Source organism: Rhinichthys klamathensis, unplaced genomic scaffold, assembly GCF_029890125.1.
Source record: "Rhinichthys klamathensis goyatoka isolate OS25496 unplaced genomic scaffold, OSU_Roscu_1.1 h1tg000036l_1, whole genome shotgun sequence".
Taxonomy (NCBI): Eukaryota; Metazoa; Chordata; class Actinopteri; order Cypriniformes; family Leuciscidae; genus Rhinichthys; species Rhinichthys klamathensis.
In genome coordinates this window covers 7560302-7685780 of record NW_026606584.1, presented here as the reverse complement: position 1 = coordinate 7685780, position 125479 = coordinate 7560302, and the positions used below count along the sequence as shown (strand labels likewise).

Sequence of the window (125479 nt, the reverse complement as noted above, 5' to 3'; positions counted from 1 at the left end):
TTTATATAGCACAATAAAAGCAACAGTAGTTGGCCATTGTGCTGTACAACAGAATAAATATCTTAAAAACTAGACCATCCGCAAAGTAAATGATAAAGGGAGTTTACATCAGAAACACCAATTTAACAATTCAACATCAAAAATCAAGGACAATTGTAAGCCAGTGAAAACAGGTAAGTTTTTAACTTAGATTTAAAAACAGACTCTGTGGATATTAGTCTTAAAGACACAGGAAGACTATTCCACAGTTTTGGACCAACAACAGAAAACGCACGGTCACCTCTCGTCTTCAGTCTTGAACTTGGAACCATCAACAATCTTTGTTGAGATGACCTCAATGATCTAACATAGTCATTTAATTTCAAAAGATCAGAGAGATAGGTTGGAGCTAATTTGTTTATGGCTTTAAAAACAAAAAGCAGTATTTTAAAATCAACTCTATAACAAACTGGCAGTCAGTGCAACGGATGCAATATTGGGGCATGATCAAACTTCCTCGTGCCAGTCAAAAGTCTGGCTGCTGCATTCTGAATCGTTAGCCAACTATGGTTGCAAAGCTCCGTCGTTATCAGCATAGTTTAACGAGTCTGTGTTTCCCGAAAACATAGTTCCAAAGAACATTCGCAAACGGCATCGCAAAGTTGTGTGGTTAGAACGACAGGTGGTTAGAAGCATAGTTTCTAGTTTTCATGACATGTGGACTTAATATATCCGTATCTTGAGCAACATAAGCAAGCTGACATTCAGTACAATCTATATATTTTATTTAGAATAGGCCTACATATTACAAATGCAATTTACGTCTTTTAGTTCGTCAACAGGGAAACAGTCGTGACTAGCAAGTTGATTTCTTCAACGATGCATCGTACTATGGTAGTTAATAGGGGTGGGGGAAAAATCGATTCTTAGATGCATCGGGATGCGGACATGTTAGATTCTGAATCGATTCACAAATGTCAAAAATCGATTTTCAAAAAAAAAAAAAAAAAAATATATATATATATATATATATAGGCTATATATATTTTTTATATATATATTTATAATAACGTAATATTGACAGAACGCAAAAGACGGAACTCTGAAGCGCAGAAGTGCAGTACCCGGACCGTCTATGGCGTGCACATAACAGAGACGTGATGGCAGAGAGCGCGAAATCCAAACACCCTCCTCGTTAAAAGCTGACGTGTGGAAATATTTTGGCTTCTATGAAGTTGAAGGGGGAAAGGAGCTGGACGAGAGCCACACTATTTGTAAGGTTTGTAGAATAAAACTAAAATATTTCGGAAACACAACAAATATGAGAAGCCATATGACACGTTTCCACCCAGAGAAGGGAAAACACTCGGCTGTAACGGTCGTTGTTATATTATTAATTTACTACAAGTATGCTGCTAGTTCAGGCACATTTATTTTCCTGTTGGTTCTTTGCAATGTTAATAAAATATATTGTACGTTAATTCTTTATGGGTCATTACTTTGTACTTTTAAAGCAAAGTATTTAAAGTCACACACACACACAAAAAAGAGATTCAGATAATTGCTTTAGCATCGAATCGCAGCCCTCTGAATCGGAATCGAATCGTGAGGTGCCTAGAGATTCCCACCCCTTGTACTTAAGCAGCGAGTTACGGCGTTGTACGGGAAACGCACCCCTAGACAATCTCATGCACACTGAATTGTCAGTCGGACTTTAATGCCTACAGAGCCAGAGAATATATGCTGTACGGAGATAGAACAGGTATAGTTTAGTTTAATTACAGTTAGGTACAACTTATGTTGTCACCTTGCTTTTATCCACGACAAGCCTGTTGTAGCGGACCCCGTTCGAATGATGGCCAAAACTTTACTGATGAGTTTATTGTACATCACACAAAAGATGAAGCGTCCATTTTCACTCCAGAAAATCACTGTAACAGCTGAATAAAACAGTACAAGAAGTGCGCATTATTAAAGTCGTATCCATAAACTCTCTCTCCCTTTCATTACCATCAACATACACAGCGAATTACACAGAAACACTCTCCACTAAGGTGAATGAGTCCTGGTCCAGACCACATATGTGGGAGAATAGTGCTGGGGGGTATGACCAAAAATCCAAATCACGGTATTTTTCAAAATTATACCGGTTTCGCGGTATATGACGGTATTTTTTTTTTCCTAAGCATGACTGGGTTAACCACATTTTCTACTGAGTGAGAGAGGAAATACTACAGTAGATTGACTTAGAATGCCCTATTTTACTGTCATGAGTGAATATTGTAGAAAAAATCCAGAAATGAGAAATGTATGGGAAACACTGTAATATAATTTGACAGCTATCAATTATAGTTTAACCTATCCATCTTCACAGTCACGCTTATGGCGCTTTTCCACTGCATGGTACGGTACGGCACGGCAGGCTTTGGCGCTTTTCCACTGCATGGTATGGTACGGCTCGGCTCGGTACGGCTCACTTGTGGCGCTTTTCCACTGCATGGTACGGTACGGCACGGCACGCTTTGGCGCTTTTCCACTGCATGGTATGGTACGGCATGGCTCAGTACGGCTCACTTGTGGTGCTTTTCCACTGCATGGTACGGTACGGCTCGCTTTAAATGGTACCACCTCTGTCGAGGTTCCAATCGTCCCGTACCGATACTAAAGTGTGACGCGAAAACACTGCAGATCACTGATTGGTCAGACAGAATTGTCACTACCAGCGTCATTGTATTTGCGAGACATCAAACCCGCTAGATTTAAATAGCCAGCAACAGCCACCGCTGTAGCAGCTGTTTTAAAACTACTTGCTTGACTTGGTTGAAGAAAAAAGAAAGAAAAAAAGTTCCAAAAAATAAATGGCTGAATCGTGGTCAGTGGACGAAGTGCAGACGTTCCTCTCGTTGGTTGCTGAGGAGCGGATAAACTATAACGATCAGACTATCCCACCCACTTTAAAGTGGTACTGACTGCAGTGGAAAAGCAAACCGAGCTAAAGCGAACCGAGCCGTGCCGTGCCGAGTCGTACCACGCAGTGGAAAAGCGAAGCGAGCCGAACCGTACTGAGCCGTACCATGCAGTAGAAAAAAGCTATTAGTAACACATGCATCACCACAGAGTGCAAGAGTGAAAAGGGACCCTCTCAAACGCGTTCCGATCGTTATTAAAGCGTCATACATTATATTAAACATACATTATACAGCGTATTGCAGTATATTAAAAATTCATATCAAAACAAAAATAAACACCGGTATTCGGTATGAACCGGTATACCGCCCAGCACTATGGGAGAATATTAAAGCACTGTGGAAAGCAATTAACTTCTATATTTTCTGATATTTTTAATTGGTCACTACGAGCACAAAAGGTACCTAGCCTGTGAAAAAAGTATATTATTACTCCTGTTCCTAAATGCAATAACCCAACAGTGTTAAATGACTTGAGACCAGTGCCCTCACCTCTTTAGTAATGAAATCATTTGAGAAACTGGTGAAGTCTGAGCTATTGAGTAAGACTGGACAAGCCCTCGATCCTATGCAATTTGCATAGAGAATAGAAGTGTTGAGGATGCTTCACTTATGTTGTTAAACTTATTGACTAAGCATCTGGAGGGGAAAAATACCCATGCAAGACTGTTGTTCATTGACTTCTCTTCAGCTTTTAATACTATACAACCCCACATCCTAGCCAGAAGACTGCTAGAGTATTACAAGTTGAACCACAATTTAGTGGGATGGTTATTGGACTTTTTAACTAACAGAATGCAGAGGGTAAAAGTGAATGGTAGCTTTTCAGATGTATCATGTTTATCCACAGGTTCCCCTCAAGGCTGTGTTCTTTCACCCTTATTATACATTTTGTACACCAATATGTGTCAAAGCTTATATGATATTTATTAAATTTGCTGATGACACAGTGATAGTGAGTCTGCTACAGGGGGAAGTGTCTGGCCATGGTCCAGTTGTAGAGGATTTTGTGACTTGGTGCGATGATTCTTATTTAAAGATAAATACTAACAAAACGAAAGACATGATCATTGATTTTAGAACACACGCTGTTCACATCACTACAACTAACAAAAGACAGGTTGTGGATCGTGTGGAGAGTTATAAATATCTTGGCAGAGACATAGATTCAAAACTGTCATTTTAAGTTGAATTGTGAAATGATCAGCAAAAAGGGTCATTAACGTTTGAGTTGCCTTAGGAAACTGGCTATATTTCACAATGATAGACACATGTTGACTTTGTTTTATTTGGCTTTTATTGAATCTATTAAGTCATTTTCCATTGTGGTGTGGTATGGAAGCCTGTCAGTGAAGAATAAGAACTCCTTAAATCAAATTGTTAAGTGGGCGAGTAAGATAATAAGAGTAAATCAACGGAACCTAGGAAGCATTTATACAAATCAGCTGTACCGGAAAGCAAGTGCTGTCTTGAGTGATCGGTCGCATCCCTGAAGGAATGATTTTCAGTTACTTCCATCTGGTCGTCGATTTGTGGCTTCGAGATGGAAAACCAGACGGTACAGGAATACTTTTGTTCCAGCGGCAATTACAATTTTAAATAATATGAGTAAGAGAGATGTTTTAGTATTTGATAGTTAATCTGGACAGAGGATATGTATGTGTCATGGTGCAGTCTGTCATGATGTTTTACCTGTAAATATGTATGTGAAATGTTTTTTTTTGTTTCTTTTTATGTCTCATATGTTTCTTTTTTGGATGACCGAATTCTTTTTTCTTTATCTGCAAAACAAATTTACCTACGGGTATGAAATAATAAATATACCTTACCTTACAACTAACAGTAAACAAATATATTCAGACTTCATGCCTTTTCGGAGGGTGCTTAATAAACTGGTAAACTATATATCCGTAAAACAACTCTGATGAACTGTAATAAAGTTTGTGCTCTCCCTTTCATTACTGCCGTGACCAGTAACGTTAAGCCTATCGCTCCGGAGACTGTAAGCTGGATCACAACATTTTGTACTGATTCATACTTGAGTAACAACTTTTTAGCAAAACCTGTTTACATTGTCCCTTTCTATTGACCCTCGTTCACAAATAATTTGCGCAAACATAAACGCATTTAGGTATGTGGGGCGCGCATTCTCTGTAAAAATAAAATGTATCCACTGCGTCTTCAGCGGCTCTGATGTTAGGAGTATATGAATACTGCTATGTACACTCTTACATCCAACAACAAAACACCCGAGTTGCTTACGAGACATTCTTGTCGCTACAGCTGCTCCGGTGTCGAAACAATGGCGGACTGTGTACAGCTCACTCAGGGCAGGTCTATGCTAAAACGGCAGTGTCCGTCAACAGTCGTGGGAGGGGCCTGTGCAAACAGTGTCGTCCTTTTGCCCAGATTCTGCGAACAGCTTGTTCTAAGACTTAAGATGCTGCTTATGATTTATGGAGTTTTAAAAAAAAAAAGACTTGGGAGATTTTTAGGGTGGTTGTGTACCATCGGGATGCTGTTACAACCACTGCCGCCTTGTGTCGGAAAGCCGCAATGGCCATGTGTTGGATGGCTGGTTGTATACAGTTACCCTGAGTTGTAACGTAAATTTGTTTTGCCAACAGGCCCGGGAAAAGATGGAATGAGTTTAGTACAATGTAGGTAATCCTCATCAAGTCCAAGTGAATTTATTATGACAGCTGTCTCTGCACATGTGCTCCAGATAAAGTTACAAATAAACAAAACAAATCATCAAAAATGCTCAAAATAGACTGAACAAAACATAAAACATGCTGAGAGCAGCAAACAAGGCATCATATATAGCCTCTGACAATGATGACTCGCATCAGACATTCGCATCTTACGTCATTTTGGCTGTACAAGTTCTGGCCCTTCTCCCAACTGTGGCTCAACTAGCCTCCCTCTAGCAGCTAGTAGACAATTGTCTCTATAATTATAAAGGTTCAATACAATAAGGTCTGTAAACATCTTAAAACACCACACATTCAAGGGAAAATGCTAAAATAATAACAGCATCAAGAAAATAAATCTTGTCAGATGTAAAAAAAAAAAAAAAAAAGTGCTTAATGATATTTTGCCTGGTAAGAGTTCCTTCTTTAATGGCTATAGCCTACTAATTTTTCCACAGTGATCTGTAGCATAAGATTCCTCTTAATTTGCTGTTCAGTGTCTGCAAGACATGTCTATGGTACGGAAGCTTGTTTTGGCCACAGAGTGAGAAATAAAAAAGGTAATGGCAACTTTTTATCTTACTATTCTGACTTTTTATCTCAGAATTTATATAAAGTCGCAATTGGAGGTTATAAAGTCAGAATTGCGTGATAGATTTGCGCGATATAAAGTCGCAAATTGCGTTAGATTTGCGTGATTTAAAGTCGCAATTTCGTGTTATTAAGTCAGATTTGCGTGATATAAAGTCGCAATTGCGTGTTATCAGAATTATGAGATATAAACTCACAATTGTGAGAAATATAGGCTACTTGAAATTCTGACTTTTTTTCTCAGAATTGATATCTAGCAATTCTGACTTTATAATAGCCTACGCAATTGGGAGATATAAAGTCAGAATTGCATGATATAAAGTCGCAATTGCGTGTTATAAAGTCAGAATTGTGAGATATTAAACTATTCTGAGGTAAAAAAAGAAGAAGTAATTTTTCCCTTAGAATTTGACTTTATAACTAGCAATTGTGAGTCTCACAATTCTGAGAAAAGATGTCGCAATTAGGCCAATGTGTTATAAATTCAGAATTGCGAGAAAAAAGGTCAGAATTCTGACTTTATAAGTCAGAACTGCATGATATAAAGTCGCAATTGCGTGTTATAAAGTCAGAATTGTGAGATATTAAACTAGTCTGAGGTAAAAAAAAAAAAAAAAAAAAAAAGAAGTCATTTTTTCCCTTAGAATTTGACTTTATAACTCACAATTCGCCTTTGGCTAAGCCACACCCTAGAATATAGATTGACCAATCACAGCGCAGCCAAGAACGAGCTCCCACAGTGGTCCGACACTTTTTCACAGCGCTCCATTGACTTTAAAGTAACAACAGGTAACTTTTCAACCTTCATAATATATTTCCAAGTCTCTTGTGATGGTACATCGACTTAAGGCCAATTTATACTTCTGGGTCGAGTGTACGCCGTAGTGTACGGCGTAGGCTACGCACGTAGGCGACGGCGTCATGAGCATTTATACTTCTGCGTTTAGGTCTGCGTTGCTCTGCAGTACAGCGCCGAAACGCTAGTTGGCGGCGGAGGGTTTTAATGTTCCACTGTGTTTAGATTCCTCGCGGCAAGAAGAAGAAGATTCCTCGCGGCTGTTTTGAGTTTAAGTTACTACAAGCAATGGCGACTGAAAGAGAGCAGATCATGTTGGAGTTGGAGCTTATCGAGGTGGAAAAGGTACATTTTTAGTTTTTTTAACAGTTTCGCTGTACTTAGAATTTAAAAATGGCGGGCGGTGCAGAAGAACACGCCGGAAATGCATAGGAGGAAACGCGATGCTACCAAGCCGACCAATCACAGATCTTGCGGTCCGCGTCGTCGCGACGTGTAGTTACATTTTTGAGGAGGTGCGCGTCAGGTTACGGCGAAGGGTACGGCGTATGGTACGCGTCTGTGCGTATGCTACGCCGTACCTACTGCGCGCACCCGACGCAGAAGTATAAATTGGCCTTTACAATAGGTTGAATGACACGTCTGCCATAGCCTGACGGGGTCTGTAGCGTTTTTAATCGTACTTTTAAACTTCGGGTTTCGGGTAGTAACCGGCGAACAAAGAGAACTACAAAATTCGACTGCTTTACGGCATATACGTCACTTCCACCACTTCCTTAAAATCGGACGTGCGAGCCAAATGTTATAGTCATGGCCGAAGCAGCACAGAAAAACAAGAAAGCAAAGGTTTTATCGGAGCAAAGCAAAAAGAGAAAAAGAGAAAGTGATCGCGTTAAAGGCAGAACGAGGATCAACATTGCAGAGCTGCCAACTCTCACGCATTGGCCGTGAGACACCCGCATTTGATTGGTTGCACACGCTCACACGTACGCCACACCCCCGGTTTCTCACGCTAAATTGTCAACCCGGTCGGTCAAATCCCTGAAAGATGAGTTTATCTATAGATCTACCTGTTGAGCCACTCGTGATCGACAAGTTATACCGCAAATTAGTTCAAATCTCCCGGAATCTAGAGCGAGCGCGCACGCGAGACAGAGACTGTGCTCCAACGCGCGCGGACGGCAGAGAGAGAAAGCGAGCGAGAGACCTTGCGTGTGCAGGGAGCATCAAACCCCCCATCGAAAAAAGAATGCCTCTCTCTGTCTAACCTCTCTAATTCGCTAGAGTAGTAGCGAATTATCAATCTGGTAGCTAGTAAACGATATTCTAGTTTTTGATGGTTAGCTATCGCTAGTATTCTCGTTCTGATTTGAACTTTGCAATTGATGAAATGCAAATAGCAAATGTTTGACCTAAAAAGTGTAGTCTACTCAACATGTACAAAGAAAGGAGGAAGATTATTAATAAAATCATATTTTAGGATACCTAACATGTCTGTGATATTTGTTTATTTGTCTTGCCTCAAGCTATAATGCAAATCGATTTGTAAAATTTGCAGATTCATTTATGGTAGCTTGATATTATAATATTGACGATATATGGTTATTATCAACCACTCAAACATTGCATTGAAGTATCATATAGATCCAGTAAAACGGTAACCAATAGACTAGGCTACTATAATGACGCTGGCTTGTAAACGTGAGCATCGCGATCATTTGTCGTTAGAAAAAAAATAAAACCCATGAAATTATATTCATATGACATGCTGAAATATATGCCACTGTACCTGGGATGAAGACATTTCAGACGCGACGCAAGCAGAACACCTCCATGTGACCTCCTCCTCCTACAGTGTTCAGGGCTATCGTGGTTGTCAACAATTGCACTTGCATGTAGGATGACAGAGTTTACGACAGTAGTAGAGGACAATACTGTTTCCCAACTGTAGGGGGAGCCCGAGAGCAAAAAACTACCTGTTGTTACTTTAACACAGGCGTCTCATATTCTTGGTCTCGGCAGGCTACCGTCATAGTTTTATCAAAAATATGGTTAAACGTTGTGCCTGGGGCATTTGTAACACAGATACGCGTTTCCCAGAGAGGTTGGAGGGGGGTGTCCGTTTTTTCCCTTCCCAAAACCGAAGTCAAATCCTGACAAGTGTCGTCTAGCACACGCTGCTAATAAATACAACGTTATACTCGCGTAGTCCGTTTGCTTTGTAATACCGATTATAGAAGTGTATAGAGACCTACCCAGCTTTGCATGAACAGTGTTGCTCCTTGATATTGTTAGTGCTTGAGCGCCAGGGTAAACTTTGTGAATGACACGACAGACAGCACTTATCAAGTTCTCCGCATCTCCAATAGTTTAAAGGAAAGAGCCACTCGCAAATAATATCAGGACAATGCACACAGTTTGTGCTGTTATTAAAGGCCGACTCCGACGAGTCGAACATTTAATGTGTTTCCAAAAAATAATTGATGTAAACGACATCCTCACGAGAAATGACATCCTCATGAGAAAAATGATATCTCTCAAAAAGTACACTATCGCGCTGCGTTAAAAGACTTCCCGTATCACCTCCGCTTATAAAGCCGCGATCTAATCCTGTTTACATGAAATAAGCCTGCTCACGAGCAGGTTCAAGCTGGCTCACCTGTTGCTATGACAGCAAGTCTAGGGGTGTTTCTCAAAACCAAGAATGCAAAGAACGGACTTGTGTTCTTGGGGAGAACGCTCTTGCTAGTTGTTCTTGGAAGAATGAACTCACAAGGTGACGAGCACACAGAACGCTGCTGACAGTTTGAGACGATGTGTTCTTGCTGGTATTGCGCAATAATTCCCCCGCACAGACACCGTCTGCAGTACCCAAACATAACGAGAATTATTGACGATAACAGCCAGGCTGCAATGGTCTCTTGACTGTGGGGAAAAACGAGTCTGTGAGCAAACTGGCCGGTTGGCTCGATAGCTAACGTTACACCCGCAGGCGCTTATGGAGATTCTCACTTCCGAAAACGTTTGAGCACATTTTCGATTAGCCATACATTTTCGTAAAATGCCAATATTTGAAATCTACACAGTTGATTTATCGCATCAAATGTTCTCAGAAGTGAATTTAGTGATGAAATAGTGTACGTAATTGTAGAAAAACGAAATACTGTATTGACCTGCCTCTCCTTCCTCGAATGCCGAATTGAATGCTGGGATATTTCTGCCGTCAAGTTCACACAAGTTACCAGCCGATGCATCCTCGGTAAAATGGGCGTGTCAAGAACACATCCGGGATTTTTAACTGTTCTTGCCAAAATGCAAACTTGTGTATTGGGACAGTACTTGGGCCACAAAAGATGACGTTTCACAAGAACACAAGGACACAAGTACAGACAAGAACACAGATTGAGAAAGGCCCTAGGATGAGCTTCGAAGAACCAAACAATCCAAGATCATGCCAAATCGCCAACAATCAAATCCAGCTAACTGAGTTAGCGACGTACGAAGAACGAGCCCCAGACAGGTAGGCCTAAGATATACTATGTAATGTCTTAACCAATAAACAGATGCAAAAGAAAATAAATATAAAGTCTTCAATGTCTCTGTTCAATTATTGTACTCTGCTACAAAAGACAGTTTGAACACCAAACATTGACATTGTCTCTATACACATATGAAATCATAATCATAACATAATAAACAATAAATCAATGTACACAATAACACTGTTAACTGATGTTCACGTGATGATAACCCACATGTTCATCATGTACACACACTGACACATATTTATGTTCAAACACCATGTAAACTTGAGTTTCGCATAATAGGTGCCCTTTGAAGTCACTGTTTAGAATATTACTTGAGAAAAAGTTTTTTAATATGATATTTATTGGACTTAAGTATGAAAAGTATTTTTTTTAAATATTAAACGTACTTAAGAAGTAAAAGTAGCCTACAAGTAAATGCTAAATACAAAAGAAACAAAAAATATTATTAAAAATTGTTCTGCACAGCTTGAGCAGCAATATTGTGTTCAGTTTTAACTCTGTTCCATTTTGTTTTCCAAAATGTGTAGCAGCTATTGTAAGTTTTAAATATAAAAATATTAATATATTAAATTATTCATTGATCATTCATGTTAATTCATAGTGTATTAACTAATGTAAAAGACAACTTTAAAGGGTTAGTTCACCCAAAAATGAAAATTATGTCATTATGACTCACCCTCATGTCGTTCCAAGCCCGTAGCCTAAGACCTCCGTTCATCTTCGGAACACAGTTTAAGATACTTTAGATTTAGTCCCTCCATTGAAAATGTATACACGGTATACTGTCCTTGTCTAGAAAGGAAATAAAGACATCATCAAAGTAGTCCATGTGACAGTGGGTTAGTTAAAATAACCCACTGTCACATGGACTACACAGCCTCACGTCACGTGTCAAAACCTGGTCAAAACAAACTCCACGTCCACGAGGCGTCAGTGCACAGTGCTAGTTTTTATTTCACCTCTAGAGGCCGCTCTCGTACCGTATAATGACAGCGCACTCTTCTAGACGCAACCCGGGAAATGAAATCAACTGCGGTTGTGCAAGCACACGAGTAGTCAGGTTTGCACATGCTTGCTTGCAGTCTGTGTTCTTCCCACTTTATTTTGTAGTACGTAACGAATATGCTTTAGGGAAATGTAGTAAAAATATACATTTTATTTAGGAATGTAGTGGAGTAAAAGTCGCCTAAAAGTTGACAGACAAATTAAAAAATAAAGTAGCCTACAGATTCTCCCCAAAAATACTCAAGTAGCCAACTAAAACGAAGTATTATTACTTCGTTACATTACTCCACTGATGGTAAGTTAACCTTGCTTTCTGAAATACATTACAGGTAGCCTACAATGACCTGTTTTCCCTGTTCTGTTAAAGATCATTCCACCATGAAAAAGACAATCTAATCAGATTGTACAATCCTTTATTTTAAATCATAATAGTTCTGTTACCTGCACAAAATCTTTTCCGTCTATCTGCTGAAGTCATCTGAATAAATTGCTCTTAATTTATCTCATCTCCCCCCCCCCCCATCTTTAAGTCCTAATAGATGCAAAAAAGAAAGAAAAAAACTCAAACTTAACATGCATAAATACAGTATAACTTATATATATATATATATATACTGAACAAAATTATAAACGCAACATTTGTTTTTGCCCCCATTTTTCATGAGCTGAACTCAAAGATCTAAGACTTTTTCTATGTACACAATTTCTCTCAAATATTGTTCGCACTTCTCCTTTGCCGAGATAATCCATCCACCTCACAGGTTCACCTCAACTCTTTTTATTTTTTATTAAGAGTTTTATATATGCAGAAATGAAACATCATGTTGCTATTAGATTCCAAGCACTCAAGGGGGACTATGGAAGTAAAATAATGCCAAATGTTTTTGAAACAAAAAGCCTGTTGAATTGTACTACTTGAAAAAAATATGCATTGAATTAACCCTGCTTGTATTTTAATGCATTGTATTTTTAGGGCTTGCATTTTTATAGGCTGAAATTTAGCATGGTTAAATATTTAAGCTGTGAATATTTCAAATCAAATCATTTCAAACACATTTTCATTAGTAAAATTTCAATAATCCATATTCACCTTTCATATTTCATTTCCCAAATATTCAAACTGATTAAAAATACAACCTATAATATTCAACAGGCGGTTTTCGGTCCATTTTATTTCGCTTTGCAAATTCGCTTCCACAAATTCAGTGGTTCAAATTCGACAGTAAATTCAACATTGACATCCAGGAGCTGCAGGAAAAGTAGTAGATTACCGAGCATAATCTCCATCTGCTGTTAGTCGACCACACCAGCAGGGGGTGCAAGCGCGTGTTGTTGACGAAGACCAGAGCAACAGTTAGCGCAAGCCATTCATTCATAAAAACTTATTTACAAAAATGTAAGTGTATTTGTGATTATTATGACGTCTGTTTTATGTGAAATTCAGTGTGTTCACGATAACTTTTCCTGTGTAGCCTACATGCATCTTTCTCTACCATGAACGATAATGTTATTCCCCCGATGCGGATGTACAGATCCAGTGTTACATTTGACATATTTCTCTTGGTTGTTTAGTTGCCTTAACCTTATATTGCAGCGATGTGCTGCATGCAGTACTAGGGTTTGGTTTCTCTCAATATGTCAGGATTCCCCTGCTGGACATATAAAACGCTTAACGTAGCTTAATGGACATAAAAGACCAAACTAGCAGGCTAGCAGATGGACTCAGAATATGAATTTAACGCGCAAAGTTTAATGCTGAGCGTTTCCCAGTGATATACTGGCATAAATTTGGTTTGACATTGGACATTTGCACATTTAGGGACCATCTCTAAAGTTACATACGACATTGGCATACACGTTTCTAACTTAAATACCATTTGAAAAGAACGACTTACAGTCATAAAACCAACTGTAAAGTGTTCATGTAGGTGTCAGGCTCAGGCATAATGCGCAATTTATTCAAATAGATTGAAGTTTGCTATTGAAGTTAGAAACGTTTAGGCCTAGGACTTGTTACTTTAGAGACGGTCCCTAAATGTGCGAATGTCAACCCAATTTTACATTTAGTCTTTTAGCTGGCACTTTTATCCAAAGCGACTTTACAGTTAAACTAACAATATAGAACAACAAACTGAAAGTGCTACTTCCCAGTTTAATCTAATGCAGTACATGTACAATACATACTTTCCAAATAAGGTGCGAGTTTGGTCTTTTATGTCACTGTAGTCCATTAAGCTACGTTAAGCGCTTTGTCCTGACGGAAGGGGAATCTTTGAGTATGATGATGTATTGAGGGAAACAGATTATAATCCCGTTCACTGTAGAAAAGGCTGATAACATTAGCCTGGGTTTCCCCATACTGCCTTACCGCAGCGCGATTCAATTCACGCTGAAAGGCAGTCTGGATACCATGGCCAGATTTTTCGCCTCATTTAGGGAACCAATCACAGAACGGGGAGGGAGCAGCAAGACGATGACGCGTCTATGCGACACACCGAAGCAGTTTGTTTATACCCATGGATCAAACATGGCAGTAGACGCGAAGTTACCTTTTCGATGCAGCCTTACGGCCGTTTCACATATAGCTGCTAGGTTTCACACCGCAAGCGTGAGCGGCAATTTGAGCAGCGCGTCAGCGTAACATCGTCACTGCAGCTGCAGACGCGCGAGAGTATTCACACTGGAAGCGTTTGTAGACAGTAGCTGTGTCTGAAATCGCTCCCTATCCACTATATAGTGCACTATATCGGGTGTCGGCCATTTTGTAGTGGTGTCCGAATTCTGAGTGAACGACATCATTCCCTACATTCATTCACTACTTTTACCCACAATCCTCTCTGAATTCGAGTGTACATTCGATGTACACTTGCTGAAGCACTATTTCCCACAATCCAATGCGGAGAGAACTGAGAGAGCAGTTTAAACCATAGACAGTATAAGAAATGGACAGAGCCATCTCATTGGAACTCAGTTGAGACAGTTGAAGCCCATTTTTAGCGATTTCTGAGCATTTCCGTTCCTGACGCGCAGACTCAAACCGACTCAAACTAAGCTTGATGACGTGAGCAACCTGTCTGACAGACGTTACTCTTCTAGTAGCTGTGCGTGAAAATTGCCAACGTTAATCTTGCAGAGACGGGGAACTTGAGCAAAGAGTTCTTTGGCGTGAGTGAGCAGGAGTATGTATTCCGTTGCTTTTATGGACTCATTATCTATGGGCTTCTCCCTTGACGGGACGTCCCCCCGATTGCCTGCGAGCTTCTCCTCCTGTCTGTACGGTAATTTCTGTACAGCGCGACAGAGAGTCGAGTGGTTATGACGCAATCGTTAGCCTATTTTTACTAAAACTGTTTCTACGGGGCCATAATGTAACATAGAAGGTAATGGAGCACTTTATACATTGTCGTGTTTCTTTAGAAATAAATAATGGACAAATGGAGTCTTTAAACGCCTCAGATGTAAAGTTATTCGCTGTCAAAGTGACGCCAAAATGAATGGGAGTCAATGGAAATGCTAACGCAAGTGAAGTTCTGCTACAACATGGCGGCACCCGGCCGGCTTCAACTTCCGGTCGATGGATTACCCCCTTGGTTTAAACCAGAGATTACATTACAGCTTTCTTATTCCTGCTTTAACATTTATTTCATGCTAGTTTTATTTTTCTATTAATCATTACTTGAATAGAACATATTAAAACATTGAGACAATATTATATAGCTGAATTGTAAAATTAAATTAAATTATATGTATATCGTTTTTTTAATTAAAATATATTATTTAGGCATTAACACAATTGAATGTGTTTTACTAATGTGTTTTGATAATTTATGGCATTGTTGTTAACTCGTTAAACTGTAAAGGGAGAGATGATTATTTGGTGGATGATTTGAAAAATATCCGTTTATCATCTGTAGGAAGCGTATTCATTCGAATATAATAACGGTCGCCTGAGGGCGCTCGACGACCACGTCATCTGTGAGCGTGAGTGAGAGTTACAATTTCAGTCGATGAAACTACAAAGCTGGCACGGAGGTGTATACAATTACAAAATAAAGTCATTATGATTGTGATTGTTGTTAATATTATTTTATAAAGTAAGTAACATAAGATAAAAGGAGTTTTATCAGTACGTGTGACGAATCCTTTTCTGCGACAGCTCCAACTCTCCGACGCACAGTGTAAACGTCAGTGTCCGAATTCACTCACTTCATTTCGTTCACTCCTTGCAGATAAATGCCGCGTTCCAGGCAACCTGTAACCCGTGTTTTTCCAACTCGTAACTGTGAGTACATCGTTCCAGGCAACCTGTAACCCGTGTTTTTCCAACCTTATACCCGTGAAAGTGCACTGGAACGGCAGTCAAACCCGTGACTTCCCACCCGTGAATTCGTACTAGATCGATGTACTCCCAGTTACGAGTTGAAAAAACACGGGTTACAGGTTGCCTGGAACGCGGCAATAGTGCACTCAAATGCCATACACTATATAGGGATTAGTGAATGAGTGAACGAGTGAGCGGTTTCGGACACAGCTCTAGTCACAGCAGCGGCTCCAAAGCTAATGCCGCGTTCCAGGCAACCTGTAACCCGTGTTTTTTCAACTCGTAACTGGGAGTACATCGATCTAGTACGAATTCACGGGTGGGAAGTCACGGGTTTGACTGCCGTTCCAGTGCACTTTCACGGGTATAAGGTTGGGAAAACACGGGTTACAGGTTGCCTGGAACGCGGCATAAATATCGTTAGCCTCATAGCATAATTGCTTAAGTCATTTTGTGTTTTTTCTTGTTTTCCAAAGACATTGAAATTTGACTTCGGCATTATATATAAGCGAGCAATTTTTTACAAAAACAACTATACATTTGTTTTTAGAATTGGTCATTTTATAACATTGATAGTCTTGAAAGTTTGTAATGGGGAGGTGTACAACATTCGCATATAAGTTAAATGTAATACAACAAAACAACCCAGAAAATGGCTCCAATCTATTAGTTTCAGTCATACTTTCGATGTTTACAAGACCGCAACTCCGCGGATAAAAAACAAAACACACAAATAAACCACACACTCGGTTTTGATTTGGGTTGTGCTAGCCTGTAGCTGTCTGTGTGTTAACGTTACATGAACTAAAAGAACGTTTATATATAATATTTTATGGCTAGTTTACTTTAGTTTTTTTTATTTATATAATACACAACTTTCACCCAAACTGAATAATTAAAAACAAGTTTTTACCGGGTAAATCTTCTATAAATATTTTAGAGTCTTTATTTTATTTTATTTGCCTACTCAAGTTCTTGTTAAAACTCACTAGACATGCTAATTCTGTGCATTTTGGGCAATTTTTGTGTGAAATCACATTTATTTTTGTCCATCAAAAGTGTGCTTTCACTTTAATTTAGCGTGAGCAATGGAGCAAAAAACAGATTCGAAACCCCCGCTTCACTGCTGCTCACACGCCGCTCCTGCTCGATGCTCACGCGCTGCTCCCGGTGTGAATGCACTCATTGCTTAACATGCACGCCGAAAAAATACGCGCCGGTCACGCATGCGGTGTGAAACGGCCATTAGATACACGCCATCGTGTAGGCTCTACACATAAATCTCTGACCCATCGTCTTCTTCCTCGTCTAGTTTCTGTCGCGCTACATACGTCATCTGGTATAATTGAAACGATTGGCTATGAACTACGTACAGGCGCATTTGATAGACATTCTTAGCACCCAATAAACGGCTCTGGGCATTCGTAAACCACGCCTCAAATACGAGAAAATGAACATGTGGTTCCCAGACCCAATTCTCAACGAGATTGGGTCTGGCGTTAGCCAGGGTATGATAACATAAGGCTACACAGGGAAAGTAACAATGAATGAAACATAAAAACAGCTTTTGTCCCTTTATCATCTTCTCCGCATATATACTGACCCAGATAATCGTCACAAAAAACTTAATGCATGCTGAGTTTTTATGAATGAATGGCTTGCGCTAACTGTTGCTCTGGTCTTCGTCAACAACACGCGCTTGCACCCCCTGCTGGTGAGGTCGACTAACAGCAGATGGAGATTATACTCGGTAATCTACTGCTTTTCCTGCAGCTCCTGGATGTCAACGTTGAATTTACTGTCGAATTTGAACCACTGAATTTGTGGAAGCGAATTTGCAAAGCGAAATAAAATGGACCGAAAACCGCCTGTTGAATATTATAGGTTGTATTTTTAATCAGTTTGAATATTTTGGAAGTGAAATATGAAAGGTGAATATGGATTATTGAAATTTTACTAATGAAAATGTGTTTGAAATGTTTTGATTTGAAATATTCACAGCTTAAATATTCAACCATGCTAAATTTCAGCCTATAAAAATAAAAGCCCTAAAAATACAATGTATTAAAATACAAGCAGGGTTAATGCAATGCATATTTTTTTCAAGTAGTACAATTCAACAGGCTTTTTGTTTCAAAAACATTTGGCATTATTTTACTTCCATAGGGGGGCAATTCAGAGGGGGAAAAGGTTTGAATCCAGCTTGATTCAAATGTAAAACACAAATGTGAAATCACTGCACCACCTTGTGGCCAGGTCTCTCAAAAACTGCCTTGCATATCCCAAATATCATGCTATTCACCATTTTAATATATATATATATATATATATAATTTAAGACATGCTGCGCTTCTACCAAGGAAAAACATCAAAGGCATCAAATCAATATTGAAAATCACACAGTTGAGCATTCATGAGGAGGATTATGTATAATTAGTGCCCCTCATGACCTTGACTTGAGGGAATTGTGGGTTCCTTTTGTCTGTGTGTACAAAACTATAGCCTATAATACAATTGTATAGGTCTACTATTATATTACAATAATATAATATCATAAATGTATAGTAATTATACACAATATGCATAGCCTACAGTAAAATAAGGAGGAGGAGAAAAAGAAAATCACAACAGAACCCCTAAAATCCTGCTTGGACCTCAACTATGTAAACAAAATGACTTTCCCAAAATCTTGAGCTCGAAATGTGAATTCGAGATTAAATTCCTTAATTCCCGTTTCTTACAGTAGGCGGCAGTATCGCGCAATCACACGAAACAATAACAAGCAGAAGAATTACCGGATATCCGGAAGTGTTGCATTGTGGGGTTCATTTCGTTTGTCGCTAACCGAATGGTTGAAGTAATGAATTAAGAGCTTTGGCCGCTTAAAATTTCTGCACCGTGCTTTAGCTGAACAAGCGCGGCGTTTATTGGTTTACCCAGGCAGCTTGAGAATGAACGATCGGAGTTGAATCATGATTATAAGGCGCACAGGAACAGCAGCAGCACTGATGTGTGGATGTGGAGAGTCAGCGTAAACTGATCAACCGAAAGGTACTGACTCCTCTCATCCTCCAAACACTTACACTCCCTGCATTTGAATTGAAAGCTATACTCAAAATTACACTCTGTCGGACAGTGTTTTAGCGAGCTACTATAAGAAAGCCGACCAGATCATCTGAATCTCCACACAAAGCCGTTGCTGTGGGTGTATCATCATTAATACCCCATTGAACCTCCTCGCCTGGTTTCGATTCCCTTTAAACTCTGAAGCATCTCGGCAGCTCATCCCTCATGGCCTCTTCATCGGGGAACGACGATGACCTGACGATCCCGAGGGCGGCGATCAATAAAATGATTAAAGAAACGCTTCCCAATGTGCGAGTAGCGAACGATGCCAGAGAGCTGGTGGTGAACTGCTGCACAGAGTTCATTCACCTCGTCTCATCAGAGGCCAACGAGATCTGCAATAAATCAGAGAAGAAGACTATATCCCCTGAACATGTTATAAACGGTGAGGATGGCACTTCTTGATGATCGTGAGGTCACCAACAGCTCATTTTTCATTTGGGAATAGGGTTTTATTCAAAGCTTGTGCAGTAAACTGGAGTTAAAGAGAGAGTTCGCTCAAAAAATGAACATTCTGTCATGTATTTGCTCTCATACACCCTCACCCGTATTCCTTGCTTGCTTCTGTTGAACACAAAACGAGATGTTAGTCCGAATGATAGTGTCTGACAACCTCATTCACTTGCAATGCATAATTTCCAAGCAAATATCTTAAAGGGATAGTTGTCCCAAAAAGATAAGTTTTGTCGTCAGTTACTCACCTTCACGCGTTTCTTCTGTTGAAAACAAAAGAATATATTTTAAAGAATGTTGGCAACCAGACTTTTTTTTGACGGCACCCATTGACTTCCATGTCTTTTTTCTTTCTACTATGTAAGTCAATGGATGCTGTGAAAAGTCTGGTTATCAACATTCTTTAAAATATCATCTTTTGTGTTCAACAGAAAAAATAAACTCCTACAGGTTTGGAACAACTTGAGGGTGAGGAATTACTGACAACTTCATTTTTGGGTGAACTATCCCTTTAAAAAAAACTAAACCGTTCTACTAGTCTTAGCTGCTCTCCCAATGTTGTCAGTTGTTCAGGCTTTTAAAGGGGTTTTGGGCACTTTTCAGCTGCTCAGCCTGTGAGACTTCTTGTCTCTTGAAGTTAACTTGAAGTTAAATTGGTTTAAATGGGAGTTCACCTTAACATGAACATTTTGACAAACTCCAAACCTGTATCCTGTTCATAATGTGGAACACAAAAGAAGATATTTCGAAAAATGTTGGTCTTTTTTGTGTTTTGTCTATAAAATGAAAGTCAATTGCGTCCAATGTTTTAGACACCAGTGACTTAAATTGTTCTTCAGTTTTTTACACGGTTCTGCAAAATATAGACCTGGTTTCACAGACAGGGCTTAGATTAAGCCTGGATTAGACCTTCAATTTCGACATTTAAGTAGCTTTTATAAACGTGCCTTACTGGTGTCTGGTGTGCATCTTGAGACAAAACAATGGTACTGACATGTTTTAAGATATCTCGGTGCAAGTTGCTTTCAGTTAAAACAGCTCAAACATGCATTTTAGTCTGCAACTGGGCTTAAACTTTGTCTGTGAAACCGGGGGTTAATCTTTTAAATAATAGTAATAGAAAGTAAGACATACCCTCATGTTACTCCAAACCTGTAAATAAAGAAATTATCCAATTTTCATTTTTGAGCGATCTATCCCTTTAAATGTTTGATCTAATGCACCATGGTGGGTTTGAATCTACAATCTTTTAGTTAACAGCTGAGATCTTGGACCAGGCTGCATTAATATACACAAGATTCAGTCTTAGACTCAGATTTGATTGTATTACAGTCATGTAAAAGATTTACAGCTTTAAGATAACGGTTTCTTGTTCATTGGCGGTTGTGCATTTCACTTCAAACTTGTACATCTCTCCTAAAATCCAATGTAACAGTGAATGCTTTTTCTTCAGCACTTGAAAGCCTAGGTTTTGGTTCATACATCGCAGAAGTAAAAGACGTTCTGCAGGAGTGTAAAACTGTAGCACTTAAGCGGAGAAAGGCCAGCTCCCGACTAGAGAACCTTGGCATTCCCGAGGAAGAACTTCTACGTCAACAGCAGGAATTATTTGCCAAGGTAAAGATCCTGGAAGAGCTTAAATTATTCATGAAACGGATAAATGGAACTTTTCGCTCTGTAGGTTTGGGGTTTGTTCCCAGCCTGTAACTAGATTAAGTATCTGTTCTGATGAGTTGTGCTGTCTTCCAGGCACGGCAGCAGCAGGCTGAGTTAGCACAGCAGGAGTGGTTACAGATGCAGCAGGCCGCCCAGCAGGCACAGTTAGCGGCGGCTTCAGCCAGTTCCGCTCAGCAGGCCGGATCTTCCCAGGATGAAGATGAAGAGGACGACATGTGAATCCTGGCAGGCTTTCTCCGAAGCACACAGATAGATTGACAAATATATATATATATATATATTTACAGACATGTACGGTCTCCCACACACACACACACACACTGTCCTCCGTAAACCTTAGCAGAGAAGGAACTCTGCAGTGTTGTCTCCTTTATGGACTTTTAAATCCCAGATGAACAGTATAAATTCATGCTGACGGTTCAGGGGCAGTCATGGGTGCTCTCCTGTGATTTGTTGCTTCGTTTGCCTCGATTCACTTGTTAACTAGAATTATTAGCTCTTGAAAATCCCTCTTTTCTTTCTCATTTGTTTCTGATTTAATTAAAGGCAGTTGTCATCGTTTCACTATGTGTGTGGGAAGGATGCTAAGTCATGTGATGTGGCTGTGATGTAAGTTGCACCATGTTAATAGTCATTGGTTAAATTCAGGAGCTGCTGTTTTGAATGGCTGCGTCCTGTTTTAGGCGATTTACGTATTTCTCTTATATTTGTCTTTGTTATATAGTTTGAAGAGACACAATTGGGGAACATTTTTGGAAAGTGACTTTTACAGCCGTTCATCCCCGCTTCCGTATTTCTCTTTGTTCTGCTGAGTGAGATCAGAGAACGTGATTTGTAATGTAGGATGTTGCTTTTTGGTTCATTTTAGTTCGAGTGAGGATAAAGATTGTGTAGATAGGCTTTTACCTGCCCTGTGTTCAGAACAGTATTCCAAGGAAAAGATTTACATGTGCAGAATAAAATCTGTCTTATAGTACCAAAGATAGAAGAAACTATAAAAAAAAATTCAGTCACCAGATAGGCTTTGGAAATCTGCTCATGGTATTTGCTCTCTGTATGATACGAGTGCTTTGGTGCAGATTGCGCTGAACGCTCTTACTTACACTTTGTACAATGTTTTGATAGCAGATTTTTTTTTACAGGTGCAATGTGTAAAAGTGGAGTTGTGAATGTGTGGTTAATTCATATCCTGTGATGACTGGTAAGGTGTAGTTGAGAAGCGTATTCACATGCCTTTGCAAAAGCTGTAAGCTGTATTCTCTAAGCAATAAAGTCAACCCGTTTTATAGACAGCCTGTGTTCTTTTTTTTTTTTTTTGGTTAATGGAAAGTTTTAAAGTGGGCATGAAATGGAAGTTACGAGTGTATGTTCTTGTGACATGTGAAACGGCTTCTCAAATCGGGACTTGATTTTGTCCATCGGGAATTGATTGGATGGTTGTGGTTTGCTGTTGCTGCGATCTCATGTGAGTGACAGGTTGTCTCGCCCTCGCTAATAAACACGTCATTAGAGAAGAGACGTCGTTACAAGAGGGAGGGGAAGTTTGAGGTTTAGGATTCCGAGGGCACGTGAGTTAAAAAAGAAAAAAATGTGCACGGATAAATTAATTATAATGAATTGACAATTGATTTAATGATGCCTATAAAATAAAATAAATATATATATAAAAAAAGAAAGAAAAGATTCTGAAGTATTCATGATGGTAATTACCAGAATGTTTTTTTTAAATGACAAATTAAAATATTAATTAACTACGTATAACCCAAGAAAAAGTGCTGAAAATTGTGAACGTTTCTATGACTGAACGTGGAAATCCTGCCCTGTAGTATTTGAACTGGGTGCTGGTTGTATTATTATGGTGTATCTGACTGACAGATGGCGCTCCTGCAGCAGTAAAAGAGACGAGAGTCTTACTATGGGGGAAGGCTTTAAAACATTAATATTAATTACTAGGTGACGTTCTTTCAGTAGCCCAGAGTGATTTGCTAAATCATTTGATCTTGAATATGATCGGGTTACATGACTGGACGCTACCGGAAGGTGACCAGGAACGTCATTATGACCTAATTAATATTCATAAGCTCTGCCTCTGCCATAGTAGAATTGGTAAATTCACGCTTTGGACGTGTAGAGAAACTGTTGCGCTCCAGTCCTCCACCGTTCCCACCATTCCGCTTTTATTTACGCCTACAGAAGTGAAAGGTCGATCGGTTTCTGAGTTTGGCTGTATCAAATGAACAGAGGAAGAGCATTCAAATAGATTAAAAGAGTAACTGTTATGAGGTAACAGTTATTGCAAGGAGAACTTTAGAATTGCCATCAACAGATCGGTCTGGTTCGGCATTCCCGTTTTTTCCTCATACTACCGAGCCGAGGTACGGTAAGTTAAGTGTCAAACTGACCGCATGTATACTGTATGCATAGGTGTTTATGTGTACTAACTACATCACTCTCATAAAGGGTTAAATCTGTTCAGAGGTAAATAATCATATAAATGTTTAGCCTATAAACACAGTTGCACGGTTGATTTTGATCTGACTGGCTTTAGTCAACATTTACCTGCCTATTGTTTAATAGTTGCTCTAACTATTATGTTCCTATGTGATGATGTTATTGCTTCATGTTCAACAATGAGAATATTACTGCTGTTAACGTGTGGTGCATTTATTTATTTGACATGGATGTGTTGCCAAATGGAATCTTATTATGAACGATACATTTTTTTGTCAGTTTAAGATCAGCTTGTGTCCTCACTGACATAGCTGCTCTCTTTAGACACAGTATAACTAGTAATATTCTGTTGTTTTTGCTATGGGATGAATGATGAGTGATTGATCATATCACAGAATTATCAACAACATTCTGTTCATGTTATCCAGAGGAAATGTTGACATTCTGACTGACATGAACCAGATCTGTTAACTTACTGTAAAGGACTTTGTACATTGATATGTTAAATGCAGGCAGTACATTTCAGGTTAGACATGAATCGGTGGTCTGGGTATTCTCATAGCAAAAAAAAAAAAAAAAAAAAAAAGGAATTGGTGTGGACAGCTGAGCCTGTTCTCTGTTATTTTTTGGAAACTTTGATACAAGATACTATTTTTATATATTGCATTTACATACCATTTGTAACTGACTGCATGAATGTTTCTAGTCTGTTGATCCTGTGAAGTATGTTTTAAATCTTAAATCTTTACTAGTATTTCCTGCTTAATTCGCTTATTGCCCTTTCAGGCTGAATTTATTTAATGAAAATAAAATGTACAGTTATAGTTCATCCATTTTTTTTGTCATTATTTATTGACACTTATGTCTTTCCAAACCTGTATGACTTTCTGTCTTCTGTAGAACACAAAAGAAGATATTTTGAAGAACTCTTTAAGGCTTTTCACTTTTTGGGAAAGTTAACCCTGGGTCACACTAAACCCTGAGTGATCAAAATCCTAGGTTATCTTGTTTCACACTGCTTATAATTTACCCGGGGTTAACCCTGGGTATTCATAAGATGACATTTCACACTGTACTGTTATATTTGCAGTGCACTAGAAGAAAAGGTTCTAGAACCTTGAACGGTTCTTTCAAGTGCTACATAGAACATTTTAGGGGTTCTCATCATTGGATCATTTTATGGATTTAGTTTTAATTAATTGATTTAAATTCATTTTTTATTTGAATTACATTTTATGAACTAAAAAGCTTTAAACATACTTTATCACATCAAAAAAATTAAATAACTTGTTAAATATGAAATAATTTTGCAATCATTTAAGACCTTTCTATATAGAATCTTTTTGGCATAAAGCGTTCTTTTGAAACAGTCAAGAACCCTAGGGTTCTATATAGAGGAATTGAATAATTGACGAATATAGCACACAACCTGTTTACATAAAGACTCTAAGCATTGTGCATCTTCATATTGCCAGCGACTGCTACCAAGTTTTTCATGAATGGACTTTCAGACTGGTAAGAATGAAACCCTCTCCTCTTCACTGCAATTGACGGTCAAATGCTGAAGCGTACTGTTTATACATCATGCAGCATTTCTGTGACTGTTTAAAGCATCTAAACCTGAGTCACGTGATTGGGTGTCTTTTATCTAACCATAACATTCCAACACCACATTGTTTTACACTATACAAGTTTGCAGTGTTGTGTAGTAACTGATGTAATCTGAATTATGTAATCAGATTACAAAAATTAAATTCTTGTAATTTGATTTATTACATTTTAAAATACTCATAATCCGAATACAGTTTCTTTTTTATTGATAACATGATGATTACTTAATATTCACAAAATGGCAGTAAATTATTCAGAATTTATTCTCCCTAATTCCTTTTCCTTTTACAAACACAGATCGGCCACTAGTCAGGCGACTAAAATCTTTTTTTTGGTTCGTTTTTTATTTTGATTGTTATTTATTTTTTCTTATCATTTGACTTTTTATGATTTAAATAATTAAGCCTTTCATAAATGTATGAACCCCCTGCAGTTCCTTCACAAAGCCTACTACTCAGCAGGGATTCATAACCCTGTCAAAAAAGTGCTAACAACTTATAAATTATTGTGAAACATTCCTCTACCTGGGGTTAAAAGCAGGGGTTTGAACGATTATAGCCTTTTTTTTGTTTTTACATTGAAAGTCAATAGGTTCCAAAACAACATTGGACCCCATTGACTTTCTTTGTATGTAAGAAAAAATACAGAGAACACTTAAATTAAGAATATCTTATTTTGTGTTCTGCAGAAGACAGAAAGTCATACAGGTTTGGAGCAATATGATGTTGAGTAAATCATGACCGAATTTTCATTTTGGGGTGAACTATTGCTTTGAAGGAGGGTGTCACTACTAGCGGTTCCAAATATTGAATTTTTGGTTTCAATTAAACAGGTTTCTTGAGCACTCCCCCCTCCTGTCACTGATTGCTCAAACATATAGTCCCACCCCAAACTCGTGCCATTGTTTGAGTCTGTGTTACGTAGTTGTGTATAGGGGTCAACGTTTGGCTGGTTACAGATTTAAGCAATTTGAAAAACAATTTTAAAGGATACCTTTAAAGACCTTCTTGGTTGGGAACCACAAACAGAGACAATTGATGAACACTTAAAGGGTTAGTTCACCCAAAAATGAAAATTATGTCATTAATGACTCACCCTCATGTCGTTCCAAGCCCGTAAGACCTCCGTTCATCTTCGGAATACAGTTTAAGATATTTTAGATTTAGTCCGAGAGCTTTCTGTCCCTCCATTGAAAATGTATGTACGGTATACTGTCCTTGTCCAGAAAGGTAATAAAGACATCATCAAAGTAGTCCATGTGACATCAGTGGGTTAGTTAGAATTTTTTGAAGCATCGAAAATACATTTTGGTCCAAAAATAACAAAAACTACGACTTTATTCAGCATTGTATTGTCTTTCGGTTCTGTTGTCAATCCGCGTTCACGAGTCCGCAGTGACGCTGATGACGTAGGACGCTGCTGACGTGTTATCTGGTGTTTCCATGTATTCGGGTTCAAATAAATATGGCTGGGCAAAAAAATGCAAGTCTTCCACTGATGTCACATGGACTACTTTGATGATGTCTTTATTTCCTTTCTGGACAAGGACAGTATACTGTGCATACATTTTCAATGGAGGGACAGAAAACTCTCGGACTAAATCTAAAATATCTTAAACTGTGTTCCAAAGATGAACGGAGGTCTTACGGGCTTGGAACGACATGAGGCTGAGTCATTAATGACATAATGTTTCCACCGCAGGAACTTTCCTCAGGATTTAGGGACTTTGGGGTGGTACTCCTTTTATTTCAACCACCATTTTTAAAAGTCTGCTGCGGTGCGTGCAGTAAGAGTTGTTTTGCTATTTGATTCAACAATGGAGTTTAAAAAATATGACAGATGGACCGACGACAAGGTTCAGGCTTTATTAAGCTTATATTCGGAGGACGAAATCCAGCAGGAACTGGAAAGTCGCTTGCAGTCCTACGTCACTGGCTAATTTGTCTACGCTTTACGCTACGCAGGCAGCAACAGGTCTGGGGGGGAAAAGTTCCTGGGACAAACTGCCCCGGGTAATTTCGGTGGAAATGCAGCTTTTTTTGAGAAATCAGCCTAAAGGCTTACTAGTTATCACCACACCTTTAATTGACCCTTCGCAGGGAGCTTGATTGACAGGTGATCTGACCATCCGCCATTTTGTCCGACAAAGCAGTCAGGAGAGTTAGTAGATTAACATGGGAGGATTTGAACTTGAAAAACGGAATGAACTGATGCCTTTCTGCGGTTAAAACAACATTCCTTCTTATGTTCATTCATGTTTATTTGATGCTATAAATGAACTAGAAGGAAAAGATGATCGGATCACGAGCAGCTTTAACTGATGCTCTACAGCGATCTGTCACGACACATTAAAGAGCCACAAAACGGTATTTATTGTTTAAAAGAAATTTAAACAATAAATACCGTTTTGTGGCACTATGTCCAACAAGCTACGCTGCTCTCACACCATGTTCTCACGCAGTGAAAAATACATTGCGATCTGTCACGACACATTAAAGAGCCACAAAACGGTATTTATTGTTTAAATTTCTTTTAAAAAATGACCAAATTTGAAAGGTGAGACTTTGTTTAATATGTTTAATATCAAAAGTAACCGAAAAGTAACCTGGTCTGTCCTGTCTGTCAGCGTGTTGTCAGTCCGCGATGTATTTTTCACTGCGTGAGAACATGGTGTGAGAGCAGCGTAGCTTGTTGGACATAGTGACAGTAACTAAGGGGGGCGGGTCTTTGCGAACGGTCAATTGCCCTATTTTGCAGCATTTTTGTAATATCATATGCTATTTGGATCTATAATGCAGAATTGCATGGCGCAACGTTCACTTGGTTTATATAGGAAATATGCAGTGTGCATTTCATAAAGTCATATGAAAGTTAAGTCAGATAACTACAGTCCGATCACTAGATGTTGTCAGGCCAGTTAATCAATGAATGTGGATTTACCAGTTTGGTCAAGCTTCAGGTCAACACAAGTCACAAGGTTAGCCATTAGCTTTCCCTTTGTACATTGCTGATTGCTATGCAATGCAATGTATATTCATTTTAGGATTTGCTAAAGATTACCTTTAACAATGTTATTAAATTGTGTTTTTAAAGATTAATTGACTTTAAGTGACTTTAATCGGCCAGTAGGCTAAAGATCTTCTTGTAGATTGATTGATAATGAATAAAGTTTCAGCTGAAGATTGTCTTCCAAATCCCTTAGACGTAATATATTAATTGAAACTTTATTTTGCACACAAACAAAGATCTGCTGCAAGGAGTCGGCATTTCTGGTGCCTGTGCCGAACTGTAATGGGCAACGTAGCTCCTATGATGAGAAGAACCAGGTATGCTTGAGCATTCAGTACTCTTTAGGCTGCCATCTTGTGTCATCATGCCCTGTTTTTGGTTTGTTAGATGACTTTGGTCAGTGTTGTGTTCATATTTTAGTCGAACAGCACCATCGTATGTTTGGAAACGGACCAAGACCCACCTTCTCAGGGGTCTTGGTCAGCTAGTTTGGTGCGCACCAAGGTTCAGATGGCAGCATTTACACCTATTCAAATGCACCACACTAACAAAGCAGTTGCACCAGAGTTAATTTTAATCGAACCAAACCTGCCAAGTGTTTGGTTGAAATGGCGGGGGCACCGAGAATCGTCACCACCTTTCTCCCCTCTAGCGACTGTTCCCTGTTCCCAAGGACAACTGTCAGTTAAAGTTTTTATGCTTATTTTATCCTGTTGTCATTGAATCTCAGTTTCGCCATATATTTATGGTCATTTTTATTTCAATATATGATTAACCAGCACAAGGCAATAAATGTGTTATAACAGACATGGATAAACTCGTTCTTTCTCTTTTACAAACACACCTGTACACACACAAGGATGTGACACACTCTACCACTGGCCTGTGGAGACTTGGTTTGATCTGTAAGAGTTTAAGGCAGGACTGTTTTCCAAAGAATGAATATCAGACGAGTGGCCATAAATTACACACATCAACTTTAAAGTTTTTAGTCCATATGTGCTTGCTTTGAGGTCATTTGTTTATCTACCCCTAAATAGGGGTGTACTGTACAATATTAACAAAAATTATATTTTGATATTTTCTGGAATTTTGTTGATAATGATAAATAGATGACTTTGCTGATTGTGTTGCTGGTAACGTGGCTGGTAAGACTGTGACACACCAAGCAAACGGTCCACCACTGGCCACCACCACACACCATTGTTGAGAATCTGCCAGCTTAGCTTTAGGGGTGTGATACACGTTTAAATATGTTATTAACAACTAGTTGTTCAGTTCAGTTCTGTACACACTGGGTAGAATTTCTTTATGCGTTTTTTACCTGCTTTTTTAGGGAGTTAATTCATTTGTAGAATGAGGTTTCACTCCACTAAATTACTTAACTCTGAATTGACAACCAAATTTTGCTGCAGTGTGTAGCCTATGTGGCTGTATATGAGTAAGCAATGAGGTTTAGGTTGCTACACGTTCTGTGTGAAGTTACCTCATGTTTACTGGAAGTCTATTTGTGACTAATAGTTAGTTATGTGTGACTTATGATTAGTTTGCAGTGTTTAGGAAAGGTGTTAACAGAAAGTTACACTTGGCTCCTGCAAATAGTTAATTTACCACATCTTTATTGTAATGTCTGCAGATAAATACACATAAGGCTAAATAACATTGCTTAGTTAATAACATAATATGCAGGTTTAATCTTAGACGGTGGGATACCATCACTTGCTTAGACTAACCTGTCCTTAGACTAGTTTTTCCCCTTGTCTTGTGAGTAAGAGAATGCTAACCTGCTAATCATTAGCAGACTCTTTTGATTTCATACTTTGGTAGCACACACATGATTAGACACTACGTTTAATTCAGTCACACAAATAACTGTCAACAGTATGTAAAACCCAGAAGATCTTGCTTGTTTTTAATCCCCTAAACGGTATAGGGGTCATTCCTCAGGGAGCAGATTGGAAGCAGGTCTGGAGGGGGTTGGGGGGTTCGGAGTTCAGACTCCGTTATTTTTTGAAGCAGCCATCAGGAGTGTTAGTTGTCTCTAGTGATGCTTGTGATTGCCGTGTGGAGACATTGTTTGCTATTTGAACTTAATTCATTGAATCATTTTAATCCCAGTGGCATAGCACAAAAATATTGAAATTACATTGGAATTACATTGAGAACAATGTGTCAGTATACAGAGACACAGTAATGGATATATTCTAAACTGTCTGTTTACATCGGCAGCTATAACTTCTAAATCTCAGTTAAGTTACTCACAGACTTGATACTTCAAAAGGACATAGAATAGCACATAGAAACTTTAGGGGATTTTTAAAATTATTTTAAATGATTATTTTATCTATACATTTTATTTAGACATGCGCTGGTATTGTGTAATATAGTTTATACACTTCAAAATATGGTAATAGTTAATTGGTTAATTATTATGCTTAATTTAAAGATGGTCATTCATTATTCCGCTATTCATTTATACTTTCATTAGTAAATGTTCTGTCACATGAAATTTCAGTCTTTGTATTTTCAACTGTTTATAAATAAAATGGACTTACTTCAATGTTAATTTTGTTTCTTAAATTTTCATTATTGTTTTCTTTGTTTATTTGATTTTAGATTTTTTAAAGTCAAAATACATTAGAAAACTGCACTCTTTATAGGACGTGCATTTAGTGCATGGACAGAGTAGGTGTTTGACACTCTACAGATAAAGCGTTGAAAAATTCGGTTCGCGTACCCCGAAGTGATAAAATAAAACAAAATTCTGTATCAAAATATATAGGCAAGATAAGTAGTTTGTTTAGGCATGGGTTGTATGGAATTACAAACCTGCGCGCATATTTTCAAAAACACATAACTATAGAATAAATTCTGAATGTGCATGTGAACGCCGTCAGCGTTAATCACAGGTTCGCGGCTGGTGGCGGGTTGACTAGCTTTCGTGAGGCACACTCGCAAGGTCTCTCTCTCTCTCTCTCTCTCTCTCTCTCTCTCTCTGCCGTGCTCGCGCTATGTATGTTATGCGCGCAGTATGTTCTGTCTCGCATGCGCACTCTAGATTCCGGCAGATCTGAACTAATTTGCGGGCATCAGGGAGACGCAGGAGACTCCCGGGAGACTTGGGATGTCTGCAATGGCCATAGACAATTTGAGGAAGTGGTGGGGGAAGTGACGTATGCCGTAAAGCAGTCGAATTTTGTAGTTCTTTTTGTGCACGGGTTCCTACCCGAAACCCGAAGTTACATAGTGCCAGTAAAAGCGATACAGACCACGTCAGGCTATGGCAGACGTGTCATTTAACTTATTTTAAGTCGATGTACCATCACAAGGGTCTTGGAAATATATTATGAAGGTTGAAAAACTACATAGTGTTACTTTAAAAGCGCTATATAAATGAAGATGACTTGAGACATAGCCTACGTGCACTGTTCAGTTTAATGATAAAGTTTACCCTTGTAAAAATGTATGTACAAAGCAAACTGTTAACTCAGATATCCAGAAAATTATAAACAATACTGAAATAAGATTGCACGGTTTATCTTTCAATTAGATGCGCCTGAAAGTTGATGAACAGCATTAATGAAGAGTCTTCCCCCCATAAAACACTGTAAATGTACTGAAGCTGATGAGAGATGTTGACGATTGCACTATGGAGAGTGTAAAGTTAAGTCTCTGTTAAACTTCCTCCTTGTCGTCATTACTTTTAACTTATAACTAGGGCTGTCAATAGATTCAAATTTGTAATCACGATTAATCGCACTGGACCGGCTGGGGATTGAGTCTCCACTCTCCCGGAAGCGCAGGCTGTTGTGAGTGCTTGTCGGCTACACGATTGAGCATGCCCAGAATATTAATGGCTGCTTCTGACTCCATAGGAGGAGATGGCGGGTGAGTCACGACATGCGACAGGACCATAGACCACCTTGATGATTGATGTACGCAGTGGCCGCAGTGCTGTCCATACAGACCAAACTTAAAATTAAGTTTGAAATACCTTTGTAGCGGTACAATGTTAGCAAACATCCAAATGCATCCCCTTTAATGTGGATTAGTCATTCTTCAGACACATTTTCAAATGGACCTGAGTTGTTCTTCAGCCCACCAACCAATTCTGGTGTCAAATGATTGAGGTCCATGCCAACTCTAAAGCCCTTTTAGATGTTATGAAGCTCAAAGCCTTCAATTTCCTGGACTGTCTGTCATGTAAATTAATGAATGAATGAAGATGCTTCAGATTGCAGTCAATGCAATTAAAAGCTTATTTTTTCTCAGTGGAATTGTGCTGCTGAATGCAACACCAGGAAACCCCATTTAGTTTTCTTCAGCCGTTCTGGTACCAGTGCGCATTGGCTTAGGCCTTAGGGGATTGAAGGTAAAACTCATTAGTCTAACCATCAGAGAGTACTGTACCTCACTTATTGACTCACTTCATTTCAGTAATCTCCCAGAAGGCTGTGCTGTACTCAGTCTGGTTGAGGTACTGATGATTGCGCCCTGCAAGGCACTTATAGGATCACACCCATTTAAAAGCTCAAACTCCCTATAGCAATTTGGAACTAGATATTTTAAAGCATTTTCAAAAAGCAGCTTTCCCTTTCTGCCTCCATATTTAGGACAGTAGACTTTATTTCATTGGTCATTGTATTAACCTTATTTTTCAAGTGTAGGTACTCTATGTCCATCAAACAAAATGATGTCACGAGTCAGCTCACTTGCTGATGTACATATCGCAAATATGGGTAACTGTTTTTTTCAAAAGGCATGTGCTTAGTTGTTTATGGGGTCTACCACAGAGTCCAAATCGCTTGCATTTTAATTTTTTTTATTACTGGCTTTGATAACTCTCTGGATACCTAGTATCAGAATTACATGTATAACAAAACCACTTTATCATGATGTTGTAAATTTGCCACAAAATAACGTTTGTATGTCACAGATGGTTCAGAAAGTTTGACGGACATTGGCAGATAACAGCAAGGCTTATCAGCAAAGCGATTAGTTTGGCTTGCAAGTCATTTATCTATCGAACGTCAATTGTGTTTACAAATGCTGATTACCAAATCAACCCTAATTGTCTAAACCCCACAGAATCCCTTTCACTTACAAGACATGGAGCCTCAGAAGATGGTAACTGCAGTATTTATTGAGGTCACACACTGACGTACCAGTCCAGATGCTCTTGTCATCTGAGATGTCAAGTTGCGGATTTCCGAGCTTCTTGCAGGGAGCCTATTGACAAGGAGGTAAATGGACTGCAGGATTCACTTGTATAATGATGCACAGGGTCACTTTCCGAGAGCTGCTTAAATAGGTATCGGCAGATGAATGCCGTGGTCATGTTATTGCCTTCATGGAAAGACAGAAAAACAAGAACCCTGTATAAACTCTCCGACTAGGGCAGTGACTGGTTGCCTAGAAACTGTAAAACACAGTAGGTAATAAAGAAACAGAATAGGTTCAGCATATAAACCAAAACAGCACACACACACCATGATGTTTGGGTGTAGATGAGTGTCTTTTGACTTTGAGACAAACATGATCAAGTACGATCGAAGGGTTGAAGAATGAGAGATGTTGATGTGCTTTGAAAATAGAGATAGGACACACTAGCTCCATAATGTTTATTAATAGATTTTATACTAATGTCTATACTCATGCCTTGATTTTCCTCTAAACGAGTGCAGTATCTGAGCTTGTGTTTTGTGTAAGCGTGACTGTGAATGACCTCAGCACTCAGTTCTCACTGTCTGCAAGGCCTTATCTTCTGTCACAGTGTTGTGTTGTGACAACTAGATTACGCAAATTGCAGACACATAGAGGGAAACCGAGTCCTGAATGAATTTGAATGGATTTTAAGCTAACAAAAAAAGCATGATAGTGATTTATAGTCACATTAAATCAGCAGTGATACATAGTATTTGGACTTTGCCTCTACTTTATGACTTCTTGTTTTATTAAGCCATTTCATCTCGAGTGCTTTCTGTCCCCCCACCTCCTGTCTCCATGGCGAGTTTCCTGCTTTGTTGCCTAGCGATCTATAAACCTAGAATTGGCCGCAGCCCCTGTCTAAAGTTTCTCTGTAGGGCCACACTCTCAGTTTTATGTTGCCGTTGTAGTACTTACTACAATGAGGCCCCGTCCACACTACTGCGCTTTCGTTTAAAAACGGAGACCTTTTGCTACGTTTGCACCTCCCGTCCACACTAAAACGGCAAAAACGGAGACCCAAAACGGAGAAGTTTAGAAACACTGCCGATCCGTTTTTTCGTTTTGAATCTCCGGAGGGCGTTTTAGTGTAGACGGGTCAAGACGGAGGACTTTAGAAACGATGACGTAGTATAGGCTCACGCTCGGCTCTATGATTGGGTGTCATCAGTCATGTCGTATATCTTTGCTAGCAGCTGTTGTACAAGTAAATTCTGCATTTTACAACGCTATAACTGCCTACATGCGCCGGAGTCAAGCTATTATTCGAGCGATCTGTGACAATTCATGGTGCAGCGGCAGCGTTGACCGTCCATGGAGCGTCGGTTTGGGGTTAACCCAGAGCATGGTGGGATAATGTTATCAATGAAGTTGTGTTTACACCGGCACGCGCATGCCCAGTGTTGGTGAAAGGTCACGTGATCCGCGGTTTCAGTCGTTTTAATGTGGACGGAGATCAATTCTAATACGCAGCTAAAACGCTGGTGTGGACGGAGATCGTATTCGTTTTAATTATCCGTTTCTAAACTAAAACGCAGTAGTGTGGATGGGGCCTTAGTGTGTGTTTACTGCCAGCATTCAGACTTGGCTATTACAAGCTTGCACATCTCGGCTGACGGCTGTGAAATGATAACAGATTTACTGCAAAGATCAATTTAAAGGTGCAGTAAGCGATTTTTGAAAAACACTGTTGAAAAGTAGATCGGACCAAGCACCAAAACACACTTGTAGCCAATCAGCAGTAAGGGGCGCATACACTCATGATAGGAGAGAAGAGAGAGCTCAGTGCACGAGACAGACATTAGTAGAACAAATGAGTAGAAATACAAAAGAGGAAAAGGCCAGGGGAATATAACTTTACAAAGAAGGATTACGATCAGGCTCCACTCCAGTGCTACACATTTTACGGAGAACGTAAACTACTACGTGCTACGATGTAAACAAAGGGCAATGCTCTTTGCCTCGCCTGCTAGCCAACATTAGTGTTGTGTTAACTCTAGCTTCTGTAAGCTCTCGGTTTTGTAAGGCTGTTCACCGGCCCTTAGGAAAATTAACCTTAGTTTGTGATCATATCTAAATGTATCGTATCATGTATCGTATCAATGTGATAGTATAATACATGTATCTAAAATGAATAAGAAAATACAAAAAACAAACAAACATACCACTCTGAAACGTTCTGTGAAATCTGTGCTTGCAAAGTCTGTGCATGAAATCCATTCTAGATGATCATCTTGTTTGTTAACGTTCTTAAGTCTGAATCAGGCTTGAATTGGTTTGAAATTGACGCCATCCTAATATATACATCTGAGGAGATGAAACTCGCGGTTGTGGTAAGAGGCGGGGCATTTCCCGAACACATGCTAAGCGGTGCCAATCACAACACACTGGGCCAGATAAACAATTACAACACATTTTGTATTTTGGAAGGAGGGGCTTCATCGAAACTGGAACTAAACGGGGCTTTCGGGCCAGATTGGGGAGAGAGGAGCTGTCTAATGTAAAATATGCGACAAATAATGTGGTTTTTGAACAATAAAGCATGAAAGCATATTCTAGTACACCCCAAAAACAAAATCAAGACTTTGTGAAAGGGCATATTAGGACCCCTTTAATATTGTGAAGCTTTCAAAAAGCTTTTGGTTACCCTTTTAGTGATCGCTATAACCCCTCAATCAATCACATTTGTAATATAACAGTTACTTGGATTATCGTGTTATGTAGTTGAGGAGCTAAATAACAATTAGGCTAGACATTCGACCTGAATTATCATAGTAACACAAATTGCTTTCACTTATTGATGACATCATACCCTCGGGCGGCAGGCACAGCAGATTCCGCCATAGTTGCCTGTGTTGCATAGCGTGTACGTGAATGTGGGGGCGAAGGCATCAAGATGGGGTGTGATCCCTTTGGGTTGGGGCATGTTTGTTTTGGTGATTTCAAATATCAACAGCGTTTACCAGAAATTGCTTACTGCACCTTTAATGGAGTCAGTAACATGATGCTCTTTTTTTTGGTCCAGATTTATTAAATTATGCAAAAAATTATACACTGGCCCCTTTCACACATACAGTCTTTACTGGTAAATTACTGGTAACTTACCATTAATAGATTGTAAAGTTGCAAAATGTCATGTAATACAACTCTAATAAATCATGATATTTATATATATATATATACATATATATATATATACAAATTTTTTTTTATATATATATATACAAAGTTCTGTCATGATTCATGAAACTATATGTTACAGGCTGATAGGTCCTTAACTCAATCTGCTTGCAATCGACATCATTCTATAGTCCAGGTGTTAGTTGTAAGACTGGAAAAACTGGAAGAACTGGTTGAGGCTGAAAATTAACATTTGAACTCCCCCTCGTGCACTATTGAGACGAAGGTCTCACCCCCCTCATCCTACATTTCTCCCCCTCATCCCCCATGCGAAGATCACCAAAAAGTCACCCAAGAATCTAAATGGTTTAATGTGAATGATTATCATCGAGTATTATACATGTTTAGTATCATTCGAAATGTCTCAGGGTTACTGGTACAGGTGTCTCATTCTCAAATAAGTAAAACAAAAGGTAAAAAGGTTTTTAAGAGTTTAGAGATAACATACACACAAAGGAGGGTGGGATGGTTAAACCCCCCTGTTCTCAAAAGGTGTAACCTCTGAATGCAACTTACCATTGTTAGCACATGTTTCCGTCTATGTCATGAAATGTAGCAAGGGGCTCGGGCCTTTCTGTATCTCAGATCAACCCGTGAATGGTGAGTCACCGAGACTCTCAGCTTCACGTATTTCCTAATGTCGGGTCGTCTTCTCTTTATTCCAGAGGATTTGATGTTTTGTATCGATTATCTTCAAATTGTTACATTTGATTATTCTAACTGACTTTGACATTATTTCATTAGAGTTAAAAGGAATAGTCAAACTTTCGCTTATATTTAATGATGCACAGATATCATTAAAAAACCTTTTTATTTATGGAGTCAGATGAAATAACGAGAGATTACATATGAGAAAATGTATTGCAGTTAATCAAAAATACTTTGCCACGAGAAAAGACAGTAAAACATAAAGACCTTCCGTGCTGACCGTATGCCGGACTTTGGGCCGATCGAGCGCGAGTTTACATTGTAATCGGTACTTTATCTGTGTTTCAGAAAGCCATTTTTTAAACCACGATTAACTATTCTAGATTAAGGCCTACTCTTGACTTAATTTAAACCCTGGGAAACCGCCTCTTTAAGTGGGCTATAAAAAAAAGTGTTATTTAATTGTTGAATTATGTTTTTTAACTGTAAAAAACTGCACATAATTTACAGGATTAAAGAGTATTACTTTACAATAACTTACTGTTGTCAGAATTTACAGTGAAATTAATGCATGCTGGGTAATTTTCTTACAAATTACTGTTAATCAACAGCAAAATGATGCTGACATCACAGTAATGAACTGCTCTTGTTTTACTGTGAATTCAGATTATATGTTTTTATTAATTAAGTTGTCTTTAACCATGCCACTGTAATAAATTATATTGTTTAGTACTGTAATTGTTTTGAAGGCACCATAATGGTGATTAGTGTTCCATTTGCTTGGGATCTTGGACCTTGTATATTCATATTCAAATTTCTAGCATTTCAAAAACATTTGTTAAAACAATAATAATAATAATTCGTTACATTTATAGAGCGCTTTTTCTGGGACCTCAAAGCGCTTCACATATGGAAGGGGGAATCTCCTCAACCACAATGACAAGATAGAATATCAAATAAACAAATTGGCTGATTTTACGTTGGTAAAACTATACTATTTATTAGCGTTATTTCAGCATAAAGATTTACCAAAATCTGATTTCAAATTCATAGTTGTTTGAAAGGTGTGAAATCTGACCAACACAATATTTGTTTTCTTCCATCACCTTATGATGCACAGACATCAGTGCTCGACATACAAAACACAACAATTGTGACTCCTCAAATAATAATAATAATAATAAAGATAAATTCGGAGCATTACAAAATAACCAAAGTTTATTGTTTTATGTTAACTGCTAAAAGTGTACCAAAAATAAGTTCAGCAGCACAGATAATACCAACAAGAATCAAGAAACTCCACAGCATAATCTATTCATGCCGCACTACATGCTGGGTACCTTCATAGTACATGCACTGTAGAAATACAGTATGATATTGTAGATTTTACAAGAAATTTCCATAAGTGCAGGTAGATACAAGAGAAGTGGAATTACTGTGAAAGTATTGCAATTATTAACCTGGAATATACTGTTATTTCACACTAAAAATTTTAACAGTGAGCAAACAAATGTATTTTTTATTTTTTTATTTTACCTTTATTTAACCAGGAGAGAACCTCACTGAGATTAAAATCTCGTTTACAGGAGTGTCCTGGCCAAGATAGGCGGCCCAATTATTCTTTCAGAAAAATTATTTCTACGCACACTGCAGTGGTCACAGTATGACATCCTGAGCGCAAGTTTTTGTGTTCCTTTTTTATTTCCTGTCGCTGTGCATGGACATGGACAGCGTACTTTTATTGTACATGACAGCGTAAAGAGCTCAATAACCCTTTTATTTAAATGCTTAATTTATGTCCCGAAGACCGGTCCGTTGCATTACGATTGAAAGCAGTATCAATAATGTAAAAAATGTGATGTGCAGTCAAATGTTCTGTTTAAATGAGTGTTCTCACCGTTATGCTTGTTGTGCTTCTTGGAGTTTTGACGTGTTTTATACACTCTAAAAAATGCAGGGTTGTTTTAACCCAAAGTTGGGTCAAATATGGACTAACCCAATTGTTGGGCTAAAATCTTTCATTTAAAAATGTTACCCAATGGCTGGGTTTGTCCTTATTTGACCCAAATTTTGGTTGAAACAACCCAGCATTTTTTTTAGACTAGACTCTATTGTTTCAGCAATAACAGCAGCAGTGTAGCAGATTTATTCCGCCAAGACCAAACAAATCAAGATTGTCATATCCGTTACCATGCCAAATAATCCGAGAGTTGTCATGACAGAAATATATTTTAGAACAGTTTTGAAAATAATGATTAAGACGTACACACTCACTCATTCAATGTATAAGGAAAATATATATATTTTTTTTAAATATTTTTTTAATTGATGGTAATATCACATTTGATCAAATACAATTATATTTTTTTCTTCTTAAAAATGGTATAAATAATTTTCAAAACCTTGAGAATAATGTCTGTATTTGTATCAGAGATGATTGTCTATTTACAATTGTCTATTGTAAAGCAGCCCTTACATAGGACCGCGAAAAAAAAAGAAAATTGGCGATCCACCGTTAAGACTGGTGTCCTTTTAGCCAAAGGAAAAAGAGCAATGCAGTGGGAGGAGAAGAGGACTCGCCGGCAGCAAAGCGTTCAGCCTGTTCCCATTGACATCCCCACTGCTTACACCTGTAGCTAGTGCCAGCGGTGCTGTCACTCCCGTATCGGACTCTACAGTCATAGTAGAGTCTGCAACCAAACCACAGACTGACCTGGGTGCAGATTCTAAACCATTGTCTCTCGAAGACAGAAGGATGCCAACAACATAGGAATAAAACTGGGAAGATGTCTGTTGCCAGGCAAAGCCCAATTGACCCTTCCAGCTGCTTACAAGAGACTGTAATGAACTGAACATCTCGATTAGAGTTGCTCTTTGTCTATACAGTACTAAGCATACACTAGTTTGAGATACAGGTCTCATTCTCAGATGTACACTCAAAGACCTCAGTCCATTCGCTGACCTCCTAATGCATGTTGCTCAAAAAACTGGAAATCACTTTCAATCTGGCTGTGACGATCTGCGGCTGGAGTGCCTGCTTGAGCCGCTGGGGGGCACCCCTTCCTAGTTTATTGTATACTTTAGGTTTTACCCTGGACTGATTATGGTTGATTTCATGCACCTGTGTTTGATTATCTTGTTTAGCGCACCTGTCTTTAAGAGTTTTCCCTTGGTTCATTGCTCAGTATTGTAAGTGTCATACTGCATTCTAAGCGTTTTCCGAGTTCCTTAGTGTTTCCTAGTTCCTTAGTGTTTCCTAGTTTCACGGTTCCTGGACTCCCTGCCTGTATCTGGTCTTCCCGTTTGCCTTATCCTTGCATTATATGTTTGCTGATCTGGACTGCTTACCTGGTTTTGACCCCTGCATGTTTCCCTGTACCTGTCCCTGGATCTTCCTCTCATTAAAGCCTGCGTTTGGATCACCTCTGTCCATGTTCCTTGTGCAGTTTCATGACACTGGCAAGTTGGCTGATTGAATATGTCAATATTGGCTGACCATACGTAACTTCCAGGAGTAAGGGAACAGGATTTGTTTTTTTTTCAGTGCATCTGAGGCTGAAGATGCACCTTGGGCCATCACTGATTTCCATTTTGACATGACCACTGACATGACAGTTGAAATCATGTCAAATATGAATAGGTAAGACAGTATAGAAACATTAGAGGAAATAAAGACCATAGGGATTTTCCCCCAAAAAAGTTTATCAGGTTTTGACACGCTTCTTCCTTCCATTTTGTCACGAATGTCGAGCTTTAGAGCTTAGAATGGTTTCACTAGAATGTGGTCAGATCATCTTCCTGATAATATCCAATCTGATGACCAATCAGAGCCAGATAATCAGGGTTTCCCTCTCTTTCCGAGTTATATCCACCTGGAATATTTTTGTTGTTAAAACTATCATTCACAATATCCATCCAAAGATGTTAAAAATTGCTTTAAAAAAATGGTCTGTTCATTTTGGACATTCAGAGACATCCATTTTCTATCCTTCAGTGAAGTCTCTTAGGCTCACCAAGGCTGCATTTATTTGACCGAAAATTGTGAAATATTATTAGGCCTACAATTTAAAAAAATAACTGTTTGGTATTTTAAAGTCCCCCTATAGTCAATAATTGTATGCCTTAAAACTCATCTTTGATCACCAAAATGGCACATTAAAGTTTTTTCCATATAAAAAAGATGGACGAGGAACCTTCACTCTCTTCCATTGGTGAAAAGTGAAGCCGCCAAAGTCCTAATATGGCAGATTTGGGACCTGATTCTGCGCAGTAGTGAACGCGGGACCCGAGTCTGTGCAGTGGTGAGCGTGAAGTGGAGCCGCGCAATCAGGGTCCCGCCCTCACTCTTGCAGAAACCGTTAGTACAGTTTACTGCAGAACAACTCATTATGTCACAACTCATAACTCATTAAGTGTGAAATAAACAGTTATGGACATGTAGAAATTAAAGCTGAAGCTCCAATCTCCTCCTGAAAATCCCCCAAAAAGTCTGTTGGTGCCTCAGTGACTCTTCGATCAGAGAAGCTGTCAATCTCCGCTGTCAATCATGACATCACACTCCCGTTTATAGCATCAAATAACTAACTAAAACCAAATTTATTTTAAAAAACGAACACGTACACTTACATCAGCGTGATAAAAACTACCTAAAAAGACAGAAAAAATGTATTTGAAGTGTGATTTGACTGTTTAGTTTGCCTCACATCACATTAGACTACATAGAGAGTGCAGGGTTTATGACCTATACTGGGACCAACCACCTGGGTGCGATTGAGACGCTTTGGCTTCACTTTTCTGAACTTGTGCAGCAAGCTTGTTTTTTTCCTGTGAAAATTTTGTATCCATGCCTTAAAATAGCTTGAATGTAACTCTACACCCTTGCTTCATTTAGTAGACACGATTCCATGAATATGCAAATTAGCTTTTAAATTAGCTCTTTTTTTCACTGCAGTTTTAAGGAGAAAATACTCAGCAATGGTGTTGACATGAATTTGCACATGGTTTGTCTTAAAGCATATTAAAATGTGAACAACATTAAAAACTTGATTTTCACCACGTACTTTAATATATTTTAAAATGTAATTTATTTCTGTGATGACAAAACTGAATTACTCCAGTCTGCAGTGTCACATGATCCATCAGAAATGTTTTTACTGTTACTTTTGTTCAATTTAATGCATCCTTGATGCTAAATAAAAGTATGCATTTCTTTACTTATGTTAAAAACTTGAGTTTTTGTAAACTGTAGTGTATATATTGCAGATATTGGGTCATCTTTTATGGTATTTAACATTTACTATTAAAATTAATTACTCATCTGCTGTTATTAGAACCCTTTTCCCCCCTGCAGTGTGTATGTATAGTGATGAAATATCCCGCTGGGGAACACTGACCCTTACTGGGATAAAGACGGCACTGCATGCAATTACACAGTGATATATTAAGATTTTCAAGCTCTTTCTGAGCAAACCTGGACAGTTTAAAAATATATATATTTCCACAGTTTAATTTAGTAATAGGCCGCTTTACTAAAATCTCATTGTAAAGAGTAGAATATATTATGTTGATATAAATTTTATAAGAAATGCTTATTTGTGACTGGAATTTCCTCTTTTTTTTTCACTAAAATTTGGGCCTGGGACAACATTTTAATCGGTGGGCCCCTCTTATCTAGGCCCCAATAATTGGCTGCTTGGGAGTCTGTGGAAATATAGAAAAACAGTCAAAAAAAGTTTACATTTTCAAAATGTGCTTTCTAGTACTGGTAAAAAAATCATTAAAGGCACAATATGTAGGTTTTTTTCACCACAAGAGGGCGCAGTTTCCAACAATAACAAAGGCGTAGGTTTATGACGCAGTGATGAGCTGAATGATGGGACTTGCTGTCAAGCTGATGGATCTAATAATGTTTATGGATGAGTGCAAACATTTATGTTTTAAGCAGAAGTAGGTCGCGATTGCTAAAGAGACAGATATCACACGCGAGTCCCGCGGATATAAAGGAATAAGGACATTTAATTCTACTGAAATACCCGCAAGTGCTGGATTACTCTCACAGGTCAATTTATTAGACGAATTAAACTTGTGAGGTAACGCAGCGCTGCTTCACTTGGTCTAACGTTACACTATCACACTAAACGGCATTTAAATGTGTGTTGAAAGTTATAATGTTATACTACGTGTTAGTTCGTTTGCTATACGAAAGTTACTAGCAGTAAGCTATAGATCAACATTAGAATAACATACTGACCATATTCTAACATTTCATCATGTTGAGCTAACGTTATATAACATTGATTTGTTTTATGTACATTTGCTCACCTGTCTAATAAAGCTGTCAAGTCGTGACTCGTGAAGCTCTGTCAAGTCCAAGTTAGTCGCGGACGTGGAGCTCTCGGCATCTCAAAAACGCCACGCTGATATTGATCCTCATTTTAGTTCTCCTTGTTTGTCCCAAAGTCTGCTTGCCATGGTCTATGTTTGAAAGAAACAAGAACTGCGTGCCCGCTAAACGTTACGCACTACGCAGTTGTCCACGTCTGTCGCCATGGTTACGTCATGGCTATATCAGTATGAACGGAAACCGAGGATAGCGCGGATATTGCGTCATTGATAGGCGAAATTTTTTTTCTGGGACGGCCACTTATTTATAATTGGAATTTCTCTGAAATAAAAAATCTTTGGAGACTTTTGGGATATTGTAAGTACACAACTGCTGGAAATATATCACACTGTGCAAGTGATTTTTGGATATTTTATTACAAAATTCTTACATATTGTACCTTTAATCATCAATATACAGTATATACAGTGAAAATCACTATGAGTTTAGAATTGTAATAAATAGTTTCTTTTCAAGTAGATGCATCAAACATTACTTTAATCCCACCGGTCACAATTGTGACCGCAGCTTTTTTCTTATTTCTGGAAGCTCTAAAAATATTTTTATTGACTTTGGGCAAGAAATTCAACTTTTAAATGACAAAATAGATTGTCTTGATTAAAATCAATTAATGTCATGTGACTAGTGTGAAAGGTCACATGACCAGATCAGTTCACTTCCTGCTTGCACATCTAGAAGAAGATCTCTTCCTCAGACTACTACAAAAAGTAGTATATAAAACATCTTAATTTACATATAGAACTATCATATTTTGTACATATATTCTTTAAAGGGTCTACTACTGATATATTTTGAGAATTATACTCCTGCATATATATTTTGCTCGTAAGACTTGTAAATTTGTTTACGGTCACAATTGTGACCGGTAGTATAACACAGTGCTTCAATAGAAAACAGAGGTATTGGCTGGTATTGGCAGGTTTTGGCAATCCTACACTGAACATGCCACACCTGTGAGGGGGATGGATGATCTTGGCAAAAGAGAAGTGCTCACTAACACAGATTTAGACAGATTTGTGAAGAATATTTGAGAGAAATAGGCCTTTTGTGTACATAGAAAAGGTCTTAGATCTTTGAGTTCAGCTCATGAAAAATGGGGGCAAAAACAAAAGTATTGCGTTTATAATTTTGTTCAGTGTAGTGATGAGTGTCCCAGAAACGGTCAATGTGTTGGACCTTCTTGACATACGTGACCCCCTTCCCCCCCACTCCCACCCCAAATTGAAAGTGACTGTGCCCCACACATGACCAGAAACAACCCTTTCTACAACGTACGGCCCATCTTCAGTGCACTGAATGAGTGAACACACATCTCCCTGAAACTGGCCTAGGACAGGGCCCAAGTGTAGTCATGGTCTAGCCCATACGGGTCTAGCCGAACAAGCAGAAATTCCTCCAGGGTGTAACTTTGTACATGACAACCTTTTCACCTCACTAAGCCTTCTTCACGAAATGACAAAACGAGATATTGGATGTCTTGGAATGAATTGTGTCAATAGGTCTAATTGAAGAATTTGAATGAATTCTGACTATGCTGTTTCCCACCGGTCACTATTAAAACCGAGTATAAAAACCTAATATTTCACTTACTTAACCAACATAAAATCAAAAAAGGCATAATGTTTGAGTGTTAGGGAGGTCTAAGGAGTAAAATGCATGTACTCAGGGCCGGCGCTCCGCACACGCACATCACGCGCTGCGCGTAGGGCACCAAGTGCTTGGGGGGGCACCAAAAAATCTGGGTCGTGAAAAATCATCACAATAGGCTACTAGTATAAATAACAAATAAAATATGTCTAAAGCATGTTAATATACAAAAGCAATACAAAAGTAATATAGGCCTAGACCAAATTAGTCGAGAAAAAGGTGAATCTCATTTTTCGTCTCCCTCTGGTGCCCCCCCCCCCCTTCCCCACCTCCCAGTGGTCTGTTCGATTATGCCTCAATCAATGTCAAATTTGGCAGACACCGACCTCAGACATGGCCTCGGAAAGGCACCAAGAGTCGGGGGCGAAAAAAGGAAAAAGAATAGACAGCGGGATGATACTCGCGCGTCGCTTTGCAGGTAAGACAATGTTTTAAATAAAAATGTTAGTTTTGTAGCGCGGGCGCCCTTGCGTCGTGTATGCATGTCCAGGGGGGCGTCGCCAGTAGTGCAAATGAAATGATCCGTGGCTTTTTTAGCCCTGCATGTTGAATCTTTTATTTTAACGGGGGTCCGGGGCTTTCTCCCCCAGACATTTTTTAAACTTGGGCTGTTTAAGATGCAGTTAGTTTGTTTGAGAAGAAAAGGAAGACCGCTTAGATACGTTTTTTCGTTGTTGTTTTATGCGGATAATGCGTTCATTTTCAAGAGGTTCACAGGCCAAGGCCCAAGGGCGACATCTGTTGGTGAAACTGCAATTAGAAAAAAAAAAAACCCCACAATCTCAGTGTTTGTATATTTTCATATTCACAGAGTTGTCAAATTATTAGGGCTGGGAAAAGATTAATCGCATACAAAATAAAAGTTTGTGTCTACATGATATGTGTGTATACTGTGTATAATTATTTTGTATATATAAATACACACACATATGCACGTATATATTTAAGAAATATTTGCTTGTATATACTGTATATATTTATATATAATTTATATTATATATAAATTTAAATATTTTATATATAAATAACAAATATTTCTTAAATACATACATGCAAATGTGTATTTATATACACTACCGTTCAAAAGTTTGGGGTCAGTGAGAATTTTATTTTTATTTTTTGGAGGAAAGAAATCAATACTTTTATTTATCAAGGAATAGTTAATTTGATTGAAAGTGACAGTAAAGACATTTATAATGTTACAAAAGTCTTTTGAACTTCCTATTCATCAAAGAATCCTAAAAAAAAAAAAAAAAAACTGTACAACTGACAGACCAACAACTGTTTCAACATTTGATAATAATAATAAATGTTTCTTGAGCATCAAATCCTCATATTATACTGATTTGTGAAGGATCATTTGACACTGAAGACACTGACACTGGTGATGCTGAAAATTCAGCTTTGATCACAGGAATAAATTACACTTTACTATATATTCACACAGAAAACAGCTGATTTACACTGGAATAATATTTAATACTATAACTGATTTTTGTTGTATTTTTAATCAAATAAGCGCAGCCATGGTTAGCAGAAGATAATTCTTTTAAAAGTATTTAAAATCGTACCGACCCCAAACTTTTGAACGGTAGTGTATATACAAAATAATTATACACAGTACACACACATATATCATTCATGTAGACACAAACTTTTATTTTGGATGCGATTAATCGCGATTAATCTTTTCCCAGCCCTACAAATTATGTACAGAATTATTATATTGTGCTTCATCAGACTAAGAAATTCTGAATGGTTGTTATTCCTTGGGTGGGTGAGGGGGTGAGTGGGGTGGGGGGGCACCACCAAGCATTTGTGCTTAGGGCACCCAAATGGCTAGCGCCGGCCCTGCATGTACTCAAGTTGCAAGAAAAAATTTGGGATTAAACGGGTTAATAGTGGGTAAAAGCAAATAGGCTATTCGACAGTAATGTTCTAATAATTTCGTTTGGCTTTAGCAATGTCCATATAAAAGACAATTATTTAATTAAGCTACCTTTTTTTTTTTTTTTACATATTTAACATCCTCTCGCAGGATCATGAGGATCTGTGCCGTGGCATAATTTTGTTGAAAATTCCTCTGGGACAGTTCCTGGTGAGTTTACAGTTCCTGTGACAGATATGATTGCTTTAGTTGGTGGTTAAAGGAATTTGATTTCACTGATTTACATGGCATTCGTTAAGCTATGTTGTTGAGACACCCCTTTCTTCACTAGGGGGAGCCACTGAACTATAGAACAGTTGTATGCTCCTTCAACAACTCAAAGTTTCAATGAACAAATTAGACTGGACACTTTTATTAATACTGTGCACCATATGGCCATATGTATATTGGACTATGCTCTCCTCCAGCTGTCCTCCTCCACTTCTCACAGTGAAATAGTGTTTTTTCAGAGTAACAGCCCTGTTGTGGGCTTAAAAAAGAAATTAAACAAAGTCGTGTTTGTGAAAATCTGAAGTTTCACTGTCAAAACTAGCCTAGTGTTGTAATAACATACTCAGCATAGCAGTGAAGGCAGGTCAGGTGCTTATAGTTACTCAGAACACAGCCATAGTTCATGTGAATAAAAGTGCATTAGTTAAATGCTTAAACAGAGGGGAGGCTGGAATGCATAAAATGTAATACAATCTGATGGAGTGTCATATTGAGCTACTTTGGAGGAGGGAGGCTCTTGGCCGAGAAAGGTTGTTTTCACCCCTGCTGGAGGAAGTGTGGGAAAAAATTCCTTTCTCTTGCAGGACAACAGAGCAGCAGGTTTTAGTTTCAGTCTTTCTTTTGTGTGGATCAATGGCTCACTCTCTCAGAGCTCATAACCGTGTGCTCTTTTGGCTGGTGGGCTTGCATTAATGATACGCTATATCTAACGAACACGGCGGATGTCACTCAGTAGATCCATCGGTGGGAAATAGTGTAAGTGTATGAGAACTGGAAGGAACGCTGGGTGTCCCGCGGCTGTTTTTACGCTGAATGCGTGGATAGGAATGAATTTGTGCACCTGCAGGAGACATATATGCGCATCACTAAATGCATTTGCACAAGTTGTATGTCTTTTGTCTTCTAGGATTATACAAATTGCCTTCTAGCAAGATGTGAACAAACAGTGTTGTTATATATATATATATATATATATATATATATATATATATATATATATATATATATACTGAAATAAAGTAAAATGACTAAAACTGAAATAAAAAATTATAATAAAAATGACAAAAGCACAAAACTAAATTACTGGAAGTTGAACAAACTAAAGTTATAATGACAACCGAAAATATAAAAATAAAAACTAATACTATAAAAGACTAAAATGACACTGGATGTTAAAAAGTTAGAAATGACACATTTAGCCTGCATTACCTTGTGATTTCTTTATTGTAGGCCCTTCCCATTCAATGCATTCTCTACCTTCCTGTTTCTCAAACACCTGCACATATATGGGCATTGCATTAAATGGATGTGGTTGAGTTCCGTCTGCCATTCCTTTAGCTCCCCCTCCACAAATACATAGACTCGCACTCTCCCACATCCTCCACACACAGACACACTTGCTCAACATCCGCGCAAACCGTCCCGAAGTGCAGACAGGCGTGGCCTGGCAGGAAGTGATGTTACTTGGCTTTGTAGGACTGGTCTTTTTGATCATGTGTGTTGTAGTGCGCCCCACAGGAAAATGAGGAAGTGCTTCATTTAGGATTTGTTGTTCTCTCTGTCTGTTAGTGCGGGTGCTGACCACAGATAACTTTGTAGTTGCTTGTTAACAGAATATGTATGAAGTTCCTTGTTCCTGTGTGTGTGTGTGTGGTGGGGAGGTGGGTCACAAGAGTAAAACCCGAAATCAGCTGCAGTGTGAAGATGAGCCAACAGTTCCAGTTATCTAAAACTATTAAAATCACATTCGTCAATTAAAATAAATAAAATAAAATATAAATATTAGATGACATCTTTAAAGACTTAAGAAATGTTGTCTTGGTAACTAACTGTAATAAAATAAGATGAAGTACTAAAATTACTACAACGGATGTAAAAATGACCAAAGCACACAACTGATTTACTAAAATTTACACTAAAATTAAAATAACACTGAAAATATAAAAATAAAAGATATTCAAAATATTAACAAATATAAAATACTACTACAATAACAGCCCCCAAATATGAGGATCCTATTATAGATTTATAGTAAAGATCTATATATATTATGTGAGATAAATATTTTACTTTGTATATTATAAAGACAAGTCATTTATTTCTAAAAATATATTTTAAATATATTTTTTATATTCTATTTTTACTCACAATTAAGAGTAATACAATATAATTCAGTAAAAACAAAAAATAAACATTTAATTAATATCTTAAGTCAAAACATTGACTATAATAACTATTTCATAATTACATTATATTTCTTTTTTTCTCTCTCAAATTTCCAGTGACCGCTTTGCTGCCCCCTGTGGGTCTTTCGAACCCAATCTGAAATAAGCAAAAAAAAAAAAAAAAACAGCAACATTGTTTTAGAGGAAGTTCAAGACAAACAATGCTCCACTGATTAATTATTTGTTGTAAGACCAAGTTTCATTTTAACTTAACTGAAAATATAAAAATGCAAAACTTTCAGGATTTAGGGGATAGAAAATTTCACAAGCTCATTATTAAAACAACAGAAACACTGGACAGTCTCTTTTCTGATAGTGAATCAAATGTGTTGGTTTATGCTTGTAGTAGGATCATCCTGCCAACTGTTGCACCTGGTGACCTGTAGTACAGGTTCCTGCTTATGACTTCATTTGGGGAAAAATAGGGAGACAACCTCCTAGAAGAGCCAGTGAAAAACAAAAGAACTGAATGTTACAGCAGAGAGAATACAGGCTCTACCTGTATGTCTGCTCCCTGAATCAGTCATATACAGTTCTGCACACCGTAGCTATGTTCCAGAACCTGGTGAACTATCTACTGTACCTTGGCAGCATCTAAGACTGTTCCTGATGTAATTGTTGTTCCAAAATGATTATAATTGTGCCAACTTTAAAGATTCTTTGTGGATAAGGAATTTTCTGAATGCATTGTGCTCATAAACAAATAGTTATCATGGCAATGAATTATGATTCGTTCCCTCGTACAACGTCAAGTCACCTTTATTTATATATTGCTTTATACAACACAGATTGTTTCAGTAAGCAGTGATAACAGGAAAATTATGCATTTCGGCTGTTGTTCAGCTGAAAGTCAGTTCAGTGTTCATTCAGTTCCGTTGTAAGATCATCAATTATTAAATTAGTTTCATTTAATCTATAAAGCAGTTATGCAACAAACAAACAAACAAAAAGTAATCGTCCAGCTAAGTTCTCATACAACAGCATCATTGTCATGGGCCTGGTTGCAGCAGAGAGGAAACAGAATCTTTATGCAGCAGTCTTTATTACAAATAAACTCAAACTAACAGAAATCCTCGGGAATCTTTAGAACTTTAAAACAGGAACAGAACAACCAGCCAAAATAGCAACGTCGACAGACAACTAGACAGGACTAAACTCAGGCTTAAATACACAGGCGTTTTGGACCCGCTGGAGTTTGTTTATTAAGCGTGCAGGGCAACCACCTAGTAGAGCATTACAATAATCCTTGAGGTCATGAATGCATGCACTAACTTACTTTCAGCATTTGTCATTGCGAGCATATACAACAAATTAATAAGTCATGAGAATTATGTTCTACTGTAACAGAGCTTTGCTGTGATAGTAGACATATTATGAACACACAAAATAACACTGAGACATTGGAACATAATTAACGTGTTCACAGATCTGCTCATGGCTGAATCTGTCGGATGTTTTGGGCAGTTATGGTCTCCTGACAGCAGTCAGATTTGTTTAACAGTAATAGGTCTGATAAGAGTGTCTGAATCCTGTATTGTTGTGTGCCAGCTCTCTCCTCTGGGAAAAGGGCCAATTCAAATCTTTCAGGCACTAATTGACTAGCAGGAGACAGGAAGTGCTCTTTATGAGTGTAATGTCCACCCTTTGAGTCAAAATCAGGGCTTGGACATCTGACTGTGGAGGAGCTTTTTTTTTTTTGCAGAAGCGTGTGGTAAGATTATCTGTGGAGTATCAGAGCACTGTGTGTGAGTTACCTGGCCCCTGTCACACTGGCCTTTTTCACCTCCTTTAAGTAGGTCATGTCATCTCAGATCACATTCTTGGCTTTCTTTCTCACACTGACAATGCATGTCAAACGTGGGATCCAGTGCATCATTTTTGTTCTGTTTATGTGTGTTTTTAAAGAGTATGCATGTGTTTAATTAAAGGATTGTCATAAATATGCTTTTATTCTTTACATTTATTTATTCATAATTTTATAATTTGTTTGTACGATATATCAAGATATTTTTTGTAAATGATACTGAATGAGGCAATACAGTTTATATTGAAATACATTAGTTTGATATTGCGAGCACATCTGAAAAATAGCGAAGGACACAAAGTGAGCTCCAGTATCTGGTTAACACTCCAAGAACGTTAGCTCGCCAGTGTAAAGTTTTTTTGAAATCCCACGAAAATGACTCGGTTATCACCCCAGTTTGCAGGACTTGCCGATCAACAGTCAGCGCAAAAGGGAACAAAACCACCAAACTGTTCACCCACCTCTGCCTCTGTTGTCTTGCAAATTTGGCCACTGTACAGAGAGTAAGTTGCAATTATTTTGCTAGTCCTTTAACAGGAAATATTAAATTAACCTGTTAACTCTTTGTCCGCCATTGACGTAAATTTTCGTCATTTGTGAGAAAACACTTCCCCGCCATTGATGGAATTTTCTGGCTTTCCATGTTTTCACTGTTATACGGTAGTGGGCGCTATTACACATCTTCTAAAAGAGTACTGAATCTCCAGATCATAACACATGCGAAGAAGATGCAGAAACATTCTCATTTGCATATTGGTCTTAGAAATTCATAGAGATTTGGTGTGTGTGCTCTTTTGATTCAGACTAGTTAGCAACAACAAATCCCTAGTGACCACCCTTAAGACCATTGCAATCACATAGGGTCATGTTAAAAGCTGACTAGTTCCTTTCCAAAAAAGCCTATCTATAGAAATTACACCCTTCACCATATTGCACGTGTATGTAGTCTGGAACCATTTCCAGCAACCTCAGCTCTAGCAGTCTGCAGGATGTGAGGCGATACGTTCAATGATGATCTCACAGGACAGCGGCATGTGACCCATCCCTCTGTGGCCTCACAGGAAAAATCTACATGCCTGAAATTCTGTTCGCAGTCTGCCTTTCATGCCATTTTTTGTCCCCTCTTTTTTGTTTTGTTTTTGAGGTTCATTTGAAGCCATGTCTCTTGGCAGACAGAGGAAAAGGAAATATTTGCCTGGCCATAAATAAGTAGAGTTTAATTGCACCGGCAGTGGTTGTCGCTGGGCAGAGATTATTGATGTGTCTGAAAGTAGACGGAGGCAGCTTTACCGGCCCTCTCAACCCCACAGTCTAATGATGACTGTTAAATATTCCGGTTTCATAAGAGTTAAGCTCTCTCTCCTTTCTGCTCTCATAATGTCTTACATCTGCACACTTAAAGAGCATTATATCGTTATTATTTTAATAGTGTATTGCACGTGCTGCCTAAGTTAATCAGGTTCATCTCCATAAGGGTTTCCCAAATGGGGGTTTGTGAATTGATGAAAAGCAAATACTTCATTAAATCAAATGTAACCAAATGGGGCACTACAATAAATTTAAGTAAACATTTTGTCTTTTTAATTTAAGAAGCATATAGTCTGTTGAGCTGCGTGTTTTACAGCGCGAAAGAAGAGGCAAAAATCAGGACCCAAAGCGTTTGCACGCAGAGAGGGAGAGGCGCGTTTCAGACAGCGCTCGAACATCAAATTTATTTCCTTTTTCGTGTTTACTTGCACTTGAACGGACACATACACACAAAATTATGTCAAAATACCAGTCTCGGCAAGTATTATCTCGGTTATAAGTGAAAAGTTGAGAAAGAAACAGGATGTATGTCAGTATATTCGGTCCATGCATTCGGTCTTTAAGTGACGGCAGCCTAATATTCCTGCTGTTGTCTGTGTCAATAATGTTAATAAAATATGAACGTATTTTAATAAAATATGAACGTAACAAAGATGAACGTATATTTAATTTCTACAGTGAACAAATAGTGTTATAGTGAGGAGAGCAGTCAGGAGGAAAGTGATGACGACAGCTTGTAGGATTTAAGTGTGCCACGTAAAGTGCGAGTACCAAGCAGCATCTCCAGGTGCTCCCTTGAGAACCAGAACAAAAAAGTTATACGCACCCCTGATTATAGCACTGTTTGTATTGTGTTCTCTCTTGCTTTAGTTTGTATTATCCTCATTTTAAGTCACTTTTGATAAAGTCATAAATAAATGAATAAATTTAACGCAAATGGTTAGCTATGAACTTGAACCACTTTAAATTTTGAGTACCTTTAAGCTTAACAGTCTGCGATTTCAAAGGAGCTTCCCATCAGTGCTGAGAATGGTCATGTGGGTGTAATGTGCTGTTGCATGTGTGCAGTTGTGTATGTTTAGTCTGTGTGAATCACAGGCAGTTTAGACACTGCTTTTCCTGTCGGATAAACCTCGTCTCCAACATGCATATTAAGATCATTAGGACTCAGACCTCTAGGTTACAAACACATGGGTGTTTCTCTCCTTTAAATAAGCAGCAAAGCTTATGAACAACTTACAGCTGACTTGGTTCAAATGATTGTGCTTCCAATGCATCGTCTGCCCATGTGTGTGTGCTTCTGTGTGTTGTACAAATACATTCTATACACACAACTTTTCTTAGAACTCCCTCAGTGTTTATATGAACCATATGTCATTGATATGAATCCTTATCTTATCAGACTCATTAATATTTATGAGTGCACATAATGTACATTCTCAGAGGCTCCCTGAGTGGGTGAGTGACATATATCACTCATCACTCATTTTACCTCATTTAAAATGCAGTTAAATGAATAAAGGTTCAAGTTAAGCTCAATTGTAAGTATTTCTTGTGAACTGGATTTCCACTTGGAAAAAAAGCAAACATCTGGGTCACTATGGAGCCCTGCAGTGCATGTGGAAAAATAGATATCATGGCCACAAATTAAGGATTCTCTCCCAATGATTTTTAAATTTCTGGCCATGTTTTAGTAATGTGTTCATTTTAGTTAAATCATAGCCACACTACACTAATTTGTTCCCTCATTTTAATTAGTTTAATTGTTGTAACAAAAAATAGTCTAACGTTTTAGTAGTAGTAACGTCTTTGTAGTAATCGACAACATTGTGCTACAAATGCTATTGATTGAGCTTAAGTTGTATTGAACCCGGGATATTCCTCTAACCAGATTTAGTGTTGATGCCAAATGCACATTTGTGTCTTGTAGCTTTTGTTATTGGCAAGAACCTTTAGTCAGCGATGCATATGGCTATGGACAGTGGACACTGCACATGAGATTCAAGAGCTGTGAAAATAAAAGTTGAACCCAACTTTTCCAATGGTTTGCTCATTCTAAACTAGCACAGACTGATTGATAAGGCTGCTTGGGGGGGGGGGGGGGGACTTCTTCCCAAGGTTTTCTTGTACAAAGGAGAGAGGGAGGGAGGAACATTAAAAATGAACAAGAGAGAGAGGAGGGACCTTCCCATGAGCCGTCTGACGCCGTGCTGTCTCTCTAGGGGTCGTATTAGCGCTGGCCCCCCACTGAGATTGCACATTCCACCTGCAGGTCAAGAGAACGGCCTCCAGACCACAGCAGGACCCGTGGTCGCTCACACACATCGACAAACATACACTCACTCCTACCTTGTCCTGTCCTCCCACCAGAGCAAGGCGGACGACCCCATGTTCACGACCCTAATGGAAAAAAAATTGAGTCGTGAAGGACGCGTGTGAGTACAGAATACGTTTGTTGTCTGATTTTATAATCTTTGTATTTGATTTTCATGCACATGGCCCTGGTTTTTACATTTGACCCTGCTGCACTTGCTCGGTCTTAAGAGTCATCCTTTTCTGGGTTTTCAGTTCAGTTGTATTTTCATTTGCTCAGCCTGAATACACGACAATCACATCCTCTTTATAGACAACCGTTTCTCTGAAATGTCCCCTTTACTTTTCCTCTATTTAACGGACATGTTATTGCTCAACAACACCACAAGCAGCTCCCCTCTTGTCCTTGGCCCTGCAGGCGCTGTTTTTATTTTCCTTCAGGTATAGGCTTATCCTTTTCCACCTGTTCAGAGAAATCTTTCAATTTCAGTTCGTTAGAAACGGTGCTATCACTTCCAAGAATCAAGGGAGGAACTGAACTGAACTGACACCCAACGCCTGGATTCCAGTTAAGCATTAACTCTGACTTTTCTGCAGCCTTCTCAAGATTGCAGCTGTGCACAGAAGCCAGAGATTCCCAGTGTGTAGAGCATTAGTGTGCGAGAAACAGTATTGCAAAGCAATATGCAAGAAACAACATGAAAGAAGTATACATAATTTGGGTTGCAAGATATATATCATATTATCAGCCGATATTGGACAGTTTTTGATGTAATCTTTAGCAGATCTCCATTTTTCAAACTGTAATGTTGTGATGCCTTTTCACATGAATGTACAACAGTTAGTTGTAGAATATAGTGTTTTTAGTTTTTATTTGTGTAATTTATTTAGAAATATTGTATAGTATTCAATAAAATCCATTTATCTGTTATCAGCCATAACATACATTATATAAAAATAATTATCGAACAGAAATTTAATAACTGTGCATACTAACCACTATTTTTAAACTTGATTGTTTCTTTAACAAATCAGATATTCTGAAACTCTTATTCAATGCTCCCCTTCAAACACTTTGCAAATGTAAGTCTTATTTTGTGTGCAAAAACATAATATATATATATATATATATATATATATATATATATACACTCACCGGCCACTTTATTAGGTACACCTGTCCAACTGCTCGTTAACACTTAATTTCTAAGCAGCCAATCACATGGCGGCAACTCAGTGCATTTAGGCATGTAGACATGGTCAAGACAATCTCCTGCAGTTCAAACCGAGCATCAGTATGGGGAAGAAAGGTGATTTGAGTGACTTTGAACGTGGCATGATTGTTGGTGCCAGAAGGGCTGGTCTGAGTATTTCAGAAACTGCTAATCTACTGGGATTTTCACGCACAACCATCTCTAGGGTTTACAGAGAATGGTCCGAAAAAGAAAAAACATCCAGTGAGCGGCAGTTCTGTGGGCGGAAATGCCTTGTTGATGCCAGAGGTCAGAGGAGAATGGCCAGACTGGTTCGAGCTGATAGAAGGGCAACAGTGACTGAAATAACCACTCGTTACAACCGAGGTATGCAGCAAAGCATTTGTGAAGCCACAACACGCACAACCTTGAGGCGGATGGGCTACAACAGCAGAAGACTCCACCGGGTACCACTCATCTCCACTACAAATAGGAAAAAGAGGCTACAATTTGCAAGAGCTCACCAAAATTGAACAGTTGAAGACTGGAAAAATGTTGCCTGGTCTGATGAGTCTCGATTTCTGTTGAGACATTCAGATGTTAGAGTCAGAATTTGGCGTAAACAGAATGAGAACATGGAACCATCATGCCTTGTTACCACTGTGCAGGCTGGTGGTGGTGGTGTAATGGTGTGGGGGATGTTTTCCTGGCACACTTTAGGCCCCTTAGTGCCAATTGGGCATCGTTTAAATGCCACGGCCTACCTGAGCATTGTTTCTGACCATGTCCATCCCTTTATGGCCACCATGTACCCATCCTCTGATGGCTACTTCCACCATGTCACAAAGCTCTAATCATTTCAAATTGGTTTCTTGAACATGACAATGAGTTCACTGTACTAAAATGGCCTCCACAGTCACCAGATCTCAACCCAATAGAGCATCTTTGGGATGTGGTGGAACGGGAGATTCGCATCATGGATGTGCAGCCGACAAATCTGCGGCAACTGTGTGATGCCATCATGTCAATATGGACCAAACTCCCTGAGGAATGCTTCCAGCACCTTGTTGAATCTATGCCACGAAGAATTGAGGCAGTTCTGAAGGCAAAAGGGGGTCCAACCCGTTACTAGCATGGGGTACCTAATAAAGTGGCCGGTGAGTGTATATATATATATATATATATATATATATATATATATATATATATATATATATATATATATATATGTATATAAATATCATTTGAAAAAATATAACACTTAGAGCTAGAATGTTTGCTGGAACAAAGACATCCTCCTCTAAACACACTACTATATTCACATCACCTACTTTTATGAAGTAATGTAAGGCCCTACCCTACCATTAAATTAATTGTTCATATGAAATGTTTTGCATATAGGACTTCAAATTTTAATTAAGGTTCATTTAAAACCTAGATTTTATGTGAGACAACAAAAATTGCATATGAAAATATAAAATTTGTTGATGACCACAAAATGTATTAAGTCGTTTGCTGTTAAGATGCACATTCGTCAAAATGCTGGCTTTAAATGAATATAACAGTCAACTGTAAAAGTAAATGCACCGTGCAAGTTCATGTGCATTATGATATATAACCTTACGTATGCAAGTGTTTGTTTGTTCTTTGTACTGCACTAAGGAGGTGACTAACTGTACAGGAATGTGTTCTCTGGTCAGGTGCCTTCTCATCAACCATCAACAGCTTGCTTTCCCTGTTACCTCTTCCTACCCGCTGAGGTCAGCCTGACCCTGGCACACACACATATGCACTGAAATCTCTTCCTTGTACACACTCTGTGTCCTCTCTCTCTCTATTTCTGGCCAGCAGGGACAGTGTGCAGTCATTTAGGCAAGAGCTTGATGCCTCTGAACACACACTCTTAAGGGATAGTTCACCCAAAAATGGTACCCATACAATTGACTATAGCCATTGACTTCTGTAGTAGAAAAAAATACTATGGAAGTCAATGGGTACCGTCAACTGTTTGTTTGACAAAATTCTTCAAAATATGTTCTTTTGTGTCCAGCAGAAGAAAGAAACTCATACGGGTTTGGAACAATGTGAGTGTAAGTAAATAATGGCAGAATGAACATTTTGGGTAAATTATCACTTTAGTGAGGAACATTCTTGATTATGCCACAGTGAGGTCATCCTTATGTTTTTCTCTCTCTTTCCTTCTAGAAAAACAAAGAGGCAGTTTTCACCTGCATCAGGGACTTTTCTCAATGAGTCACGTTGAAATATCTAAAAAATGCAGTACAGGGTGATTCAGTTTGTTGTGCAAGTTTCCCCACAGATATTTAATGTTTTGCAAAAACAATATTCCCACTCATCTCCATTTAGAAGGTTTTACTTTTCAGAATATCCCTGTGTTTCCAAAGTAGGTGCGATGTTAATATATTTTAATGTTAAAAATGGACACAATCACTTTTAATTATATGTCTAATATGCCCAAAATGGCTTTGTTAATAGACCTATTTAGACTAGTTTTCCAAATAACTTTTGAGTTACAGTTCTTATCACTCGACGTCTGTGATTTCATGTACCAATTCAGTCTGGACTAACATCTCTGTGTTTATTACAGAGGTGGGAGGAGTGTGTGTTTTCTAGATGTGGGCTTTACAGAAGGTCATGTGCTGTGCATGAGTCACATATATTCCTTTAAATTGATTATTATTTAATTGTTGATATGATTTTAATTTATCATAAAAAAAAACATTTAAGTAAACTTCACAAGTTTATAGCAGTGACTGTTTTTAATAAACTTGCATAAGTGAGCAGAGAAATCCAGAGAAGTATCTTACTCTTACCTGACACTGATATTAAAATGGGCAGTTTTCGCATTTTCTGCGATTTGACTCTATTTATTAATCTTAAATGTAATTTTTTTCATCCATATTGAAACTAAATGAAAGCATGCCGAGGATTGGTGCACAAACGATGGCTCAGGTAGCTCAAAAACATGAGGAGAAGCATTGGAATAATACAACAACAGCAATCACAGACATTCGCATTCAGACGGGATTAGATATCTCAGAGGACTGTTGATTCTGCAGAAAAAACAGTAGGTGATTTGCTCTGGAATTTTCTCTAATGGCCCCCTGGAAAACTAGTCCTGTTCGAATACCTGTGCTTCAGGTGACCCAAGTCCTGGCTCGTGGTCCTTTGTTTTTCAAATATTAAATTTTTGCACAGGAATGTCGATCATCGACAAAATATGTTGACCCAGGTATGCATGTAACTCAGCAAAATCAGGATGTGCCAGACTGCAAGAGCAGACCACCTTAAAAATGGAACCTTACAAACTTTTTGTCATTTAACCTCACAAGAGCCGAGCTGTGTCAATAATGTCAAATATTGAGGGGGTCAATTTGGATTATTGGATGTCTATGATGGTTATGGCCCTGGATATGAGACATGTTACTGTACTTACTCTTGTTTCCTTATGTACAGTAACGGTCCAGATAATAACTGTTTGTTAGTGTGTGCGTAGCATATGGAAGAGATTGATTGTTAATGTGGAAATAACTGCATGGAAAGTTTGCTTGTGTCAGAAGCCATGCCCAGATGAAAATATATTACTCCCAAGTCATATAATGCAGCGCTCAATGATAAGGATGTCCGGGGCTGAGCGTGAGAGAGTTTTGGGCAAATTGACTGAACTGTCACCTGCTCTATCGGGCCAGTGCTGCATTGTCACTGGCTTGCCTTCATTGGTCATATGCTTTGAACTTAATTGTATGTGATGTATTGAATATTGTTGTTGTGAATTCTGCTGATTTAAATGTCACAAAGGGTACATTAGCTGACTCATATAGATGGGTTATTTTTAAAATTAGAAGATTGACTTATGATCAAAAACTATAAATAAATAAAAAGATAGTTCTGATAGCAGCATTTAAAACATATTGAACAAATCACAATATGCACTCTAAAAAATGCTGAGTTGTTTCAACCCAAATTTGGGTAAAATATGGACAAACCCAAATGTTGGGATTAAAAATGTAATTTAAAATTTTAACCCAACTCCAAATTTCACTTTCAACTGTAAATTTTTTAATTACATTTTTAACCCAACATTTGGGTTTGTCCATATTTGACCCAAATTTGGGTTGAAACAACCCAGCATTTTTTAGAGTGTGCCATTGCTTTCCAAAAGTATAGTGTAGTTGTAATTTATAGTTAAATGGAGTTGTATTTTAATTTAATTTCTAGCTGTTTTGACAATTACACATTTTTTTGTTATTTGTTATATGTTTAATGTAAAACATTCCTTAAATGATTGATTGATGGATAGATGGGTCAGTTTAAATATGCGAAGGTTATTGTTGAGCCATGCATGATTGCATTCTCAGTTATATTTTATTTAAGTTCCTTTATCTGTACAAGAAATAAAAATTACAAAAATTACTGACGTACATGACAATTACAGAGTTATAAAATAAATAAATATAATTTAAAATAATCCTATATGAGATGGGCCCTGGAGAGCCACTGTTCTGCAGAGTTTAGCTCCAACCCAAATCAAAGTCACCCGAACAAGCTAATCAATGTCTTCACGATTACCAGAAAGTTACAAGCAGGTTGAGTTTTTCGTGGTTGGAGCAGGACAGTAGCCTGGTATGCCAGACCTACATCAAGATAAATAATTTTCGCTGCCGCTAGGGTGCGTCTAGATTTCTAGGCTAGCAGGACAGTGGTTGAAGACCGAAGTTGCTCATCCCTGCTCTATCACATAGTTCACTCAGATAATTAGAAATTCATGAGAATTGTCATCTGAAATCTTGGACTTATGATTGCATACTGTTTGCAAATTTGAGCCAAGTTTGTTGTATGTTTAAATGTCTTCTAAAACTCTGGAGACGCATGTGACACATTAATATGGTCTTTTACTACAAGAGGCTTGGCCCACATAACGTCATTGCTGTCTTGGAGAACCGATTGAGATATAAAGATATTAAACATTTGTGATTTTTCTTTCTTTGCGGGTGTGTATAAGAGACTGTCGCCGTCTAAAAGATAACAAGAGCATATAATCTCACAGTGTACATGTGACACCATGTTTCAGAGATAAGAACGTACTTTTTCCCTGTAAAAATCAGTGTGTGTGTGTGTGTGTAACTGCACCTCACATTCCTGGCTCATACCATCACTGTGCTTTTTCTGCAGTCTGTCTCATGCCTGCTGTCAATTCCACCAAAGTCTCATCATTTCTGCACTGTTTAGTTGACATAATTGTTTCCTGAGAAACAGCAAAATAGTTGTAGGAATATGGGTGGGTTGATTGAAATAGATCAAAGAAGTAAATCGGGGATTTTAGGAGATTTAAATATTACTTTGCTTTATTACGTCAGTATTCTTCTTTGATGTTCCTGGCACATAGCTGGAGAGTAAACATAGATTTGCATGAAAATGGGGCGTCATAGCATGATACAAGTCACTCACGCACAGATTGAGAATAAGCAGACTGATGCATGTTTGCCTTTTTAATGCAGTTTAGCATGATACAAGTCACTCACGCACAGATTGAGAATAAGCAGACTGATGCATGTTTGCCTTTTTAATGCAGTTTGGCATAGTCATACTTGCAGCATGCACAAATTAGTAAGTACATGTTGTTAGCAGAAACGTTGCTAAATCTCAGGCGACGGAATGACTGTGCTCAACTGTTATTATGGTGACGATTTATTTATTTTTTGTCATCAATGTAAGCTGCTATTCTGAATGCAACAGAGAAGATTTTTAAATAGAAAGAAGGTAAAAGGTGACTTAACAACCTTGCCACGCATCCTTGATGGAGCAGTTTCAGGAACACACCCAAAGCTTTACTGAACTGTACAGTTTCTTGATCCCGGGCTGCTTTCGCTTACGTTATGAGGCATTGTGCTTTCGTACATACGCACACACTGCCTGCGCATTTACAAATCTTTACTTTGCTCTTTTAATGTGTCTCTTTGCTGAGGGATGTATGTGTTTGCATAGAGATACTGAGAATAAATAAAGTTTAAATGCAAAGATGGATGGCAACATGCACTTTTGTTTCTAATGGCCTGGGAGCATTTGATGTTTTTTTTTAAATAAAGGAAATAAAAGCATTGTAAGGCATGTGCTTGTAAGGCAGGGCTTAGAGATTGGTCATGTACAATGACACCAAAAAGTATTTCAAACAAAAAAGGTATACATGTATCATTGAATTACATTACAGCAAGTGTCACAAGTGTAACATTCAAGCATAACTTGTTAGGGTGGTAAACTTTTTCTGATATCATAATGAAGAAAAAATGTAAACATATTAAAAGGATACATTTTTTTGAAAAGCAGTGTAGCAGGTTTGTTTAAATAGTGTACATATTTGAAAAAAACTTTTGTGTACAAAAATAAAATAACATTAATGTAATGCAACCAACACATGCATAAACAAAACAGGAAAAACATATTGAAGAAAGGATCCCAATTATCTTTGCCATAAGGTCAATTAAATATCAGATATTTTGAGCTTTTTGGACATGGCAAGGTTAGTTCACGTTGTAAAATGTCAAATAGTACAACTCCTCAAAAATTGTAGTGAAATTTCTGAATTAATAAATCATGTTAATTGTTACAAAATACATATTGCCTTGTGGAAATGTGGAAAATAATGATTGAAGATGTTAAAAGAGGTTCAAGGAAAATTCATTAATTACTTGATGGTTACACCACATGCTATTTTTAAATTTAAACTTTTCCTAAAAAAATGGTATAAAGGTTTTTCAAAACCATATATAACCAATAAAAATACTACAGTTACATTTCTTAGAGTGTGCATTTTAAACTTTTTTTTGTGCTTTTCTTCAACTTCAACACTCTTATTTGTCATTGACCCAGTTGCAAAAATGTCTCAAAGTTAGTTTGCCGATGCCATTTGGTTGGATGCTTTATCTCATGGAATTGCATTTATACATTTTAAGTGTGTCTTTTGTGTCTAAACACAATGTTAATGTGTTAATGTGAGGAACCGTGAGTTTGAAACCAGATTCTTTTGAAATAAGCTAAGTCTGGCCTGGACGCTATAGATGGAAGGATCCGTTGGCAGGACCTAAATGTATTTGCTCAAGCAGCACTAAAATAGCCTAACTCAGTGCTCAGGGCTCCAGGAAGTGGTGTGTGAAGTGAAAAAAAATGGGATTGAGCTATTGTCAGCATGCTCTGTTGACCCTAGGGAGGGTACTGTGGCCAAACCGCTCCGCTCGAGCGTAAGATACACGCTCTTCCTGTTGCAGCTTTCCTGTGTGGAGGCTTGCCGGGGAGCCTCTGCTCTGTACCTCATATTTACTCCGCTGAGAAATGATGACATTACCTCCCGCTCTCTTGGAAGCGTGCACAGCTGATGGACGTCAGTGTTGTGCGTCTGTACTGTTGCGCAGTAGGAAACACAGGGTTGAGCAGCTTACCGTGAAATACTCTAGATACTCATTGGCTCTTCCACAGCCTTTACGCAACTATCTAGGAGCATGTTCCAGTAAATGACAGTGTTGATGTGGTTTTGTTGGAAAGCTTGAATTAAAGGGATAGTTCAACCTAACATAAAGTTGTCATTATGTACTACCGTCATGTCATTCCAGATCTTTATTTCATGCAACACAACTGGAGATGTTTAGCAGTATATCAAGGGTACAGGAGCATATTAAGACATTGACAACAGTCAATTATAGGAATTTTTAAACAGAAATATTACGAAATAAATGCTGAACTACATTTTACCACTGCCATTTTGATCGGTTTTGTTAAATGTTGCAGGGGACTAGTAGGCATGTCAGAGCTTTCCAAAATTGAGTTTACAGGTTAAATCATGTCATGTGACCAATCTTAAATCGTGCGTGTGAGTGTTTTGAACTGAATGGAAGTGCAAATGAGGGCCAGTAAACTGTTTATTTGAAAAACAAATTTTACTTTCATTTTCTTTGTAGTTTTTTTTAAAATGTATTATTATTCTAGGTTTGCATTTTTTCCATACTTGTTTAACATGCAGCATACTTGAGTGTTGTTACTCAGCAGTAGCTGTGATTCAGAGATTATTTTGCTTCCAAGAGATAAATGTTGACCTCACAAGCAGAGTCAATGAGTCTTTGAGATTTTGAGGAACTGGAATCCTTATATTTGCTGCTATCATTTCTGGTAATCTTAATGCAATTCTTCTTGTATTTTCAATACAGAAGTACGTATGCAACCACAACTTCCTTATTGTCTGTATGCAGAGATCACAGAAAATAAGGATTTGCTTTGATAGCATGAACCATGAAATGACTTTGAAAAATGAAAGTGTCTGTTGTGCATCATTGAAGAACAGAGCCCAGACAGACTGCTCGTCTTCATGTCTGGTATGTGTTATCGGGTTCATAAAGGTGAGTCAATGCTGCACAGTGCACATTTTGTTTGTACAAAGAAAGAAGAAAGCCTTTCTACTTTCTCGCCACACACAGAGCCCCTATTACACTCCACGATAAAACACCTTAAGAGAGACCCAAAAAAAAGCTGTACTACATTGTGATCTGCTCATACAGGCTTTAAGCGAAGATGAGCGTGCGCACTGTCATAAACTGTCATGACCTCCACATCCCCTCCTCTTTCATCTCTTCAAAGATGCACTTATACAATACATGACAGTAGGGTGAAGAAAAGGTAATAGGCCACCAGCAGCTCTGAGAATACCGAGGGATTTCAAGTGTTTATCTCTTTGTCAGTGCACTTAACACAGTGACAGTGGGGATAAAAGCTGCTGATGCCATGAAAGCAAAAAGAAACTCAGAGTCCATTTTGTGTGTTCCTGGATGTGTTTTTTTTGTTCCCTTTGTGGTACATATCAATATAATTCATGTGGAGATCTAGCTTTAATGAAGTTATGGGGTAAATATTCTACAGGACTTGCAAAACAACAAATCATTTCCACTGTGTTTACTCTTTAGAACAAAGGCATCCAGTTCTTGTAGACTTTAGCTCCAACTTTAGCTCCCAATTAGACAGCTGAACCAGCTAATCAATGTCTTCAGGATACTTTAAAGTTAGTTCACCTAAAAATAAAAATTCTGTCATCATTTACTCACCCTCAGGTTGTTCCAACCTGTATAGATTTCTTTGTTCTGTTGAACACAAAGGAAGATATTTTGAAGAATGTTCAGTGAACATTTCTGGGGCACCACTGACTTCCATAGTATTTTTTTCTCCTTACTATGTAAGTCAATGTTGCCCCAAAGCGGCCTGGTTAAACTTTCTTCAAAATATCTTCCTTTGTGTTCAGCAGATGAAAGAAATTCATCATCCATTTTTGGGTGAACTGTCCCTTTAAGCTTCTAAGCTGAACTAGTAATGACATTCGGACGTTCTACATCTGCCATGTTGTCATTGCTGTCATGTGACCTACCAGCGTCAGTTGCGTCGCTTTTCACTGACATTCACAACTCCTCTCCTGTGACCTCATGGTATGGTACAGTGTTCATCAGATGTAAAGTCAAGTCACCTTTATTTATATAGTGCTTTATACAATACAGATTGTTCCAGCTTCACAGTGATAACAGATGATGCATTTCAGCTGTTATTCAGCCAGATCAGTATTAATTCATTTCATTTGAGGCCACTTCAAGGTGCACAAACACCCTCAGCCCATTTTACCAGCATTTCATGCCAGATTGTCTTTCTCAATAGTCAAGGTCTAAAAGCAAACAGACTTCTGGAGCAGGTCTGTGTTCTCTCCCCCACCCATCTCTCTTTATGCCATTCTGGTGTATTAATAGAAGCAGATGGTGGGTTCATTCATTGATGTTGCATCTGGTTGTTCCTGACTGAACTCTCCCTACTGTGCTGCCCCATTTCCTGTCCCGCAATACCTCGGAAAGGGCCGCCCATCCCGAATGCAAACATCCTTCCTCGCCGCTCAGTTGATGGCGATTCTCTCTTTTGGCCCTCGTTCTGCTGTGCAGATGTGGCGAGATGCTCATACACTTGAAAGTGAAGCCGCTGTCTCTGAAGTCTCTCACCTGTCCCGTCTGCATTGCATTGGGCAGAGTTGTGTGCAGACCAGCTCAAGGAATGTGTGAGGAGTTATTAAAGGAAAATTCCAGGTTCAGTACAAGTTAAATCTCGATCGACATTTGTGGCACAATATTATATAAACCCAAATTAATTTATACTTTTTTAAACAAAAGCAAAAATATGTGTTGAAACATTGAAACATTGTATTGTATCAAGAGATGAATAATATATTATGCATATTTATGTGATTTTAGTCTGAAAATAAACACCTATTAACCTTTTGTGTTATGTTGTCCAATGTTAGCTTCTTTAAATGACAACAACCAACAGAAGAATTAACGTTCTTTGGGGAAATTATAAGCTTCACATTTCTGCTTTCTTCCAAAAATGAGCCCCATTTATTTTCATTGTAAATGCCTTATTGTAACCTCAATTTTTTGCTTTTTTTTTTTAAGAAAAGGATGGATGAGTCGAAAGTATTTTTTGTGGCCACACATATTCTTATGCCACAAAAGTTCATTCAGTTGTGCTTCAGCACCGCTCTTCTTCGCAAATTAACCTGATGGTTTAAAGTATAGCCATATGCCTGTGCCCCCGTGGACCATATAAGATGAGATCATATGTGATTTGGGTATTTATTTTAATCACAGTTACTCTAAATAGTGGCGTTATTCACAGCTACAGACAGTATATCATGAGCATAAAAAGGCTTGACTTGACAATTTATCTGTTCATATGCACAGTATTCAAGCCACTGCTGGAATTTGTTACAGGACAATTTGAGAGTCGCACCTGTTAGTAAATGTGGTAGTCAATCCGAAACACTTACTGTGTGAACATACTAACATTCAACGATAATGATACTGGTATGTACTATGATTTTACAGATCACATTTTCATGTAAAGCAGTTATTTTTTCACACTATGAAAATAGAGCACTTCTAATATGTCAGCAAATTTAAAAACACTTGTAGAGGGATGGTCATATCCCCTATAATGATCACTGTAAAGCCAAACTTCTTAGCTTTAAAACGACACCTATTTCCTAGAAATTGCGTAGGCCTACTGCACTTTTAAGCAGGTGGTTGTTAATAACTTAGTAGCACCCCCCACTTCAGATTCAAGAAGTTAAGGTTAATGATTAATCGATTAATTGCTTGTTAATTTAAACAACGATCGATTATTGGAATTTATGTAAATTGACATCCCTAATCTGATGGATGAATTTGCACCTCGACTGAGTCATGTCAAATGGAAGACCTTCCAGTTTTATGAACGTCACCATCTTTGATATTACTTAAGCCCCTTTCACAGAGAGATTCCGGAAAATACACGGATAAAGTGACCCGGGTTCGTTTGATTTTGGTTCATTCACACTGCCAGTGATTTTCCGGAATCAGAGAGAGAGTGCGTTCACATACAACCCGTAAAAATCCCGTAAAGACACGTGACATCGATGTGACATGTAATGTCTCAGCAGCGTCTTAAGTTTGCTTATGATTTGCAAACCACGGTTGTGCATTTTTTTCTCTGATTCGATCATAAACTAGCGCATTACGTACCGTTTCACCAGCCTGCTTTCACTTCACTTTCATTACGACACGGCATTGATTAGGCTACGGCTTTTGTTCACACAGCGCGCGTTCCGGGACTGAACACATGTTAAGGTCCCCAACCCGCATCGATCCGGGCATCAATCCCGGGTCGTGTTTGCGTTCACACAGAAGGCATTCTGGCAATTTCCGAGATGGTCCTCACTGCAGAACACGAAATCCAGGTCCAACTCCTCCCACCTTACATCTACCTAAACCTACCCATCTCCACCCCCTGATCTCTAACCCCACCCCTAATCCTACCCATCTCCAACCCTTAGATCTGGATCCAACTCCGCCCCCTGGATCTCGTGTACTGCAATGAGGTGCTACTGCAATTTCCCGGCAATTTCCCGGGATCAACACGATGTGTGAAAGGGCCTTTACTGTCACTATTACAAAAAAACAATATTGAAAAAAAAAAAAAAAAAAAAAATCTTAATATTTTCAGGGATTTTGTCACTATTGAGACGATATATTGTGATGTAGTGTATAGAGACGATATAGTGTATTTTTGTAATGGTACATCTCCTGGTTTAGGCCTGACAGTTGATTTACAAAGCTTTTTTACATTCTTCATATTCTGTGCAGTGGTTTAATGACAGACTGTTTAATGCAGCTCAGGGGTGACTAGATGGCTCTAAAATAGATAGATTGCATGAATAATGCTATGAGATTTTTTTTTTCTGTGTCACCAGAAACAGGAAGTAAATGCAGTTCCCAAACACTGGCAGTGTGAACGCTATGGAAAAAAAAACAGCCATATATTGTCTGAATTAGACATGATGACATTGCTATACTGTAAATGAGCCGGTGGAGCCTTACTGTCCCGGATGTTTCAGGGATGTAGGTGTGCGTTTGCATTTCACCTCTTGTCTTCATTCCTTCAGTCCGAGACACTCTGGAGACATGGGAGAAACTATCAGCCTGTGACTCACAGGCTAAATGTCCCGAGTACACACTGTAAATAAAACAACCTTTGTTGAGCACCTATACTTTACACCTCTAAGGCATTCACTCAGCAATCTGTCATCTTTTGTCTGTCAAAATCAAGTATCTTAATGTCCTCTTATCTATAGAATTACCTTCATAGTCAGCGCTAAAGCGTTTGCTGCAGTTTGCCAATTTTATATGGGTGGGGATCTTTTTTGTGACTCCCAGCTCTCCATTTAAACAAACACATGCACGTACACCTCTGTCAACACTCCTCACCCCCTTCTTTCTCTTCCCAAAGCATCACTGTGAAAGAGGCTGTTTCCCTTCTTCCCCATGCTTCATGGCTGTCTGATAACATCAGGCTCTCTGAGATTAGCTCCCATGAGGGTTCTGTTAAACTGGTTACCTCTGCCTACTATGTTTTGCTGTCTAGCCATAAGCTATCTCCTACTTTACAAGCTGGAGTGATAGCACAGTCTTCATTGTCCTTTCTGTGCACTGTGCGTCCAGGACTCAACGGCCTCATTGTGTTACAGCAGCACAATTTTAAGCACAACCGTCGCTTAGCAATCAGGCCGTGTGAAGGAGAGATAACAGACCTGCCAAAAGAACATAGTGGGACAGGGGATAAAAAATAGCTTGTTCTTCTTAGAACTTTGTAACCCACGCCGCCACCCAGTCATTAAGGAACACAGTGCTCAATTGATGTACATCTTAAGACGCTATGTTCAGAATGCTGAAGACTTAATGTGCATACTTGCTGGATTATGTCCTAGCGATGGTGGTCCAGTCAGACTTGGGCTGTCACTGTGGTCAAGGGCTCTCGTGAGGTACGACCAGCCGACAAATTCCTTTCTGAGCATTGGAAACGCAGCTGTATACATAATTCTCCTGAAGTCTTGTAAAAAAACTCCTAGTCCTTCATGTGAATTTGAATAATGTTAATGTGAAAGGAGTACTGTAGTGTACACACCATGAAATTGTGCGGCAGAGAGCACATAGTAGGACTGCATATTTTTAACATATGCTTAAAGTCAGTGGGAGTTATTAGTGGTGCATCATTATTTCTATTGCTCATAATAACATATATATATATATATATATATATATATATATCGTTTGAAAGCGTCATTTCCCCTCCAGAAATATATATGTATATCGTGATTTCGAAAGATTTTTGGGTGAACTATCCCTTTAATGTTGATTCATTAAACAACTTCATTCAGTGCTGACCAATTCAGTTCGATAACTAATCGGCCACAATTAATTAATTTATTAACATTTATGCCACAACATTTGTGGCATAATTAAGTCTAGCTATGAATTAATAGTACTGTGAATCAGACTATAATAGTCCCATTGTATGTGTTTTTGTATGCTGTCCACAAGGTTTAATAAGAAATGTGTTTTCTTGCCCTTGCTTGCCATAATATCTTTTTATTTAATTACATTTGGTTCCTTAAATCATGCAGGTTATTAAGAAGATGCTATTACTTTTGTGATTTCGGATTTAAACAGACAGTTAAATTAACAGAGGGACCCAAGCCATTTTTAAACTTGGGGGTGATTTTTTTTTAACTAACTAATGCCAGTTAGCAACCACCTAGCAGAGCCCTAGCAACCACCCATAATACCGTTGTAACCACATCAACCCTTATTAACCATGTAGACCAACCTTTCATTGCAGCGACACACGTGTTCTTCAGAAAATGTAAAAATTTAATTTACAATTTGTAAAACAGATTTGAAAGTAATTTCGCACTCTCTGTGCCGCCGCTGTGGTGGTCTCAGTATGCCAGCGCACTGTTATTCCTGGAGTGCTACATCAGAGGCTGGGCCGATGGCTGGAGCCGTCTGGTTCTGGCTGAGATCCAGCAGGCAACAGCAGTGCCAGAGCGGGAGGGAGGAGCGGGCCCGGCGTCTGCAGAGGTGTGGGTGGCCCAGTGGGCAGCTCAGTCAGAAGCAGTATTGCTCTGGGCCCCAAGGTGGTCTGTACCCTGCCTTTTGGTGGTCTTACTTAGTTTCCTCTTCTTGTTGTTTGTTAGTGATTCAGCTTGAGTCACACACTTCAAAGCCGGTTACAGTCCCCTCTCGTTTTATCCTCTCACTCGCTGTCTCTTACACTCTTTCTACACGTTTGCAAGACAAACAAACATCCCAACCCCTCCTGACCTCCACATCTGTCTATAGATGAACACCAGCTATCCAATGCAATATCTGCTTTTCATTCAGTCTTTATTGTGTCTTTTCATCCTACCTCATTACGAATGTTTGGTGTGAAAATTCAGTGCGACAAATATTCCATAATATTCCTTCATTTTTAAGTTTTGTCAACTCAAATATTCAAGTTGTCACTTAGTACAACTTCAGATTTCAAGGCAGCATTAACACTTACTTGTGTTGAAACAATGTGAAGTTGAAACAATAATTGGTCAATATTTTGTCAATATATCAGTATGGCTGTTTAATAAGAGAGTGAATTTGTACTTACATTCAGCCCATCTTGCATTTTTTTTCTGCATTGGTCTAAACAGACAAATTGCATGCCAAACATTTGTGTTGGTGTGAACAGGCCTTCACTCTTGAAATGTCACAGTTGTTTTTGGAGGCAGGGTCACAGTGAGGGCAGAGGGGAGAGATTTAACAAAAGACTAAAGGGTGCGGCGTCAGCCTGAGCTTTTGGAGTGTGCTTGACTCTTGGGTCTCTCTCTCTAAAGCTGTAATTACAGTCGAGACATCCAGATGAGCCGTGCGGCACAGCTCAGTGCACTTCGAGTGTCCTCTCTCCTCAGCGGCCAGCTATACTGGCCAGAATCCTATGTCCACTCCACATTTAAGCCAGCGGTTTGCCTGCTGTATGATTCAAAGTCACTGTTGCGTAGACAGCAGAGGGCATATGCTAACAGATGGTAATATCACTGACTTCCCAGCACAGAAAGGACAAGTTCTAGAGCAAAAGAAGAGTTTTTTTCGGCGCGAACGTAAGAGGAATAAATGAAATCCCGTGGGTCAGGATATGCAGTTATTAGCGAGCCCTTTCTCTGCTGAGTCCAGGCACACAGACGCCCCTGCTTCCTGTTCCTTTGCTATTTATACATTCATACACATCTTTAATCATTTATAGTGCAGGGAGAGGAGTGAGTGGGTTAATGAAACGGATGTAAGCTCTTGGAAGGCTTGCTTGGCGCTGGTTTTGGCGGTTAATCATATTGTAATCTTGATTCTGTCTCCACACGTGAACCTCTGCTTGGATGGTGTGAGTGGATGAGAACAACAATCGACCTGAAAGGTCAGAGGTCACCAGTGTGCGAGTAGTGAATGGAGTTTAATTGGCACAGCTCTTGAGCCATGTCTGTCTGCGTCACAGTTCTCCTCTCTGTGCTGCATCTGCAGAAAATTGACTCGTTGTCCCTAAGAAGCCACTCCAAGCAAATGAACCGTTACCTCACAGGAACACTGTGCCCTTTCACAGAGCTGCATTCTTACTCAACCTTGACTGGGATCAAATGAACAAAATCTGTCCTTGGACAAATCAAATTGTCTAGGTCTTTTAGTTTCACACTAAATCAAACATTAAAAGAGAAGAATTATTGTTTTAGTCCGAAATAAATCTTTTAAAGCGCATGCAAACATACAGTTCTGACTTATTACAGTTCGTACTAACCATACACCATACACACGAAGACACAAAATGTACGTGTTTAGCTCAATTGTAACTATGCATGTAAACACATGCATTGTTAATCAATTTTGTCATTTTGCAGCTTTAAACAAAAGACATGCATGCCAACAGTTTAACCTGTTTAGGTTGTGTACCTGTGAGCAATTCTTGATTCATCTAAAATTAGCAACCTGGGATGCTTTATTGTTCTGAAAATGTCACCATTAGTAAACTGCTATCGGTAGAGGCGTCATGTTTTGTCTATACTTGTTAAGCTGCTGCTAAGTAGTGTGTTCTTTGGGCCGTAATGTATGGATGGCCCCTTGACCTCAGGGCTTGTGGGAGCAGCTACAGCCTCTGTCTCACACTAATTATGTCACTACATTAACAAGTAGTTGTTATCCAAACCTCTTAACCCCTAGCTATGTCTGGTGTGCGACCAGATAAGGTCACCTCCCAACACAGACCTCCGTGTAGAGATAGCAGCCCTGTGCCGGTCGAACGGGAGACAGCCATACACTCTTCCTCTGAATTCTTGATAAAGCTGTGTCTGGGCTTCTCAGGAAGTAGGATATAAGGGTTTGTTGTGCTAGAGATTATGCGGCTGACGATGTAGCAATATGGAAGCTACTCCAATAAACATTTCCCCTGTTGTCAAAAATGACACTTACACTGTGTCTATATCAGACACGAACAGCGAAAACAAAAGCACTTACATAATTATCAATGGCTCTGTTTAAAAGCTAAAAGCTAAAAGACCTGCTGCATGTTGCAGATGATATGATAACAAAATATATTTTTGACAACAAAAAGATAAAACAATACACTGCTATCTTTATTTGATCTTTATTTCTTGACTGTTTTCTTGAATATTTACAATGAATCAAAATACTTCTCAAATTTTACAACTATTTAAAAAAAAAAATTATTCCCTATGTTGCATGTTCTTACTGTAGTAATAACAGAAAATTATGCATAATTACAATGCAACAAACCCTAAACCAAACCCTATTCTTATTTTTAACCCTAACCATCTATCAAGTACATGTTAATAATTAATATTACTCAGTAATTAAGTATATAATTACACTGAAACAATGACACCTTAAAGTCCCCATGAAATCAAAATTTAGTTTATACATTTATAGTTTATAAGCCAATAAAGTTTTTTGGCTTTTAGTATATGTTAGCCTTACTATTATCTATAGGTAATAAGGTAGTGTGCTCCAAAACAATGACAAAGTTCACATTTAGTCTCTCACTTCCGCAAATATGGATAAATGATTTTGATGACATCACTCTGCACTTCAGCTTCTCATCAGATTTTCTGTCCAATCAAATGCTCTCTAGAATCTAAAGCATCCCACATTATAAATAGACGCTGAAGCTGCAGCTAAAGCATGCTATTTTCTACATTGTGAATGGCACATAGCGCACTATTTAGGGGATAGCGAACAATCCAGACAGTGTAAATATGCTTTCCATTGGGGTGAATGAAGTCTAGTTTCACTATAGTGTCGCGTGAATCGCCGCAGCTCTGGTCCAGAGACATGATAGCACAGAGCGGATCATATGAGCGAGTCAGCGCAGACCACAAAACGTATGCTATCTGACCCATTTGAATTCTGTATAGAATGCTATATTTTAAAGCGATGGAGGAGATTAGGAGGAGAAACAGTTTGAGATTAGGAGGAACAGTGGCTTTACCAAGCTGTGATATAAACGAAACGCTATTTGCAGAAAATCACATTGTATGATTTTTAAGTAATTCATTTGCATTTCATTGCATGACATAAGTATTTGATACATCAGAAAAGCAGACCTTAATATTTGGTACAGAAACCTTTGTTTACAATTACAGAGATCATACGTTTCCTGTAGTTCTTGACCAGGTTTGCACACACTGCAGCAGGGATTTTGGCCCACTCCTCCATACAGACCTTCTCCAGATCCTTCAGGTTTCTGGGCTGTCGCTGAGAAACACGGAGTTTGAGCTCCCTCCAAAGATTTTCTATTGAGTTAAGGTCTGGAGACTGGCTAGGCCTCTCCAGGACCTTGAGATGCTTCTTACGGAGCCACTCCTTAGTTGCCCTGGCTGTGTGTTTCGAGTCGTTGTCATGCTGGAAGACCCAGCCACGACCCATCTTCAATGCTCTTACTGAGGGAAGGAGGTTGTTGGGCAAGATCTTGCGATACATGGCCCCATCTATACTCCCCTCAATACAGTGCAGTCGTCCTGTCCCCTTTTCAGAAAAGCATCCCCAAAGAATGATGTTTCCACCTCCATGCTTCACGGTCGGGATGGTGTTCTTGGGGTTGTACTCATCCTTCTTCTTCCTCCAAACACAGCGAGTGGATTTTAGACCAAAAAGATCTATCTTTGTCTCATCAGACCACATGACCTTCTCCCATTCCTCCTCTGGATCATCCCGATGGTCATTGGCAAACTTCAGACGGGCCTGGACATGCGCTGGCTTGAGCAGGGGGACCTTGCGTGCGCTGCAGGATTTTAATTCTTGACGGCGCAGTGTGTTACTAATGGTTGTCTTTGAGACTGTGGTCCCAGCTCTCTTCAGGTCATTGACTAGGTCCTGCCATGTAGTTCTGGGCTGATCCCTCACCTTCCTCATGATCATTGATCATTGCAAATTAATTACTTAAAAATCATACGATGTGATTTTCTGGATTTTTGTTTTAGATTCCGTCACTCACAGTTGAAGAGTACCTATGGTACAAATTACAGACTTCCACATGCTTTGTAAGTGGGAAAACCTGCAAAATCGGCAGTGTATCAAATACTTGTTCTCTCCACTGTATATTTAATTTTATATATTTATATTATTAATTTTATAATTTATTTGATTTTATATTTATATTCCTTTTATTTGCATTTTTTTTTTTTTTGCTGTGCTATTGTGAAATTCCACTGATATTGATATCTACTACCAAAAATGTTGTATTGATTTCTCAATACAAGTGGTCAGCTTTCTCACTGAAAGCTAAACATCCTCTCTATATCTCCTGATCAATGAGAGACCACCTGCCTCACTCACACCATTTCCTTTTCTACCATTTGTATTGCACAACTCCTTCTGTTTGAGCGAACAGTATTGCACAGGAGTTGTATTGCACAACTCCTTCTCTCTGTGCCTGTGCACCATTGCGCATGATGAGTTGGCAGAGTAAGCGGTGACCATGGTTTACGGAAAGAGTGCTCTGCAGGAACAGTCAGTAGCTGCATAGACCGAGCTGCTGGCAGCATGGGCTCTTCTGTTTTCTGTTCACACACAGCTTGCTTTGGTTCTCCCTCCTGCAGTCGTAAAGCAATACAGAGGCTGCTGACCCAGTGAAAAAGCCCCTCGCTGGGGGTTTGACGCACTACACCCCCACCCACTGCAGGAGTCAAAGGGGCCCTCGGTGCCTCCCTTGAGAGATATATATGTGTTAACATGCATGTGCATACAGACAAATTTCCTGTCTTGCACACGTTTTGCATGAGAATTCTGCTGTATAGTTCATGAATCATGGGACTAGAATAGCTTTGATCTGCTGCTGGCTGCTCATATAGGAAACAAAGCAGAGTGCATGTCAATATCAACTTTTTTTTTTGTTTTCAATCCAGGTCTGTGAAGATTATCAAAGATGTCATCTAAGCAAAACTCTAATAATATAGCCCAGGCCAGAAGGACTGTTCAACAGCTACGGATAGAAGCTAACATAGAGAGAATAAAGGTAAATGAATTGTTCATTATCATTAAATAAAAGTGCTGTGGCATAACATGGTACCATTAAATATTTGAATACCATCCGTTACACAGTAAGTGAAACTTTTGGCCACACTTGGGTTTAATTTGTTTCTCATTATGCTAAAGATGCTGTGAAATGGTTAATAAATTGTGCCTTCGCATGATTTTTACAAAATTTTAATTAAATTAAAATAAATAAAGTTGGAAAATATGGAAACACCTTCAAGACTGTTTAAATGGCATACTAAACGGCACTTCATGAGATGGCTGAGAAAATGAGAATGCTGAGCTGTAAATCTAGAAACAGGATGGTTTGAGGAAGCTAAATTATAGTTTTTTTATTTTTTTTTTATTTTAACTGAATTTAATTTATATAATTTTTTTTTTGCTCAAAAGAAAATTCCTGTACTTCCATGTGTGTTATTTTTAGGGCTGTCAGTTTAATATTTTATCGTATTTTATTTAACACATATATATATAAATATGTTTAATATATACTATTTATTTTATTTTATTGCTAGGGAATTGGATAGCCCCTTGTCCCCTTCCTATTAATTTGACTAAATGTAATAATTTGATAAAAAGTTTGAAATAATTGACAGTCTATTTAATACTTTTGATGGCTTTACTTTTATTTTGAAATGTGGTATTGGTTAAAGAACTGAACTTGTAGGTTGTAGGATCGCACGTCATTGCATGGACAAAAAACATTGAACTATTCTTCTTTATGTTTTGCAGAAGAACAAAAGTCATGTAATTGACAGAATTTTATTTTATTTTTTTAAACTAACAATGAAATCTGTATGCACTTCTTTCTTCTGTGAAACGAGAAAAAAAATTATTTTGAAAAATGACTTAGTGTTTTTTTGTCATACAATAAAAGTCAATGGGATTCAGTATTGTCTTGGACAACACTGATGTTCATTGCGTGGACCAAATTGTGGGAATATTATGATTTTGCATTTTACATGAACAAAAGTCATATAATTGACAGAACTTTGAATGAACTATCACTTCAATTACTAATTAATAGTTAATTTACTTGTACACAAATCTCTCAAATTTCACATTGTGTCTCTTCTCTGCAGGTGTCTAAAGCTTCTGCAGATCTCATGCATTACTGCAGCGAACATGCCAAGTATGACCCTCTGCTTATGGGTATCCCAGCTTCAGAAAACCCTTTTAAAGATAAAAAGCCCTGCACTATATTGTAGTGGGATGCTTGAACTCTTGATGTGTGTTTTGATGTTCCTTTTATTGTTATTTTGTCGAGAGAGAATATGATCTTCAAACATCCATTCCCTATTTGCCTTAAAGTGAACTAAACCCCAAGCCATTATTTGATTGTATCCACAAATCTCCTGACTAGAAATGTCCATGTTGTCTATGAAAAGGAGAGTCAAAGCACCTAGTAAACAAATCATTTGTGGCGCAAAGACAAAACCAACCCCTGAATGAATTTTTAGCTTTAGGGCACAGCACAGATGACTTGTTTGCTTTGTGATGGAGTCCACTGATGTGGTTGTGTCTCCTGCAAATAAAGGGTGAGGTCAGAGTGGGCGGTTCTCAGCCGCACTAGTATCACAAAGCACAGGAAATGATCATTTAATGACTGCAGTCTGTAATATATATCTGCAGATAAGCAGAGCCTCATCTGCAGTGCTTTTAAAGGTGTCCAGTCACAGGGAGTGTGGAGGGTTGATATGAGGGGTGAAATGTCAGCATCATGAATGTGTGAAGGGTGCTTGTGCTCATTGGAGGAGGAAACAGGTGTCTTTGGAGGCGTCACATTGACGCAATGCTGCTCCAGCCCTCCCTCATTAACTCACTCTTTGAACAATGGAGTGATACAAAGCTAACTGCTCCTGTCAAAACACTACACACAACGTCGTGCCCTTTTCTTTTTCTCTTTTTCTCCAGGGGAGCTGTGTTTCAAAAGTTCAACAACTGCCTAAGCTTGCAGATCAGCATTTTAAGAGTAACCTAATACAAAATGATGTGTTCATGTGGAAATGTTGTTTATTCCAGCCAGACAAAATGTGGGTAACACTTTACAATAAGGTTCAATTCATTGATTACTTCAACTTGAAATGTTAAAAATGTATAATACACTACTGTTCAAAAGTTTAGGGTCAGTAAGATAAAAAAAAAAAAAAAAAAAAAAAAAAAACTTCTATTAAGCAAGGATGCATTAAATTGATCAGTGACAGTAAACACATTTGTTACAAAAAATCTGTTTCTAATTAACTTTCTATTCCTAAAAGAATCCTGGAAAAAAATATGGTTTCCACTGAAATATTTAGCGATACACAACTGTTTTTAAACTGTGATAATGAGCACCAAATAAAAGCTGATTTTTGATGTAACGACTGCAGAAAATGTAGCTTTGCCATCACACTAATAAATTGTATTTTAAAATATACTTAAATAGAAAACTGTTATTTTAAATTTTATAATATTTCACAGTATATCCTGTTTTTTTTTACTGTATTTTTTAAATTAAAGCTGCATTCCGTAACTTTTTTTGGCTAAACATTATCGAAAATAAATTTTTGAGCAAGTACATAACCAGCCCGATTCAAAGGGATAAGCTTGTAATAATGTTTTTAATTCCAGTGGTACTGGTGGATTTCCGCGGGAGATTCGAGCATGTCTTTGCGTCATTACGTCACATCTGTACACATAAAGAAGATGTCTCGGCTAGTATAAGCTATATTGCGTGTGAGAATGTTGGAGGTGGAGATTTATAGCCTTTTCTCACAGCATTTGATATAATTAAACTTATCAATTTGATGGCGGATCCAGAAAGGTTCAAACGACAATTACCAGTGACAACAGATTCACCCGTTGTAAAATGCAAAATACTTTGTTCGGACTTCGGAGTGGCTACAGAAAGAAAGAGACTGCAACCGGACCCATGCAAAAACAAGGATAATATCGGAAGGACATTAAATGTAGTCACGCAATGCTGATGTTGTTAACATTAACAATTTGAGAACAAAGTATAATTTGCACGGTTTGACGTTATATGATAAGCGATCGTTAGATTTAATCAGCGCGATTTACAGCAATGCTTTTTTTCCCTTATAGTTGGTCAGAACAAAAGAGAATGTTACTTACTTGTTCAGATGACATTTTCCGGTGAAAATTATTATGTTGGTCATACTTCCAAAAAGTAGAATCTGTGATTCCGAATGACAGTATCCACACCGGCGCGGTGACTGACAGCCGTATATTCATCGCGCTGTGCCGTGCCGAGGCACAACTCAAGTAAAGTTGATAATTCCGCGAATAACTGCAATTGCAGATTTTGAACAGAGATGGCGACAAAGAGGAAAAAGCAGCTTTAAATTACTTTTTTTTTTAATGTTCAATTACTCACCCTCATGTCGTTCCAAACCCATAAGACTTTCGTTCATTTTAGAAACACGTACAGTAGATGTTTTAAATTAAACCTGAGATGTATGTCCCTTAGTTGAAAGTCTACACAACTACTACTTTGTCGCTTAACAAAGTTCAGAAAGAGATCTTAAAACGAATCCGTATGAATTTGAGAGGTTCAGTCCAATATTTGTGAAGAGATTCGATCGCTTTATATGATGAACAGATTTAATTTATGCTTTTATTCACATAAATCTATTTTTGCAGAAGCTCAAACGTGCTGCGTAACACACGAAAATGAACCTCATTGGTTCTTGAAGAAGCTCAAACGTCCTGTGTAACACACGAGAATAAACCTCATTAGTTCTTGAAGAAGTTCAAACGTGCTGCGTAACACACGAGAATAAACCTCATTAGTTCTTGAAGAAGTTCAAACGTGCTGCGTAACACACGAGAATGAACCTCATTGGTTCATGAAGAAGTTCAAACGTACTGCATAACACACGAGAATGAACCTCATTGGTTCATGAAGAAGTTCAAACGTACTGCGTAACACACGAGAATGAACCTCATTGGTTCTTGCGGAAGCTCAAACGTGCTGCGTAACACGAAAATGAACCTCAGTGGTTCATGAGGAAGTTCAAATGTGCTGCGTAACACGAGAATGAACCTCATTGGTTCTTGCGGAAGTTCAAACATCCTGCGTAACACTGAACCTCATTGGTTCTTGCAGAAGTTCAAATGTGCTGCGTAACACGAGAATGAACCTCATTGGTTCATGAGGAAGTTCAAACATCCTGCGTAACACTGAACCTCATTGGTTCTTGCAGAAGTTCAAATGTGCTGCATAACACGAGAATGAACCTCATTGGTTCTGTCGGAAGCTCAGATGTGCTGAGTAACATTGGTTCTCGCACGTCAAGCAAGCATGCTTGAGCTTCCGTTTACCATTACTTATGTGTGCGTTGATTATTTATATATGAATAAAAGCCTAAATTTATATATATAAATATATTATATATGCCGTCATTTAGATTTTTTTTATTGTAAAGTATTACCATACTTTGTTTTACCCATTTCACAGAACGCCCATTCTTTAACAAACTTTTGAAAAACTTCTGAATTTGCATTAGGATACTTTGACTCTTGTTATTGCCCTGTGTATTATAGATACAGTAGCAACACTTTATTGCAGATAATATAACAACATAATATATTGTAACCCTTTAATGATTATTTACAAGATGCCTTTTACCTTAATGTATGCATTTCTTCTGATTGTCAAACTTTTAATGTCATTGTGATTGTGCCATCTCATTCTGGGATCTAACCAGCAATAGAAACTCACGTAGGTTCGCATATATATGATTTTTCTGTACACACCGAGCACACAATGATTTCTCTGATTGTGGTGATTTTTGTGACTGTTATATTCATGCATTTTGACATCATTCCATGTTTACAACTCCTGTACCTTTTTTGTAAAACTCTTGTGAGTCGCCATGCATATCATGAAAGTGAGTGTGTAATGCTTTCATGACACAGCTGGCAGAAAACAACTTCACCAGACCAGCAAAACCAGCCTTACTGAAGTATTCCTGACTCGTCCACTGTGTCGAGACAACAGCCAGAGTTAAACTACTGTGAACTAGTGGCGCTGCAGTCCCACAGACATCTTCACTGTGTCTTCATCATTACACATCTGTGTCATCAGTCTGGATATATACCCAGGCCAACATCTGATCCTCGCCTGTGCAACAATAATGACTTATCATGCAACTGAAATTGCAACTGTGCTAAACCACAATCTTATTTGAACAACAGTATGCTTTGAATGGCAATTTCAGCCTTGCTTTCTCGTTGAGCGATGCTTTTAAAGTGACATTTTTGCAATGGTTCCCAAAAGTAGTATTGAGTTATCACAGTGGCCTGTTGTTATTTGGACAATTGTGTTTTTCCTGATGCAGTGGTCATTTCTAAAGGTGCTTTTGTATTGTAAATATGACATGCACAAGCTTTTCGGTCTGCCTTCTTATCTCTTTTTGCCTTTGAAAAATATATATCTTTTTTATATGAAGAGCATTCAGTGTCATCAATTAAATCTTCCTTTCATTGTGCAGAATTCCAGAACTGGGTCCCAATATATTGAGTTGTAGATGTTATCTTTTTCCAACAAAATATAGTTTTATTCTCAGACTTGTTGTCTTGTTTATGCATGTTCTCTTTTAAGTCCAGTATTAAATTTACATTTATTTAATTTAATTTAATTTAATTTAAAATGTATTTATATTGCACTTTTCACAATACATATTGTTTCAACATAAAATGCGTGTTTCAATGATACAATCATAATTAGCAAATGCTAATACAAGCAGAAACAATTATTACTTGTTTTTTTACAATACAGATTGTTTCAAAGCAGCTTTACAGTGATAACAGAAAAATAATGCAACAAAGTTTGTTTCGGCTGTACAGCAGATCTAGAAGAAAATAGTGTCATAGTCCAGCTTAAGTAAGTACAAGTGTTGATTCATTTCTGTTTTGGGGTCAATGAGAAACTGATACTTTTATCCGGCAAGGACACATTGAATTGATCAAAAGTGACAGTAAAACGTATTATTAAAAAAAAAATAAACGCTGTTCTTTTGACCTTTCAGTTTATATGAAAATCCTGAAAAAAATATTGTATCATGGTTTCCACAAAAATATTAAGCAACTGTTTTCAACATTGATAATAATAAGAAATGTTTGCAACAAATCAGTATATTAGAATGTTCTCTGAAATATCATGTAAAACTGAAGAGTAATGGCTGCTGAAAATTCATAATTCATAAAGGCAATCAAATCAACTAAACTGTCATAGGTGCACTCAAAATCACACCCTTTAAAAAAAGTAGTTTTGTCGTATTATCAAGTTTGTTTGTTTTTTGTCACCATTAGAAGAGTAATGTGTATGTAATAACTGCCTTATGCTTTCCCACAGCAGCCAGGTGTTCATGGTCTCACTTCTCCCACTTGCTCTAATTTCTCTGATATTGTTTTATTTGGGTCTCTGCTCCATCAAAGCCTTGTTGTTATGCACTGATCCCAGTAGAGCTCCTCTCATACCCGCTACACTCAGAAGCAGGTCAGACTGTATTTACTGCCCTATAGCGATGTAATCAGTGGAGCTTCTTGCGGTTGATTGATGAACTGGCTTTGTCCTCTTGTCAATTTTAGTGACAGAGTTACATGTCATCTCCGTGGAAAGGCTCCAGGATAAACCCCGTTATCCTTTATAAGGAAAACAAGGAGCCATTTATTTGTTATTATTCAGCTATATACCAGAGCTTTCTGAGACCACAGGTGCAGATTTTTGCCTGTGTAATAGTATTTCTCTCCTGAGGTTAAAACAGTTAATCTCCCCATGCACTGCAGAACCTTGTATGGTCACACTTTAGTTTAGGGTCCAGTACTCACTATTAATTAACTAATTATTAATTACGACTTTTGCCTCAATAAACTCATAATTATTAATAGTAAGGTAGTTGTTAAGTTTAGGCATTAGGATTATGGGATGTGGAATATGGTCATGCAGAATAAAGCATCAATATGTGCTTTATAAATACTAATAAACAGCCAATATCCTAGTAATATGCATGTTAATAAGCAATTAGTAAATAGTGAGAATTGGACCCTAAACTAAAGTGTTACCATTTGAACAAACTAAAGGCACGACAATGATGTACTAAAACCAGAAAAAATTTTCCATTACGATTTTCGTGTACAGACGACAATATGTCAAATGTGTCAAAAACATCCCCGTTCACACGGATCCGGGAAGAAAACTAAAAACGCTGTATTATTCATGCCAGGCCAGTAGTTGGCGATGTTACTTTGTAAAGAAACACTACGAGCCTATAGACTGAACATGTAATACGCATGCGCATGACGTAACCATTTGCACAAATTCGCTTTTTGTAGTTAGAGACAATAACGGTATCGTTTTCAAAATCTTTTACTTTGAAAGATCTTTTCCCTTTCCCAAAATCTTTTCCCTTTTTCAAAAGTTTGCATTTTCAGGCTCCCAAAACGCGGTCGGCGTGTAAATGAACGGCCAAAACGCATAAAAAGAGTTCCCTTTATTAGTTGAAAATGATGTTGTGTAAGCAGCCCCTAAGGGCACTAAATAATGAGGAACTCAACAAGAAACAGGTGAACAACATAATTAGTAACCATGGAAACAAACTAGTGACAAGAACAAAAGGAAACAAGAATGAAACACTACTGTTCAAAAGTTTGGGGTCAGTAAGATTTTTAATTCCCCTTATGCTAAATAGATTTTTTTTATCAATGTAAAAGTCTTTACTGTGACTTTTGATCAATTTATTGCATACTTATTGAATAAAATAATTAATTTCCTTTAAAAAAAAGTATAGTGTAATCATGCATGATTTTGCAAGTAAAGGATTACTTACAATAGCTTTTTACCCCTCTGAGAAGAGGAACATTAAATAGTTTGATCTGTGGCACTGCAGTCAGTCCCTTCAGAAACATTTGCATTCCTCATGCGTGGGAACAGCCGACGTCTCACTTCCACCTATAAAATCATGGCCCCAAACGCATAAAGCTGGAGTTTCCCAGCTCTAGGCACTTTTAGCGAGAAAGTACCACTGTGTCACTCCATTTACCTGCGCATACCTGTATTTAGCAGGATGAGGTTAATGGAAGGCCAGGTGGTAGAAACTCCAAAGGTCACTGCAGCAGGGGCATAATGTCAGCCCTGTTTACTTCAGTACAGAAATATCCCTCCCAAAATGGTCAGTCTGGCTCTCTGATGGGGCTTTTGCATCACAGTTGTGTGTGTAGTAAAGATCCAAGTGTAGCTTCAAATGTATTTCTTAACTAAAATACGTAACTGCACCATCCTCCTGCTTTTTTTGTTGCCAAAGACTCCCCTTGCCAGGAACCCTTGGTTTTAAGACTCATTTATGCTACGGTATGTGAGGAAATATGCAGGATTTTTTTATTTCATAGTTGTCAGTATAACTATTCTGCTCAATAAATGTAATGATTTCTGACCTTTAGAAAACAGAATGGTCATTAATGTCAAATCTTAGTTAAAGAAGCTGTATGTAAGAAATTTATTTCAATTAATCATAAAATGGCCCTGATATGTCACTAGACATAAGAAATCATGTTCACTACAAATACTTATATCACTGACAACAGTAGTCCGGCCAGGATATTGTCCTTTAAAAAGTGAAGTTGATCTGGCAACCTCGAGTCAGGGGGAGGGGGAGGGGATACACCGCTCTACAGTCATTTGAAAGTGATTGCAGTACCAGTTTTGGCCACAATCTTACATACAGCTCCTTTAATTTCAACATTTATAATTTTTTTAACTCAAAAGTTGTTAATATTTTACCAATAGTAAATGCACTGTGAACTAACAAGAACAAGAACAAACATTGAAGAATTGTCTTTTTATTAACTAAATTAACAAAGATTATTACATGCTGCAAATATATTGCTTGTTGTGAACAAATGGGACCTTATTCTAAAGTTACTGATTAACGTTAAGTGAGTTAGATGATAACAAAGATCATCTAAATTTAAAAATAGGGGAAATGAACACGCACAATTAAATACCCAATAAATACAAATAAACAAATAATAATATGGAGGAATATGTTCCCATGTCTTGCATCCACAGTTTAAGGGAACATAAACGCTGAGGATCAATTTCCTGTTTGAAAATATGGCCTAATGACCCAGTTCCTTTGTACAAAAAGTTGAAATACTGTTTCCCAACATCAGCTGCTTAAGAGCAATGCAGCAAAGCTTTAGCTGGAAATGAAGCAACAGTTTACAGTGGTATTCAATATTAGGGTCTTTCCAGTCTTCTCTCTCTTTGTCCTCATTCTTGCTGTGAACTCAGCAAAAGGAACAGAGGGCTATTTTTAGTTGTCAGCTCTCCTGCTGCAGCCTTGAATAGCCTTGCCTCGTTCTATTTTTTTGTTCATTTTCTTTGTGCACATTTTAACTCTCCCATCGTTTTGCATGTCCCCCACCCCGTCTGTATGCTGATGCTGTCAGGTATGATTCACTCTCTCAGTGCTATTTCTATTTCTGGCTTGGTCAGGGCCCGGATTATCTTCTGTTTTGTGTAAAGACAAGGCCGTGATGACCCGACGTCATGCGTCTCCCAGCTGCCGTAGTGAACATAATGGAATTCTCTCTCCCGCCTACTGGTGGAAATACCTTTTTTTTTTTTTTGCAATACAAGAGAAGAAAGCTGTTGGACGGTTTTCAAAATGCTGTTGACAAAATAAAGCCCAATGACACTTCAAAATTGCCCTCTACAACATCAAAATGTACTTGCCACCTGAAGCATTTAGCATACGGTGCATTTAAATGATCAAATTTAGTTGGAAAGTCATAAAATAGTTTTTTAGTTCAAATAAATGTCCTTTTTTTTTCTTACACGTTCATTGGCCATGTTTAAGGTACTGTAGGAATACACAGATAATTAAATTCAAGTCAATAAGTTTATTTTATGGCCGATGATCAAAAAATATAAAGAATATTCAAATTCTACAGTTTTTTCTAAAGCAACTAATTTATATCTAAATCAATAAAGACTGTTTTATATTCCCTTTTAAATAATAATTCAGGACATCATAAGAAATGATCTTAATAAAAATTCAAAAACATTGTGCATCCATAGTTTACGGGAACATCTTGTGACCTATTTGTACTGATATTTAAATTCTGACTGATTCTGATAAGCCAATAATATTATTTTAATTTTATGGCCAATAACTGAAAAATAGCCTTTAAAAAATGTCTGCACAATTTCTAAAGAATAAAATTTTAAAAACTAAAACCAGTCCTTTCAAATGCTACAAGAGGGGTTTATGCATCTGAACATTTTTAAGGTAACGTATGCAAAATAAATGTTCATTTTAAGATTTGCTTACGATTACTTATGTGTCGTTAAAGTATTAGCATTTTTAAAGATTAGCATTGAGTGTTTGTTAGGTGGTCACAAAGCTAATCTAACTGTAGAAATAGTGGCATTGAGCATGCACAATTAAATATCCAAAATAATCTGATACATATAAATATCAGCCGATAACCGATATGGTACCAACATATTGTGCATAACTAGTTCAATGAACTCACAGACAACAGAAACACTGCCAAAGACATATACATGGGTCAGACATTTTATTTTTAACAATATCTGAGGATGAAAGCAACAACATAAATAAAATTAATAAATTAACAGTTTAAAATACAGAGAACATATTCCAGTATAGTTAAAAAGAAAACAAGGAACTCATTTCTATCTAAATCAATAAAGAATGTTGTATATTCCCTTTTAAATAATTATAATACAGGACAGCATTAATATCATAAGTTCTCTTTAAATTGCAGCGTGTCTGCAAAAGGGTCATGCCCAACATTTAACAGTCCATCTGATCTGCGACAGTCCGATCACATTTCATTGAGTAGATTCCAGTTGGACTCACTCCGGTCTCTCAGCTCACTCCTAGTCCTCTAATCCAGCATGTGTGATTCAGTTTCCTGTACAGTCTCGTTTCCCGGCAAACTGCGGGACTTGTCATTCCCTGGCAGCACTGCGAACATAGTGCTGAGTCATTCTTCCTGCTCTGAGGTGAAACCATGAATCGACCGTCCAGCATGACACACAAAATCCACACTTCTGATCATTGGGTTTGCTGGAATACATTTCATCCATTGAATTTCATTAATCCCCCTCATGTCTCATTCTCACTGGCATTAAGCTTCATCCAGAGCACGAATCTAGTGCAGTAGCCCGTAAAAGCGGTGACATTGTTTGTCCACTTCTGTTCATCGTTCGGGGAGATTGATAACCGGCACCCACTGGTCCAAACCCCGGCTGTCTCTGCAGAATCGATTTAGTTTGCTGAGGGCTGGATCCTTCCACGTGGATGACTGCGGATTCTGTGAAGGGAAAAGAGAAACATTGTGAGTGAAGTGCACTTGTATATCGCATGTCTTCTAGATCAATTCAGTAGGTCTGCAAGAGTCTGGCAGTAAGTGATTTTAACAGCTGCTGTTAACTGACAAGCACTTGTTTTCAAAGGGCCTCTCTCTAATTTGTTAAAGATGGTCACTTCACAGAGCTTTTTCTTCCAGGAAACGGTGTTTGCAGAAATGCCCCACTGTTGCACAGGAAGTTCTGCGAATTCTATAGGCGGCCACAGAAGTTCAGCACTGCTATTAGATCACTCTGAAGAGCTGCCAGTTTACTGCAGCTCCAGACCGGCTGGAATTCCACATCACAGACACTCTGAACGGATCATTGAACTTTAAACTCCTTCAGGCGTGCCGTTCTCAAAGGGTTTAACTAATCCTTTCCTGGCAGTTAATATGCATTGACAATTCTGCAGCTGTGATCGAAGCAACTGCGTGCGAGCAATAAACTGATACAAGGAGTATGAAATGACACATACGGTGACTAACACACAGTGTAGGTCCATCGACTCTCCTCCCGGTTTCACACCCTCCAGGATCTCTGCCAGACGTCTCATGTTGTTCACTCGCAAGATATTGATGTCATTCTCGCAACAGAACGCTTGGATCAAGGTGAAGTGAATCTGGAGCGCGACATCTTTCACATCCTCCTCATCTGTGGCCAGCAGACATAAGACCACGTTGTCTGGGTCCCTGCGAAAATGTCAATGAAAGTACATTTAAAAATGTGCAAAAGCAGAAAAATATCCAATGGACCTATTTTAATCTTAAGGTGCGATCACATTAGCAGAATTCCGTGAGCAAAAAAAGATCCAATGCCTATTGTCAGAAGTGAAGAACAGATTTTTTACAAATGTGAAATAACCCAGGTATGGTTTGGATGGAAAGGGTCTTCCAATGATCACTTACACATTAAGTGACTTCGCTGCCTCATAAACTCCCACAGTGATGCATCCCTGAGGTAATGCAGCAGTCAGAACCTCTTCCAGTGCCTTTTCAACCGTGTCCATTCTAAGAGATGATTTAAAAAACACATCAGCTTTTACTTACAGGCGATCCCTCATACGAACTGAACAATACAATTCTCACGGTTTGCAAAAGAATAGAGGAAATCAGATCAATGTCACACAAGTAAGTTATTGTTGTTTGGTCGAACTTCTGCAGGAGTTGCAGCAAATAGCATTTAAGAAAGAAAGAGACAAATGTGCAATGAGAGAAGCGTTCGTTAATAAAGCAGAATTCGGGAAATGATGTGATCTTCGAGATCTTTCAACGGCACAAACGGACAACAGGCGCGGTCAAACTAATATGCAACAACACCTGTGAGTTTTATATGAAAACATACCTTTCCGTTGCGTTGTCTCCACACGGTTCTTCAAAAGTCATATTGCACATTAGAAACGGATATCCTTTAAGTATGTGCTCTCTGTTAGTTAGGTAATCCTGTACGATCCAGACAGGAATATGCCACTCGTGCAGAGTGGAGTGCTGCTAAAATGACACTCACGATACGTGACTGAGACAGTAGAGTACTCTACTCTCTCCGGTCTCATTTACATACCGTCCCTGATTGGTCAGCTCACATGGACGCGCACACATGAATACGGAGAGCCACAAATATGTTTACATACATTTGCAATTAAAACTGCTGAATATATATTTTAAATATATATTATATGCTTGCACAATAATTTGTAGTCAATCACTTAAAAATATACAAACAAAACAAAATAAATAATGTTGCTTCAGGCCAACATAATCTTTCTAATCTTTCTCTCTAGTGATCATCAACGTGAATAAAGTGACATCTGGTGGCAGATTAGTGAAGTCTTCGAATTTATTGTTTAACTTCAATTTTTGAAATGTTCTTGCTTATTGAAATTATCGTATTTAAATAAAGTGAATAAGGTTAAATAAGCTAAAATATAAATATGGACATTTTGCATCATAGTGCTAGTAAAATAAACTTAAAATACACACATATTCAATGCATACATTCACTGTTTTTATATAAATCTGCACAAAACTTCCCTGGCAAGAAAGAGTCTAAGATCTAACGCTAAGGAAGAAAATAAAATCTGTGGTACCAACTTCAGATAGTGCTTGAGTCCTTAACGAGAACAAATGCAGTGAATATTGTTAACTGACCAAAGCGTGACCAGTATACATTACTCAGTTTCAGTACAAACATAATTTATTTACTTAAATCAAATTTCTAAACAATCACTTGTTGTAAGAAGCGCTTGAAACGTTTCACAATCGTTTTTCTTTATCAATCTGAATGAATTACTGCAGTAAAATGTTCCCTTCTAAACATGGCAGTGATCTCCTCCCATGAGTAATACTGTGTTTCTCCGAGGTGTGTCCGAGCAGCTCCAGCGTCTGTGCGCGATGGTTCCGCACGACGTGGCAACTTCAAATATTCCTAATATGGAAGTGAGTGCAGAAAGCTCGGGCGCCTGTCAAAGCTGTGTGTGCAAACATACTGTAAGTCCAGCTTTGATTTATTTCGCATTTACCGTTATTTTATCTGTATAGAAAAATAAAAACATGTTTTATGTTTAAGCGCATTTTAGTGCTTTTTACACAGATATATGGCTTCAGTGATGTATTTAGAGGAAACATAAATAAAAAGTGGACGTCCAGCTGTTGCATAGAGCTGACAACAGCTGTTTAGAATAGCCACAAAGAGATACATTAGAAATAAGGTGTATTTTGACTCCCTTAATTTCCCTTTTAGGGGTTGAAGGGCAAAGACAGATTTTGAGAGTAAGGCAGGTCCATGAGTCATCTTTGTGTTGTGCTTTGAAATGATGTGGCATGTGCACTTTGAAACTGTGACAGGACACAGTACACATTCAACTGCGAAAGTCTATATGGAGAACATCTCAAAAAGAAACCTGTGAGTTATTTGAAATTCGATTTTAAGATAAATGTTTCTGCAATACTATTGTCAGTTGTTAAATGATTATATATATATATATATAAAAAAAAACTTTAATCTTACAGTACGTTCCTTTTTATGTGCATGACAACTACAGTGAAGTTTTAGGAACCCACTTTATATGGTCTTTAACGGCTATTAACATTTAAACCAATAATTTGATATAATGCACTTATTGCGTAAATACATGTTTTTACATTGTAGGCTACTTATATATTAAAAAGACCTCCATGCACCCGTAATTAATTACTGTAATAACATAGTTACACTGTTGACTCTTCCATTACACCTTAACCCAGACTTAAAACTAACCACTAAACCCGTCCCGTCCTTAACCTCTACCTGTATTCCACCGCCATAGCAGCAAAAGTGTTTTGCAGTAGAACATGAACTCAATTAGTACATTGTACGAAACAAACAATATTTTGCCTTAAGACAGCTTTAATGGAACCCTACCCTGGTAAAATACAAAATGTAATACGCTTTGTTCTGATTTCATACTCATGTTTTTAGGTATATCATAAGTTACCACTAAAACACTTACAGAATTGAAAACAAAGGTTGTTTTTGATTTACTGCTCCCTTCCTGATAAGCAGCCTCTGTATCTATGCTCACTGATAGCATTTGACTTAATGTGTAAACAGCAGACAAAATCCTCCTCTCTTCTCACTAATAACTGACATTTGTCTTTGCAAGTGCAGTTTTCTTTAGGTTTATCCGGCACTGCGTCGTGTGATGGAGCCCAGAGGTCAAGGCTGGCATATGCCAGGCCATCAGTACCAGTCTAGTGAGAGAGACGACCACTACAGATCCTCCCAGCAAACACCGTATTACTACCCACCAACAGACCCAAGAGGGAGAGAAAGGCAGTGGCCGCACGTGGATCCTCGGTATGGAAGCTACATGGCCAGTCCTCCTCCTAAACCAGAGTATATTCCTGGATATAGCAGCAGTTATGCATCAAACCAACCATTGCACTTCAGACCTCATTCCAGGTAACAGTAAGATTATCAATCATGCAGCAAAATCAATTTTTATTTTATTTAGTAAACATGAATGTCCTTAAAACAAAATGAATATACTTGAGAAGCAAGACTTGTTTTTATTAACTGTCACCTGCCCGTATACGGGCAACCTAAATTTACTTCACTATATTACTATTAAATCCTAATCTATTCATGTCAAACTATATATCGTTGGAAAGGTCTAAGACTCCTTAATAGATATTTTAGCGCTGTTTTTTTCTTACAAATTATGTATGAACAGTAATATAGGAATTTATGACAAGAGTGCACCTCAAAAAATCGACGTCATTACAGGAGTTTGAATTTCTGACCTTTGTCACAAAAAGTTGACGCACACACTTTTAATAATTGAAACTTTGATTTTTAATGCTAAAAGTTCATAATAAAACATAATCTAGTATTTGTCAATAAAAAAAGATAAAATTATACTCTAAAAAGTATAATATATATATATATATATATATATATATATATATACTTTTTTATTATTATTATATCACATATTTTAGTAGTTATCATAAATTAGGTATCATTTGAAAGCTTACGAACTCAGAATTCATCCTGTGAAAACCGTTTTGAAATTGGACGTTGCGTTACCATAGAAACGGTTTTTTTTTTATTAGGCCCCTCCCCTTTTGGGCATCATCTTTCATAATTTATTATCAAAAATGTTCTAATCTTGACAAAACACATATTGTCAGAAAGGTCTGAGTCTCAAGGTTCCATATTTAGTGACAGAAGTGATATTTGGATAGAAATTTATTAATTTGTTATGGGAGAATGCATACAATTAAATTCAATGGAATGCAATGGCACCTGGTGGGTATTTTTGGTATTACGCCTAAACAAAATCTCATGGGAACTTCAATGTTTGTGATACCAACTTCAAATTTGGAACACAACTTGGTTAGATATATGGCTTTGACTTTCTGTCATTTTAAGGCTGAAACCTATATTAATTTATATATATTTTTAATAAAAGAAAAATATATATTTTATCATATTTTTATAACAATAAACTTAAACTTCAATAACTTTTAAATAATTTAATTCTATTAATTTATTCCACTTCAGCAATAATCTGCCAAGAGTCTTCTTTTAAAAGAGACCAACTGTAAGTCTTTAGTACAAAGGCTTCATGAATTACAACCGTTTAAGTTTGGGTAGTGCATTTTCATGTCAACGCTCAAAAAGGGGGGTGACAGCTAAAGGGTTAAGTTTATTTTCTTTACCCAGTTGGCTAATCATTTTATTGGCATAAGCCTCAATGCATTTTGTTAGATTTTAAGCTCGTTTCACAGATTCATAAATAAGACTAAGGTAATTGTGAGATTGTAAGTATACAGTAAGAGAAAAGAAACATTGTATGATATGAAGTTGCACTTATTCATAATTTTGCAGATAGGGTTAGAAAAATAAATGTGTCTTAATAATGAATAATAATTTATGTAATTTTGCTTCTCAGTTAAATTTCTTATGTACATTTATCTTGTTTTAAGAATGTTGCCGTTGAGATGTTTTTACCTGAAATCAAGACAAAAATACATTCCAGAATTTTATTTTTTCATTACCTCTTATTTTGAATATACACCACCATTCAAAGGTTTGTAGTCAGTACAATTTAAAAAAAAAAAACTCGTATTGAGCAAGGACGCATTAAATTTATTAAAAGTGACCGTACATTTTTTTACAGTGAGAAAAAAAAAACGATTTTAAACAAATCCTGTTCTTCTGAACTTTCTCTCATCAAAGAATCCTGAAAAAATATACAGTATCCTGGTTTGCACAAAATATATTTAATATTAAGGAATAGTTTGCTTAAAAATGAACATTTTCAGATAATGTACTCACTTTCAAGGCCATCCAAGAAGATGCATATGACTTTCTTTCCTCAGCCAAAGAGAAATGAAGGTTTTGGAGAAAAAAGTTCCTGTATTTTTCTCCATCTAATGCAAGTGAATGGTGCCCAACATAGGTATATAGTTTTTAACAACAAATGCTCACCTTGGTCCAACTCTGCTAACCTTGGGAAGGCCATGCGTGACGTAGCTGGCAAGAGGAGTTTACATCCAGAATACACACATGAAGAATAAACTGAAACAAATACTAATAAATAGCAATGACCATTTGTTTTGGTCAGTGCTGCTTCTCCACACTTGTAAACTATTCTTGCCGCCTATGTCATGCATGACCTTCCCAATGTCCATACATCATGTGCATATGTCAGTATATCATTTATTTTATTTTCTGAAAATTATTGATCGTTTTGCTTGAGAATACCCTTATTCGTTGGCTGGGGTTGTGTGTGGAGCCCTTTGAAGTTGCCTAAAAATGGATTTTGGTTTGGACCATCAAAAATCATCTAGGTTTGGCACCATTCACTTGCATTAGATAGAGAAGAATTCTGGAATGTTTTCCTCTAACACCTTCATTTCTCTTTGGCTGAAGAAAGAAAGTCATATACAACTTGGATGGCCTTGTGGTGAGTAAATTTAGGATGAACTATTCCTTTAAGCAGCACAACTCTTCAACATTGATAAAGAAATGGAAATTAAAATAGAAAACAGTTATTTTAAACTTTAATAATATTTCACAGTGTTATTTTATTTTTACTGTATGTATGAATATTACAAAAAAAAAAAATTACTGACCCAATTTTTAAAACGGCATTAAACATTAACATATTGAAAGACCCGGCCGGCACCTTGTTATAATTTGTCCCTGAATGAGCGCAGGTCTAAAATCCCAGGTCTAATTGCTAATATCTGTTCAGGCAGGAATATGACTACCCCACTTCCAGCTACTGGCCTTACAGAGAAGACTACGGGTATTATGATTATCATGGTTATCACAGACCACAGTACAGCTCCCCAGGTACATACTATTCAATCAGAGGCCCTCAGTTTTTAATTATCTGCAAAATTCAATCTAATGTTCACCTCATTGGTGTTTTGTAGATGGTGCTGGCTGGAGCCAGACAGACGGTTGGAGAACAGAGGGCTACCAGGGCAGCGGACTGCAGCAGGAGTCTTCAAGAGCTTCATACATAGATCAGCAGGGGTCTGTTGACTTTGTCATGCCTGAAACGTTTTTTCAGTGATTTTGTAAAAAACGCAAAAATATTTTAAGTGATTTGACACATTTTATTTAACAGCTATAGCCTTAGAACAGACACCCAATATGGTGTCTCAGAGAGACAGCACAGAGACAGTATGGAAAATGGAGATGGAACTGGAGAGGTTTGTTTCCAGAAATTACTTTTCATAAGACTTTAGTATAAAATCTTTAGTTGTACCTTTAGGGGTACAACAGGTTGTCACTGGGGCAGTAACCTTAAGGGACATCTTTGTACCTTATGTACCCCTAAAATGTGCATATTAGTGGCCCTAAACTTCTCAATGGTAGTGTATGATGGTCCTCAGGCTATTTTATTTTTTCTTTAGGTGTATGATAGTGGAGCTCTTGCCAGCTCTAAAGCATCAGGCCTGTCCTCGAGCAGCTATGAGCTCAGCCAGTACATCAATGGAGCTGAACAGAGTGAACCAGATCTCATATCTCACACAGGTTTGTCAGAACCATAGTCTTCCTTTAATGCTTAATGTTGCACAGCAAATGTGTGATTAAGTTTCCTTTATACAGCAGTTAGTTCTAATCCTTGAATCTGATTGGTCACTGGACACTGTTATTTATTTGGTAATTTGATTTAGATGCTGTACCCATGGAGGTAGTCCCACTAAAGTTCTGCATCCCTCATGTGGCAGTGAGTTTTGGCCCTGCAGGTCAGCTGGTATGGGTCAGTCCAGCCCTTGCCTCTGAGGGTGAGCCTGCTCAAGTGGAGCTCCACAGCTTGGAGGTTAGAAAGACACGGTACAAACATCTTTTAAGTTATTATATGAAATACAGGATTATGGTGGAATAAACATGTTCTTTAATGATTTCAGGTAATTCTCTGTGACACACAAGAACAGCAAAATATGAGAGACTATCCTGGACCACTGGCTAGGTATATTTCAAAATATCCCTCTCACAATAATACTTGAACCTTGTGAGAGGGATATTTTGATTTATTTGATTTTTTATTCTAAACTGTTTTAATTATTCTTATTTGTTTTGATTATTTTAATTTCTTCTATGTAAGTGCAATATAAAATATATAAATATAGTTTTTTTTTTTTCTCAAAAGATTCTGTTAGGTCATCATTAAACAAAATTATGTATTAACCTTCTTTGCTAGAGGTCATGTTTAAAGACCCTCACTGATTCCTATAGAGTGCAACAATGCCTGTCCATGACCCGGCCTTGGTTCGAAAAGTTTTTTCCCCATTAATTGTTCCCATAGGGATGTTAAAGTGCCCTATTATGCTATTTTAAAGGTTCATAATTTTGTTTTGGAGGTCTCCTACAATAGGTTTACATGCATCAAAGATAAAAAAAAACAACACTTTAATTTTCTCATAATATACATTGTAGCGATCAAGGATTCACCCTCTCTAAACCCCTCATTTTCCTAATTTTGCCTCTTCTTTTGCCTACTCTACTCTGAATGGTCAGATGGCCCAGTCAGAATTGTGAGTTTATATCTCATAATTCTTTTTCCGTATAAGTAACTTTTTACTTGTTCGAAAGCACATAACAGGGCTTAATGTCGAGCCCTGTGGAGGATAGTTAGAAGGATATATTTTGTACACTGAATGAAGGGTAAGTCTTTGAAAATCTGTCTACTTAAATAGATTGCTGCTTTTCTTCTTCTCTTGTGAAGGGAGGATTTGCATAAGGTTGATGCTATTAACTTTGCCCTGCAAATGTCAGAGGAATGTCTGAAGGATGAAAAATTAGAAGATGCCACTTCTGCTGCCCTCTTGTGGCATCTCCTAATACTGCTATGCAGACAGAATGGAGTAAGTCCAATTACTTATTACAGTACATTAATGTTACTATTACTATAAGCCACTGTATAATTCTGAAGACCATTCATTTCAGCTTTGTTTGTGAGGTTTTGTGAGGCTTTCTTTGTTTTGCACTGTTAATTTGAGTATGTGTTGGTGTTATGCAGAGAATTATGGGTTCAGATGTTGCAGAACTGCTGATGAGGGACTCCATGAGTACGTGTGGTGAGCTTGCAGATGGAGAAAGCCTCATTGACCTTAACGAAACCCCCACACCAGAAAAAGAGACCCTCAATATTGCCGACCTTCTCACTGGATACCCACCAACTGACAAAGCGGCGACAGAGCAAAACCTTCAGAATTACACAAAACTATTGCTGTCTGGCAGGAAGAAGGTTAATTTTAGTGAACAATAATTTTCTCATTTATGAATCTATTTTTATGTTAATGACCCTGTGAAAATGTTTGACCAATGCATTTTTTTTTTCTTTGTTGACATTTTCTATTAAAATGGACATTAGGTTGGGACATAAAGAAGGACTTCTTCATATTTTTTAAAAGCCAATTTCTACCTTATAAATTTTATTGGACAAAAATATTTCCATGCCACTGTGAAGATGAATAGTCAATATATATTTTTAATCCATTTTCCTGTAAGAAAAAGTCTGTACATTGTAAATGTGCACACTAAAAATTTTGCAGCCAGTAAGATTTTTTTGAAGATGTTTTTGAAAGAATTTTCTTATGCTCACCAAGGCTGCATTCATTTGATTTTTTAGTAGACGTTGCTCCAGTCTTCAGTCACATGATCCTTCAGAAATCATTCTAAAATGCTAATTTGATATTCAATAAACATTTTTATTTATTATCAAGGTTGAAAACAGCAATGCTTACTATTTTACCATGATGCATTTTTTCAGGATTCATTGGTGAAAAAAGTAAAAAAAAAAAAGTACAGCATTCATTTTAAATAGAAATGTTTCGTAACATTATAAATGTTTTAATTGTGACTTTTGATCAATTAAATATATCCATGCTCAATAAAAGTATTCCTTTCTTTAAAAAAAAAAAATCTTACTGACCCTAAACTCCTTTTTTGTGCCTTGACTTTTGTAAATATCTTTTCAGATCTCAAATGTCTGTTCTTTTCTCCCCTCACTACAGGAGGCGCTGGAGTCAGCCATGCAGAGTGGACTTTGGGGACATGCCCTATTTCTGGCCAGCAAAATGGACATCAGATCCTACAACACGGTGCTGAGCAGGTTTGTAAAATATGACTCACCCATCTACCCTTGCATTTTAGCAGTAACCACTTCACATCAATAACTGGCACAGTCAGTGATGTTTTCAAATAGAACAAATGCCCGGATAATCATGATCCCTCAATCACAGTGCAATGTCTCTATAAAATACATTTCAATTGAAATTACACATTTTACAGTCTATAAACATCCTGGTATGAGGTCTGATCAAATACATTGGCTTATCTTGATATATGCCTCATGAAGAATTAACATTAACTGATAGCTATCCATTTATTCCATAGTAAAATATGCTAAATACATTTGTCATGGTCTAATACAGTGGTTCCCAACCTTTTTTTGTCTGAGACCCCCTTTTTCCCAAGAAAATATTTTAGGGCCCCCCTTCACATTTAATGATATTATCGCTCTTTTAAGCTTGCAGCAAGGATGACAAAATATGTTGGGTTTTTTTCAAACAAATGGTATGTTTATGCACAAATAATAGCCTATAATATTGAAAATGCAATAACAAAAACATCAGGAGGCCCTTTGTAATTTAAAAACGTAAGCCTAGGAGAAGCCTATACATTGGCCCTATTTGAAATGCAAAAACAAAAATGTGGTGTGTAGGTAAAAAAAAAGAAAGAATATAGGCTATTACTAAATGACTGCTGTCTGGGGCCTCAATACTTGCATGTTATTTGTGAGGCTTTATTAATGTGAGGATTTATTTTTTACACTTTTGGCGCTATAGCGAGCGATAATAAACTACATCTCTCTGTGTACGTCTATGACGAGTCACGCAGGTACTGGGCTACTCCGCAGCGGCAGCGATCCGAACCAGTGTAAAATAGTCCCAATGTAAACACTTATTATAGGTGTACCATAGTGGTTCAGGATAAGACAAAAAAACGGATTGGAAAATGGATTCATGATGAACTCTCTCATTATATACATTTTGTACATTTTGAACAGAAAAAAGTTAAGGACTTTTATTTAATGCTCATTGCTCAAACCTTTCAAAATATGACGCGACCCCCCACAGAGCTCGCTGAGGCCCCCTTGTGGGCCGCGACCCCCCTGTTGGGAACCGATGGTCTAATATGTTTATCGCAACTGGCTCACCTTTACAGGTACTCACCCTGCACCGACTGTGAGACAGTGCTGGTCCCTCTTCCTCTCTCAAGACACCTTCCTCCATCTTGGTTGAGTTTAGGGATTCTGCGGGTTATCAAATGGGCAACCCCCCCCCCCCCCCCCTTCCTCGATGTTTCATCGATTTAAGCACATGACATCTGGGGGGGGTTGGTGGTGGGGGTTCGACGGTAGAACCATCGTCCTAGTTCCGACCCCGCTCTCCACCTTCAAACTCAAGATGTTCTTAGCCCTTCCCCATGTTGGGTCTGCCACCTCTCAATCCGTTTTATCCATATCAACCGGGATGCTAATGGCAATCCCAAGAGTCCAAGGGACCTCTAAAGCAACTGCCCTGTGAAACCCCTGCAGCCAACCTCCACTTGCAGGTTCCAAGCCTTCCATCTTTTCCTTTGGAGAATCAAAGCCTGATATTTCTTAAGATTACACTTGTGTGCCTCTTCCATCCTTTCTTCCCAGGGTACTGTCAGCTCAATAAGTACCACCTTCTCTGTACTCTTCGACCAGAGCAAAATGTCTGGTCTGAGACTAGTATGGATCATTTCTTCTGGGAATTTGAGTTGCTTCTTAAGGTCTGTCCGCATCTCCCAGTTGTTTTGCGTGGCCAGAACTCCTTTACTCCTCATCTCTGTTGCCACGCTCTCCCCAGACCTAAGGAAATCTGAATGAAACAAGGCCCCATAAAGAAGTTGTTTTAGCTTCTTTCTTGCTTGCTTCACCCCGGCAGCCAGCTTAGGTCAAATTTGGTCATGTCGCATCCGAAATTTCCCAGCTACCAAAATTGACCTGCACGAGGAGAGGACATGTTCAAGATTAGCCGGCCTTCCTCAGAGTGTGCAGTTGTGTATCTCTGCTAACCCCCATGTATGGAAGTTCGATGGAATAGGTAGGGCATTGTAAACAGAACACAACAGAAACTTAATCTAATGCTCTACCATGCTCCAGATGTCCTGCAAGGTCAGAACCCTCCCCCACACACTTTCCCACCTTATCCAGCTGCCCTTCTTATCATGGTTGCAGGCTTAACATGTCGACTTTCCTCTTCTTCCTTGCGGACCTCACTTTTCACCAAAACTTGCCCCCTCCTCAACACCAAACTTCTGGAATTTGCATTCTTGCCCAATCTGCGAGCTCAACCAAGTCCTCCAGTGTCCATCTCCCTTCGGGTACTGATCTTGTGATGGTCAAGTCATCCATAAAAGCCTTTCCATCTGTAGGATTCCATCTGCCTGTACTGCACCCTGATGTAACTTCTCGGCTGACTTGACAAGGAGGTTCATTGCTGCTGAGAACAGAATGACTGAGATTTTACACCCACTGACAATGCCCACCTCTAGCCTCTGCCAGTCAGTGGTAAAAACGCATGTTAACCTTACTGAAGTAGCACTGCAAGAGCTTTTGGAAGCGCTCTGGGACATGGTATGATTCAGTGTTAGTTCCACTAACTTGTGGAGTATCGTTTTATAGGCGTTGGTCAGATCAAGCCACAGAACTGTTAGGTCGCCTAACCCCCGAAAATAACTATTTTTGAACTGACGTGTACATATACCCATTGTCCAAGATGAAAGTGGTCAAAAAACAAACATTTTACCCTCCACATTGTGGAGTGATATGGTATGAAATTGATTGATATCTATGAAATTCTCCTCCTTAGGGATGAAACACCACTTAGAAACCAGCCAATCGTCAGCATGAAGTTCTTCCTCCATGCCTCTTTCATCAACCTCCAGAGTCATCTCCTGAGCCTTTCATAATGCTTGTACACTTTGTACGGTATACCATCTGGTCCTGGAGCTGATCTTCCTCTGGCTATCTTAAGAAAGTTGTTGATATCGTGCTAACTTGGTTTCTCTAGTCCAAAAGGGATAACTGGTTCCACCGGTTTAATGAGTTTCTTCATCTCTTTCAAGCTGTCCTCCCTTCTATTGTTACTATAAACTTGACGGAGATGTTCTTACGCCTCTTCCTTTGTTGCTTCTAACTCTCCTGATATTTTGCCACCCAGAAGAATTGACAAGTACTTGAATGGATTCCTGATGAAGCTCTCACTTAATGCGTTTCCTTAAATTGTCTCAAATTTCAGTGAATGCTGGCTTCTCTTCTGTTGCTTCACGGAAAGCCTGTTTTTGCCTCCGATGATCGCCTTTTATGTTCGCAATCTCCTTAAGGCTGTAGGTAGGTTGTGAGTAGAGATGTTCTGATACCCTTTTTCCCTTCCCGATACCGATTCAGATACCTGGACTCAGGGTATCGGCTGATACCGAGTACTGATCATAGACTGTAAAAAAAGATGGGCGACGCCCCTTCGCCCTTTTCCATCAGAGCGAACTGAAGCCGCCAGTGTCCTGATATGGCTTGACATCTTGGGACTTGAGTCTGCGTACTTGCGTTTTCGGGACCAGACATGCGCAGTCGTGAGCAGGAAGTAAAGCTGCGAAATCAAGGCCCTGCCCACACTCACGCTGAATCAATCGCAAGCACACGCCCCTGCACTTTTCTTAAGTGGCCTCTGTCTGCTCCGTTCCTCTCCAATGATGTCTGCTGATTGCAGTACCTCGTTAAAATAAGGTAAATAGAACTAAACCACATAGTCAACATTATGAAAAAAAGTCTGTTGGTGTTTCAGTGACTACTTCGCACAGAGAACCTGTCAATCATGATGTCACAGCACCGTTTTTATAGCATCAAATAACTAACTAAAAACAAACTTATTTTAAAAACAAACACTTGAAATTACATCAACGTGATCGAAACTATAGTAAATGACAGAAACTATCTTTGGAAAAAAGATATGTGAAGTGTAATTTAATTGTTTAGTTGGTCTCACGTCCCGTTGAATAACACGGGGATGCGGGGTTTATGACCCATACTAGGACCGGCCACCAGGGGGCGATCGAGACGTTTTGGCTTCACTTTTGAGGGCTTGTGCGGCACGCTTGGTACTGATCCAATCCCTGAGTGTGTATCTATACAGCTGCAATTCATACTAGCCCTGTATGAATTGATAGAATTATTTTATGGTGTGCTTCAGACTTATCCCTTAATAAAACATGAACAAATACATACAGTGAACTATTTATGAGTATTTTTATTATCTGACATACATTTCACAGCAATATATTATTTATTTTTCTTAAGTGAAAAAGAACTTAAAGGAGCTGTATGTAAGAAATTTAGTTCAATTAATCATAAAATGGCCCTGATATGTCACTAGACATTAAGAAATCATGTTCACTACAAATACTTATATCACTGACAACAGTAGTCCGGCCAGGATATTGTCATTTAAAAAGTGAAGTTGCAGCCCTCAACTGATGTTGATGTTGTCATGTTGTGTTTTGGTCTGATGCTCCACCCTCCACCTATCTACCAATCACAAAGTCAGTAGTGTTGCTGCATCCGGGTTGCCAGCTCTGCTCTAGTTACCACTTCTTGTAGCAGCCTACGTTCCTGCTGGATCCTGCAGTCTATGGCAACCTCGAGTCAGGGAGGAGGGGGAGGGGATACACCGCTCTACAGTCATTAGAAAGTGATTGCAGTACCAGTTTTGGCCACAATCTTACATACGGCTCCTTTAAAATGCAGCCACACATCTAATACTTTAAACTGAAAAAGGTATTTTATATTTACAATATAACTGTATAAAAAAGTGCAACAAATAAATCTAGGAATCTAAAAAATGATATATGAATAATATAAGAAAATAACCTCTTTATAACTTAAAGTCCAGAAACAATTTAGTTAAATACACAGCATTTCAGTTTTGACAGCGGCTGGTCATCCAGAACAATAAACTCGATAATTTTGTCGGTTATATTAATCGCTCGTTGGCTGTCTTTTGAAACCTTTCTCTTCGTTTGAATGAAGCTTCCAGAGATTGTTGATTCTGGCGCGGCTCATCCTTCTCTGCCCTTGCCAACTTCCTGTGTTGCCACAAGCAACCGCTGTTTAGAGCAGCGAAGAAGAATTGATCTCCGATTTGTAGCGTTAAGCAAAGCTAGCGTGCATAACTAGTTATTGTTTAAGAAAAGGGTATCGGATCGGTACATGGGTAGAAGTACTCGCCGATACCGATGCCAGAATTTTTATTGGTATCGGCGGCATTTCCGATACTAGTATCGGAATCGGAACAACTCTAGTTGCGAGCACTTCATCTTTGTCTGGTGTATCTTCAGATCCCTCTCGTTTTTGCATACCTTTCCACATCACAGACCCGGAATATATCGCTTGGCTCTTCCATCGCCGATTGTCTATCCTAGTTGGTCATAACCGTGGTCTTTCTTGTGGGTTGATCATCCTCCCCCGCTCTCGCCCGACCCCAGGGGTATCTTATAACTTTCCATAGCGATCAATGTTCCTTCTCATGGAGAATGTACTTCAGCCTGCCAAGCACCCCTGCTCTGGTCTTTCCTAACGTCTGTGGTCTTTCCCATCTGTCACCGTTCTTCCTAGCTGTCTTTCCTAGCTGTTACTGGGTATGCCAGAAAGAGGTATGCAAAATATCATAGAGTTTATTGCAACTGGCTCACCTTTACAGGCCATTCAACATCTTTGACCCAGTGACATCGCTATCCTCTCTTCTTCTCTCAAGACACCTTCCTCTAACTTGATTGAGCTTAGGGCTTTTGCGGGTTATCAATTGAAAGGAAATGGTAATCCCAGAAAACAGTACAGTATATGCGTTAAAGTTACACATGCGCATGAGGATACCAGCGAAAGGGTATGGTTTCAGTTCTGAGTGGGAATTGCCTGAATGATTGCTTGCACATCCCTGTAATGTTTCATCTGCTTTCAATTAATGGAGATTAATTTCACATTCATTTTTGGGCTGTTTTTTGTTAATAAGGTAGCATTTTCATTTGTTGATATGTATGTTATGAACTTCCCGAAATACGTTTGCTTGTGTGTGCATGTTGTATGCATGCTTTGTACATAGATGTCACAGGATAGCAGTAGAGATGCATCAATCGACCGGCCAGGGACTGGAATCAGCCACGTTTACGCAAGCTCGGCTTGGACCGGTGACTGGTCGGTCAGTTTCACGTCTTTTGATTCCGAACTGGTCCGTTTTGTTGCCAGCATTGCTGGCAATAACGTCACAGCCACATGTAAACATGTCGTTAGCTTGGAAGTTCTTCACTGTGAGTGAAGAAGACAACAAAGTTCCAATTTGTAATACAGGCCAAAGTAAACCGTGGGGGAACCACCATGAATACGTTCAGAGCACCAAAGTTAATTAGACACTAGTGTTGTCGAAAATATTGAAATTTTGATACGTATCGATACTGAAATATCTGAAACCATTCCAATACACCTTTTCTGTAGTATCGATACACCAATACCAGCTGTGCATTCTCGCTCTCTTCTCTCCAACGGCGAAGTGACACACACCCGCCTCCTCTCACTCACTTGTCTCAATCGCTCCGGTTGAATAGTTCTTGTATTGCGCATACTTTAGACTAATTCCCGCAGGTTTCACGCTCACACCAAAAGTGCGTACACCACTGAACTATATAAGTGGTGTGCACATAAACCCGCCTCTCAAACAGCTTGTGAGTCGCAAGTACCAAAATGAGTGGCTTACCATGCGCTTAAACGGTCAGATACACACAAAATTATGTCAAAATCTCCATCTTTGTGAGTATTCAGTTAAACACAGTCAGTTTTGGAACGTAAATATTTGTGAAAGCTAACGCATGTTGTGTAACAGTATATTGGATCTGTGCATAAACTCTTTGGGCCCTATCATACATCTGGCGCAATGTAGAGCCAGGCGCGACTCAAGTGTTTGTTGCTAGTAATTTCAGCCCGACGCAGTTATTATTTTCACGTCCTGCACCACGTTATTTAAATAGCAAATGCATTTGCGCCCATCTGTTTGCCCATGGTCTGAAAATGAATGTTCAGGCGCATTGTTGGCGGGCTGCTATTTTGAGGCAACTGAAATAGACTGCGCCAATGACTAAGAAAAACCTGGTCTAAAGTATTTTTGTTATTTAAAGGGCGCATTAGTAATATGCGCCTATAGGCGGGTGCACAACGCGCGTACACTCTGCTTATTACACACACAGGGACGCGCACAGCACACAAACATGCCAAATATTAAAAAATAAAAGAATTACAATGTAAAAGATTATTATTGTGTACATGAAGATATGGTGGAATCCGGCTTGTACCGTAGATGTTCAGCTTGCGCGCTTTAACCTCGCACACAAGCAGATCCGTTTGCCCTCTGGAGAAGCGTTCAGTCTTTCCGCTTGGAAATTTCGCCATGGCGCGAGCGCAACTGGCTTTTAAAGGGAATGGGAGATGATACTCTGATTGGTTTATTCCACATTACACCCAAAACACACCCATTACTTATTAAGAGAATAGGAACAACCCTTTTAGACCAGTGGTTCTCAACTCCAGTCCTTGGGACCCGCTGCTCTGCACATTTTGTATGTCTCTCTTATCTGACACACTCAGTTCAGTTCATAGAGTCTATCCTAACGAGCTGAGGATCTGAATCAGGTGTGTTAAATAAGGGAGACATACACAATATGCAGAGCTGGAGTTGAGAACCACTGTTTTAGACCATGCGCCAGGCAAATGCAAAAGTGGATTCAGATAGGCCCTAAGTGTACTTGCGCTTAGATCGTTAAAATATGTCCCTTTTAATTATAGCAGTCTAATATTCCTGCTGCTGTCTCTCGTGTTAATCAAAGAACAGAAAATCACTCTCTGCTCTTGACTGAATAACTTTAGTAACTTTAATTGTAAGCAATAATCTGTGTTTAATTTTTACAATGAAGACTATCCAGTGTTATTTTACATTTGATTACATTAATTGATGTAGTATTTCTTACCTGAATTTACTTCTAGATCCACCTGAAAAACATAAAGCCATGCATTTTATTTGTGCTGTTGTTTGCAATTTGTTTATTTACTTTAAGAGCAGATTTTTGTTTGGATATGCTGTTAATTTATATTTCTTAGAAAGAAAATCAGAAACGTCAAAAATCGGTATTGGCAGGTCACACTTACAAAAAAATCTGAAATCAGAATAAGCCAAGAAAATTGCAATCGGTGCATCTCTATATAGCTGACTGAATATTTATATGTTTGACAGATTTACAGGCAGTCTGGCTCCGAGTGACCCACTGCAAACGGTCTTCCAGCTGCTCTCTGGGAGAATTCCAGCGGTTTCCATGGTAATCTACATTCTGTCCTGACTTAGTTCACAGTTAATAAATGTCTTTTTCTTTTAATTATTATTATTTTTTTATTTCAATTTTAGTTATCAAGTTAAACTAAATGAAAATAAGAAATGTTCCTACTGTAGCAACTAGCTAAAATAAAGTGAGTAAACTTTTATAATATATTTAATTTTTTGTTAATATTTATTTTATTTCAAGTAACATTTTTTTAATGATTTTAGTTTCAGTTTAATAATATCACTGGCTAGATTTTTGCAAAGCAATGGAATGGATTTGAAATACACTACCATTCAAAGTTTTAGGGTCAGTAAGGTTTTTTTTTTAAAGAAATTAACACGTTAATGCAATTTATATATTTATATATAAGTATATATACAATTTCTCTTAGGATATGTTTCAGTGAAAAAATAATAGCATATGGATTTGGAATGACATGATGGTGATAGAATAATTGTTTTTAAATTTTGAATGAATTTTTCCTTTAAGCAGAAGTGCAAAACAGAAACCTCCAGTCACACCTCATGTTAAACCTTTTCTTTTCATCTAAATCATCCTCTTGACCTTCTCTTCTAAATGTTATCTTGATGTTCTCCTCTCCTCTTTGCAGTCCTGGAGTTGTGAGAAGTGGGGAGAGTGGAAACCACACTTGGCTGTTATGCTGTCCAATGAGACAGCAGACCCGATCGTACATCACAGGTCCATCATCACCATGGGTGATACCCTAGGTAATGTCCAGTCCAGTTTCTTGAAATAACCATTCTTGTATGTTCTCTCATATTTTGGCATAATATAAAATTATTCTTAAAGTAGATCTTGACTTTAAGTTTTCTTCTCAGCCTCCAGGGATATGCTGTATGCCTCTCAAATCTGCTACCTCATAGCCCAATGTCCATTTGGCTGGTACAAAAACAGTTCAGAGCGCTTGGTGCTTCTGGGCAGCAAGCAAAGGTGAAGATTCAGTGTAAATGCTAACATATCTGAATGACTGCGTTCCTGATCTGAATTGAAATGGCTTTTACATTTTAATCTTTTGATTGCAGTGTACAGTTTTCCAAGTTCTGTCACAACTCTGCCATTCGCTGTACTGAACTGTTTGAGTACTGTCAAAGGCTTGGAAATGCTGAATTTATCATTCCTGCTTTTCAGGTACAATTCACACATTATCTACAGAAGTGGTTCCCAAACTTTTTAGAGTGGCGTACCCCTTGAGGCATTTAACATCCCTCTGTGTTAACCCCTCTCTTCCACTTAGACTGCAGTCACAACTTTTCAAAATTGTACACCTTAGGGACAAAATTTTACACCTTAGGTTGATTTTTAGGGCCATTTTTTTCCTTTATAAAGGTTTTTTAAAGGTTTATAAATTTGACTTAAAAATAAAGTTATCTGGATAACTGTCATACCATAGGTCACTCTTTTACACAGTCTGATTACATTACTGTTTCACATTTATATGTTGATGTACAATGGTTCAGTGGGTGATTATGTAATTTACATATTGCATATTGTGTTGTGCTCTGTGTAGGTGTATAAATTCCTGTATGCATGCCGGTTGCTGGAATGTGGTCTGTTTTCTCAAGCCTTCCACTACTGTGAAGTGGTGGCAAAAGCTCTGCTCAGGATAGAGGAACCCCATTTAGTGCTGCTTGGAGAGCTTATTAAAGTAACACACCTGTACATACAGTACTAAAAACTAATCCTGTAGTTTTTTGTTCATTTTGTGTATGCATCGAAATGTGTGTGCCTGTTTTGTGATCTGTCTGTTTGCTAACACAGATGGTGGACAGACTGAAGTTCTCTGAGGCACAGCTCAGTGATACAGGTGTCAGTCAGCCTTTTCTGGATCCTGACTGGCTGGTGCAGATTCGCTGCAGACACCAGACCATGCTGGTAAACCCAATGTCTGTACACTATATATATGATAGTCGTTAGTCCACTGTAAGATTTTCAGGGTTGTCTATGGGAAGACCAAATGGAACTCAATGTACAGACCACACTGTCATTTTACCTTTGCATAACCTATTGCGTTACTGACTGTTATTGACCTAGTATTGACATCTGTCTCGGGTAATACGGTCACAAGTTGTCAGCAAAAACAGATAGAAGTTTACACCTATTTTTAAAGCGTCTCCTGTGACCACTTGTTATTGGATTTCAAAGAGACCACGATTTTGTGACCATATACAGTACATTAGTAAGTATTACTGCATGTTGATAACATGCAAAACAGCTCCCAAATGTACTTTTCCCAAATAAATGCATTTTAATCTCATTATATATACCGGTACTAAAAATGTATATCACAAAAATAGTATATATACATAGTATGTATACAATAGTATGTATATGAAACTGAGAAAACATTAAAAATGTAATATACATATATTAATATAATTTTATGTAAAATATAACCGTATCAACTGAATTTCACATATATACTGTATGTGTATTCCTTACATGTTTTGTGAGTTGGTCTTCCACAGTTGTCCAGGGCACATTAGGACACATTTGTATTTATACTGCAAAGGTTATGTGGTGTCAACTGTTTATGTTTACCTCTGAACTTGGATTGAGTGACAATGTTTTGGACCCTGATCACAGCCGTATTTAGAGCTAACCCTCTGATCATTTGATATTAATGTAATACTGGGTATAAATAGGGCCTCAGACATTTTGTAGAACTGGCACTTTCCTTAATGATCCATATGATGACCTTTCCACTGGTTCCACCGTCAGTGACCTATTTATTTGCTTATAGGTGGGGGACTACTGTAGTGAGACATACCAGTCACCAGTCGAGGAGACTACTTGGACTCATGAGGACAGCAACAAGTGTTCAGGTTAAAAACAAATACCAGAGATTTTTGAGTATGTGACCATGATGTTGCCCTTTGAGCCACTAGGTCACAATAAAACTACTTAGTGTTTCCTGTAATTTCAGTTTGTCAGTATGCTGCAAAAAATTCATGTGTTTTGTCTCTTGGCTTCTCTGTAGATTTTTTAGAAGGTTCCCAGACAGAGGCAGTTAACCATGCAAGCACTGAAAATGAACCCTCAAACCCATCTCAATACATGATTCCACACACTGATGGCCGGTTTCAGGAGTCTTACTCACCAGCGTGCCTTTCTTCTGAAGAACAGGCTCCTAGGACTGTTGCCCCTGTGCCACTGTACCCGACCCAGCAACCGGTGACACTGCCCCCAGTCTTCCCTATGGAAATGTTTGGGCCTCCACCAGTTTCAATAGACCAAAGCCACACTAATCTTGATAGCAGCAGTAAACATGATACCTTTCACAGTCACACTGCTGCTTACACTTCGCCTCCAAAAAGCTACAGTAATACAGGTTAAGATTACTATGGAATCAGTATGATATGGTTTTGGGGCTGTTTACACGACACCGTTTTCAACTAAAAACAGAAAAACTTTGTATGCCTTTTGCCCATTTATTTACACGACAACGGCGTTTTGGGGGCCTGGAAATGCAAACTTTTGAAAACGTGTTTTAAAGTTTTTTTAAACTATACCATTATCGTCTCCATGTAAACTACAAATACGTAAATTTGTGAAAACAGTGACGTCATGCATGTGTGTATTGTTTCTTTACATTGTGACATCGCCAACTACTGGCCTGACATGCATAATAAATAGTTTTTAGTCATTTTGGTGGATCCGTTTGAACAGGAATCGTTTTGATAACGTTGTCGCCTGTATGCGAAAAACACAAAGGAAAAACATTGTTGTCGTGTAAATGTACCCTTATATACCATTCTTCAATGATCTCTTGAAACGTATGTATATGTACACTACCATTCAAAAGTTTTTTACTTTATTACATTGATCAAAATTGACAGTAAAGACATTTATAATGTTTCAAAATATTTCTGTCATATAAATGCTGTTATTATTAACTTTCTATTATCGTAGAATCCAGAAAAAATATATAACGGTTTCCACAAAAATATTAGGCAGCACAACTGTTTTCAACATTGATAATAATAAGGAATGTTTCTTGAGTTTCAAATAATCATATAAAATATTATTTGAATTTATAAACAGTTATTTTAATTTGTAATAATACTTCAAAATATTACTGTTTTTACTGTATGCTTGATCAAATAAATCCCAAACTTTTGAACAGTTGTGAACATATTTGAAATACTGATTTATGATATTTATTTTCTTAATGTTTTTTTTCTTTTTTTCTTTTCTTAGGTGGTGACTTTTCTGCTGATGCAATAATGGTGAGAAAATGAAATACAAATAGATCCATTTCAGTTCCTTTTTTTATTTGAAAGACTGATCAACCTTGGGGAAGTTGTCTCTGCGTGTGAAATCGAGATTGGAGGAAGTATTTTAACACACAAAAAATTACACACATCACCTCTATGCAGTTTAATTGTAAATATGTGTGTATGTGTGTTTCATATGTTGGTCTGTAATTGTCAATGTTTTATTTACAATTCAAGCAGGGTGCTGCTGAAAACAACGCTGTAGTTGAGAGTGTTAATCAGTCTGGGACAAATCCAAGTGAGGACAACAATAGAGAGGCCAACACACTATCAGCTACGGTATATATTACATCAAATGTTTACACGATTCCCTCTTTACTTTTTGAGCTTGTATGTATTTATTATTATTATTATTATTGTATGTGTTTCATTTTTGAACAGAGCTCCAAGCCTGGATGGTTCAGTGGCTGGTTCAAGTCCAAGCCTAAAGAACAAATCCCAGACCCCAATCCTACCACAAGGGTAGACACCTTTACGTTTCCCATAAAGTGATTGTAAAATAACAGTCTTGGATAGTTTATGATAAAAGAGATCTAAATCAGAACAAAGTGAGAACTGTTTTTTATGACATGTTCATCCTTATTGTATAAAATTATTCACTGTTGAGCATGTGGTGGAAAAGAGGGGTAACTGTTACCTCGTTTCCACCAAAAAAGAACTGGTTCAGAACTGGTGCTGGTTCAAAGTTGGTTCAACTTGCGAACCTTCTCAGAACCTGTTTGTTTTTCCACTGACTAGAGTTACGTCACTGTGTACGTCGCCATACGTCTTAGCTTTCCCATTCCCGTCGTGTTGTTGGTCACAATAGCCCCGCCCCCCAGCCAACGATGTAAGCATGACGTGGTAAACGAACGGTTCTAGTCCAGCAAGAGTTGGTGCCGCTTTGGAACCAATTTTCCTGGCCGAGAACCGGTTCTTTGGCTGTCGAAACACAAAGAACTAGTTCGCGAGTAGGCACCGGCTCCTAACCGGCTCTCAAAATGTTTTGGTGGAAAAGGGGTATGTGAAACCCTCTGCGTCATGGCAACCTTAAACTGCCATATTCCTTAGTTAGTATTTCAATCATTGGAATAATTCAAGCAATTCAACAATTTGTTAAAGTTCATTTTATCTTGTATGAAATCAGTATCCGGAACTTCCGGGAGACTTGGGATGTCTGTGATAGCAACGTTAATTCATGTTAGCAAAATGTTAGATCATGTTAGCAACATATAACTAACATGCTATTCATGCTAGCAATGTGTCAAAAACATGCTAGCAACTTGTTAAAACATGTTAGCAAAATGTTAAATCATGTGAGCAACATGCTAGCAGTGTGTTAAATCATGTTTCCAAATTGTTAAAACATGTTAGCAAACATGATAACAACCATCTAAATCATGTAAAAAAATGATAATCATGTTAACAACATGTTAAACATGCTAGGAATGTGTTAATTTGTGCTAGTAACATGTTAAAACATGGCAACATGTTAGATCATGTTAACAACACGTTAGCAAAATGCTAATCATGCTAGCAAAATGCTAATCATGTTAACAAAATGGTAAAACATGCTAGCAAAATGTTAAAATATGCTAGTTCATGTTAGCAATATGTTAAACATGTTAGCCTACATGTAATTCATGTTAGCATTGAGCTAAAATATGTTAGAAACATTAATTTATGCTAACAATGTGTTAAACACTAACAACATGTTAATCAGTCTAGCAACATGTTAACAACATGCTAAAACATGCTTACAGCATGCTAATTCATCTTAGCAATGTCTTAAAATATGCTTACAAACATGTTATCATTATCAAAATGTAAAATAATGCTAGACCCATGCTACGACATTCTAACAACATGCTAAGAAGAATATAAAACTTTCAAACTTTCAGACAAGGCTTTGTCAAGCCAACATAAAAGTTTGTCCCAACGAACTTTACTTTCTAGTTACATTTATCATAGTGACTTAAACCTGATAAAAAGCTCCTTTCCAATGGCCCTTAAAAGCATTTGCACAGTGACAGTGTTAAGCTTTGTTTTCATTTCCTTGTTTGCAGTCAAGTAACTAAATTTTGGTCTTTCCTGTAAGGAGTCATCAGCCAACTTTCCTTTCCCTTCTCCTCCTCCACCCATTGCCAAGGCTTCACAGGCTCAATTCAGTGGGTTCAATCCCTCTTCTAGGAGTGCTGGTGAGTGAATAACATCTGTAGATCTGCCTGGTTTTGACATCACTGACTCAGCAACTGAGCTTTGAGACTGTTGTACATTGAACGAGCAGAATCAAAATGTCCTAAATCACTGCAATTGTTCTGTTTGACAGTCATTTATAAGTTATTAGTTAATGATGAACTGATCATTTACAAAACATAACTATATATCCATAAATGATTAATATGTGATGTTAACATTTTATGAATGTTTTAATTCAGTTATAATTAATTTATACGTTTTTTGTTAATGATTACTAATCATTTACAAAACATGACTATACATTCATACATGAATAATATGTGATATGCTAACATTTTATGATTGTTTTAATTCAGGTATAATTAATTTATACTTTTTTAGTTAATGATTAACTAATCATGTACAAAACATGATTATACATTCATAAATTATTAAGTGGTATGCTAACAATTTACTAATCTCTTGTAAGTTAACTTAAGAAAATTGTAAATCATGAAATAATCAAACAGATCATTAGTAGATGGTTAATAAGTTATTAGTTGATATATTATTAATCACTTATAAATCACTGAAATAATTGTCAGAATTGTTTTGTATCATTATCTCAATACAATGGTTAATCATGAACTGATGATGAAGAAACCATTAATAAATAATCAGTATACTGTTTATAGATGTATGGTGAAGTTGTAATCTGGTCTTCAAAAGCACAAACACGCACGCATACATTGCAGAACAAACTACTAACGGTTCAACACCTGTTAAAATTTATGTGTAAACGCATTAATACATAATTTGCAAAGCTTTCTGCATCCACTAATCTAGTGTAAACTATTTATGATTTGTAAATTTGTTGCATATAATTTGTAGATCTCTCTTACCTGTTACAAATGATGTGTATAAGTATTCAAGTCATTTACTACACTTTATGCATCCCCTGATCTAAAGTGTAAACTACTCTATTTGTAGATCTTCTTTATAAATTATGAACAAACTGCAATTTATACATGTATAACTTATTTGCCATATGCAAAGCTTCTGGTATACCTTTCAGTTACACATCTATACAAATCCCTTATTTGATATTTAAATGATAAGTATAGTTGACTGTTATATAGAATAGATCATTATCTTTGAGCCCCTAACTAACCTCTATACTAAACGTAACCACTTTTCAGCCACTTCACAAAAATAAAAACGTAATATAGCTTAATTTATAGTGACAATTATCTTAGTTACAATATACTATTGTGTGGATCATTTTAAACTCCCTACTTCACCCTATAACCCTAAAGATAATCATTTTGACAATATACAGAATATAACAGGCAGATAAATGTACAGTCACAGTAATTCATTTAAAATATGACAAAAGGCAGTATAAAGAATAGACAAGCTACATTACCAGTGCTCTGACAGCAAAACAGAATTAACAGAATTAAAGCTGTTAGTCGCTGCAAACATTCCCCTGATCCGCATGTCCATCCTCCAAAGAGTCGCTCTGCATCTCACTCGAACCATTACTTTGTAGTTTGAACTGCAATGTAAGTGCTGACTGGTGAAGGTATAGACAGCTGTCTTCTCTGACACACATGGAGTCTTTAAACCCTGTGCATCTGCATGTGAGCTTCAGTGGAAGGTAAAACTGGTTCTGAGGTTCACATTATCGCTAGATCCACACAGAACACAAGTCAGTGCTGAGGAGTGAAAGGATTTAACGTAACCCACTGGAGGCCCCTGACTGCGAGTTATTTATAAATGTTTATCCACTTGAAAACAAATACATTACTCTTCTTAAAAATTCTGCTTTTGCATACCTGCATGTTAGTGCTTTTGAACACAGACCAGATTACAACTTCACGATACATCAATAAACTATTTACTGATCATTTTATAAATGGTCTGTTCATCATTAGTTCAAGATTAACCATTGTTTATTGAGATAAAAAAAAACTATTTTGACAGTTATTTCAGTGATTTAAACGTGATTAATAATATATCAACTAATGACATGTTACACATCTACTAATGATATGATTATATCATGATTTACATTTTTTTAAGATAACTTACAACTCATTTGTAAATCGTTTAAAAATGTATTAATCATTTATGAATGTAGTTGTGTTTTGTAAATAATTAGTTAAATATCAGTTACATAATTAGTCTTTCTCAGCACAGCTTTTGGCAGAATAAACAGGTTGAAAATAAATTAGTAAACACATTTTTTTATATATATATAATTAAAATATTGTTATTCATTAAAATGTATAAAGCATATATTTTTCCATTTTATTAACTTAATATATAACGTAGTCAATACAGTTAGAAAATAAGTGAATTTTTCTGTCTGGAAAAGTAAAGATTTAGTTCTGTCAAATCAGTCACATCTAACATAAAAGTTGTGTATATATATATATATATTATAGTGTGTGTGTGTGTGTGTGTGTGTGTGTGTGTGTAAATATACACATACACGCATATTTTTATTTTTTATGCATACAGTAAATGGGTGTGCACACACACACACATATATATATATATACTCAGATATATTGTATAAACAAAAACTTTTATGTTAGATGCGATTCGTTGACATCAGATTTGACAGCACTATAAAGATTTAAAAAATACATTTTAAAAATTAAAGTTTACCAAAAGATGTGTAAATTTGATGGCCAATAGGTGCTATTATCTGGAATATATGTGTATTATTCATGTTTGACCAACATATCTGCAGTATTTTGTACAAAATAAGTTTTCAAAGTTTTCAAAGAGCAAACAAGAGCTTTAACAAGTCTAATAGGAAGTTTGTCTCTTCGTTACAGGACAAAACATTTCTGGACCCGTGAATCAGAATCAAGGGTACATGTCACAGGTAAAAATCCTGATAAATGTACATATATACACCATAGCTGTCATGAAAATATTCAGATTCTATTGTTTTGTTCATAGGGTCCATAATGAAGGTCTACACTGAAGAATAATCATCAGCTGTGGAACTCAAGGATGCACTTTTGGGTTCCAGCCCACTGAGTCCAGTGATTACATGACTAAGGGATCTCTCAGCCAAACCCATGCAGTTCCTCTGGAGAGGGTCAGAGGAGCGTCTGTGTCTTCATATACAGTAACATCTGTGGTTACAGAAATACATTGAGGACATAGGGTTCTTGAAATAATCTGTAAAGGGTCTGGTGTCCTTTCGTCTTTGAATGAAGCCGTTGAACAGCTGAAGCACAGCTCCCTATGCTGACTCTTGGGATTTGTGTTATTCCCCGTGGGGCCGGGAACATGATGGAATGGGTGCTGAGCAAAGGTGCTGTGACCCATGGAAACATGAACTTAAACTGTCACCACAGCTGGCAATGTCAGTAAATTGTGTAACACATAACACCGCCCCCAATTTCCCACCTCCGTACATGCAAAATTATTTGAATCATTTAAGTGGCTTTTCACAATTCATATGTTTGGGATAGAGAGCCGGACACTAGTGAAGATGTGGGAAATGTTGTAAATTGGAAAGTGAACAGGTGGTCCCATTGGGCCACAGCCTTGATTTATCCCAGATGGAGATATATTGATGTTTTAAGTTGTTTACTCAATATCTCTTCCAAAACTGTATTCAAAATTGTTGTAAAACTTTCTAATAAAAATCAATTGTATTTGTATACGTCAATGCATTTTTATTAATGACTAAAATATACTTAGTCATATAAATTACAACTAAAAGTATGGAAATATGAGCCAACATCTCTTGTTGCAAAGCAGGACAGTGGAATTTGACAAGATGAATACCATCTTCTTTTACCATGAGTGCGCAGGTCTGGCAGCAAAGCGACAAATGTTACCAGAAGTGGCACTCGGGGAATTAGGTCTCGAGTCCTCAAGAGAGACATACAGAGCCAACAACAGGAATAAATCACTTTTCCAATACCATCTTGTGTCTCCAAAACCACATTTCACACATAAAAATGACATGAATCCTAAATAATACTCGATTTTATTTAGTCTGTCTGGTGTGACATTTTGTAATGAAAAAAAAAGCATTTTTATTTGTAATGGTAATGACATTCATATTCAATATTATACAACACATAATCTCATTTAAGTCAGTGATTTTAGCAGCATAAAAGAAGAGGTAACAGTTTTATAATTCATTTGATTCATCATATAACATGTACCAACATCAAAATACATGTTTCCCTGCTGCATACATTTCATACCAAAAAATAGTACTATATCACATAGTAATATCTTATAGCTTTTAACAACATATCTTGAAACTTAAAATAGCACTATGCTTGTTTCACCACTGAGAATTCAACATATTCCACCTTACTTTCTGTTTCTCACACACACACAGAGTCTGCCTTGGTCGACAAGAGGCCATCAAGTGCCATTAACATGTTACAAATGATTCACCAGTGTGTTTACAGTGGGGGTTTTTTTTGCTAGGAATTTACACAGTGATTTATTTGAAATCCAAGCCTTTCGACGGTGGTCCCCACCATTCCCTGCATTTAACACTTGTAAAAATAGATACGTCTTAAATTGTTTTTAAATTCTAGCTAAATATATAACTGTTGTTATGGCTGAATTGTGATAGATAGATGGATAGATAGATAGATAGATAGATAGATAGATAGATAGATAGACAGACAGACAGACAGATAGACAGATAGATAGATAGATAGATAGATAGATAGATAGATAGATAGATAGATAGATAGATAGATAGATAGATAGATAGATAGATAGATAGATAGATAGATAGATAGATAGATAGAAAATAACCCAGGCTAACTTACAATCTTCCAGTTACTTCAGTGTGAAATGGGTAGGAACGCAAGTTTTAGCATTAGCGTGGCTCTGCATGTGTTCTGTGAGCAGGGAATCCTGAGGGAAAGATTTACTGCACTGCCCACATACAAAGATCATGCCTTCCCCATGCTGCTTCTCATGCCTCTTGAGTGCTGCAAGGTGGCCAAACGGCATATCGCACCGCTGGCAGCAGTAAGACCGCACAGCTGCGTGAATACGCTGGTGTCGCACCAGTCGGGACGCCATGGCGAATGCAACCCCACATTCTGAGCACTTGTGTGGCCGCACTCCACTGTGAACTGTGAGATGTTCGGCGAGATTGGAGGACTTAGTGAAACCTTTGGAGCAAATAGAGCAGGTGTAGGGACGCACTCCGCTGTGGATTTTCCTGTGCTCTGTCATGCGACTGGCCAGGGCAAACGCCTTCCCGCACTCCGGACAAACAAATGGCCTCTCGCCCAAATGCGTACGCTCGTGGCGGAGAAGAGACAGGGGTTTGTTGAAGGTTTTGCCGCATTGCTTGCAGAGGAACGGCTTGTTGTTGGTGTGCATGTTGCGCTCGTGTTTCCGCAGGTCAGAGGAGCGCACAAAGTCCTTGCCGCATTCCTCACAGATGTATGGCTTCTCTCCGGTGTGCGTTCGGATGTGTTTGCGGAAGTCAGAGGACCAAATGTAGCTTTTCTCACAAAACGGGCACTGGTAAGGTCTTTCGCCCGTGTGCAGCCGCTTGTGCTGCTGAAGAGTCCCCTGGTGCGAGTATGCCTTCCCGCACATGTCACAAACGTGCGGTTTAAGACCGCGGTGAGTATCGATGTGGCTCAACAGGTTGCTGGACTTTTTGAAAGCCCAGTTGCAGTAAGTGCACTTGTGTGGACGGTTTTCCGTGCTTCCCTCCATTCCTCGCTTCTTAAGGGTCGCAAACACTACCTGATTTTTTAAAACCTGCTTCTGTGAAGATTTCAGGTTGTCCGCTACATTTCCCTCTAACTCACATTCATCCACCGCAGCTTCATGCTGATTTCTTGGAACTGTTGCCAGTTCACATGGAGTAGTGATATCCATCTCCTGTTTCACATTCACGTTGGTGATGCTGGTCGCTACCAAGCGCTCATGATTCAGTTGGGAATTATGATCAGATGCAGACTCAACCTCCACGTCAGCTTCATCCACTCTCCTTTCCTTTCCGGAGGATCGTTCAGAACTTTTCACATGAAGGTGGCAGGAAGCTTCAGTTCTTGAATTCTTAGTAATCATCTCTTGGATTCTCGTCTTATTGTTTTTTCTTTCATCGCAACAAGTAGAAGTGCTGATATCCTCTTCAGTATGTAGATTAAGGCTCATTTTCATGGTGTCAGCAATGTTACTCTCCTTAGGCAGATAATGCCTCTTGCTGATGAGAATCTTTCTAATACTTCGTTTTGATATGTAGGCATTATCTTTTAAAGCTGCTGGATTCCACAGGTCATTCATATTAGCCATTGTAGTTTAGTGCATTGACCTTTATTAGCCAATATAAATAATCAATGTTTGCAATGCCTGCCAAACATAATTAATAAGTTTAGTTGTCAGATTTATATACAGTATAATATCATTAAAAATACAGTTGATCTCAATTTTATAAAATGGATGAAATGTAAAGACAATACTTTAAACATCAAATAACATTATAAAATAATTGAAATTATTATATAAACTGCATATACAGCAGGTTCAATTCTAAGAGGCTCTTGTTTGCCTTATTTTAGGCTACGAATTAACTCTGGATTTGAGAGTAATGATGATATCCAGTATAAATTATATTAACTGGGAGAGCATCCAGTAGATCGTCTTGATCTTAGAGTTACGCAGTCCTGAGCCAGCAAAGAACAAGACTTTATTCTCAGCTGTCAGAGTGCATAGTGTGCACTCCAAAGAAACGTTCAACTATTCTACACATGCAAAGAGTCTCTTACCTTGGCAGCAACAAGTCCACCAATGCTGATTTCAAAGAGAGCAATTAATGCACTTCCTCTTTATGGTGGATTTTAGGCAGACGTTTAGGATACCATAGGAGGAGCCAGAGCACAGTTACACTTACTTCACATGGGGGAGTGCAACATATTCTGGCAGTGGTCAGCACTTTCGCAAAACCATTTGCTGTCGGGAAAGATCAGCTCAGTGACCCTTTCACCCATGACAGGCGTGAGGTACAAGATATTTCCCGGGGAACAGCACATAACATACATACATAGATGTGATTACAATCCACTAGGATTATATTTAACCACTATAGAGTATTGCTTTTTTTTAATTTTTTTTTTTTATAGTCTGTTGCAAAAGTATGATGCAATCATTCCCAATATTTTTAAAAGTACAAGCCATTTAAGTAACATGTGAAGGCCAAGTATGGTAACCTATACTCGGAATTTGTCCTCTGCATTTAACTCATCCAAGATAGTGCACACACATAAGGAGCAGCGAGTAGTGAACACACACACACACACACACACACACACACACACACACACAAAGCAGTGGGCAGCCATTTTTTGCTGTGGCTTATACTATATCTCTAATAGCAGTTTCTATGTTTGATGTTCACAGGTAAATTTTCACCGCGGCATTATTTATTTATTTATTTAACATTTTCTAAGTATGTAAGGCTGTTTTAGTGTGTCCATCTTCTACATCCTTTAGTTAATTTAATTAGCATGTAAATTTTGCTACTAATTGTAAATCGAGTGAGAGAATTAGGAACAGGAATAACCTGCTGATGCAAGACATAACTACAACCTGATACCTGTCTAGCAGCAGTGCATATAGATCAAAAAATTAAGAGTCAGAGGAAATATGAGAGGAAGAGAACATGCTGTAGAGCAGCTAGTACCAGACACCTGTTTGCTGCTTAAGGTTCAATCAGTGCAAATGCACTGGCAGGGGAATCCTGACAGTGAGGCTTACTCTCTACAGCAGTGTTTCCCAACCCTCACTAGAGGTCATATTTACAAGGGTCGTTTTCAATCCTGGTCCTGGAGACCCACAGCACTGCACATTTTGGGCCCTATCTTGCACTCGGCGCAAATGACTTTGTACACTTACGCATGTATCATTCCTATTTTGCACCCGCGCAAAGCGGACTTTTCCCTCCACAGACGCACGTCGGTTAACTAAGAAATACACTTGTGCTCCCCGGGGCGGTTCAGCGCAAAGAGGAGGCGTGTTCCGGCGCAAACTTTCCCTCATGCTATTTTGCTGTTCTATAAAACAATTGCGCCACTGACCAGAAAAAAACTAGTCTAAAGTCAGTGGCGTGTTGCGCGTTGTTCATTATGCAATTTTAAGGGCGCATGCTTGGCCATAATCAATGTAGCGTGTGCACAACGCGCATACACGTTGATTCTCTCATCTAAGCAGCAGTTTTCATTTTTGCAAATCATACATTATTACGATAGATAGATAGATAGATAGATAGATAGATAGATAGATAGATAGATAGATAGATAGATAGATAGATAGATAGATAGATAGAAGAAAGACAATTTATTATAAAAGCATGTAGCTTACACATTTACCCAAATTATCATACGCCTGTTTAACAGAAGTTAATTTGGGTGGGTTTCTCCATCCCCAATGTCACTTCTCTGACGAGAACGCTGCTCTCCTCGGCTGTGAACCGCTCCTGGCGCGCGCCTGGCAAATCCGCCGTTATAATAGGAATCCGCTTTAGAACAAGCGCACCTGCTCTTAAAGGGAATGTGAGATGACGCTCTGATTGGTTTATTTCACGTTACGCCCAAACCACACCTATGAATAATGAAGCTACTTCAGGCCAACCCCTTTTAGATTTGCGCCAGGCGCAAGAGGCATTTATCCCGCCGGGAAAATAGCAACAGCGCCGGGATCCGCCCACAAAGTTACTTGCGCTTTGCGCTTTGACACTTGCGTTTCAGATCGTTAAAATAGGGCCCTTTATGTTTATCTTTACTGACAAATTTCAATTCCTATTGACCTGATGATCTAGGCCTATATCATAGATGCACCTTCACTCTCTTCCATTGTAGTAAGCGCGAAGTGGAGCCGCGATAACAAGGCCCCGCCCAAACTCCCGCAGAATCGGTTAGTACCATAGACTGTAAAAAAAGGTTAACTACAGTTTATGTAGGTGTTAAATAAACAGTTATGGAAATGTAGAAATTAAAGTTTAAGCTCCAATCTCCTCCCGAAGATCCCGAAAAAAAGTCTGTTGGTGCTGCCTCAGTGACTACTTCACTCAGAAAAGCTGTCAATCTCCGCTGTCAATCATGACATCACATCCCTGTTTTTATAGTATCAAATAACTAGCAAAAACCAAACTTAAAGAACCAACACTTGAACTAACATCAGCGTGATAAAATCTGCCTAAAATGTCACAAACCATCTTTAGAAAAAAATAATTTGAAGTGTAATTTTGATTGGTTAGTTTGTCTCAAGTTCATTACGTTACATGGAGAAGGAGGGGTTTATGACCTATACTGCATCCAGCCACCTGGTGGCGATCGAGATGCTTTGGCTTCACTTTTCAGGACTCCTGTGGCAAGCTTGATTTGAATCAGGTATGTTTAATAAGAGAGACATTTGCTGCGTCCCAATTCGCATACTATCCGTCCTAAATATTCGAAAATAGAATTAGTACGTCCCAAATCGTAGTATGTTGAAATGAGTGTTCCAAAGAGACCCGGATGGTCTACTATATCCGGTCAGAATCCGAAGTGCAGATCGATGCACCATAGATATCCATAATAAAGGCTAGATGTCTTACGGCGGAGTCTCTATCGTCATCACCGTCGGCCATCTTGTCACAGGCAAGCTTTCTGGCGGGCTCTGTGGTACCTGATGTAAGATGAGTGATCAGCACGAACACAAATACTCTTATCTCGTTTAAATCTTGACGGATTTACCAACGGTTTGGTTTCTTATGAACGTTATTAACGTGGCTATAATTCTGGATGATTATTTACTTATTATTCATAAGTATGCAGTCATAACTACATCTCTGACGTTTATAAAACCGTTTGAAAATCGGTAGAAAATTGAGCAAGTTATGGTTATTTAAAAAGTACATGCGCCATTAAAACACAATGTTACGAGTGAGCGAGCTGCCTGTGACAAGATGGCCGCCAGGTGCGGACGTCGATCATTGGCCAGCAGCGCGGACGAGACATCTAGCCTTTATTATGGATATCTATGCGATGCACACTCTAACGGCTGATATTACCCACAACCCATCGCGCGTTGGACAAGGATTCTGTTAGAACTACAAACACGAGTGAAAAGTGTTTAAAAAAAAACTACAGACATGTAGAGAGGTTTAGATAAAGGGGTTTGAGTGATTAATTATCAGTATCTAACCTGACGAAAATGTATTTATTCAATGTTGGCTACATTTTATTGCTTCTGCAGCAGCATTGTGAACTTTTATAAAGATACGTTTAGCCATTAACTTTTAAATGCATCATTACATTCAAATTGCAAAGGAGAATCTCCGCATGAAAGACCCACGACTGGCAGATGAACGTGCTACAACATTTCTCTCCAAAATGGTAAGAAATTATATTAGATTGAATGGAGGATTTTAACTGTGACGAGATGATTGACAGGACAGTTTGCGGTGATAGGATGCACGCGACAGATCTGTCCGTTAAAGATGACGAAGTAGTATGTCCCAAAGCTTGCCTACTCTTTTGCTACACACTCAAAAGTACTTTTTCTTCACAAAAAGAGTACATACTTTTAGGGTGTAGTATAAGTAGGCGAATTGGGACGCAGCCATATCAGTGCTGTCTGGGTCTCCAGGACCAGGATTGAACGCTTACCGGTTTGAGGATAAACCACAATACAATTTGTGACGGTTAGTATAACAGTTTAATTTTCTAATCATAATTAAAACCGTATTTGATTATCAGGATTTGAAAAACTCACGGTAAATAAATACTGTCAGGCATTAAAGGTGCAATGTGTAATATTTCTGAGGATCTATTGACAGAAATGCAATATAAGCTCCATAACTATGTGTTCAGTGGTGTATAAAGACCTTACTCAATGAACCGTTATGTTTTTATTACCTTCGAATGAGACATTTATATCTACATAACCGCGCGCACCCCCTTCTATGAAGGTCGACATATTGTGACGTCATGTTTCTACTGTAGCCGACAGCGAACAAACAGCGCTACAGAGCGCGTTTCTGAACCTTAAAAAAGAAGCCGCAGAAAGCTAGAAGCTAGCCATAGACACCGTGAGTAGTGACTTTTCCCTTGTCAGTGGTGTAGCTAAAATATGTAGTTGGATTGTTTCATGTAACTTAGTTCTTCTCCCTCGCTGTGTTATGGCTTTGACAATCAGCTGATTAGTACTATTGACCGTAAAACAGTAATGTTACAGGAGTCACCAACCCGTCGATCGCGGTCGACAAGTCGATCTTGGAAGCATTTTAAGTCGATCGTGAAGAGTTTTCAAAACCAGAGAAAAAAGACAATATTTTTATTCATTATTATTTATTAATTTGTGTGTAGTAAATAGTGTCTAGGGGATGCGGAGGCGCGCGCGCTGTTACAATCACGTCATTTTTGCCGCGCACACCTTTGCGCTCATGCGGACGCGTCGAGTATAAACAATGCTTTACGCTTTAACCAGCTCAGCCACAGCCCTACAGCATAACAGCTCATATTAGCCAGCTAAACTTTTACTACCCTGTTAGAAAAAATATGTAGTTGGATAGTTTCATGTGGTTCTTCTCCCTCACTGTATTATGGTTTTGCTATGTGGGGAGAAATGTGTTGGTTACGTTCGTGAGACAATCAGCTGATTACTATTATTATATTATATATTAAGACCCTTGATCCTCACCTGACTATGGCTTTGTAAACTTTACCCATGATGTGGTTTATAATGGACTGTGGTACAGAAACTTGGCTTACTCTGGCTATTCTCTGCTGTCTCAGACGACGATATGTTTGTCCCGTTTTAGCAACCGTAGCTTCTTCGAAAGGGAGGGGTGAGCAGTGGGCTGAGCCATTAGTGCAACTCACAACCAAACCGTTAGATGCCGCTAAAATCTACACACTGCACCTTTAAGTTGGCAATGAGCAAATGTCTCATACAGGTGCAGCATGGGGTTTTTTTTGTGTGTGAAAACGTGGAGAAAAGAATTGAGAGGTTTTACAACCGAGTGCTGAGGGAAATTAATTAAAGTATGATGATTGAACTATATGAATGCATCTCTGAAGGGAACTAACTGCCTTGAGAAAAGCTTTGATGGCATTTTCTTTTCATCTTACCTGCAGAGTTCAGCTACTACAACCCCAATTAAACACACCTGAACATGTAAATTGTAAGTTTATATCTCGCAATTCTGACTTTTTTCTCAGAATTGTGTTTATATCTCGCAATTCTGACTTAACACGCAATTGCAAGTAATGAAGTCAGAATTGTGAGATATAAACTCACAATTGTAAGAAAATGTCAGAATTGTGAGCTGACATTTCTCCCCCTCAGATTTGGACTTTATCCCCCGGTTTCACAGACAAGGCTTAAGTCAGTCCCAGACTAAGGCCCTGTCCACACGAACACGGGTACTTTAAAAAAAGTCGAATTCTCTAGCGGTTTGGCTGTTCGTCCAGACGCAAACGCAGTATCCGGTCGCTGAAACCGAACATTTTGAAAACTACTGCCAGGGTGAAGATTTTTAGAAACTCAGGTTGCAGTGTTATTGTATAGACGGGTGAAAGCAGAGATTTTGGCTTGTGACGTCGGAGTGCGCACTGTTATCCCCTTTGTTTGACGTCAGATTGAACGCCGCTATCTCCTTTGTTTACATGAGGCAAGTCTGTGCAATGTTGGACGTAGCCAAAATATTGCTGCTAATAACTGTGCTAACAGGGCTTATAACATACAGCTACATGCACAGTTCTCACATTATATTGCGGAACAGAGGCGCCTGCTATAGCATTGAAAGCATATGATCCCACCCTCCCTGCAAATCGCCGACCAAAGCTAAACTCCTCCAAAACACATGAACGTGCACAGACCAGAAGCGAGACGACTAAAGACAATGT

General features: G+C 38.2%; 5 protein-coding genes across 8 annotated transcripts; 3 read left to right on the top strand and 2 right to left on the bottom strand.

Moving 5' to 3' along the window:
- The first annotated feature begins 18702 nt into the window (after positions 1-18702).
- Positions 18703-22447, top strand: dr1 (down-regulator of transcription 1). 2 transcript variants are annotated; one of them, XM_056246231.1, is made up of 4 exons: positions 18703-18950; positions 19036-19410; positions 20932-21095; positions 21228-22447. In XM_056246231.1, the coding sequence occupies exons 2-4, from the start codon at positions 19191-19193 to the stop codon at positions 21372-21374; spliced, it is 531 nt and encodes a 176-aa protein (XP_056102206.1). In that variant the 5' UTR covers positions 18703-18950; positions 19036-19190; the 3' UTR covers positions 21375-22447. The 2 variants fall into 2 exon arrangements, with proteins under 2 accessions (XP_056102206.1, XP_056102205.1); XM_056246230.1 differs by having other exon boundaries at positions 18703-19410.
- A 1017-nt stretch (positions 22448-23464) lies between these two features.
- Positions 23465-77613, top strand: gng12b (guanine nucleotide binding protein (G protein), gamma 12b). Of its 2 annotated transcripts, none has more exons than XM_056246228.1 (3): positions 23465-23530; positions 76151-76260; positions 77363-77613. In XM_056246228.1, the coding sequence occupies exons 2-3, from the start codon at positions 76171-76173 to the stop codon at positions 77486-77488; spliced, it is 216 nt and encodes a 71-aa protein (XP_056102203.1). In that variant the 5' UTR covers positions 23465-23530; positions 76151-76170; the 3' UTR covers positions 77489-77613. The 2 variants fall into 2 exon arrangements, with proteins under 2 accessions (XP_056102203.1, XP_056102204.1); XM_056246229.1 differs by having other exon boundaries at positions 23465-23535.
- Positions 77614-86852: 9239 nt separating this feature from the next.
- On the bottom strand, positions 86853-89167 carry gadd45ab (growth arrest and DNA-damage-inducible, alpha, b). Its single transcript, XM_056246227.1, has 4 exons — positions 89008-89167; positions 88572-88673; positions 88142-88355; positions 86853-87629 (listed from the first exon to the last, which is right to left on the bottom strand). The coding sequence occupies exons 1-4, from the start codon at positions 89055-89057 to the stop codon at positions 87516-87518; spliced, it is 480 nt and encodes a 159-aa protein (XP_056102202.1). The 5' UTR covers positions 89058-89167; the 3' UTR covers positions 86853-87515.
- A 1208-nt stretch (positions 89168-90375) lies between these two features.
- sec16b (SEC16 homolog B, endoplasmic reticulum export factor) lies at positions 90376-116254 on the top strand. Of its 2 annotated transcripts, none has more exons than XM_056246224.1 (25): positions 90376-90564; positions 91304-91602; positions 94406-94506; positions 94590-94692; positions 94787-94871; positions 95076-95196; positions 95340-95485; positions 95574-95635; positions 96392-96530; positions 96686-96913; positions 97683-97780; positions 106029-106110; positions 106724-106841; positions 106953-107064; positions 107157-107262; positions 107642-107779; positions 107893-108006; positions 108875-108956; positions 109112-109462; positions 110332-110360; positions 110589-110687; positions 110790-110870; positions 112486-112585; positions 115415-115464; positions 115542-116254. In XM_056246224.1, the coding sequence occupies exons 2-25, from the start codon at positions 91343-91345 to the stop codon at positions 115548-115550; spliced, it is 2814 nt and encodes a 937-aa protein (XP_056102199.1). In that variant the 5' UTR covers positions 90376-90564; positions 91304-91342; the 3' UTR covers positions 115551-116254. The 2 variants fall into 2 exon arrangements, with proteins under 2 accessions (XP_056102199.1, XP_056102198.1); XM_056246223.1 differs by having other exon boundaries at positions 90377-90564; positions 91309-91602.
- Positions 116255-116569: 315 nt separating this feature from the next.
- On the bottom strand, positions 116570-119572 carry znf648 (zinc finger protein 648). The gene is made up of 2 exons (XM_056246225.1): positions 119360-119572; positions 116570-118905 (listed from the first exon to the last, which is right to left on the bottom strand). The coding sequence occupies exon 2, from the start codon at positions 118884-118886 to the stop codon at positions 117405-117407; it is 1482 nt and encodes a 493-aa protein (XP_056102200.1). The 5' UTR covers positions 118887-118905; positions 119360-119572; the 3' UTR covers positions 116570-117404.
- Between the last annotated feature and the right edge of the window lie 5907 nt (positions 119573-125479).

Bases quoted from the DNA above. Each gene is read 5' to 3' on its own strand.
- dr1 (XM_056246231.1), top strand. From the start codon at position 19,191: ATGGCCTCTTCATCGGGGAACGACGATGACCTGACGATCCCGAGGGCG. The intron at 19,411-20,931 runs GTGAGGATGGCA...CTTTTTCTTCAG, and splicing joins CCCTGAACATGTTATAAACG to CACTTGAAAGCCTAGGTTTT. The intron at 21,096-21,227 runs GTAAAGATCCTG...GCTGTCTTCCAG, and splicing joins AGCAGGAATTATTTGCCAAG to GCACGGCAGCAGCAGGCTGA.
- gng12b (XM_056246228.1), top strand. From the start codon at position 76,171: ATGTCATCTAAGCAAAACTCTAATAATATAGCCCAGGCCAGAAGGACT. The intron at 76,261-77,362 runs GTAAATGAATTG...TCTTCTCTGCAG, and splicing joins CTAACATAGAGAGAATAAAG to GTGTCTAAAGCTTCTGCAGA.
- gadd45ab (XM_056246227.1), bottom strand. From the start codon at position 89,057: ATGTGCAATATGACTTTTGAAGAACCGTGTGGAGACAACGCAACGGAA. The intron at 88,356-88,571 runs GTAAGTGATCAT...ACATTTTCGCAG, and splicing joins GCAGCGAAGTCACTTAATGT to GGACCCAGACAACGTGGTCT. The intron at 87,630-88,141 runs GTATGTGTCATT...TTCCCTTCACAG, and splicing joins TACACTGTGTGTTAGTCACC to AATCCGCAGTCATCCACGTG.
- sec16b (XM_056246224.1), top strand. From the start codon at position 91,343: ATGGAGCCCAGAGGTCAAGGCTGGCATATGCCAGGCCATCAGTACCAG. The intron at 95,486-95,573 runs GTTAGAAAGACA...TAATGATTTCAG, and splicing joins TGGAGCTCCACAGCTTGGAG to GTAATTCTCTGTGACACACA. The intron at 107,263-107,641 runs GTACAATTCACA...TGCTCTGTGTAG, and splicing joins TTATCATTCCTGCTTTTCAG to GTGTATAAATTCCTGTATGC.
- znf648 (XM_056246225.1), bottom strand. From the start codon at position 118,886: ATGGCTAATATGAATGACCTGTGGAATCCAGCAGCTTTAAAAGATAAT.